Source organism: Colossoma macropomum, unplaced genomic scaffold (genome assembly GCF_904425465.1).
Source record: "Colossoma macropomum unplaced genomic scaffold, Colossoma_macropomum, whole genome shotgun sequence".
NCBI classification, from domain to species: Eukaryota; Metazoa; Chordata; class Actinopteri; order Characiformes; family Serrasalmidae; genus Colossoma; species Colossoma macropomum.
The window spans coordinates 12,865,965-12,991,441 of record NW_023494808.1 but is presented as its reverse complement, the minus strand read 5'-3'; the positions used below and the strand labels follow the sequence as shown (position 1 = coordinate 12,991,441).

Below are 125,477 nucleotides of genomic sequence, written 5' to 3'. Positions count from 1 at the left end.
TGGGAGAAGAGGTGGAGTGCTACACCTGGGTGTTCACCTTGACAACAGACTGGACTGTAAGTGTAACACTAATGCTGCCTACAGGAAAGGACAAAGCAGACTCTACTTCTTAAAAACAGGCACTATTCTATAGTGAAAATCACTGCATGGGCTCAGGAACATTGCTATTTCAGGAGAGGGCTTCTTGTCATTTCTTCAGCATTATAGGGTTGTTCTCTCGCTTTCCCGTCTGACCGACTAACTGTGAGTGTTCCTTTGTTTTTCCAGTTATAAGACCAGAACTCTCATGGACAGAGCTAAGGTGGGGAAAAGGGGTTTCGCGCTCATTTTCAAATGAATATGTAAATTCTTTGTCTGCAGGACTGCTCAAGTTTCAAATTTCTGAGTGTGGGTACCACTTAAGTAAAAGACCACTATAAGCATGCAATTTCAAATATATAAACATTACTGTTGTGATAACTATTACAAGAAACTATTGACCTTACTGCTTATTATTTTCTATAAGTACTCTAATTTTACATTACGGTTACATAGAGCTACTTGGGAGCAACATGATTACTAAGGAAAGGATATAAGATTTGTAAAAGATAAACATAATTCTGCAGGTTAGTATTAACCAACACTAACATTTCTAATACAAAAGTGAAAAGTTATTAATAATAATATAATAGTTATATATATAATTATATAGTAGTTATTATAAATATCTCTGGCGATATGATAGCAGAAACTCTATTATGCTTAATATATATATAGTCACACAAACTACAAATTTTACTTTTTTATAGATTTTTATGAATTTTACACAGTTCTACTTCTAAAAAACATGCAGAAAAGATATGAGGTTAACATATTCATATGAACATATGGACTTAATGAACCTACAAATGATCAAAGCTCAACTCTATAATAATCTCAATTAATGAAATTGGGTTAAAATTGAAGAATCATAAAATAATTATCAACTGTGTGGAATCTTGTTAATTCACTTCTGACAAGTATTCTGATATAATACATAATATTCTGACAATGTGGCATGAGAAACCATGTGTTGAGTTACTCCGTGATAGTTTAACAGGGACAGAGTTATTTTCCCGGTTAGATCAAGAAAGGAGGGTCATTTAATTTGCTCCTGCAAAGGGTCCAAGGAATTTATGACAGCTATTTGTAGATATTTGGAAAGGCCAAAAGGGGGGTATTGTGAGGGTCCATTGGTTTTGTAGTCTCAAGGTCATTCGGGGTGTAGTTTATCTTGATGCTTGAGCCAGGTGCCTTTCCCCGTAGGGTAATTCTCCTGGTAGTCATACCTGTGCCACGTTTGGGCCAAGTAACTGTTAACGGCATTAAACACTGCCGGTCAGCAGACTCAGAGTGCATAAGGGCCAGATCAGGCCAGATCACCTTGGCCATCATTGGAATCCTCCTGGTAGTCGCATCTGCACTGCGGACTTGTGGCACATTTGGGCCAAGTAACTGATAATGGCACTAAAGTATCTGCTGTTCAGTGGAGTCAGAACGCATTAGATCTATAAAAACGGACACACCTCATTTAAAACTTCCCCCTCCCCTTTCTCCCGCTCAGGCATCTGCAGTCGTCAGTTGATTTTGACATATAAAGTTTCTTGCTGAATTTTAAGGTAAAATATATTTTATATTCGAAATATTTGCACATTTATTAGACTTATGATCCGGTGTCATGGATTTTATTGTTTAACTTTTAATATTTTATTCAATTTGACAAGCAAATAAGCTGAATGGTGGAGTTGCTGAGGTAGGACAGTTAACATGAATGTTAGTTATGTTAGCCAGGGTAGCCAGTCAAAATGTCTGATTCCAAACTAAATTAACATTAAAGACTTTTCTTTAATTATCTTTAATAACGACATACTCTAACGCTTACATTAGACATCTCTCTCGTCTGGCTGTGTTGCACTATAAGAAGCAATTGTTGTTAGCATTCATTGGAAATTGTGCAAATGTTCTAAGAGCAGTTTTATTATTTTTGCTTGTTTTAGGAAAGTCTAAAGAAAGGAGAGAAATGAATTTGAGTGACTGACATAAGAAAAATCTATTAGCTGGAAACTAAAGTTAACCTGTATTGTGGTGTGTGGTGCTAGCCAGCTAGCTAAGCTGTGTTAGTCAGTGAATCAGAATCAGAATTACTTTATTTCGCAAGTATGTTACACGTGTAAGGAGTTTGTGTTGGTGAGTGCACACATGTATGACATGTAACATACTAAACAGACCAGACAGCACGTAGACTATTAACAAGTATTAAACTAAGAGAAAAGTAAGATAAAATACAATAAATAGAATATAGATTAAAGAATAATAATAATAAACAGCCAATATGAAGGGAGCTCAGGAGATGTGCAAGCACTAGCTTCCATCTATTTTACTGTTTACGTCTAGAAACTAGAAGTAAAGAAATGGTAACGTTGCACATTTCAGGCCTGTGCCAGTAACAGAATCCTCTCATTTGATTAAAAGTGTGGAAAATAACCTTACTAAATAGTTAAAATGGATTTCCCCTAAACTTTTATTTGACAAAGCTTTAAATTGCACACAACCTCTGTGCTGGTCTTTTTCGGCACAGATCTGTAAAACAGGCCAGCTCTGCTTTGCGGATCCGGGCCGGATGAAGTGCTACATTTGGCCCTAATAGTAGTGTATATTTGTTGTCTGGGAAGAGCTGAAAGACACTCAGCCAACAGTGCCCAGATTTGGCCCAAATTCGGGATACTGTATATGAGCCAAACTGGACTGTAACTGGAACCGACAGTGTCGACACTCCAGATCTGTCTTTCTAGCAGGGTTCAGTTTTACTTTTGTTTACTTTTTCCTCCCATTACAATACGGGTCAACAAACTCGGCTTGGACACTTTTATCGGCCCAGAGTGAAAGAAGGCTCTTGGTTTGGGGCTAAATTCAGCCTCACGTATCCTGCACCAGTCATTTCATTGTTTATACTCTTGCCTACTAGTTAGCGATAAGCAGACACATTTCCACTTAACTATATGTAAATTTATACAGATAATGAAAACGCAGTCTGTTAAATGTGAAAAACTGACTTCATTTTTAAATGGTCTTCAATAGTTTTACTGCTTGCATTTATTTTGTTTAATAAAAACGCCTGGTTTCTGGTTTGAAATAGCAGTGAATGTTGATGGTTGCAAAAGAGCACCACAGCATCATCTGATGTCCAACGCAGAGAGGAAGTGAGTACGAATGAAGCAAAATAATGTTTATTTTTGTTTCTGTAGTATTCAAGTGCAATTAGTGGCTCTTGTTGGGTGCCTTGAAATGCTTATTGACAATTTGATTGCTAATTAAATTACTTACTATTTGATTACTGATAAATATTAAAATGGCCTATTTCTAATGTGAACACATATCTTTTGCAACCTACATGAAGCTAGAGAAAATCTGCATCACACAAAGAAAAACAGCATCAACTGAAATAGAGAAATTACATAACACAGAGAAACTTCATCCCTAAAAAACACTTTTAGTGCCTTTTGCATTTTGTTATTCACACTTTAATACATGCATTCATCATCATGTAGTGATTTGCACAGTTGTTTTTAAAGCCAGAATGTACATTTGAATTTTCGCTTATTTTCCTCAAACAACACGTGAAGTCGGCTTGATGCTTTGGTGTCAGTTAACAATGTTACCATAGTAAAAGATGATACGTTTGTAAAAATACTATATATATCTTTGTCAGTACACAGGATTCTGGCTATAACTTATTATTATTTGTGATCATTGTACTTTGTGGCAATTGCTCTGTCATTAGCTTAGCTGTAGTTTACAGTTTAACATTCAAAAGTTCAAAACTGAATTCATCAAATTTCTTAAACTGCATTGCTGTGCCATTTACAAATTCACACATCTGCCACTAGATGTCACTGCATCTGAGGTTTAACTGATGTTAATCCTAAACCTGCTGGAGACATGGTTTTACTGAGGCAAGACACTGACAATTGAAGTTGAAAGTTTTATTTATAGGCAATACTATCATATTTTATTGACATTTAAGAAACACTGAGTTATCATAAACACATACCTTAATGGAAATTTAAAGAAAGAAAAAAAAAACATTGGATAGATTTAGGCCCATTATTGTGCACAGGCTTTGGCAAGAAAACTCGGGAGCCATGATATTTTAGGAGAATGGGAAGAATTTCTGAGTAAATGTATTTGCTGTGTTAGGCCTGTATAAAGCAGATGATGTTTTGATGCTCTTTTTTTAATGGTTCAGGGAAAAGCAGTAACTTCTGGTGCCTATTAAATCACTGTGAAGTCCTTAGTACCATATTGCTTATAAGAGCAAAAGAACAATACAGTACAACATGATAAAATACTGTTCATTTTACATTTATTACACTGTTCATTTGAATGAGTAATTCATTTATTTATTATTCAAAGTTATCGTAATACATATGGTTTGTTTCAAGCAGTATGATTTGATGGTTGCCAAGAGACAAAACAATTATGTAACAACTATTAGAGATGAAACTGAAATTTCAGCCACAAATACACGTCATCCAAAAATGGCACTTCAGGTTTTCAAAACAGAAAAATGAATGGACCCAGGACATCAGTGTGGCCCAGCCTGCAGCCGAGGAATTCGGTGCGACCCAGCCTCCACCTGAGGAGGTCGGTGCTGCCTTTGAGTTCCCTGATCAGCTGGCGTCTGTGTCTCCTGACCTGCCAGTGGCCTTCATGTCTCCTGACCTGCACGTGGCCTCCGTGTCTTCTGACCTGCCAGCCCCTGTGTGTCCAGTTCTGGCTCCCCGTCGTGTTCTGGTTCCAGGCTTTCAGAACTGCTGCTCCCCCTGAGGTGGTTCCCAGTGCAGCTCCTGTGCCAGCTCCTCATCATGTTCTGGAGCCAGCTTCCAGAGCTGCTGCTCCCCCTGAGGTGGTTCCCAGTGTTCTTATACCAGCTTCCTGTCGTGTTTCAGTGCCAGCTTCCAGAGCTCTGGCGCTCCGTGAGACTCCTACGCCTGTTCCTGCGCTCCAGGCAGCTCCTGTTCCTTGTTCCTGTGCCCCTTGCAGTCCTCTGCACAGCCAACCTTGCAGTCTCCTGCCTGGCTGCGCTTGAGGCCCCCTTTCTGGTCCCTTCTCCTAGCCGGCTCCCACCTTAGATGGCCTTTGTTACATGTAGTGGTTATGTGCCAGCCTTGTGTTTTGAGTGTTTCTTTGTTTAAAACCTTGTAGCTTATTTTGTACTCAGTGTTTCTACTAGTTTACTTTGTTTATTAACGCTTACATCCAGCCTCCTTACTCTCCACACCTGACAAATGAAATAAAAAATACAGATTAAAAGCATTGTTCTTTTTCCTTCTGGCCACTTGGAACTAAAAACAAAACAGTGGTTTTGTAATGAGCTTGCTTGGCAGGATAGTATTGAATGCAGAACAGAAACTGATGAAGAGAATACGTACAGCTCCAGGTGCTCCAGTGTAGTGTGAAGCACGAGGGCTATAGCGTCTTCCGTCTACCTGTTCTCCCTGTAGGCAAACTGGTGCTGGAGAAAAGAAGCTGGAATGCTGCTCCTAATGTATTTTATGACCAGTCTCTCCAGGCATTTGGCAGGTAAGGGTGTGAGAGCCACAAGCCTGTAGTCATTCAGGAAAGTGACTGCTGACTTTTTGGTGCTGGAACTATTGTGGATGTTTTGAACGATGAAGGGACCAAGATAGAATTAGGGAGCAGTTGAAGATGTTCGTGAAGATCTTTGTTAACTGGTCTGCACAGTCTTTCAAGATGCGCCCCATCACCCCATCTGGGCCAGTAGCTTTCCTGGGGTTGATGCTCCGCAGGCAGAGTCACACATCATGGTGGCTCAATATAGGCATCACTGGAGGGAAGGGGCTGCAACTCTTGGTTCCTGTTGTTTCTGTCAAACCAGGCATAAAACAGGTTCAGATCCTCGGTTAGAGTCGCACTGCTATTTGTGGCAGGAGATGTTGTCCTCTTATTGCCCTTATTCCTTCCCACACTTGCCTTGGGTTGGTAGAATTGTTAAAAAGTGTTCAACCTGCTGTTTGTGTCTGTCTTTTGCTGATTTTATACCTCTCCTCGGCTGATCTAGCTGCACTATATCTTTGCTGATTTTATACCTCTCCTCAGTGCTGATCTGCTGATCTCCAGATCTTTAGGCAGCATTCCTCCTGGTAACATTGTCAACACAGTAGTTTATGTAATCTATGACTGTGGTTATGTATTCCTCCAGTGCCCTTCTAGGATCATTGCATGCGCATCAAATAATAAATTCCAGTTTGTGGTATCCAAGCGGTGGTCTTGGTTACGGGCGCAGCAGTTTTAATTCATTGCTTACACAGGGGGGTAGAAAAAGAGTGAGAGGTGGTCAGACAGTCCTAGGCGGGAGTCAGATTGTGTTTTGTAGGCCTTAGCAACATTAGTATACACCTGATCCAGAGTCTTATTGACCCTTGTTGCGCAGGTCACATTATGATGGAAATTATGCATCATAGTCTAGAGATTAGCACGGTTAAAGTCTCCTGCACAGTTAAAACACAGTCTGGATGCTGGATACCCAATTTCTTATTGATGATGTTATGCAGCTTTGCTAATGCTGACTTAGCATTAGCATGGGGGGGCGGTGGGGGGGTGTACACAGCACAGATGTGAACACTGCTGAATTCCCTCGGTAAGTAGAATGGCCTGCATTTAATTAACAAGTATTCCAGATCAGGGCAACAGTGCTTTTCAGTGACAGTTGTGTTCACGCGGCAACAGTTGTTTATGTACACGCCCAGACCTCCAGTGTCCACCAGAACAGAGACCACTGTTCTGTTGGCTCAGCAGGCAGTTCGGCCTGCTATCTCAATTGCAGCGTCGGGTACGGTGCTGTCCAGCCACATTTCCATGAGAATCATACAGCGGCAACTGATCATTGTCTGCTGAGTTATGAGGCACAGTTTGGTTTTGTCTATTTTATTCTGGATCGAATGGACATTAGCAAAGAATACTGAGGGGAGTGGATGTTTAGATGGATTAGCTTTTACCCTGGCGTGCATGCCGGCCCACTTGCCCCGTTTTCACTTCTGCTCACAGTGTCTCCTTCTCCGCCTCTCATCTGACTCCAGTGTCGAGGTCTGCCCAGCTGCTCTAGCAATCTCGGGGGGATAACAATTCCCTCCGTCAAGGGGTGTATTCCTCTGTTTACATCAAGGAGTTCAGCACAACTGTATTGCTGTGCCTCTACCAGGAGGTTTAGTGTGAGAACAGACAAGACTACCAAAATAAAACGCTCAGGAGAGCCTAAAGCCGCTCTGTATGTGCGCGCTGCCATCTTGTCATATTCGAGAGAATGTTTAGATGCATTACATTGCTGTTTTGCTGTGTTGTCTTTGTCCTTGAAAGAGTGTGATTTTGCTCTATAGGCATGGTTAATAAGCTGGTGACAGAATTTCATGTTCATGGTACCAAAAATTCTCTCAGTCAAGTTCAATTATATTCAGTATTCATTTTAACCGAAAGCTTATACGACTCTCCCTCACTTTCTTCTTGATCACTAACCTCCATCAGATCTGCTCCTTAAGCTTTGTTCTTTCCCTCTCTTCCTGTGTTTAGTAATACATTAATTTTATTAAACTCAGATTTACAAGAACTCAAGGAAATAATGATCAATCAATTTAATATTTTTGTTTTTAACTGGTAAAAATCTTCGTATCTGACCGGCCTTCGACAGAGCTGTCGCCTCTTAATTTCCATCTACAGGTTGAGGAATTGAGGGATATAAAACTGTGTTATAATGACCTTTTCACACAAAGCTGAAGAAGCTTCTTGTTTAAAGTTTCCACCTTAAATGCTGCAGCAGTTACATTCTGGCGCCTCACAGTGGAAAACTCGAACAGGAATCTGGCAAACAGGAAGCAATTCAGTCTCGTCACCGACATTAACTTACTGTAGACAACAATATATGACAAATACTGGTGTAACTGTTTCCAAATACTGAAGAGAAATCTAAAAACAAAGAATATAAAGAGCTATTAAAAACGCTTTTTCTGTCCCTCTTGTTCGTTCACACTCTCACATTCACTATGAAGTGAGGTTAAACCATAGACACAGTTAACTAAAGTTAGCTAACTAGAGTTAAACAACCAAGTGAAAAACGGATATCAAGCTATACTGACCAGAAATCATGGTCAGATAGGTGGATATATTTGCTTTGTTTCACTTTGTTTCACTCTGTATATTATAGATTTAAGGTCTAATGTTCATTTAAGCTTTATTTAAGCTCAGCTTGGTTACTGGTTACTTTGCATGCACAAACAGAGACCATCCCCCAGAGCTGATATGATTGGCTTACAACATATGAAGTTTGATATGACTGGCTAAACGTTACATTAGTCAATCTCTTGGCCTTGCAATGACCATGCTTTTGGTTAGCAACTTTGTTAATACAGTCAACTCTTAAATGTATTGTAGTTAAACAAGTGTTGTAAATGTGTAACGCCTTTATCTTTACATTTGTTGTAAATAAGTGGGGAAGTATTAATTCTGGAATCTGGGCTGTACCATATGGGTGTGTATATGTTAGGGGTCATTTCAAGCTTTCATTAGTTTACTTTCCACTAGATTTATAGACGTTGCTAAGCTTTTAAAGTAGTTATGTTGTTTATGTTTGTACTGAGGAATGGTAGAAATGAAATTTTAATGCCATATGGTAGGTTTGTATCAAGCCAGGGGTTGTGGTAATAGTGTCATTGTCTCTATTTAACTAGATACTGAAGTCGGTTTACACAGTGATAGTGTTGAAAACGTGGCACACCAAAGATTTAAACTAATTGCTTATACATCTTGAAGCTAAAGAATGCTGAACTGACCTGTGAGATATACGTGTGGGGCCTCCTGCACTGAATGTGGATGTGATTTCTGCCTGAATCACTTTGTTGTGGTTGTCATACTACAGTTTTAGACTATAGTTCCTGCAACTGTCCACAAGGTGTCACTATACTATTTTCACCTTTTTTTTTTGTTATAACCCTCAGACATAGATTAATCTAGGCTGCACTGACTGTTCTCGGTAGCTTTTATCTCTGTAATAACTGATAATTATCTGCCCGGACCAGCAGGAAATTATTCAGCTTGCACCTGGCGTTAAAAACCGAGTTTAGCACGAGAAACATAATTTCATAATCACCAAATCCATCAATGTGTGAATCACTTCTAATCTTAATACATAACAATAAAATAAACCCCCCAAAACAGTAAGAAAGACGAAGCTGAAGTTAGTTTCCAATTCGCCAGTTTCTTGTTCGAATTTTCCCGTTCCACCTTAAATGGTGCAGCAGTCACATTCAGTCACTGAAGCTGGCTGATGCACCATTTAAGGTGGAACGGGAAAATTCAAACAAGAAGCTGGCTGATGCACCATTTAAGGTGGAATGGGAAAATTCGAACAAGAAGCTGGCAAATAAGAAGCCAACTTCAGCTTTGTGTAAGAAGGTGCTAACGTTAATCTTTTATGAATATCTACACAGATTATAGAATACTATACCGAGCTACAAAGCATTAACCATCATTGTAAATAAATAACTACTACATCAAGTTAAGATCCTCTGAATAGACTATTAAATGAAAAAAGCTTAATATAAAACCAGAGGAAAAATAACAACAGGTTCTCTGAACCTCATCAACCACACGGTCATATCTACACATAAACATCATGCAAACAATACGCATCACACAAAGATGAGTGTGGATCGCTGCGTTCTGTCTGTTATATAATCCTATTCCACTTTCTGAGTGCAAAATTCTTGAAATAGTATCATTTTGGAAAGTATCTTTCTTAAACTGCCGCTCTGTAATGGTACTGAATGCAGTCCAGCAGTGATGTTGATCACCCCAAAATGGTGGCACCATTGATGTGCCTGGATGGTCATAATGCAGCATCTAAGTGTGTATATCTATGTGAGAAGCAAGCAAGTTTTGCACTGTTACTTGAGTCTTGCTATTTTTTGTACACCTCAACAAAATGTAACAAATTGGCAACATAGGTTTTTTGTGAAACATGGCTGTTAATGTGTCCTGCCCTGCTCCTTTTCCTCGTTCAGTCTGCTTGTAAAGGCTACAGATGGCAAGCTTAATTAATGTTAAAGTACTACCACATGCTAATACTGCTTCTCAAACCACATATTACTATACTATATATACTACACTAAAGACTGCACTGCTAATGGTGGTGTACTATTTTTGAGGTACTCTTTAGTACGGTGTGCAGTTTGAGGTGCAGACACTAGTGTGTTGTCAATCAGTACTTAGTGCAGGAGTCGGCAAACCAATGTTAACAGGGGCCTTTTTGTTATTTCAACAAAAATCAAACCACCGTGGGAGCCACAACATTTTATATCCATTTTACCATCTTGGCTGTTCGCATCTCCGGGAGGAAACTTTTCCTTAAAAGTAGAAAAGTTTCTTGTAAAATGTTCAACATTTTACGAGGCTGAAGTCAGCTTCTCATCCACCAGCTTCTTGTTTGAATTTCCCCGTTCCACCTTAAATGGTGCCTGAGATGCCAGAACTGCTGCACTATTTAAGGTTTTAAGGAATTATATATCTGATGGACATGTGTACGTCCATCAGAGAGAAAAAAATGTATTGAACACAAACACAAACAAACACAATACAAACTGTATTGGATACAGGATGTAGCCTGTCTAAATTGTGATCTGCTGGCAGGAAAATCTGCAGCCAGTAAAACCACGCTTTCAACTCCTCCTCTGAAAAAAAACAAAAAAAAAAACACCTGCTCTCACTGACCATCAAGACCCAGCACAGTTCAAACAATGCAATCTCTCTGATCACACTAGAGAGAGAGAGAGAGAGTGCAAGACAGACAGAGCGAGAGAACGAGAAAGCGGCAGGGGGAAAAACATCAGCCATCACGCAGTGAGTTCACGAAGTATAAAAACTGTTGTTTTGTGTGTTTGTATATTTTGATTCTTTAATTCAACTCAGAGGTGGATTAAACTAAACGATAATGCAAGATATCTGATATTGAAAACAGTCATAAGACACAAACAGAGGGTTAAAGCATGTAAATCACTTTATATGAATTTGTGTAGAGGAACAATGTAAATATATGTAGAGAAATACTTCTAAATATGTGAAAACTAATCATTTTATTATGTGTAGACTAGATAAAGAGAGAGAGGGAAGAGAGAGAGAAAGAGTGGTGGGAAAAAGCACAGGCTGCAGACACGCTGTATTTGGAACATTTTGGAACAAAGACGATCCACTTCTTTACCACTAGAGGGGGGATGTTCAGCATGTGTTCAGGTGACACAGTGAAACAAAACTGAATATAACTTTAACGTTGTGATACTGAGCAAGGTCAGATTTCACACACACACACACACACACACACTATATATATATATATATATATATATATATATATATATATATATATATTGCCAAAAGCATTCACTCATCCATCCAAATCATTGAATTGAGGTGTTCCAATCATTTCCATTGCCACAGGTGTATAAAACCAAGCACCTAGGCCTGCAGACTGCTTCTACAAACATCTGTGAAAGAATGGGTCGCTCTCAGAAGCTCAGTGAATTCCAGCGTGGTAGCGTGATAGAATGCCACCTGCGCAACAAGTCCAGTTGTGAAATTTCCTCACTACTAAATATTCCACAGTCAACTGTCAGTGGTATTATAACAAAGTGGAAGCGATTGGGAACGACAGCAACTCAGCCACGAAGTGGTTGGCCACGTAAAATGACAGAGCGGGGTCAGCGGATGCTGAGGCGCATAGTGCGCAGAGGTCGCCAACTTTCTGCAGAGTCAATCGCTACAGACCTCCAAACTTCATGTGGCCTTCAGATTAGCCCAAGAACAGCGTAGAGAGCTTCATGGAATGGGTTTCCATTGCCGAGCAGCTGCATCCAAGCCTTACATCACCAAGCACAATGCAAAGCGTCGAATGCAGTGGTGTAAAGCGCCGCCACTGGACTCTAGAGCAGTGGAGACGTGTTCTCTGGAGTGAGGAATCACGCTTCTCCGTCTGGCAATCTGATGGACGAGTCTGGGTTTGGCGGTTGCCAGGAGAACGGTACTTGTCTGACTGCATTGTGCCAAGGGTAAAGTTTGGTGGAGGGGGATTATGGTGTGGGGTTGTTTTTCAGGAGTTGGGCTCAGCCCCTTAGTTCCAGTGAAAGGAACTCTTAATGCTTCAGCAGACCAAGAGATTTTGGTGTGGAAGAACTTGACTGGCCTGCACAGAGTCCTGACCTCAACCCGACAGAACACCTTTGGGATGAATTAGAGCGGAGACTGCGAGCCAGGCCTTCTCGTCCAACATCAGTGTCTGACCTCACAAATGCGCTTCTGGAAGAATGGTCAGAAATTCCCATAAACACACTCCTAAACCGTGTGGAAAGCCTTACCAGAAGAGTTGAAGCTGTGTGTGTGAAGGCAGACAAGTAAACACTTTTGGCAATACAGTGTATATATATATATATATATATATATATATATATATATATATATATATATACCGATCCGGCATAACATTATGACCTTGCTTCTACGCTCATTGTCCATTTTATCAGCTCCACTTACCACATAGGAGCACTTTGTAGTTCTACAATTACAGATTGTAGTGCATCTGTTTCTCTGCATACCTTGTTAGCCCGCTTTTACCCTGTTCTTCGGTGGTCAGGACCCCCATGGACCCTCACAGAGCAGGTACTATTTGGGTGGTGGATCATTCTCAGCACTGCAGTAACACTGACATGGTGGTGGTGTGTTGGTGTGTGTTGTGCTGGTACGAGTGGATCAGACACAGCAGTGCTCCTGGAGTTTTTAAACACCTCAGTGTGATTGCTGGACTGAGAACAGTCCAGGAACCAAAAATATCCAGCCAACAGTGTCCAAACTGTGCAGCAGCAGATAAGCTATCATCTCTGACTTTACATCTACAGGGTAGACTGACAAGGTGTCTCATAGAGTGGACAGTGAGTGGACACAGTGTTTAAAAACTCCAGCAGCACTGCTGTGTGTGATCCAATATATAGGAAGGGACGCTGCCCCAAGCTCCAGTCACCATGGCAGGGCCCCTGCATATTAAAACAACACCTAGGTGAGGCAGTGTAGTGGGTCTGGGCCAGATGACGGACTGTTGTGATGGACATTGTTGCTGTTGTAATTGTGGTTGTTGTTGGTTGTTGGAATGTGTTCTGATGTGGACTGGTAAGTGCGTTTGTAGTGGTTACCATCAGCAGGTGTTTAGTGGTTATTAGTAAACTTTCTCGCAATTTTCCCTTCCAATTATTGTCCTTTTCTAGTTGTAATAAAAGAGCAAATTCTTGAGCAGAAATTATGGCATCTTCTTCATCGTGACATCACACATATATATAATAACATTTATAGCAATAACATTTTTTTAAATTATTGCACATGGATATTGCGTAAACACAGTTCTTCGTTTACAAGACTGGTATGTCAAATACAAATATTAATAACATAAAAAAATTGTGTTATTTTATTATAATATTCAGTGTTTTATACTTACATACTTACATATATTTAATTAAAATCAATGATGCCCCTCATCAGTGTGGGAGGACGACATACGAGGAGGATACGCTCTTCTAACCACTAGTTGCATGCTCAAAAAGCCACTTTGGAGTTCTCTCCTTTGATGCACCGGAGTAGAAAGCCATCGGCATTTTGCCCAGACACTGGCTTGTCCCACACATGGTACAGCCTGTGGCCTGTGTAGCGTCACATCTACCCAACCGTTGTTTCCACCCCATCTGGAGCCATCTGTGTCCTTTCAAGAATGCTGCATCCTCCTCCTGGACACAGTGGAACTCCTTAAAGCTCAGAGCATCAAGTCCAGTGCTACTAGGGGCAAAAACAGCAGCAACACATGGGCTAAGTTAGTAATTGTAAATCTACAAGGTGTACTTCTATGTTAGGTGTAGCTGATAAAATGGCCAGTGAGTGTAGGTTCAAGGAGCTGAACTCTGTGTATAAACTAGTAAAAATGACTTTGGCCTTTTTTCCATTGTCAAGCCAAATGGTTCTGTGCTGGTGCGGACTTGTGAGACCGGATACAGTGTCTTTTTCCATCTTTTGTGCCACCAAATCAGTACCAGGAAATAATGAAGAAGACAGGCTAATAGCTACATGCACAGCACCCACCACAAAACACGTTTGATTCCATTCGTCACACCAAAACCAGTCACTCGGCGTGCTGTCAGACTCATTGTCTTCAGGTGTCATTTGAGCATCAGTTACTGCAACTGAGGTTGTACTGCAGTGGGTTGCATCTATAGCCAGCTAACTTCACTAGCATTAGCATCACCCAACAGGGTACTGCTCAAAGCACCATCCAACAGTTCTATTTTTTACATTTCTCTCACTTCAACACCCATCATTTGAGATGAGTGTTTTTAAACATTGGTTTGCTGGAACCAAGTTTGTACTGCAGTGGGAGGCACCATACACTCATTTTAGCTTAGCCTAGCAGGCTACAGCATTAAACATCACAGAACAGGTTTGATTTGGACTTTCTGTCACTCCAACACCAATCAGTTGACTTTGCTCTCACTGTTGTAAGTATTTGTCGTCTAAACACCTTGTTCATCAGTGATGTGTTACCTTGTGTTTCACTTTATAATGTTGTTCCTGAAGATCTTTAACTCATAATGAAGGACAGCATCACCTCGTCCATTATCTAACAGATTTGAATGAATTTGGAAGTGGGACACATACACAGCCAAATATTTCTGTGAGCCATCTCTTCAGTTGACGCTGCTCTCAAGAGGACTTTAATTCATAACTACTGTTCACAACTACTGTTAAAAATAGAGGATTATAATCCTTTATATTACAGAGACTGCACACTGTGTAGTGCATTTCAGCACCTTTAGAAGAGTTGGAATTCACTACATCAGCTAGTAGTTCACTGGGATCTTTGTAAGACTCAGCTAATGAGAAATTAAGGTTACACATAAGGACATAAATATATGACAGAGATGTAAAAACAATGCGAATTGATTGTGAGTCAAAAGTGAAAAGTTTTTAAGGCTACAGGCCTCCTAAGGCTACAGACTACTGCATGCAAAACCACACGATAAATCCAGACCTAGACCACAAATCTGTAGTAGGTGACATATGGGTTGAAATTTAAACAGAGCATGGCATCAGTCTAAAGTCTTTAAGATGAACAGACAAATGCTAATCATCTAATGTCACCTTAGATAACATTACTAGGCCACATTGTATTTCATCTCATAACTACTAGACAACAATGAGATCATGAAGAGCAAGCGATAAAGTCACCAAGTAATAGTGAAGTTTTACTCCATTAAATCTATACGAGTAGAGTGTAAAATACACTTAAACTTACTGAACTCGTCTACTTCTACTTCGTAGCACACCTTTGTTGTTTCTTTGATGCTGCTGTGATTAAAGTAACTGCTGAAAGGGTTTGTGAGAGATGTTGCATAAATAAAATGTTAATATTGTTAGCATCACTATTATTATAAGTAGTAGCAACAGTAGAAGTTTTAGTTTTACAGGGAAAATTTCCTGGACTCCAAACACAGCTCAACTAGTTTTTTGGGGGGGGAGGGGATCAGATATGCAAAACATTTCACCTGAACTTGAATGTATCGTATCTCTCTTTCTGTCTCTCTCTGTCTGACAGTCTCTCTGACGCACACGTGGTTAGGCCATCATACAACACAGACACAGTGCAGTGTTACATAATAACACTGTAGGTTCTGTACAGCCACACACACTTTCATGTACAGCTTTGACCCAAAGATAAGGACACACATACACACTCACACACAGTTTTTGGACAAACCATAGTCAACCGATCTTCCTTAAGCAGTAAATAGTTTACTTTAACCCTCTATTGCACAATGTTGCTCCAGAGCAACAAATTCATTTCCCTCACTTTACAATAACATTATACATTTAAAGAAAATGATAGGCTTAACAATAAAGGGCAGAGTTTGAGTAAGTCAATAAAAAGCATGTGCTTTGTCATATTATCTCTTAGTGGGCGCCATTTAAACCTCCTTTTTAACATTCAGTATAATTTTTTTTTTATTATGAGATTTTGCAGAAATATGTTTGTTGCCTAAAAGGCAACATTGTGTGACAGTGGAATGGATTCAGCCAGTCACAAGCCAGGTCTCACCACTTCAGGGAACACAGCTCTATATAATTTCTTACCGTTCTCACACAGTGTTACCTCAAGGCAACATACTGCAAAAGGACCCCTGCACACTTTTTTTTTTTTGAATGTTTTTGAATTTAATAATCAAGTCCAAAAAAATAAGTACCATTTTATGCTAGAAAAGTGAATAGATTTTTTTTAATTGCTCTCATAGTGTGTTCAGTAAAGGGTTAAAGAACATCAGCTTTTTCTTGGTCTGCCTGCTTGATTTATGAAATATTTAAACAGTCACATTTCACTTTTCTGTGATATTACAAATTAATAGAATATATAATAGATTTTCAGAAAAATACCTATTTTTCAAATCTTCTTTTTCTTCTCAAGACTGTTGCTATCCTTCATCTAAAACCCATGAAAACAATAGTGGAGAAAGCGGTTTATAAACAATAACTGCAAACTGCTTTTAAATTCTTAACATTTCAAAACTATAACATTTGATCTTGCTGGGCTTTAAGCTGCGATCTGCTCCATCTGTTACACATGACTGCTGATACAACTTCATCACGTTCCTTTGGTAGCTGGCTAGTTCACATGCAAAAGACTACGCAGCTAACAACAACAAAAAGTAAGATATCACAAAACAGATCTAGTTTATGAGCAGAAAAAGATCAGATAATTCCACACAGATGTCATCTATGTTTAAACTTCTCAAAAAAAATGTTTTACATTGCAAAGTTTGTTATCGTTTCCTGGGAAACAGGTTCACAGAGGCAAACCCTGCCCAAAGCGAGTGTGTTGCTTTTGAATAACCCAATACTCACTGTTTTTCCTAGTAAGTCGTGGCCACGACTTATCTTGTTCCCATGGCTTACTAAGTCGTGGCCACGCATTACTTTTATTTTGCATCATTTTATTTCATAGGATGTCACCAGCAGGGCTTTTTTGGCTAAATTTTGTTCCTTTTTCATGGTAAAAATAAATACATGTCAACTAAGACAAGCAAAAAATGAACATATTTATATTTAGTGGATACTTCACGTATTCTTAACAGCGGTGTGTGTTCTGATTGTCTTTCTGGTTAAAAGTCATTTAGAAAAGTACAATGAAGCAAAATAATCATTCAGTCTGAACGTCAGAGGTGAAGCAGAGAATGTGTATATTGAGTGTGTATTTTGTCACTAAATCGTCTGATGTGAGCCTTTGTGAAATGAGGATTATTTGAAAAATATCTGTTCTCTTCTGTAGGTCTGTAAACTCTCTGGCTTTTCAAACCGGAGACTTAAAAACCAGACAAAGGTAAAACTATCAGTTTTTTGACCAACATTTTTACTGAAGTGCCTTTTCCTTTTACAGGTGAATTAATGTTTTATTGTACAGGCTTTGTGTGTTTGTGTGTGTGTGTGTGTGTCCTGACAGATATTTTACTCATATATGTATTGAATTGAATAATGTATTGCACTCTGCAAAATGCTGTTTGAATAAGCTTATTAAAGTACTGATATAAATTGTCAATAAGTGATATATTAGTAGGTGAAATTTCATCTGTTCAGCATTTCAACACTATTTTGTTCGTTTTGATGTGTTGTTTTATTGTCTTTATCTGAATTTCCAGCTATACAAGATGACAAACATTCCAGAACTGTTGCTGACAACTCTTGAAAACCTTGTGCAAGATGAGCTAAGCAGATTCCAGTGGTTTCTGAGTAATGTTGGGGAAGAATTCGAGCCCATCGCAAAGGCTGATCTGGAGAGGGCAACCAGACACGTCACTGTGGATAAGATGGTGCAGGCGTATGGACACAACAGTGCTGCAAAAGTCACACTGATTACCCTGAAGAAGCTAAAACAGAACCAACTGTATGAAGAACTAAACACCAAACTCAAAGACGGTAATGAAGCAGTAATGATACAGAGAAGAGTTAGTACAGTATAGTATATAAATAAATGTAGTTATGGGCCACAGTAAGGGGGGGTTTGTGAGATTCACATTCACTGCAGTTAGTGAGTGCTACAGCTCTAGGGGGGAAAGTTGTTAGCATTTCTAGCTGTGCTGGCTTTAATGATCCTGAGTTTTATACCAGACGAAAGTGGACAAAAGAGGTGATGTCCATTATTACAGTATATACAGAATACAGAATTCCTGCATCCTAAGAAACACATTGTTTAAGGCATTGATTTCCATTAAATGTTTAGTTTTACTTTGTAATGTGGCATTTAAAAAATGGTGGCTATGGATGGCTGTTGTAACAGTTTCGCAATATCAGGGTATTAAGCAGGTGGTGAAAATGAAAAGAGCAATTACTATGCAATGCGAATGCTCACACATGCATTTACAAACTTCGTTCCTAAAAAGTTGGGACAGCATGCAAAATGCTAAGAAAGGCATAATGCACTGATTAGTATATTGTGTTTGACCTATTGAAAAACACAATCTTTTATGTTTTACCTTTTATGAAATTGTTTTGAAAGTGTTAGTCTTCTGCAACCATACAGGGCCTTCACTGTTATATTTTGACCTTAATAATGCATCACACGTTTTGATTGGGAGACAGGTCTGGACTGCAGGCAGGCCAGTCTAGCTAATACGCTTGTTGACAATGAAGCCATGCTGTTGTAACACATGCAGAATGTGGCTTGGTGTTGTCATGTTGAGACAAGCATGGATGTCCCTGAAAAAGATGTTGTCTTGAAGGCAGGATATGATGCTCCAAAGTGTGTTCTGCATTAACGCTGCCTTCACAGATGTACAAGTAACCCACTAACAATAAGAAGAATAACACTCAAATTCTGCATGTTGCCAAGAACAGTACCTTTCTTTTTATTAAATGTTGCAAATGAATATAGACATTTTCATTATAAACCTTATAATCAGTGATGCTTTGATTTAATTGTCACCCGGAATGCAACACATACAAAACAGTTTAATTGCAAATTTTATATCAGTTTTTGAACCTTTTTTTTTGGTCAATATTTTTTTTATGAAGAAACGTGGAAAAGGGACTAAAATTGGTTCATTCCCTTTGCTCTCCTGCACTGGTCAGCAGACACATTCACACAGTTTTAGCAGCAGCAAATCAACACTGAAACTTAAACACGGTCCAATGCAGCTGTGTTCTATATGATCTTCAACTTACACACTTTTTAACATTAACCGATTTAATTCTTTCATGTAAATGAAATTAATTTCATCGCTTCATTTGCATCACTAGTTACAATCACCATTAACTCGCTACATAACACATAGAAATGCAAACAAGCTCTTCAGCAAGTCTACAAAGAACCAAGCAAAACATTAAACGCTTGTCAAAATAACCACTTTTAACAAACAAATAGTAATCTACCTAAACTACAAATACAGTGAGCTCCATCAGTTTTGGCACTTATGGTAGATGTGGGTAAAATATGTCATGAAAAAAGACTTTGTAGTTAATAAACTTATGCTCACATTTCAAGCTGTGTGATAAATATAACCTTTAATTCATGGGCATTGCTAAGCCAATTTTAAGGGCCCCCTTCCTTGGTAAATGTACATTACTAGTCCAAATAATCTGTAATTTATTTATTCTCACTCACAATATACTGTAATACCAGGGTGCGACCTGGGGGAGGCGCAGAGACACCACCCTCTGGCCTCCACACATGATGCCCTCCTGACCTTGGATGCGCCTTGCCACCCTGTGTATGAATATCACAAACAGAAGTGGAGACAAGGCACAACCTTAGCGGAGTCCAACACTCACACTGAACGAGCTTGACTTAATGGCGAGTATATGGACACAACTCACACTCTGGGAGTACACAGACTGAATGGCCCGGAGTAGTGGCCCTGGCACCCTGTACTCCTGGAGGACCTCCCACAGGATATCTCAGGGAACATGGTTGTAAGTCTTCTTCAAGTCCACCAAACACATGTGGACTGGGTTGGCAAACTCCCACGACCCCTTAATAATCTGCGTGAGGGTGAAAAGCTGGTCCATTGTTCCACGGCCGGGACACAATCCGCATTGTTCCTTCTCAGGTTTGACTATCGATCAGAGTCTCCTTTCCAGCACCTTGGCATAAACTTCCCCAGGGAGGCTGAGTAGCGTGATACCCCAGTAGTTGGCACATACCCTCCAGTCCCCATTCTTAAAAATAGGAACCACCACTCTGGTCTGCCAGTCCAAGGGTGCTGTTCCCAAGGTTCATGCAACATTTGCCGATGCGTGTTGGCCACAATAACCCCACAACATCCAGAGCCTTAAGCATTTCCGGACGAATCTCATCCAGCCCCAGTGCTTTGCCACTGAGGAGCTTGCCAACTACCTCAGTGACCTCCAGCAGGGAAATGGAGTCTGACATGCTAGAAGCCTCTGGCCCTGACTCCTGCGAGGGAGGCATGTCTCTCGGGTTAAGGGGTTCCTCAAAGTGCTCCTTCCACCAACGACAATATCCTCATTTGAAGTCAGAGTTTCTTCACCTCTGCTGAGTACAGCTTGGGCAAAACCAACCTGACTGTTCCTGAGTCACCAGATAGTTGTCCAGAACCAGAAGTCTTTTTCCATGGCCTCACCAAACTCCTCCCACGCCCTGGATTTTGCTTCAGCCACTGCTGCCATCTTTTTTCCCGTCGTACCTATCTGCTGAGTCAAGAGTCCTCCTGGCCATCCAGTCCCTAAAGACCTTCTTATTCAGCTTGACAGCCTCCCTCAATACCAGTGTCCTCCAGGGGGTTCTTGGGGGACTGCCCTGACAGGCACCAACAAGCTTCCATGATGGAGGTTTTAAACAGGGTCCATTCAGACTCCATGTCCCCTACCTCCTCTGCAACATGGGAAAAGCTCTCCTGGAGGTGGGAGTTAAAATCATTCTCAACAGGGCCCTCTGCCTGTCGTTTCTAGCAACACTCACTGCCCTTGTATTTAAACTTGGTGTTTGTCATGCTCATGCTAAGATTTCATCCCGCTACTGCAGAAAATCAGAATCATTTCTCCTGCTTCCGCCTGCAAGCGAAACAATTTGTCCCGGTCCCGCCCGTGCAGGCCTGCACACATACAATATCTGACACAGTCTAATCACAAATACGTTATCCTCTGCTGAAATAACACGGCAGTCATGGCCATCAGGCTCACTGTGAAGCAACTTCACCAAACGCCATTTATTCCCAGTAAACACAAAGCAGGAATTAAACCACAGAGATGAAGGCTCCATCATCTCTCTAACGCCTGATTCACACATGCGAGTGCTACAGCTTGGACTGTTTTTTTGTTCATTGTGGGCCTTTAGTGTGGGCCGCTTCGCATGCGCAGCCTGTTTGAAAGCGCTGACTACTTAATATGGGCGGCGGAATTAAAAACAAGAGCTTCCGTGTTGCTCACACCACACAGAAACAGTATGTGAATCAGACCTGTGAGAATTTGCATGTTGGTCACGTGATCAGTTGCTCGAAAATGACTTTATTCATTTCAACTATTTTACTGTTACATTGTTTTCATATATGATTTAGTGATCATTCTACTTTATTTAGGCTATTCATTAATTTGCGGGATTTCTCTTCATGCGTGCTTCCGCCCATTCCTGCCTGAAGGGGTCTTATTTCCCGCCTGCTATAGCGGCCAACACTAAAAATTATACCGCAAGATATTGTGCCGGGTCCCACGGGTCCCGTGGGATTCCGTGGTAGTGCAGACCTCTACTGTGAAGATCAGGAAAAAAGCTAAAATATTATTTAAAGTTCTTTGCTCTCTGAGATCACATTTTTCTGCACTAGTGTAATAAATTTTGTATGTGTAATCCTAGATGACACACCAGACCAGCCTCAGGCAAGAAAACTGGCTTAACTTTTATTTTATTTTGGTTGGCCCTTAGGACATACTTTGCCATCAGTGGAAGCAAAAACAGAATAAAGAATTTTGCTCAGTTTTTCTGTGCCTGCTCCTGAAGATAAACAAGACAACTCTTTGTCTGGAGGGAGAACATGAATAGGACAAATCAGCATTACATTAGAACAAAGAACTTATTTTTGTGTGGATAACGCTGGTAACAGGATTTTGTTCCAATACTGATACTTATTTCAGAGTTATGTAACCAAGATATCAAAGAAAACAGAACTTTTTCAGTGATCTTGTGAAGAAACATGTAAATACTGGGCTGGTGTTTACCTCTACATATTTGTCAATAAATATAGGCAAACTATATGCTTCTGAGGACCTACAGCGCTGCATAGTTTCAACTGTTTCTTATCTGATCCAGCTCATCAGCTGATTACCAAGCCCTTCATGAGCTGATCAGGTGTGTTGGGGCAGGAAATCACTGACTCTGCAGTGCTGTAGATTAAAGGGAATAACATAACACTGGCACAAACAGAGTAAAGAGTGGAAAATATCCACTGATTGCTACCAGCTATGATTTACTACTGCCATGAGATATTTGATAGTCAATTTTAATCACTAATAAAGAAAATAAAGTTGTCAATGTTGGCCATTACATTCTTGGGATTAGGAAGGTTATCAGGCTGAAAGCTGCCAACTTTTGAGTTGCACTTTACACACCTAAACATTACATGTTAATTTTATACTTTCTAAAGAAAATAATAGTAACAATTTGTATTAACATTAAAAATACATGCTAATTTTAATAAATAATAAGTTTGTAATTGTAGTTGTAACTGGTTGGCAATAAAATGTAAAAAAATAATGATAAAAGCTCTAGGGCCCTGCAAGTTACACAAGGGCCCTGCAAGTTACACAAGGGCCCTGCCTCGCCTTGTGTCAAAGCTGCTTGTTGCTTACAACTTCGATGAGAGGATTAAGCAGAACTGTCCATCTGGTCATGAAAAAAAGAAAAAAACTCTAAAGGGGGGGGGTTGTCTTCCTCCCCTAATACAGACTTGGTCAAAGCAGTTATAGCTATATACCAGTCTACATATGTATCCACATATACAATTGCTGATTCATTGTTACAAATCAAAACCGCTATATTACAGACTTGGATGGGCTCAGAAACAAAACTGAACATAATGTCATTGGTGAAATTCAGTCAACGAAGATAGTGTCCCTCTTAATGATGTCAGCAAGACTTGCTCTCCCTACAGTCTGATGCAGGAGTGAAGGGATATTGAAGTTGCTAATGACCCAGCTAAATAATGATAACTAAAATGTTTTTTTTTTTCTGTTTTCTATTCCGACTGTCCAGTCTCAGGTAGGGAAAAAGGTGAAACAGCAACTGGTAAGAGTACAGCAGCCTCCTCAACAGCAGCCCAGATTGGAGATTCAGTTAGTGCGCTCACTGCAGGTAATTTTAACACATCATTGTCACCTTTACTACTACATTACAGTGAAAAATTTTCAGCTTAAACACCATGGCCTGCTTATTTTATGTGATGAAACATCATAAATACTGGGCTGGTGTTTACTTCTACATATCTGTCATTAAATACTGGGCTGTATTCTCTTCATCACTCTTCATCTGGCCCTCACTCATCCTGAAAAGGACACTTATGTTAGAATACTGTTCATAGACATTAGTTTAGCATTCAACACCATCATCCCTCAGCATCTCATTGGAAACCTGAGCCTCCTGGGCCTGAGTACTTCCCTCTGCAATTGGATCCTGGACTTTCTTACTGAGAGACCTCAGTCAGTCCGGATCAGGAGCAGCATCTCTAACACCATCACACTGAGCACTGGAGCCCCCCAGGGCACTGTGCTCAGTCCACTGCTGTTCACTTTGACTCACAACTGTGCGGCAGCTCACAGTTCCAACCACATCATAAAGTTTGCTGATGACACTACTGTGGTTGGTCTCATCAGCAAGATCGATAAGTCAGCATGCAGAGAAGAGGTTCGACGTCTGACAGACTGGTGTAAAGTCAACAACCTAGTTCTGAATGTGGACAAAACAAAGGAGATGGTTGTCGACTTCAGGAAAGCACAGAGTGACCACTCTCTTCTCACCATCAACAACTCCCCTGTGGAGATTGTTGTGAGCACCAAGTTCCTTAGTGTTCACTTAGCAGAGAACCTCACCTGGACCCTGAACACCAGCTTCATAACCAAGAAAGCCCAGCAGCATCTCTATTTCATGCAGAAGTTAAGGAAAGCTCAGCTCTCACCCATCATCCTTACCACCTTCTACAGAGGCACTATAGAGAGTGTCCTGAGCAGCTGTATAATTGCCTGGTTTGGGAATTGCAACTCCTCTGACTGCAAGACCTTCCAGCGAATAGTGAGGACAGCTGAAAAGATCATCGGGGTCTCTCTCTTCCATCACAGACATTTACATCACATGCTGCATCCGAAAAGCCACTAGCATTGTAACTGACCCCACACACCCCTCACACGAACTATTCTCTCTCCTACCATCTGGAAGAAGATATCGCAGCATTCAGGCCCTCACAGCCAGAATGTGCAACAGTTTCTTTTCACAAGCCATCAGATTCCTCAACTCCCACGGACCCACACACACACATAATACCCACGTGAACACACACACACACACACATACATAACACCCACACGGACCCACACACACACACACACACATATATAACACCCACACACACATATACATAACACCCACACATACACACATATATAACACCCACACACACATATACATAACACCCTCACGGACCCACACACACACACACACACATACATACATAACACCCACATGGACACACACATATGCATAACACCCACACGGACCCCCACACACACATACATAACAATAAGGGACAAACTCACTCCCCACTTCTTGCAGTTCCAAATTGTGGAACACTATATGAATATAGTTACTGCATTTCACTGAAACACTTCACTTGATACGACTGTAGATCTGAATACTTGCATTTTTGCACATTTTACTTCACTTTAACAATGTTAGTTGCTAGAATTACTGTATCAACCAAATACTGTATACTGTATATTGCTGCTCTGGTTGCTACCTCAGTGACTGCTATGCTCATATATGCTAGGCTATCTGCTAAGCTGATAACATGTCATAGTACGTTACATCCTGCTTTGCAGAACTCCACATACTCTCAGTACCATGTACTGCCTGTGTTCTGTTTTGTATTTATTGTAAATCTTTAGTATTTATTTATTGTACTGTATTGTCTGCACTGTGTATATTGTATTGTATCACACTTGTGTTCCTGTGTTGGTTGTGGAGCAATGTTGTTTCGTTTCACTGTGTACTTGTATATAGCTGAAATGACAATAAAGCCAGACTTGACTTGATAAAATGTCCATTCATAATTTCTGTGATGCAATACTCCTCAATAACTAAAAAGTGGAGACCACCCACTGAAATTCGAAAGCAAAATAGACACTCATATAGAGGATTGTGTTCACACATCTCATGTTGTGATACAGCGGGCCCTCCCGACTTTATAAAAAATTACTCAAACAGATGTTTTATGTGTTTCTTGTTTTGTAATCCTTACAGTACTATGTACTAATGTTCATTTTCTCAGATGGAGACAGAAGTCAAGCTGCAACTGGTAAGACTGCAGCAGCCTCCTCAACGGCAGCTGAGATTGGCGACTCAGCTTACTGTCTCACTCCAGGTAAATTTAACACATTATTATCATCTTCACTAATGCATGGCAATGAGTAACAGTTTCAGCCTAAACATCATGCTCCCCATAATATAAGTCCTCAGCATACGCCCTTTGTAACGGTGGGAGAGATGAAGAGGTTGGATGCAAGTGCAAGTCCTTGGTTTTATTAAAAATCCATGATATAAAGGTATCCACAAAGGCAACAAAACACACTACAAAACGTAACATAAATGTAACCCTTTTACTGGGTGTTCGTCAGCCCTGAACAATGATGGACACCAAACTGGGTGATGTAGTTTTATGTGCCTCCTGTAATGAGTATGGCAACCACAGGGTATGTCTCTGTACGTGCCTCGGCCAGCATACAACACGGCAGCATGCAAACAGAATACATTGGTCTAAATATATTTCTGAAATAAACCAATGACATGAGATATATAAATTCATGAAAATAATACAATTACCTTTATGAATTACTATGATCGTATAGTGTTTTCATATTATGTTACATTTTTAGATTTAGAAATGTTTACATTGTACATTTCCATCAGGGTCAATTCTGCTAGTGTCACGATGAGTAATATTTTACAGCTACATCATCCTTTTTAATAAGTGGAAAATCAACCAAAAGTAAAATATGAAACACTGCCATATGGTGGCGAACGCAAAACATGGCATGCAGACCACATTGTGTAGCAAAGAATAAGCTAGCCCAACCAGCTAGCATTGCTGTGCTCATTAATACTGTTCTTAATACACAAAAAACATGAATGGAACATATTTGTAATGAGTATGGCAACCGCAGTGCAAGTCTCTGTACGTGCCTTGGCCAGCATACAACTAAAGAAACAGGCTAATGTTAGCATAGTTCAGGTTTAGCTTTGAATTTATAACTCTTTAAATAACGTGTTTAGAAAAAGCCCAACTGGGTATACTCGCCTCTGTCACATGTATTTAAAGACAGTAGGAGCAAAAGTGGAATATTACAACATTTTACAGAGTTATTTGCAGTATTACTGAGCTGAACATATGAAGCCATATTCACCACGGCAGCATGTAAACACATTACTGCCAGGGCTGCGCTGAATAAAAAAAAATACAACCCCATTTCCAAAAAAGTTGGGACGCTACACAAAGTGTAAATAAAAATAAAATTCAATGATATGCAAATCATTTAAACCCTATATTTAATTGAACGTAGTAAAAAAACAACATATCAAATGCTGAAACTAAGAAATTTTCTTGTTTTTTGAAAAATATATGCCCATTTTGAACTTGATGCCAACAACACGTTCCAAAAAAGTTGGGACGGGGGCCTGTTTACCACTGTGTTTCATCACCTCTTCTTTTAACAACACTCTATAAGCATGGGAACTGAGGAGACCAATTGCTGTAGTTTTGAAAGTGATATGTTTTCCCACTCTTGTTTACTGAGGATTTCAGCTGTTCAACAATTTGGGGTCTCCTTTGTCATATTTATCATTTTATAATGTGCCAAAAGTTTTCAGTGATGACAGGTCTGGACAGGCCAGGCAGGCCAGCTTAGCACCCGGACTCTTTTAATACAGAGCAATGCTGTGGTAATACATGCAGAATGTGGTTTGACGTTGTTTTGCTGAAATAAGCAAGACCTTCCCTGAAAAAGACGTTGTCTGGATGGCAGCATATGTTGACAAAACACATATATATTTAATTAATGGTCCCTTCACAGATGTGCATGTCACCCATGCCATGTGTGCTAACGCACCCCTACACCATCTCGGATGCTGGCTTTTGAACTGTGCACTGATAACAAGCTGAGTGGTCTTTAGCCCGGAGAACACAGTGTCCATGATTTCCAAAAAGAAATTCACATAATGATTTGTCAGACCACAGGACACTTTTCCACTTCCCCTCAGTCCATTTTAAATGTGCTGGGGCCCAGAGGAGGTGGCAGCATTCTTGGATCCTGTTTATAAGTGGTTTCTTCTTCGCGTTTAAGAGTTTTAATTAGCATTTGTGGATGCAGCGCCAAATTGTTTTCACAGACTATGTTTTTCAGAAGTGTTCCTGAGCCCATGCAGTGATCTCCACTAGAGAATCATGTCTGTTTTTAATGCAGTGCCGTCTGAAGGCCCAAAGATCAAGGCAAGCAAATACTGGGTTTTTGGCCTTTGGCCTTGTATCCCTTGCATACAGAGATTTCTCCAGATTCTCGGAATCTTTTAATGTTATTATGTACCATTAATGATGAAAAGCAGAAGTGCTTTGCTATTTTATGTTGAGAAATATTATTCTTGAATTGTTGCAGTATTTGATCGTGCAGTGGTGAACCCCTCCTCATGTTTACTTCTGAAAGACTCAGCCTCTCTGAGATGCTCATTTTATACCCAATCATGTTACTGACCTGTTAACCACCAGGTGTTTTTTTTAAGCATTTTACAACTTTACCAGCCTTTTGTTGCCCCCGTCCCCAATTTTTGGAACGTGTTGCTGGCATCAAATTCAAAATGGGCAAATATTTTTCAAAAAACAATCAAATTTCTCAGTTTCAACATTTGATATGTTGTCTTTGAAGCATTTTCAATGAAATATAGGGTTTAAATGATTTGCACATCATTGCATTTTGTTTTTATTTACATTTTTCACAGCGTCCCAACATTTTTGGAAATGGGGTTGTATATATTTATTTTTATTCTTTGACCTATATATATATATATATATATATATATATATATATATATGTAACTGTCCCTACACAGCCCCCATCCTTTCTGTGAGTACCAGTAATGTTGTTTACAAGGGCTAAAAGGACTCTGCGCGAGGACTTCTTGTTAATGTTTCCCAAAATCTTGTCTAATATCTTCTCCCACATCAGTGGTAGGCCTTCATCACCTGGATCCTGGTGAGAGAAAATATTCTCAATATATGTTGTTTTCCCTTATATGTTGTTTTCTTAAGGGTCGTAACCATGTTTACTGTAGAGTTTTAGCAAATGGCCTTTTGTTGTAGAAAAGTAATACTTGTCACCTGCCCTTTGCAGAAAGGGATGAGGTGAAAGGTGATAACACTCTAACCTTGTCAACTCACTCCTTTGTTTGTACAGAAATGACCCTTTGTCTCATAACCTGAAGGTGATAACAATTACCCCCCTTATCTCTATCCCCTGCATCTCATTTCTCTCCTTCTTCCCCTCCTCATCCCTCCTCAAACTCCTTTCCCTCCTCCTTCCTCCTCCACAGTTTTCAATGTATATAAGGTCCTTCCAAAATATTCTTGTTAGACTGGACTGCTGACCACACTGGACTAGACTAGACTGGTGACCAGACTAGACTGGTGACCAGACTAGACCGGTGACCAGACAGGACAGGTGACACACTGGTGATAACCAAGCTGTGCCCATGCATGATTGTCTGCATGCACATGAATAAGACTAGGCTCCTGATATTGCTGATTGCCTGTTGATCGATCACGCTGTACCCATATGTGGAAATAAACTCCAGGGGGGGCCTTTTGGATGCTGTTTTTCATGAAGGCACAGCATTTGGAGGCGTTTTGATATCAAGAGGTTTCAGTCAAGGGCTGAAGTTGTCGGTGTTGAACTCAACAAACATATACATTTAAATAAAAGATGGAAAATAGTAACTTTTAAACTTAGAGCAGTGGAGCTTAGAAAAATGATAGTGGTCTGTTTTTGTCATGTCAAATTATTCCAGCATAATCTCCACAGTATGTACTATTATATACTATTTATACTATTATTACTAATATAAAAAAAATATATACTATTATTTTCTCACTCTCTTTCTATCTTTCTTTTTCTCTGTCTCTCAGTGTTTGAGCAACTGACAGTACACTCTGTGCCTCCCCAAGAGGTCGTGGATTCACAGCAGGATGTGCCCAAATATCCCTTTCTGGTTAAATGCCAGTTCTGCCATAACAATGTTACCACCGATGTAAAACACGAAATCGGGTTGGCAGCATTGTATTGGTGCTGCTTCTTCAGTTTTTTTGGGTAAGGCATAAGAATCAAATTAGCACCTCTGAGGATGGCAGGCAATTTAAACAAATTGAGAACCTGAGAAAAAATGCTCAGGTTCTTGATGGCACAATGAGCTGAAAGTAACACGCTACACGAAACACGCACGCATGATCTGTACATTCTTCAGTTCAGGCTGTTCAGTTTGAGTTCAATTTGTTGGCCGCTTTCGATTGAACATGGACATCTGAAGCTTTCATCAGACATATTAGCACATATATCTTACTTTTAGCAGTATTTCAGTGACTCTGTCAGTAAAGAGGCGTAGCACTGCAGTTGTTTTTCATTTCTAATAACTGACTAAAACACATTGGTAAGGCTATTATTTGTACTTGCAGTGACACATCTAGGACTTCCAGAAGTTTTTTTTTTCTCCCACAAATTGGTCGCACACGTTGTAAATTAAAATGCGATTGATAAACTACACTGTCACTTTCTAATGTTGATTGTTAATCTAATTTGTAAGGCCTTCTGTCGAGTGCCTGATGACCTGACCAATGGGCAAGCTAGCTCAATATCATGGCAAAAAAATCTGATTGTGCAATTTTCTACTGGAGGTTTTCAGAATTTAACACATATCATTTAACACAACACATACAAGAATATCTATTCACAGAAATCATTAGGCTGTAAAGGTCTAGAAGGTCCTGAGGGTCCACCACTGCTGAAAGTACAAGGACAACCAGCATACTGGGCGTTCTAACATTCTCAGCACTAGTCTATAGATCAGTGGTTTCCTACCTTGTTCCTGCACATTATATTATTTTCTCTGCTCCTAGTACATACGATTCAACTAATCAGCCCATTACCAGCTCACTGACTTCAAGAGCAGTAAAACACCAAATTGTGCAGGACCGGGAGTATCCCAGGACCAGGACTGGGAATGTTTGCTATAGATCATGGTCTGTCAAAGGTTAGTTCCCTTTATGTCCAAAAAATGTCCTGTTATTGATTTGACTTAGGATTTCAAGGAACCAAGCCTTGCAGTCTAACAGGTCAAGCTTTAAAGGTCGGCGCAAACGTCTTGCTCCAAGCTCTTCTCTGGCATTTGTCTATTCAGATGGACTTTATCCATATTTCACACATATTACAAATTACACATATCTATGTATGATATCTATAACACTTAATAACTAGGGGACGTTTTTGCAACTAATAATTAGGACTGGCCTGATTACTTTAAATACGTGAGTATTTGGTCGTTATGTTTCTCTGTTTAGTATCGAAAGTACTGTCATTTTTTTAATGCACAATAATTAAAGCCTATTAGGTCGAACAGTTATTGTTAACGTATGTAACGTTTTTATATCAATACATTTCTGTTTAATGCATCATAAATTCATACTAGACATCCATCTCACCTCAAAGTACACCAAGCTGAGTACTCGTTTGTAAATATCAACTATATCCAAAGCCTGTGAAATGGTCTTTGTCCCAGTTGTACATATAATGAAGAGAGGCAAACTCTCTGATTTTATATCTTTATTAAATGTTTGTAACTTTCTCATGTTTGAACTCTGATGTTAAATAATGATGATCATCCTGATAGTCTCCTTCTTTTTTTGTTTCAGGCTTGTCTGTGGATGTTGTCTTATCCCATTTTGTGTTAAGACATTCAAAGATGTTCAACATTCCTGTCCACAATGCAAAGCATACATAGGTAGACATGTGCAGACAATTTGCTGAATATGAACATAGCTGTGAAGCTTCTGTGCTATAAACCCCAGAAATGCTACCTGATAAACTGATCAGCTGCAGACATGTTGTCAGAAGCACCTACATAACAACGCAAAAGGCCAAAAGTATGTGAACACCTCTACAGCATCACTACATATATATAAGATATGAGATTGTTGGACTGGGAAGGCTTTCCATATGGTTTTGGAGTGTGTCTGTGTAAATTTGTGCCCATTCAGTCAAAAGAGAATTTGTGAGGTCAAGCACTGATGTTGGTTTAGAAGACCTGGCTCACAATCAACATTCCAATTCATAGCAAAGGTGTTCAGCTGGTCCTCAATTCCTGTTGCCACAAAGTTAGAAGCATGTAATTGTCTAAAATGTCCTTGCTAATGCTGTAGCACTAACATTAGCCTTCATTGGAACTAAGGGACCTAGTCCAAATGTTGAAAAACAGCCCTTAGACCATTATCCCTCCTCCACTAAACTTTACTTCTTGCACTATGTATTTAGATAGGTAGTGCTGTCTGGGCATCCGCCAATCCCAGATTAGTCCATCAGGCATTAGACCCAAATAGTCAAGCGTGATTCTTCACTCCAGAGAATACGTTTCCACTCCTCCAGAGTCCAGTGGCAGCATGATTTATACTTCTCTAGACGATGCTTGGCATTGGGCATGGTGATCTTAGGCCTGCATGTAGCTACTCGGCCCGATAAAGCTATTTTTTGAAGGCGTAGGTATTTCCGTAAGCACAGGTCTTGTGCTGATGCTGCTTTCAGAGGCAGTTTGGAGCTCTGTAGTGAGAGATGCAACAGAGGATAGGCGAATTTAATGAGCTAGAGCAGTCAGCGGCCCCAGTCTGTGAATTTGTGTGGTCTGTTGCTTTGTGACAGATCTAGTAGGGCATAAATTTCACAAACCGACTTATGGTAAAGGTGGTATTGTATGACAGTGCCATGTTTAAAGTCACTGAGCTCTTCAGTACAATTAACTGTACTGCCAGTGTTTGTCTATGGAGATTGCATGGCTATGTGCTTGATTTTATACACCTGTTAGCAATGAGTGTGGCTGAAACACTTGCACTCAGTGAATAAAAGGGGTGTCTACATACTTTTAGCCATATGGTGCATATTACTATTGACATACTGTACACTGTATCACTATTTTTGTCTTTTTTTTTTTTTTGCAAAATTTGAATCCTCCAATTATCCTGTGAATTGTGTTTACATTTTATAATGAATGGAAAGATAGAAATTGTGCAAAATGACTTTTTAAAATTCTGTTACATTAACTTACATTACAAGTAAATAATGTTTTTTTTTGTTCTCCTGTGAATTCACCACTTTGGAGATGCAAGGTTCTGTTACGACAGTGATAATACGAAAGCTGAATGTTGGAGATCTTTTCCTGAGGTTGTCTCCCCAATTGACTGTTTGCAGAATTTAGAGAAAGTCCCACCTTCCCTAGTTGTTGGTATGTCCATCAAACTTTTAGCGCAGATCACCTTGTAGCATCCATAACACTTGTGCTACAAGACTAAGAAGTTCAGCAGTATAAAGGGAACTCCAGAAGCACACACAGTGGCCTTAAAGTGGCATATTCTGGTGTCTAATAAGGAGGAGGTTTTAGTGAAGGAAGCTGCCACTTCAGATGAGCTAATGCTACAATGGGCCAAGTCAGAGAGATGTTAGATGTTAAGAACTACCATTTTGGAGATTTTAGGAGGTTTTGTTCAGACAGTGATGATATGAAAGCTGATTCTTGCTGTTTTCCATTCTTTATAGTATACTGAGCCTTGAGAAATCTTTACAATTGACTGTATGCAAACTTTAGAGAAAGTCCCACCTCTCCTCATTATTTTTGCTATGTTCATCAAACTCTGAGCTCAGGCTGCCTTATAGCAGCCATGACACTTGTGCTAATAGACTAAAAAGTTCAGTAGCACAAAGCAGATTTTTGAAGCACACAATGGAGTACCTTTGAAACTGCGATTAGAGCATGTTCAGGGTAGACATACCTGTTTGAAACCTGAAAGCGATGTGGCAGTTACCAATGGGAATTAAGCAGGGTGTTACATGCTTTATTTCCACCACTGTGATATAATATACCAGTTCCTACGTCTGCTATGGAATGACAATCCCGATAGAGCCAAACAATGTTTTGTACACACGCTGACTGCGCAGACCGTGATGCACTACGATTTCTTGTCAGGATTTTTATTTTTAGCAATACCCATCTTAATTGTCGTTGGCATCAGTGAAACCATGGCAACCAGTGGTCAGCTTGAGTTCAGAAAAGCCCAAAACAATCAGCAACTACCAATTTGGCCATTGAGAGACAAAGAATGGCTGCCGTTGTACATGCAGGGTTTAATGTACAAATGATGGCATGTGTATGAGTGCATTAATGTTTACCTTTATATTCAATGTTTTTCGCAAAGGTGGGCGCTGTACAGTCCTGTTCAATCTGACTATTTTACCGCCACCGCCATTCTCACTTCAGGATTATTTTGAGGAGTTTTTCTTTTATTGGGCAGAGGAAGGAACATTTACAAATAATTCTGATTGGCTGAGGCAGGTTAACCATAAATTTGGAATTGTATTATACATATATACCAAATGTTTAGAATTATGATAATCTTGTATATTGTTTTATTGGTCTGTATATATATATATATATATATATACATATTGTATTTTTATGACACAATATATAATATTTTAATAAAAACATGTATTAATTCATTTTCATATGCTTCTTTCTTAAGGAACTCAATGCCTATTGTGGTTGAGGTTTAACATCCTCTGGTGTTATGATCAATTTTGTTAGACACTATATTAAGATTTCCCACTAGACCTGTGCATGTATTCTGTAAGTTTCACACTGATACATTTACACAGGCATATCACATTCTGTCAGTCATCTTAATATTTAACCAGAATGTTCATGTTGCGGGTGGCACGGTGGCGCAGTGGGTAGTGCTGTCGCCTCACAGCAAGAATGCCCTGGGTTCGATTTCCGGCTGGGCGACCAGGGTCATTTCTGTGTGGAGTTTGCCTGTTCTCCCCGTGTCTGCGTCGGTTTCCTCCGTGCTAAATTGCCCCTAGGTGTGAATGTGTATGTCTGTCTGTCTGTCTGTCTGTCCTGCGATGGACTGGTGACCTGTCCAGGGTGTATCCTGCCTTCTGCCCAATGACAGCTGGGATAGGCTCCAGCACCCCACCGCGACCCAGAAGGATAAGCGGTTTAGATGATGTATGTATGTATGTTCATGTTGCAAGAAAATTGTGGTATTACTGGAATAGTGCTGTTTTAAGGGACCTGACACAGATACTAACATTAGCTAATCTCAGTGAGATTTCCAGGTGTCTGGAGTGAGACAGGGGTCAGATTTTCAGGTGGCTGGAGTGAGAGTGGAATGAGATTTAAGGTGACTAGAGTGAAACTGGTGAGATTTTCACATGGGTGGAGTGAAATCTTCAGGTGGTTAGAGTGAGACTGGGGTGAGATTTTCAGATAGGTGGAGTGAGACTGGGGTGAGATTTCGGTGGTTGTAGTGAGATTTTCAGGAGGTTGGAGTGAGACTGCACTGAGTTTCATATGGCTGGAGTGAGAAAGGAGTGAGATTTTCAGTTGGCTGAAGTGAGACTAGATCAACACAGTTCCACAAAATGAGAGAGAACAGATGCTCCAGTTAAAGATGCTTTGCTTCCACTTCATTCTGCATAGACTAGTGACATAAAAGAAAGTGCTTCGGGAAATACAGTCTTCACAATAGGCTACCTTATGACCCAATTGGATGTCATCATGCAGAAAGTCTTACATGTACGTATTCTGAGCACTTAGGTTGGTAGGCCGATTATTGAGATTTCTGTACATAGTGTCTGCACAGTGTCCCTGCTAATAGGCTCACCAATTAAGCAAAAATAAAACTAAGTAAAAAATATAATAATAATAATAATAATAATAATAATAAATGAAATAAAATTTAAGCATTGGACTGAGGGTGGTAGCCGGAAGCCGGAAACTGACATCGATATTTAGTAATCTGCAAAATTCTTTCCACACATGTGAAGTAATTTGTACCCCCATTCAGAGACAATGTCCTCAGGCAACCTGTAAAAACGAAACACCTCATGAAAGAGCCTCTCCACTGTTTCCAAGGGATGGAAAACACAATCCCACCATATCCTGGTCGGAGCACACCATAATTAAGTGGTCAGACTTTTGTATGCACTCCTGTCTCCGTACTCCCACTTTAATCATTGGTTCGACCTCAGTGGAAAGCCCCAATGCAGAAATTCTGTGCGAGATTCCCTTTGAATATCTTGACCTAAAAGAGGTCTTCAACAAACAAAATGCCACTAAGTTGCCACCTCATAGACCCTATGACTGTGCAATAGAATTGATAGAGAATCCAGTTTGGAAGCTTTATAAGGGGAATCAGCCTGCAGGCTTTGGAAAATTTATGACTACTAGTATGGCTGGGTTTCCATTAGAGGGAACCCCAGTGTAGATCTGTCAGGAGAGCCACAGCTATGCGACCAGGGACAAGGTGTCACGCCTCAGGCTGATTTGGACTGCATTTCCCAGAATGCGTTGGGAAATCATGTGTCTGGGCAGCGTCCTACAGGCTCGGAGTTCAGAATGAACTCCAATAACCACAATCCCTCAGGAGATCACATGACTGTGGACAATCACTCACGCACCTATCAGCGTTCGCAATCCCCTGAATATTGAGTGTATGCACCTGTGTATAGCGTCATATGATGCCTTTACTTCAGTATTTAAGCCTGGGCTTTAGTACTAGTCAGTGAGAGGTATTGTTTCATCCTGAACTTACTGAGCGTTTTCTATACTGTGTTATTGCTGCCTGTTATGACCCTTGTTTCGATTACCTGACCTTGTCTTTTGCTACTCCCTTTTGTACCTTTGCCGGATTGTTTTTGAACCTGCACCAACATGTTCTGACCGGAGTGACTAACTTGCTCGAATCCATCTCGCAGCAACAGGCAGAACAGCAGGCTCAGTTGGCCCAACTGGTGGTCAGTGTGAGAGGACTGACTGGTCAACTGCAAAGTATGAGCCTCACGGACCTTGCAGCTAGTTCGGGGAGTTCCACCCCGAAAGTGGAGCCCTCCCATGTAGTGTTTCCCGTCAGCAAATCAGATAAGTTTGATGGGGATCCTGATAAATGTAGGGGGTTCTTACTCCAATGCTCAGCGTACTTTGATACTTCCCCAGCTAGTTCCGATCTAGCAAAGATCTCTTTCACAGTTTCTAGATTAACGGGGAAGGCATTAGAATGGGCTACTGCTGGTTGGGCTCAGTTACACCGCCTTTCATATTCACAATTCCTCAAAGACTTCAAGACAATGTTTGATCATCCTTACCAGGGAAAGGTTAGCGGGGAACTATTGAGCAAATTACGTCAGGGAAATCATTCCATAGTGGATTATTTGTTGGAATTCAGAACCTTAGCCGCAAGCAGTGGATGGAACGAAGCAGCCCTTTTGGTTATGTTTCGCCAAGGACTAAACACAGATATTTTAAGTGAACTAGCCTGTAAGGATGATGAATTAACGCTAGATCAGCTAATAACTCTGGCGATCAAGCTGGATCATCTCCTCAACCATCGAAACAAGGCCGGGGGGGGAAAAGCCAAAGAAACGCGCCAACTAGAATGAGGTTTGGATTAGAAACCACTGAAGCTCCGGAACCCATGCAGTGTGACTCCTCCCGGTTGTCGCGAGAGGAACGTCAGAGGAGATTGGATCAGCGGCTCTGTTTATACTGTGGTAAAGCTGGATACCGGGTACAGGAGTGTCAAGCCAGACCACAGAAAAGCAAGGCGCCGACCCCTGGACTGCTAATGTGGTGAGTGTGCCCACAAAGGGGTTGGTGTCTAATTCGGTTATGTTGCCAGTTATTATATACTGTCATCCTCGATCTGTTGTCATTTCAGCCCTGATCGATTCCGGTGCCGAGGGAAACTTCATCAACGCTAAGATGGTGGAACAAATACAAGCTCCTCTGAAGGATCTACAACCAAAGCTGAAGGTCGCAATGCTGGATGGAGGACCAGTGGGAATCGGCACAATTTCACAAGTCACCGCCCCATTAACAGTACAGACTAGTGCCCTACACACGGAGAATATGTCCTTTTTAGTTCTGGAACATTCAGAATTTGAACTTATCTTAGGACTTCCATGGCTAGAAAAACACAATCCCACCATATCCTGGTCGGAGCACACCATAATTAAGTGGTCAGACTTTTGTATGCACTCCTGTCTCCGTACTCCCACTTTAATCATTGGTTCGACCTCAGTGGAAAGCCCCAATGCAGAAATTCTGTGCGAGATTCCCTTTGAATATCTTGACCTAAAAGAGGTCTTCAACAAACAAAATGCCACTAAGTTGCCACCTCATAGACCCTATGACTGTGCGATAGAATTGATAGAGAATCCAGTTTTACCCAAAGCCCGAGTTTACCCCCTGACCCAAGAAGAGCAAAAGGCTCTTGATATTTATATTGAGGAAGCGCTCTCTCAGGGAATTCATTCGACCATCCACATCTCCCATAGCCTCTAGTTTTTTCTTTATTAAGAAAAAAGACGGGGGCTTACATCCCTGTATAGATTATAGGGCACTCAACCAGGTTTCCAAGTCTTACCCGTATCCACTCCTGCTAGTTCCTGTGGCTCTAGAACAACTCCAAGGGGCTAAATACTTTACTAATGCATAGTGCCTACAATCTTATCCGAGTGAAAGAGGGAGATGAGTGGAAAACTGCATTTTTGACCACCAGGGGGCACTACGAATACAGGGTGATGCCATTCAGGCTCTCTATCGCCCCCTCGGTGTTTCAGGCCTTCATTACTGACGTTCTCAGGGACATGTTGGGGCAATACATCATAGCTTACCTAGACGACATTCTTGTGTATTCATCTGATTACCAAAGCCATGTGCAACACGTCAGAGCAGTATTACAGAGACTTTTACAAAACAGTCTCTTTTTAAAAGCAGAAAAATGCGAGTTTCACTTGCAGTCAGTGTCCTTTTTGGGTTATATCATCAGCCAACAGGGGGTTGTAATGGATGATAAAAAGGTAGACGCAGTGATTCAGTGGCCAGCTCCTAAGACAGTAAAGGACCTACAAAGGTTTTTGGGTTTCGCTAACTTCTATCACCGATTTATTCGTAACTTCAGCACAATTGCATGCCCCCTCACGTCACTGTTAAAAGGGAACCCCAAGAGAATTGAATGGAACCCACAGGCAGAAAGGGCATTCCAGAACCTCAAGGATGCGTTCACTTCGGCTCCCATTCTAAAACATCCAGATCCGGAACAACCCTTTGTAGTGGAGGTAGACGCCTCCGAAACGGGGGTAGGGGCCATACTGTCATAACGAACTGGATCTCCCCTGAAACTGCACCCCATAGCGTTTTATTTTCATAAATTATCCCCAGCCGAAAAGAACTATGGTATAGGGGATAGAGAATTACTCGCAGTCAAGTTAGCATTAGAGGAATGGAAGCACTGGCTCGAAGGAGCGACTCACCCCTTTTCTGTGATAACAGGTCATAAAAAATTTAGAGTATCTACGTAATGCTAAAAGGTTGAATTCACGACTAGCCAGGTGGTCATTTTTTTTCGCCGAATTCTGCTTCAGTATTACCTACAGGCCTGGCTCCCGTAATACTAAAGCTGATGCTCTATCTCGTCAGCATCCTCCTGACCAGAATCTTCCAAAACCCAAAGAACCTGAACGCATCCTGCCCCCTGAAGTAACAATTGCTTCGATTCAATGGGAAATCGACAAAAAGATAGAACGAGCAAATTGAGGTACCAGTTCAATGTCCACCAGAGAAACTGTATGTTCCAATAGACTTTCACACACAGCTCATCACGTGGGCCCATTCTTCCCTTACATCAGGACACCATGGAGAAACACGCACTCACACGCACTTTGCGACTCTTGGCGCAAAGTTATTGGTGGTAGTCCATGACAAAGGACATTCAATCTTTGGTTTCTTCGTGTTCCGTGTGTTCGCAGTGTAAAACACCTAAAACGCTTCCAGCTGGAAAACTAATGCCATTACCAGTGCCACTTCGCTCCTGGTCTCATATAGCTATAGATTTTGTGACTGATTTGCCCCCATCTCAAGGCTTCACTACGGTTCTCACGGTGGTGGACTGCTTCTCGAGAGGAGTACGTTTTGTTCCATTTACAAATCTCCCTAGTGCATTCCAAACAGCCAAAACACTGTTCCAGCAGGTCTTTCGTTATTTTGGCATACCAGAAGACATTGTGTCTGACAGAGGACCCCAGTTCACGTCACAAGTGTGGGCAGCGTTCTTTGAACACTTGGGGGTCTCTGTCAGCCTCACTTCTGGGTACCACTCGCAAGCGAACGGATAATGCGAGAGGGTAAATCAAGAACTGGGGAAATTCCTAAGAGTATTCTCGCACAAAAATCCCTCTGATTGGGCAAAATATTTGATATGGGCGGAGATGGCCCAAAATTCTTTGACAAGTTCTGTTACAGGCATGACACCTTTCCAGTGTTTCCTAGGGTATCAACCACCATTAGCCCCGTGGACTGGGGTACAGACAGATGTTCCAGCGGTGGATGAATGGATGACTCGAAGTGAACAAGTCTGGGAAGATGCTCACCAACGCATCGAAGAGGTGCTGTGAAAACACAAGGAGCAAGCGGATTGACATCGAGGTCCAACTCCAGTGTATCAACCCGGGGATAGAGTGTGGTTGGCCATGAAGGACTTCCAACAGCCTGAGGGAAGTTGCAAAAAACTGTTACCCAAATATATTGAGCCATTTAAGGTAGTAAAACGCATTAATGAAGTTACTTATAGATTAGATTTACCCCCTCGCTTTCGAGTATCTCGATCTTTCCATGTCTCTCTTTTGAAACCTGTCATTACAGGTGATAGATGAGGATCCAATGTATGCTGTTCATAGGTTGCTGGACTCCAGGAGATGTGGAGGGCAGCTACAATACCTGGTTGACTGGGAGGGGTACGGTCCGGAGGAAGAGTGCTGGGTATCTGTGAGAGATGTTTTGGACCCGGCTCTGGTTGCGGACTTTCACAGTTCAGAATGAACTCCAATAACCACAATCCCTCAGGAGATCACATGACTCACGCACCTATCAGCGTTCGCAATCCCATGAATGTTGAGTGTATGCACCTGTGTATAGCGTCATATGATCCCTTTACTTCAGTATTTAAGCCCGGGCTTTAGTACTAGTCAGTGCAAGGTATTGTTTCATCCCGAACTTACTGAGCGTTTTCTATACTGTGTTATTGCTGCCTGTTATGACCCTTGTTTCGATTACCTGACCTTGTCTTTTGCTGCTCCCTTTTGTACCTTTGCCGGATTGTTTTTGAACCTGTGTTTTTGACCCTTTTTGCCCGATTATCTGACTATGACTTTTGCTCCTCCCTTTGGCTTTGTATGCTTAGTGTTAGGATCACTATCGTGATTCTGTGTTGTCTTTTGGATCCGACCCATGCTTGCTTTTTGGACACGATTTTGCTGAACTATAATAAAACCTGCTTTGCCCTTTTTATCCGCGCGCGTCTGGATTCTGTCACAGCGTCACACAATGTGGGACAGGAAGGGGCATAAGGCACCTGGAAGGGCATTGGTTTTACTTTGAGCACAAACAGAACACGACTTGACCAAGTTGGTCGCGTCAGTGGATAGGGAGGGCCACCAGAAAGTGTTCTGAACCAGGGGTACAGTTCAGGTAATACCAGGTTGACCAGAGCTCAAGGATGAGTGCACCCATTGAATCATGAATTTGTGCTCTTCTAATTTCTTCCATACAATCCCAAGAGACCAGAGCAACAACACACAAAAGGGGTAGTATGGGGTCTGCACTGGTGGGTTTTTCCTCAACATCATGTTGGTGGAGAGTGAGAGTGCTTTTGCCTTATCATTCTTAGACCCAGGTCTGTATGTTAAAGTAAAATGGAAGCGCGTGAAAAATAATGCCAATCGGGCCTGGTGAAGATTCACACATTTAGTCCATTTAATGTATTCCAAGTTTTGATGATCTGTTAGAATGGTAAAGGAGTGGGCCCTCGAGCCAGTGTCTCCATTCCTCCAAAACCACTTTGACAGCCAACAAGTCACAAGTGCCTATGTCAGACTTGCGCTCGGCAGGATTAAGTTTTCTGGAATAGAATGCACAGGGGTAGAGTTTAGCAGGGTTACCATGTCTTTGGGAGAGAATAGATCTGATTCCTGTCTCGGAAGCTTCCACCAGAAAAGTAAGGGAGGGGTCAGGGTGGCAAAGAATCGGAACAGTTGTGAAGCTTTGTTTGAGTGAGTCAAAGGCTGATTCAGCTTCAGGTGACCAGTTTAATTTATTAGCATCGCAATAGAGAAGTGAGAGGGGCAGCAATCATGCCAAAGCATTTTATGAATCATCTGTAAAAATTTGCGAAGCCTAAGAGGCGTTACAGTTCTTTAATAGATTTGGGTCGAGGCCATTGAGTCACTGCTTTCAGGTTCGAATCATCCATTTTTACTCCTTGTGCGCTGATGACGTACCCCAGAAATGAGACCACAGGCTTATGAAATTCACACTTTTCCAATTTGACATATAGACATTGATCTATGACTACCAGTATGGCTGTGTTCCCATTAGAGGGGTGTAGATCTGTCAGGAAATCCACAGCTATGTGCAACCAGGGACGATGTGGGACAGGAAGGGACATAAGGTGCCCGGAAGGGCATTGGCAAGGTGTTTTACTTGAGCACAACTAGAACATGACTTGACAAAGTTGGAGGTGTTCAGAGAGTGAGGGAGAGTGAACAAGAATATCATTGACGTAGACTATTACCCACTTGTTGAGCATGTCTCGGAACACATCACTGATGAAAGATTGGAATATGGCCAGGGCATTTGCCAGACCGTACGGGACCACCTCGTACTCATAATGGCCAGTTGCTGTGCTAAAAACTGTTTTCCGTTCATCACCTGGCTTTATATGCTTCAAATTGTAAGTGCTATGGAGGTCCAACTTGGTGAACACGGGGGCCTTTCTGAGCTGTTCAATGACAGACAGAACTAAAGGTAATGGATAGCGGTATTTTCCTGTTATTGCACTGAGCCCTCCATAGTCTATACAAGGCCTTAATCCTCTATCCTTTTTCTACAAAGAAACCTGTTGAGACAGGAGAGGTAGAAGGGCATATGTAGCCTAATTTAAAAGCACTAATATAAGATACATATTCTTCCATGGCTTCAGTCTCTGGAACAGACAGGGGATAGATTCAACTCCTGGGGGGCATTGTACCACAAGTCAATGACACAGTTTATATCTCTGTGAGGGGGGAAGGCTGCAACCTTAGTTTTACTGAAAACCAAAGAGAATTCAAAGTGCTATAGTCTATCAGTAATTTAGGCTACAAGCTCTGTAATGGCTTAGACAAACAATCCAATGAGCTAATGAGAACTTCATGGTAATTTGAAGCTGTTGTATTATGTTACCCACTTATAAAATTCACTGTTGACTATTATATCGGTGGTGTAGTATTATGTAACATAATAACAGTGACAGTTTATAGCAGAATGGAGGGATGGAAAATTATATAGTGCACATATTCAACGTGTGGTTAATCAAGTACTTTTTCTGCAAAATACACCTCACTAACATCCTAGTTGCGACCCTCGTTATTAGTGAACATTTAGCCTACTGTTACTGTTAGCTTACCTATAAGGCCATTTAGTATATAATTAAAGTATAAATTAAATGTATTTGCAAAGGACTAGACACAGTGTTTACTAACTGTGTGTCTAATCCTGAAATGACAAGTTGATTAGCATTTGTCCAATGACATTAATATGTCCATTAGTAATAATGAGATACAATGTGCTTCGCTTTATAATGTTGTTCCTGAAGATCTTTAACTCATAATGAAGGACAGCATCACCTCATGTATTATCTGACTGATAGTAATTACATAATCACTTGGTAATATTTAGAACCAAGTGAATTTGAAGGTAAAACACATACACAACCATATATTTCTGTGAGCCCTCTCTTCAACCGGCCCTGCCCTCGAAAGGACTTTAAAGGATAACTACTGTTCATAAGAAACAACACTGGCTAACATGCTCCTGTAGAAGATAACTGTGTTTTCTGTTCTAAACTGAGAGGTAAGTAGACTGATCTACTGAATACTGTAGTATTTTAGCAGTTGTCCCTTTTGTAAGCAGATGTGCAAATTGGTTCACTCTGCCAAATATGAAGATGTGCATTAGCATTTTAAGGTTTCTGTTCAAAACAAGCACATGAAGGACACCAGACAGTACAGCATGGTATGGTGCCCCCCACCTTGTGAATTATTGATCCCACTCCAACTGGACCCCCGTCTAACGCAGCAACTCTTAACAGTGTTTTTTAAGGGCTCCACAGGAATCTGTAGCTTCTCTATGAGTCGGGCGTTTATCAAGTTTCCCTCAACTCTGGAGTCAATTAAAGCTGAAACAACAGAGAGATTTTGCTGAAAGTACAGAGTAACTGGTAAGTGGAAAGATTTCAAAACCAACTGCACTGTGGGATTACTCACCACATTACCATGTGGAGTAGCCTCCATGCACTTTCCAGGGGTCGGCGCCTGAGGTTTGTGTGGATGGGCCAGACAGTCATGAAAGATGTGACCAGCACCGCCACAGTACATGCACAAACCCCTCTAACACAATGAAGCCTCTCCTCTGGTGTCAGGCGGGTTGAAACACACTGCATGGGCTCTTAACTGTACTCCGTCTTGCTGGGGACCATAGTTTCACATGGGCTAGAGATGGCAGTTCGTACGATAGCTGATAGAGTTTCGCCTACCAGTCTTTTCTTTCATTAAAAAGGTGATCCAGTTGGATAGCTAACGAAACAAAATGCTCTAAGGACAGGTCATCGTCTCTCTAAGCTAGTTCGGTAACTATTTCAGAATTGAGTCCTCTATGAAACATAACCAGCAAAGCAGGTTCATTTCAGCCACTGCTGGCTGTGACAGTGCGAAAGTCCAATGCATAATCAGAAACAGAGTGGTTACCTTGCTGGATTTTGGTCAATAATTCTCTACTAACCTTTCCCTCATGATGGAAAAAGCAGGCAAAATTCTTTCAAAAACTGGTAATAAGATGAATTTTGCACCTTTGGCCAAACTGCACTTGACCAATCCAATGCTCTGCCATAGAAATGAGAGATCAAAAATGAAATTTTGGCTTGGTCAGTACTGGCATTGCAACAAGAAGACACAACACTTCTCAGGACCCCCATCGAATTTATCAGGCTCACTTATGGAAAAAAAAAAGTGTTGTAGGGACTTCTGCTGCTGTGGCGGAGTTAACGGGTGGATTGGTCTGTGTGACTAGACCAAGAGCTTGCAGTTGAGTGGTCAAATCTTTAACACTGTTCACTATTTGAACAAACTGAGTCTGTTGGTCCCTTTGGTGACGTGTTAAAGATTCAAGAGCACTTGTTGATGTTGACCTAGCATGTCCCTGATTCACAATGGCCTTTTGAAAAGCCTCTGAATCCACCATCTGCATGTTTGGCGAGGTATTCTGTAAAGCAACCAGACTGGTCAGACACGTGTGGTTAAAATAGACTTCACTGGGGTTCAAGAGAGACCAAGTCGAAAAACAGGCCAAGGCTAAAACCAGAAAAATCCAACAGAACATTACAGTAAAAATCAAATTAATCAATCCAGCAGGCAAAGACAAAAAGGCAAAGTTGAAAAATACAGGAAACAGGATCGGTATACGAGTAGAACAATACACTCAGAAATGACACTCAGTAGAAAGACGCAATACCTCACAAAGAATTAAGCTAAAAGCCTGGACGCTGGTGGTCTCCCGGGCAGTCCCAGGAGATTGAGTCCACAGAGGAGAGAGGTGTGCCAGTCACCTGATCTCCCAGAGAGTTCTGGAAGATCGAGTCCTTTGCAAGAGCAGAGCAGCGTGACAATGGCAACCTTTTTCTGCGACAGACCAGGTCTGGCACTGTCTGCAGAAGGGTTTCATGAAAGAAAAGTAAACTTTTATGACTGTTTGTAACTAATAACTAATCAGAAAGTTCAGGATTTCACTCCTTATGATCATAAAAATGTTTAAGTAGACTACACATATATACGTTTCTTAACTTTCAGATATGCAACAGGATGCTCTAGTTACTTTTACTTTTCATTCACTACAAATGGCTTGTTATGATGATATCTATGCTAGCTCTTCAACCACAAACTTTGTATGCCTTAAACAAATGACCCAAACAGTGATCAGCAACAACTGTACAAACATACCCTGCAATATACAATTTACATACAGTCCAACGTCCCCACTCATGTTCTTCTATAATTATGAAACAAAAACCTGTGAAAAACAGTGAATTTGAATTTCAGAAATAGATCTTGTAAAACTGATTAGTATTCGTCATATAAAAAGCTACTGCGTATAAATTTACTGAGTGCAAATTTACTGTGTACAACGTAAAAGTCCCCACCCTGTGGGGTATATAGAGCTCATTGTCAGGTGTAATATCTGCCCTCAACACCAGAGGTCAGCCTCACCTGAGTTTCATTCATGACCTTTATTGCCCAAATTGAAGATATAGCTCTAATAGTCACGGTTGGCGACTGATCTACGGTACATGTAGGCTATCAGAGTTTGTTGTTTTTTTATGTAATGTTGTTGTTGTTGGTGGTGGTGGAGGTGATGGTGGTGTTTCTTTGTGTGTTGGTTTGTTTATGTAATGTTTGGCTATGGTAATTGGTCATACCTCCATGTCACTGGCCTCCACTCGGTGTCAAATTCTGTGAAAATTACAGTGGTTTCAGTGTTTAAGTTATGTACATACAACATTTTCAGCAAAAAGCAATAAAAAAACACCAACATGAATCAATGTAAAGAAAAAAAAAACATCCACCCAAAGTTCAGCTAAATATTGTGTTTTCAAAATTTTGGTGTGGTGAGAGTATAAAGCGTAAAGCAGCTTACCTGGCAATGAGTGGGGAGGAGAGTCAGCTCTAGAAAAGAAACGCGATTTAGCCATGTCTACGTTGTTATCCTCCTGCTGTGAACAAGATGCAAGATTATTTATTCTAGAGAAAAAAATAATTTAATTAAAATAAATTAAACATTTAAAACCTTCTGCATAACTTTTTAATCACATTTTTGAATAGTCTAGTCTCAATTAAGTCAACAAAACAGTTTGCGCTGAGCTTACTCAACAGTGAACACAGTCAATGCTGGCTCTACCTAATAAGTGACATGTGCAGCTGAATTACTTCTGGGATATTACTTTACCATCATGGTGTCTAAAGCCTTATTTGGACAGGATTACTAAGTTTGGGTAATTTAACTTTTACTGCCGTTTGTCAGTGATTTTTCTTTCCGTCCCTTCTGAACGAGCCACGGAAGTCATTTTTACAAACTCCGCACTCCTGTGTCAGGTGCATTTTACCTACTGTAAAGAATGCAGTGGAAGTAAATCCAGATTATATTAATCCCACACGAATCGACGTGATGGTAAAACTGCCGTAATATCTTAGTATTGAGGCATTTGGTTTTACTTGTGTTCTCTGTGGTTAACCAAGTGGTTTTGTATTGTCCCATCACAAATGTACAACTCAAAACATTAAAATATGTAAAAATTACAGAAAAAGCTAATGTCAATGCTTTAGATGTTGTCTTATATGAATGCACTAAGACAGGTGGTTAGGGTAAATGACATGGCAACTAAATTAAATGTTTCAGGGTGTTTAGTCATGGTCATTGCAGGCAAATTGTCATTTTACAAACGTGAACAGGCTTTCTGACTAAATTTCCTTTTCACAAAACCAAACGAACACAGCCCGTTTTGCAACACTTATTAACAGCTTTCTCTGTTAATTCAGGTTTAAATATTCAGGCTGTGATTAGGTTACCTGTAATTTAGACTGTTATTTATGAGAACCCCAAACAAGCAGCCAGTACACACATTTAAAACGGACTAACTGGCCATTCAGGTGAGCTACATCGCAGTTACGAGGTTGCCTTGACCGAGATCTGTTCGACGCAACATCGCAGCTACGGGGCTGCCTGGGCTGCCTGGGCTGGTTGATTGGATGATGCTGCACTGCAGCTGTGAGCTGCCTAGACTAGTAGTGTTCAGCTGCATACTCTATACCACGGTCAGTGGAATCTCCACTCTTGTTTTATTTTTTGTTCATTATGTATTTTGTTAGAACTGTAAAGCATCCTTGAGCACGAGAAAGGCACTATATAAATGTGATCAATGTGATGATTTGTATAATTTAGACAGCTCGTGGTAGTCATTAGTATTAGTTAGCCTCTACTTTTACAGTACATTGGCTAGCAAAATGGGTGGCTCTCAAAAAATTCTCTGAAGGGCCCCCAAAAGGCCAGAGCTGGCCCTTAATGTGGTTCCAACAGACATTCAGTTAGACAGCGATAAGTTAACCTACAAACTGAAAGTCATCCCACAGTGGCTGGTAAGACTTTAGTATATGGTGACATTATAATGCCCTCAGTAAACCTTAACAATCCAGTACCTGGTAGTTCATTGCCTGATAATTACAACTTTACTCAGTAATAACTAAGATGAATTGAGCATTTTTATTCATGTATCATAATTTCCTGCATAAAATTAATTTAACTTTATTAAGTCTTATCAAGCCAATAACAGCTAATTAATTTGCCACCTATTACTACTTTATTAACCATTAAATAGGGTGGATTAGGTGAAATAATTACAAATCTAAGGTTTCACTTTAGAATAGGGGGTTGGTTTCTAAATAGAGGTGATTTACTATTGAGATACTGATAAAAGAAACATTAAACTCATGCTTCAAACAGAAAAAATAAACAATTCAGATGGAACACAATGTAACCAATTAATTATTTGACAATAGAGTCCATTAATAATAATTCTATGTAGCCTCAATACTCAGATAAAGGTTATGCACAAGACTATGATGTGAAATACACAAACTAAAGAGCTATGTTTCTTAACTCACCCTAGTTATTCCTTCATTAAGTAGCAAAAGACAACCTTTTAATTAGGAGCTAATGGCTTATTAAGGTTTAAAAAGAGCGTTATAAGTATAACCCAAGAAAGATTCACACAAAGGAAGGCAGGCCATGGTGAATAATTCATCAGGCTATAAGTCATATCTTAAATATTGAGTTTAATATCTTATCAATTGAATGAACAAAGCCAAAATATTAACTGGATATAAATACAACACTAAGATAATATTGGGGATATCACTGCTTATATATATTGCATAATTAAAAATAATAAACCACATAAAATTGTGGAATGTTCTCAGGAAAATGGGCAGATCATAGCATCTCACTCTTCTGATGAGAAGCCTCTAAACTGATCAACACACCACTGTCATGACAGAAAGTGAACAAATAGATTGTTTCATATCTGCAAGTGAGTAAAGCAAGGCTGCCCACTATCACCATATTTGTTTAACCTGTATGCTGAACATATAAAAGAAGCAGGACTGGAGGACAATGATGAACATCGATAACCATTGATATGTAGAAGACACTCATAGTGAAAAGTTAGAAAGCCCTGAAGGCTCTTATAAAGAAAGTTAGAGAACAGAGTGAAAAGAAGGGAGTTCAGCTAAACATGAAGAAAACATAGGTTACGACAAAGGGAAATACTGCTAACCTGACTATTGATGGTGAAAATACCTTGTTTTGACTTGTTTTTTTATTTACAATAAAACAGTAGAGAAATATAGTCGGCAGAACAAAGATTACAGAGCTTAAAATGATCTTCAAATGTAATGATGTGTCTTTCCAAACAAAGATCAGGTTTGTCCAGGCTATGGTCTTACTTGTGGTTCTTCTTCATCGATGTGAAAGAAAAAGAATCCTTGAGTAAATCAAGCTTCAACTCTCACTGAAAGCCCAGATACCCAAGCGAAGCTGTCTTATTTGGGACATTTTATAAAGAAGAACCAAATTATTGGAAAAGGCAATGATGAGGACTCATTAACAAGCCATTAAGAAGCCTCAAGACCCAAACAGGAGACAGGATATTCTGGAGAAACACTATTTATATGGGCATGTGTGCTTATATCCTATATTTTGGTAACTGCCCAACATCGTTGCTACCATATTCTCTGCTGTGGAGTGTGATTCTAAACTGACCACGGACCACTTTTAAACTATGTCTAGCATATTAAGTCCAACAAACTTGTGTCTGAGTTTAATTATGTTGGAGTAAAGAATATTCATACTTTTAGTAGGATCAATAAACAAAATCAGGCATGTCACATGGTGGAGGGACAAACTTTACAAGACTGTCCGCTGGAAGTTCTAAGAGAACAACAAGTACAACAAGTCACTAAACAGTATTTTCGAGCAACTTAAAACTCTAAAGAAGACAGATAATCAGAATTATCTGTAGTTTACAGGAAAGAATTCAAATGCATACATTCTATATTACACTACTTTACAACTAGTCTGCCTTTAATAGGATTAAAATAAGTATTTTAGCATTTAGGCAAGAAAGAACCAGAGGGAAACATTGTGCATGTGGGCAAATGCTCTTTTATCGAATGGACAGCAAGGGATAACCACTGCCCAGCACTATTCAACATGAGAGCAACAAGTTAATCAAGTTAACCAACTACTTAAGAGCCACACAATCAGATAGTGGTTAACAGTATGCAGAAACTTCTGTGATTTCTTAGAATGCTCGTCTGCAATATCAGTACTGCAAAGGCTAATAGTGTGATCTCTTGTGCAGCCCTAGAATTTACACAACTCACATGCTCGAAAAACATTTTTAGAAACTGCCTCTGTGGTTTTTGTGGTTGGCCTGTACTTTCGAAAAGCTTGGTGCAGCATCTGCGTCAATTGTCTATTTCTGTTTGCGATCCAGGACAGCTTACTGTCACCAAAAGTACACAGTGTCCTCCAAGAGTACTGGAACAGCAAGGCAAGTCCTTTTGTTATTGCTATACACTAAAGAATTGAATATGAAATATGAAAATGAATATGAAACAATAGATCAGAAACTCAGCTTTTATTTGCTGAGATTTACATTTAGATGTGCTAAACAACCTTTGTTTGAACAAACCTATTTTTCAAGTGAGCAAAAATATTGGAACATGTGAATGACAGGTGTTACTTGTTGCCCAGCTGTGCCCTGTTAGATTTATTGTTGAAACAATTAATAGCTGAATGTCTACTCTTGGTTTGAGCCCTGGGTTTTGCCTGTGAAGACTGCATTTGATTTTAAACCAACATGAAGACCAGACAGCTGTCTTTTGGGGAAAATGTATAATTAAAATTGAATGAAGTAGCATTACTGAAGGCCTTGATGTTTTGGTCTCAAATGCAAATTCAACATTATATTCAACAAATTAAACATTATATCATATAAGATATGACGACATCAGATTCATCAGCTTGGGGAGAAGGTCCGAAGTACGACAGATGTTACATTGTTGTACTAATACACATTTACACCAAAGAATCTCCAAATCACAAAAAATATCATATAAATCACAAATACAGTGCAGCTTTAATATGTATTTAAAATATATTATTGATTTACAACAGTATAACTCATATTCAGATTTACTTCCAAAAAGGCTCTGTTGTCCACTGCATCCCAGAATGCATCCTAGCTGGTACAAATAGCTTGTATCCCAAACCACCCTTGAGCTAAGACACTGACAGAAACAAAAGACAGTGCTGATACATAGACAGAAAGACATATACAGAATTAAGACACTGCATCAATGCAGTGCAATGCATTTCAATAACTGCAAGATCAGTGCTCATTTAAGGGCTTCACAAAGAGATGGTATTTCAGTTTGTGTTTGGAGAAAACAAAGGACTCTGCTGTTCGGACAGCCAGTGGAAGTTCATTCCACCACCTGGGTGCCAGGACAAAGAAGAGTCTTGACACTTGTCTTCCACGCTTCTTAAAGGATTATGGGTCAAGCCAAAAACTTAAACTTGAACTGTACATGAAGCTCGAAGGGCTCAAGGTATGGACAAAGTTTTAACTATTGCCATAAGGAAGAGAAGGCTTTGTCCATTTTGGGTTTATAAGCAAGCATCAGGGTTTTAAACCTGATGTGGGCAGCTGAAGGAAGCGCAGCAGTGGAGTGACATGAGTGAACTTAGGAAGATTGAATACAAGCTGTGCCTCGGTATTCTGAATCAGTTGCAAAGGCCTGATGGCCCACATAGGAAGACCAGCCAGGAATGAGTTACGGTATTCAAGCCTTGAGATGACAAGAGACTAAACAAGCACCTGGGTGGACTCCCTAGAGCGAAAGGGTCGAATCCTCTGGATGTTGTAGAGGAGGAACCAGCATGACTGAGTCAGGTTCGATTTACTAAATGCTAATTAAGTTTCAAAACTATACATAACATGTAAATTTGTTAGGTAACTCTGCTTGCTATTCAGCAACCATGTCCTGATGACAGGAAGAAAACAAGGGCACACTGAAAATGTTGCCATGGATGAGTCAGAGATCCAGAGCTTTAGCAGTGTCAATTAATTATTTAAGATACTCATTTATTTTTTATATATACTCATTTATTTTTTGTTAATTAATATTAGGTGTGCCTGGACTTTTGGCTAAAAAATATCAATATCTGATTTATTCTACCCTTGCAGCCGTCAGCAAAAGTTGGGAAAAATGAACTTTCCTCTGACTGCTGCGGTACGTTGCCGTTACCAACTTAACTTGTGGTCACAATATATTAATTTGTGGCCTTGTCATGAATTCATCTTAGGGGTTCCATATCTACCGCCTTTGCGGGTCATTATAGAGCAGGTGGGGCAGAAACGAGCTCGATTGCACGGCTACATATGGGTCATGCTAGGATAAACTATTAGGAGAACATGTACTGTATGGTACCTACTACAAAAACAATAGACCACAATGGTAAACAGGAAGTCATCAAGACCTTTTCTAACAGTGTCACCAAGAAAACAGAAGGCTCCCTGGCCAGAAGAAAAGTAATTCCCCATACAGAAAATAGGCCTTGACAAAAGCATGCATTAAACCAGTAAAACCAGTTCTCTCATTTTGTAATCTGAAGACAGTCCTGCATGCATTTATCTGTTCAAGCTTCAACCGCTGTGGCTCCCTATCCCTACCACTGTGAGCAGTTCTGACTCTGCCAATCGAATTTATCGCATTTAAAGCTTGTGCAAAATGCAGCAGTAAGAAGAGAGCACACCTCTCTGGTTGTTGCATTGTGTCACTGGTTTCTTGTAAAATTCAGAGTAGATTTTAAGGTTATTATATTTGTTTTTAAAGCTTTACAATCTGCACCACAATCTATCTCAATTCAACCATTCAACATTTTTCTTTGGGGACTATTTTGCCTTGCAACACCCTGCGTGTACCCCTCCGCCATGAGCAAAATAAATCCAAGTCCATTTTAAGCCAAAACTTTATTTCGAAACCATCATAAAACAACGTCTCACTCATCGGGCAGCGTATTTATAACCATTTCATCTAATAACTTTATGTGAGGCGGCTTTTAGAGTTAGACGTCTGGTTCCTATCACCACCACTGTAAACAATTCTGACTCAGTTTTTCCAGAATGCAGCATTTCACCCCCAAACCCTTGAATGGCATCGTTTACATCTTAACCGTTCAAATATGAAGAATTTTGTTGAAAATTCGGTGGAGTTGCCCTTTAATGTAAGTTTCCCTACTGGACTTTTGATAGGGGGCAGTGTGTGTGACTAGTGCAGTCCGCCGGTCCTTTTTCAGAAGGAGGGACCTTAATGTGTTTCGTCAGCAGCTGATCAACTATGGCTGGGCTGCAACCTCAGGTAGCCTGGAGCTGAGCCGAAATAGCTAAGGACCCGATTACATTGACTTATTACTGTATTTTAATGCATGATACACTTCAGCAAGTATCTGAATTTCTGTTCCTGGAACCACAAACTCGTATTCTGGCTGTGTTTTATTTAGCTTAGCTTAGTTTAGCTTAGCTAGCTAGCTGGCTAAACTGACTGTGTTTATCTGCATACGTGGCAGTAACAGAGCAAGCATGTTATTGTTTGGAGCACATTCTGTCAGTGTAATTATTAGGCTTGTAATATTTCATGACTCAGTTTTGGTTGAATTATTGTCGTGTTAGGACTCTTTAAAGTGCAAATTAGCCTACTAGGTGGGCTAAATGGCCAAGTTGGCTCGTCTGGATAGCAGAGCTAAGGCAAATATAGCCTCATAATAACGTCATGACAACTACTATCGACGTGTTTCCCCCACATTTTACAGTGAGATGCTGAACAGTATCAGAATTAACTACCCGCAAACCTAAATGAAGTGTGGGTTGATACTCCTGAGTAAATTAACCTGCCATTTCTAATATAAGGCGCCCCTAAGGTGACATGGTGATTATTTTTCAATAAAGCGTGGGCACGAATTAATACACTGCTCAAAAAAATAAAGGGAACACTTAAACAACACAATATAACTCCAAGTAAATCAAACTTCTGTGAAATCAAACTGTCCACTTAGGAAGCAACACTACATGCTGTTGTGGAAATCATTGGCGATTAGCAAGACACACTCAATAAAGGAGTGGTTCTGCAGGTGGGGACCACAGACCACTTCTCAGTACCTATGCTTTCTGGCTGATGTTTTGGTCACTTTTGAATGTTGGTGGTGCTTTCACACTCGTGGTAGCATGAGATGGACTCTACAACCCACACAAGTGGCTCAGGTAGTGCAGCTCATCCAGGATGGCACATCAATGCAAGCTGTGGCAAGAAGGTTTGCTGTGTCTGTCAGCGTAGTGTCCAGAGCCTGGAGGCGCTACCAGGAGACAGGCCAGTACACCAGGAGACGTGGAGGAGGCCGTAGGAGGGCAACAACCCAGCAGCAGGACCGCTACCTCCGCCTTTGTGCAAGGAGGAACAGGAGGAGCACTGCCAGAGCCCTGCAAAATGATCTCCATCAGGCCACAAATGTGCATGTGTCTGCACAAACGGTTAGAAACCGACTCCATGAGGATGGTATGAGGGCCCGACGTCCACAGATGGGGGTTGTGCTCACAGCCCAACACCGTGCAGGACGCTTGGCATTTGCCAGAGAACACCAGGATTGGCAAATTCGCCACTGGTGCCCTGTGCTCTTCACAGATGAAAGCAGGTTCACACTGAGCACATGTGACAGACGTGACAGAGTCTGGAGACGCCGTGGAGAGCGATCTGCTGCCTGCAACATCCTTCAGCATGACCGGTTTGGCAGTGGGTCAGTAATGGTGTGGGGTGGCATTTCTTTGGAGGGCCGCACAGCCCTCCATGTGCTCGCCAGAGGTAGCCTGACTGCCATTAGGTACCGAGATGAGATCCTCAGACCCCTTGTGAGACCATATGCTGGTGCGGTTGGCCCTGGGTTCCTCCTAATGCAGGACAATGCTAGACCTCATGTGGCTGGAGTGTGTCAGCAGTTCCTGCAAGATGAAGGCATTGAAACTATGGACTGGCCCGCCCGTTCCCCAGGCCTGAATCCGATTGAGCACATCTGGGACATCATGTCTCGCTCCATCCACCAACGTCACGTTGCACCACAGACTGTCCAGGAGTTGGCGGATGCTTTAGTCCAGGTCTGGGAGGAGATCCCTCCTCATCAGGAGCATGCCCAGGCGTTGTAGGGAGGTCATACAGGCATGTGGAGGCCACACACAATACTGAGCCTCATTTTGACTTGTTTTAAGGACATTACATCAAAGTTGGATCAGCCTGTAGTGTGTTTTTCCACTTTAATTTTGTGTGTGACTCCAAATCCAGGCCTCCATTGGTTGATAAATTTGATTTCCATTGATGATTTTTGTGTGATTTTGTTGTCAGCACATTCAACTTTGTACAGAACAAAGTATTCAATGAGAATTTCATTCATTCAGATCTAGGATGTGTTATTTGAGTTCCCTTTATTTTTTTGAGCAGTGTATATTGAGCGCACATTATTTTTTTTTATGACTCATGGTCTCAATATATTAATTTGTGACCACTTGTTATTAAACATTAAACACAAAGTCACCTCAGGGGTTATAAAGGCATTCTTAAATCTTTGCACAAAAGGTTTTTCTGCCAGTAAAATAATACACTCTGAATGGTTATAAGGGGGTTGGGTTTTTTTTTGTTTTTTTTTTAATTGAGGGGTTAGAAAAAGAGCTAAATTTCTCTACAATAATGCTAAGCAGGTCTGAAAAATATTCATGGGTGGTTGATCTGCTAGTATCTTTCAATAGCACAGCCACACCTTGAGGTATGGCATCCATAACTATAGAGAATTCTTTCGGAGTGACGGAGATGATGTGGGTGGATAAGGATTCTGAATAATTGAGTACCCAATAGACCAAATCTAGTTATTGCTTGTTCAGAGAGACTGAAGTGAGACACAACGGTTCAGACAGTTGCTTGTTAGTAGAGATGGACCATTTTATTGACCTCAGTCAGTATCCCCTTATAATAACAAGAATCATAAAATTAAATATATTTAACTATTGCTGATGCATGAAAATCAAATTGAAGTAACTTTGGGTCTCAAAAATAAGTTTTGGGTACTGTTTTGCTTTACAATGCCTGCACGTACCTTTCTACCATGGATATATATGAAGTATTCATTGCCAGAATATTATCTCAGAACTATTATAAAACAACATCTCAGGCATTAGGTGTTGTACTTATAACCATTTCATGTCATATGTTTCTTTGATGTAGCATAAAGGCATTAAACGCTTGAGCCTTCTGGCTGCCATCACCACCACTATTAACAGTTCTGTCTGGAGAAGGGAGCATTTCACACAATTTTAAAGAAATCTGTGGAATTCTGCTTTAAGAGAAATTAACCAGCATTCCTACTATCAATAAAATGTTTACACCATATAATAATACATTATAAAATTTATAGCTAGTCTTATAGTGATGTGACAGGCTAATTCAGTCTGCCAGCTAACCCAGTGTGGGACGATTCATAGTAAAAAACAAGCATTGGGTGTGTTATGTTAGCTGTTAAATGCTGTTTTTCCTTAGAATCAGAAGATGGAGAATGCTTCACAGAGCTATAGTTGGAGGTAATGCATAACTCAGATCAGTTTTGCCTGTGATTAACATGTGTTTTCCATATAGGAGGATCCGTTGAAAATGTCTTACAGAGAAAACTGGAAGTGAGTATATTTTTTTTATTCAAAAACTCATTTTCAAGGTAAATTTGGTGCCTAAATTCCTGGTCAGTCTTGGTTTGACATGACAAGTATAAGAATTTTGGATTTTGTATGTTTCTTGCGAATTCCACAGCGATTATTTAGTGCGCTCAAAGTCAGTGTTTGTCAAAAATGGAATAATACTCTAAAAAAATCAATTTATACAGTTTCCTACCGTCCATCTAGTCAATAGTTGTTATCCAAAGTCTGCTTCTTTAGTTTTGCACTGGAGCTATGAGGCTAATGTTTTACTAATGTATTGTATGTTACATTTGCATTATGTAGTTCCATTGCTTTTTAGCTGCCTTAGCCTTGTAGTTCATAGTGTAAAACGTCCTTGGCCGATTGACTACATTTGAGGACACTGGGTAGATTTTTCAGGCAGGCGTTCCTTTAAGAGCATTGGGCTTAATGTGCTTTGAGGTAAAATGCTTTTTGATAGTGGGCTCTGTTCTGTGAAAACATTTACTTTGTTTTAAAATGGCTCATTGTAGAGAATCTTACTTAATTGATTTCTTTACAGTGGTGGTGAACCAGTGAACCTACACCTTCCTTCTTTTTTTATATCAGCACCCTGCATGTACCTCTCTGCCTTAAATGTATATAAAAATGTATGTTTTAAACCAAATGCTTGTCTCAGAACTGTTGTAAAACAAAGCACATCAAGCAGCAAGTTTGTAACCATTTCCTGCAATAACTGATGTAAATTTTAGATTTTTGAAAAATCACTGAAATTCCCTTTTGCTATAATTATAGTTTTGTGTATTTATGCGAGTTGTGACTGAAGTGCCTTTTTGTGTATGTTTCTGTTTGACCACATGTTTGTCTTTCTCTAGAGTGCAGCATGAGAAGCTGCATGTGAAGCACCGAGGTCATGAGGCCATGCATGCCGAGATGGTTCTGATCCTCATCGCTACGCTTGTGGTCGCTCAAATCGTGCTTGTCCAGTGGAAACAGAGACACTGCAGATCATACAATGTGAGTGCCACACTGTTAGCGAAAACTAAATGCTCCAAAGTTCAATTCCCTGGAATGTTTCTATTGATCTGTTTCTCATCATCACTGTGTTAAGCTTTTAACAGTAGTCACTGGTTTTCATAGATCTGTTTCTTAATGGGTACATGCATTTACAGTTAGTGACGCTGCTGCAGATGTGGGTGGTGCCTCTGTACTTCACCATAAAGCTTTACTGGTGGCGGTTTTTGTCAACATGGGGCATGTTCTCTGTCATCACCAGCTACGTCATATTCAGAGCAACAAGGAAACCTCTTTCTGGTAGAACACCCAGGTAACATTAAATGGACATGTCCTCGGCTATTGTGAATGAGCATTTATGAGCATATTTTCTAAGACTTCATAATAAGTTTAATTATTATTGCTTATCACAGAAGATTTTCTCTATAATCTAAGCAAATGTGTATCTCTTTTACAGGATGGTGTATAAGTGGTTTCTCCTCATTTACAAGCTGAGCTATGCTGTAGGTGTGCTCGGTTACCTTGCCATCATGTTTACTATGTTTGGATTCAATGTTTTCTTTAGGTATGTGAACTTTTGTTCAGTATTAGACTTCAAAGAACTGAAATTTTCATTCAGTTGGATGTCACATTTTCTAAACATCTGTTTAAAAAAATATTTAGTCTGGTAAGTATGATTAATTTTTAGTGATCTCTTTTGCAGTAACTTAAATGTATTTCTCACTAAAGCAGGAATATTTAGATTAGTTGATTGATTGAAAACAGTACATGCTGCCACGTTATAATGTAGCTCATTCCTTTTGTGATTAGCAAGTAGGATTTTCTGAAAACGAATATGGACTAACCAGCTTGTTGATTTGGGTAGGATCAAAGCAGAGGACTCCATGGACGTAGGCGTCATCATGCTGTTCTATGGGCTGTACTATGGAGTGATGGGACGAGACTTTGCTGAAATCTGCTCAGACTATATGGCATCTACTATTGGGGTACGCATACTTTCTAATTTACTAAAATAAACATATGCATATTTCTGGCATTGTGCATTTGTTCACAGCTTATTTAGGTGTTATTCATAGTAAGGGTCTTGTATTGTAAGTCAAAAAGGTGGACTATTTGATCATGTTAGACTAGCTTATTGTTTTTCCTGTTAAGTCACTTTCATTTTCATTAGTTTTCATGGTTTAGTAAACTGAGTTGCCAGTTCATGGGGACACTTACCCACCTCCTTAAACCTATTGGCCATTTTATCAGATACATCTACCATATATATGCACTTTACAGTAGCGTTGAGTGATATGGCAAAAATTCTGTTTCACAATCACAGAGTTAAAAAAAAAAATAGACCAGACAGTATACAACAGCAGTGCCACATTTAAAACTGTACAAATCTATGAGTACAATGGTTTTTATTCAGTATTTCAGACTGAGAGAATACTCAAATTGTGCATGTTGCCAACAACAGTACTTTTGACTGATTGTTGCAAATTAATCTAGGTCTCTATCCAGCTGAGGCATTTTCATTACAGACCTTCTAAACAAGTTTTTGATTAAACACTGGAAACTGCCCTATACAAAACAGTTTATTTGAAACTTACACCTCCTTAAACTTTATTTTTCTTAAATACAGATGCTACCATTTCTATGGCAAACAAGAACATTTATTTAGGACAGTCTGGAAAACAGAATATTATGAGCCCTTTGAATTAAAAATGCCACTGAACTTGTTCATAAGCTAAAATGGATAGACGTTTAACAGCACCATTAAAAAAAAAACCCCACATGCGAAAGGATAATGGCACTTTCATTGAAACCACCGATAACTTGTGACATGACATGCAGGAATCCATACAAGGCATAGACTACACAGCAAATCGTCAAAATAACCACTACTGCGTCATAAATATTAAAGTACTTCTTTCATCATGTGATCTAGACTGTCCAGTTACTTTTACATTAGATGGATTTATATTTAGATGCCTGGTTTGTAATGAATAGCTGACATTAACAGGCTGCCTAGCTGAGTATCAGTCATTATGCTGCCTGATATTCGAGTTGCTTTAACTAACATGCTAAATTACATTGGACATTTGAAACTGAGCCCACTGACTGGAAATTTCAGTAATAAACACGCAAATATTAATTACTGCTCCATATTAGAACGGAGATGAAGTTACTTTCAAGTATACAGCATGTCTTCTGTGTTGTCCTCTTTGTCTGTTGCAGTACTATAACATGGGTGGGATGCCATCTCGGAACCTGAGTCATGATATATGCGCTGTGTGTGGACAGAAGACGATTGTCGACGTGGATGAAGAGGGCATCATTGAGGACACCTACCAGCTCTCCTGCAATCATGTGTATGGGCTCTAAACTCACTGGCATTGTGCAGTTTAATGTGTCCTCTGCTCTGCTATACCTAATTAGACTCTTGAAAGTGCAGAGTTAGAACATGAATTGGCCTGGCATGACTGTAATAGCTTTGCATGCCAAAAGTAAATGTAATTTATTAATTTATTCATTAGGGCTGTCACTGTTGATTTTAATTAATGATCAAGTAATCAATAGATTTCATTTATATATTAACAACTGGGTGTGTTCATCCGGCTTTGTACCGTACTGTAAGAGAGACCAGTAGGAAAATGTAAAATATGCTATTTAGGGGTTAGAGTCGTAACATGATACTTGAGCCATGATATATCGCGATATTTAAAGATTGGTGAAATGCTAAGTATTGCAGTGTGGTATATTGTGATTTAGTTTTTGACTGCAAATTATTCCTCCAAAACTTTATCCAGTGAAGCTCATGTAGTTCTAACTTTGTTCCTCTCAGTTCTAGATCTTCTTTTATTATGGCAAAGCACACAAATCAACATTCAACAAACTTTAGCTTTACTTACATATTCAGCAGATGCAGATATTTATCTGTGAAGTAGAAAATGAACATTCAAAACAGGGTTTATCATTACAATTTAAAACCCCAAACCTGTGTTTACTTCCTAATCATATTAATATTGCTATTGTGAACAAACAATATACAAGTACAAAGTGTGTTCTATGATTAATGTTCGACTGTCAAACAAATGACAAATAAATCACATAAACTTTGTGTCCAAAAGCTAATAACCAAACAAAAGCTAACCTAGGAAGCATAATAGAGCTATCAAGCTATTTGATAGCTTGTTTTACTATTTTTTCTCCTCTCATGCATTGTGTTTACATCTGCTTAAGTTGCTGGGAATGTTGGACTGAGGGATGATAAGGATTTGCACATTAGAATATTATGACCACGTCCAGACAGTTCTCAGCTCTGATCAGTGTTTTTTCAAGCTGAGAGTTTTATTATATTTACTTGCTGGATATTTAATACAACATTCAAATATAATATATTTTAGCTGATGGTCTGATCATTAACAGTGGACTTCATACATGAACATTTAAGTAAAAAAAAGTTGATACTTGTGCTTTCATATATGTGTTGTATTGATTTTTTTTCCACTCACCTCATTATCATCAAACTGTCAACTGATCTTTGTTAAAAAAAGCATTATAATATTTTAGCAACACATTGATATATTACCACTTAACAGTGATTCCTTTGTTAATCAAATGCCTTGCATGCAGTTAAGATTCTCAGTTGTTATCTGGATAGTTCCTTGTAATATCTCTAAAATAGGTATGATTAAACTGACAAAGCATATAAACTGCTGTTTCCTGTTGGTCAACAGATTTCATGAATTCTGTATTCGTGGCTGGTGCATTGTGGGAAAGAAGCAGACTTGTCCATACTGCAACGAGAAGGTTGACCTCAAGAGAATGATGAACAACCCGTATCCTTTGAATTTATATCACTCTCCAAATACCAGGTTTTCTTTTGTTCATGACCATTTTCTTGTAGGATTACTGTCTGTTATATTACAGTGAGGATTTTGCTGTAGATTTTGTGGTATCCATATCATCCCTGGGTGTACGCTGCTTTTGTCTATTGCAAAAATCAATGGCATTTTCTACATTCGACCCTGTCGCACTCTGTGGTTATTCAACAAGTTCTAAAGGCTACGTGTTTTGTCTTAGGCATATTAGGATGAAGAGTTGAAAGCCCATTTTTGACTATTTTTTATATTTTATTGACGTAAATAATTGAACTTTCCATTTTGTCACTACCAAAACAATCATAACACTACCAAACCTTTACCAAATGTTTCAGGAGTGACTGTTTCGATAGTGACAATTTTAGCTAATTTTAAGCATGACTGAAAAACGTCAGCTAGGGCATAGCTAGACACACACAAAATCATAATATTTTAATTAAAACACAAATAAGTTTACTTAATTGCAGAAAATTTGTGTTTCACTAGTGGCATGTGGGGACACAGTCTCACTTCCTGCTTTAAAGTGGCTAAAATAAGGCTCTACTTGAGGACTAAAACTTTTCGTGTTTTGTTAATGACATTAAAAAATAAACTCAAGGGCCCCCGAGTGATGCAACTGTCGCCCTAAGCGTTCGCCCTATCATCAGGAGATCAGGAGTGATGGTACAGTCATCCATGGCCGGAAGTCCAAGAGAGCACAATTGGCCTCACTCTCTGGGTGGGTAGGATGAACCCCCCCCCATCACTGAACGCAATGCTAGTCAGCGCAAGCGTCTGTTAGCTGTCGTAACAGATCTGGCGGTTGGCGCTTTCCTTCGAGCACGTTCAGCTGTCCAATGACGTTGTGTGAGCGTCAGCTTGAAAAAGATGTGGTGGCGCCTGTGCTAGACTTCACCCTCCTAGCGCTGGTGGTATCATGTGATTGGGGGAGTCCTAACTAGTGGGTGGAATTGAAGATGACTAAATTGGGGAGAAAATGGAGAAAAAGGCAAAAAAAAAAAAACTCGATCTTTTAATTTCACATCATAAGAAATTAAAAAGGTCTAAACAAAGTAGAAAAAATACAAAAAGTGTTATTTTCAGTAAGTCGAATTTTATGGGTTAGGGTTTGGGACAGACATCTCCCAGTAGAAAGTGCCCTATAAATAATGACTTTGTTTATGTTTAGCTTATTACTACCTAAATTCATGCCTTTAAATAGATCATAACAATTGAGCTGAGTAATTAATTGTTATTTTAAGTAGTATAGCTAGTAAAGCTAGGCATGCGCTCGGTTGTCTGTCAACCTCAAAAGAACAGTGCCCAGCAGGTGCTATTGATTGTGGCTAATGCTCATTGTTGTGGTTTTTATGTGCTGCTGTATTTTAAACCATAATCGTGTCTTAGGTTCTGTCAGCTTCCTTAAGTCTGAATTCCAGCTGGGAGAGAACACACGTTTTGTACGGACAGCTGTTGGATTGGCTGAGGTACCTGGTTGCTTGGCAGCCAATCATAATCGGCGTTGTGCATGGGATAAATTTCTCACTCGGCCTTGAGTAAAGTTGGAATACGTTGGAGTGTTTACTACTGGAATATTTCTTTGTAATTTAGAAGCTTTATGAAATAGACCATGGCTTTTATACATTATAATTTATTTGATACACACAATGACAGCCACATTAATGGCCTCAGCTGTTCTCAGCACTCTGAAAAATGAGTTACAGTGACTCATATGAAGACATATCTCTTGCACATCAAAACTTTGTTACTGTAGTTTTTTCTGAGTGGTTCTTATCACACCTATCAGAGTTTTGCCTCATGAAGCCATCTTTTTCCTTTGTGACTGTAACTCTCAGTGCCATTACATACAGTAGATAGTGTCAGTTGATTTCTGATGATAACCACTGTTAAAAGTCTGTCATTACGTAGTATATTTTGTCATTTTTGAGGGAGTATGGACCCTGTTGTCCTGTAGGCTGTTTTATTCAGGTTGTGTAAGGATGCAGCACTGCTATTATGAAAGTCTAGATTTGACCAGTCTGGTGGGGCCAGATGTGGTCTTGTAATGAGAGTACACATCTGGAGACAGCCATAAAAGATGCTCGCTCAAACATGGATGCCTGGAATTAGGGGAGCCAATTGAAATAGCAAATTGCTCTGCTGTACTTAGCAACTTGGCAACACTATCCAACAATAACACGCTTTTTAAAAAAGTATACATTAAATAGCCTTTTCATTAAACACATCTGCACTATCAGATACACTTACCATATAGGTGCACTTTATAGTTCTACAATCACAGACTGTCATCCATCTGTTTCTCTGCATCATTTGTTAGCCCCCTTTGCCCTTTCATCAGTGGTCAGGACCACCACAGAGCAAGTGTTATTTGGGTGGTGGATCATTCTCAGCACTGCAGTGCCGCTGGAGTTTTTAAACACTCACTGTCCACTCAATTAGATGCTATACAGTTTGTGTTAGTCTTCCTCTGGTCTTTTATTTGTGGTCAGTTTCTGCTGCTGTTGGCCAGATATTTTTGGTTGGTGGACTATTCTCAGTCCAGCAGTGACACTGAGGTGTTTAAAAACTTCTACTAGTGCAACACACACTAACACGTCACCACCCTGTCAGTATCACTGCAGTGTTGGGAATGACCCACCACCTAAATAATACCCTCTCTGTGGTGGTCCTGTGGGGGTCTTGAATATTAAAGAATAGGGTAAAAGGAGTCAAACAAAGTAAGCAGAAAAATAGATGGACAGTCTGTAATTGTAGAACTATGAATTCAACCAATGTGGTAAGTGGAGCTGATAAAATGGACAGTGAGTGTAGAAACAAGGAGGTGTACTTAATGAAGTGGCTTGTCAGTGCAGATATTATACAGATGTTAATGACGGTTTAAGATGGAATTTTAACAAGTTGTCTCCAGACATGGGGCACACCTCATATCTCTAATTATGTGGCCAGATTTCCTTTCCAAGTATCATTTTTCTCGAGTTTTCGTTTCGGACACAAGGAAGAGATGCCAAAATGAGATGTCCTTGATTTATCCCTTGTTACTGGGCTTAATGAATCTTCCAGTGACAGGGTTGCCCAGTCCTGATCCTGGAGATCTACCACCCTGGAGAGTTCAGATCCTGAAGGCCTTCATCACCTGCATCAGGTGTGGAGCTGAACTCTGCAGGGTGGTAGGTCTCCAGGACCAGGATTTGGGTACCCATGGCCAACAGTAATACTACACTAATATCTTATCAGCTGACTTATCATACAGAAATGCTTAGTTTGCCAAGTTTTGCAGTATCGTCCCATTAACACTCCTCTATCCTTGATTCCTCCACGCGCTTTTAAGTAACTGATGTTTTTAAATATGGTAGACTTCTTTAAACAATTCTGCAGGGCTAGAGGAGGTAGGAGAGATAATTGAAGGGGCAACAATGAGAGTTGTGAGGACCTTCCATGTACTCTTATTACGAGGTCACACCTGGTCCTGTGAGTCTACACAATGTAGTTATGGCCAGTTACTGATAAGTAACTGGATTTTGGCAGTTTACAGTTGTGAAAGTTTCTATAGTCTCTATTCCTGGTTATTTTCTTGTAGTTAGTCATAATTTGAAATACTTCATTTGAATTAACGCAGTGTGGTGCATAGTCTTCTTATAATAGATTGAAATATTATCTACATCTTGGGAAGAAGATCATGTTTTGGCTTGTAAAAATATGATTGCCGGCAAGACCCAACATAATTCAGAAAATATTATCAAAATAACCTCAGCTACACTTTACAAACGCTCCATTCTCTTTGACTCCACTGTTTTGAGTGTGTTCTGGAAATGAGTTGGGACTGATTTTGTAGCGTTTCTGAAGTCGCATGCGTTTTCTGTATTTGCAGTGCATTTGTAAGATGTAGCAGTGGTGGAGCCATTTTGATGAAGGTGCTTTCTCAGAGTATCTACAAATTTGCAGTGCATTTTATTATTTTTCAGAGTATTTGTTAAATGCAGCGCATATGTTGTCATTTTGATGAAAGTGTTTTCTGCGCTTGAAGCTCGTTTTTCATTTTGCAATTTGTTGGATCTTGTCGGACACTGCATTAAACACTGTGCACGAGGTCCACAGATGTAGAAGGATGTGAGATTAGGGTTGTTTTAATGGTTCTGAACTCTGAGCATAATAGTTTGTGTTAAATTAGGTTTTACAGTAGGTGAATGGCTATTTTCCGTTAATAAACTGTGAGAGAGAGGAAGCCTGCAATTGCAGAATAACTGACAATGTGTGAAAAAACAGACTATTAAATTTGCACAATTCTAGACAGCTTTGCTTGGCTGTTGCTGATGTTGGCTTGTACAAGTGTTATTATTTCTGGTGTGAAATGGAAATTAATTTTGGTAAACAGAGGTGATTCATATTTAAGTAATAGGAAAGTATGTGTATGTTTACAGTCATAGGTTTGCACTTTAAGTTAGATGTCAGCAGTTCATTTTAAACTATTTAAGGGATACTCAAACGATTTTGAATTTTATTTGTTCCAAAAAAAAGTGCCATATGTTTGTCTATTTATGTCAGTGTTTTAAAATACATGCACATTATTGAACTGTTATTTGGTATTAATGTGTTTTGTGCAATTTGTTCTGCTTATTTATCTTGGTTTTCAGGGGTTCATCTGCCTGGTACTGTAATTTAAAATAAAATTGTCAATAAAGGAAAAAGCCTAACATCTTATTGTCACATTTATAGGTTATTAGAAATATTACAGAGAAAGAAACTAACTTTTTGAAGGGGAATTATGGATTAAGGTTGTGCGTTACCACAGGTCTCATTAAATCAGTGTCTGCTGCTTTAAGTAAAGATGGGCTTCCCAGAGCCAAAGACCCTCTGGCAGTGCAGCATGGGGCTTCTCCTCTGGCGAAAAGAACCTTCAACCAGCAGCAGTAGTCTTTCTAGTCTTCCTTCTTTGGACTAAATAAAAAATTGAGAAATTAGTAAAATTTTAGAGAGAAGCTTGTTCGCATACCAAAAATCTACTTTTTGATTTTGCACACTTTCATGCCTATTTGAAGACTCCAAGACTCTGACTCATCTTTTGCTTTAATGAAAAATGTATAGGACTCATAGAACTAATGAGTATTTTCCTAGAAAAGAAGCACAACATTTTCTGCAGTCAATATTTTAATGTTATTCGGCATCATGATGATATTATTGATAGGGTGATACCAACATTAGAAATCCAAGCAGGCATTTGGCTGACTTTAAACTGTAAACAAGCATATTTCAACAACAAAAATGAAATGAGTAATTTAGTGTCTGGCATTTCCATCGATAAACAAAAAAAAATGACAAATGTTAAGGCGTTTTTGTACAGAACATGAACATTCGAGTGAAATCTTAATTTAACCAATAAACATAACATTCATCCACTGTTTTTTTCTTCAGTGCAAAAGAAACAATCTTTACAATAGTAAACAATCAACTTCAACAAAATCAGAAAGCAACATGATATTTTAATGTGAGAGAAAGAATGGAATGACCAGTATGGTACCCTTACGTTGACAAAGTCATGGAAATACTATTGCCATAGAAATGCATCATGAGTGGATGAACCTGTCTCTATTATTCTAGCATTACTAGTGCGTAAAACATGCCTCTAAGAAAATCTACCATATACACCAGAATGGTTTGTCAAACATTGAATGGCCTAGCAATATCAAACCTGATACAGAATGGAGAAGCTTAAGTACATTAACTACTGGCCAAAAAGGAAAAAAAAGTTAACAGACATACTGCAGGAAACCAAACCAGTGAAAACTGACCACTTTTTTCCACTTTACTTTGAAATATTATTCAAGATAAATACATAAATATAGAGTTTTTTTTTCCCTTTTAAATAGTCTTTAAATAAAAATAGAGGCCTAATATTTGTTGATTAAAGAGCTAGCGTAGTCCTAAAGGTGTAGCATGGGTCAACGTTTAGGCTCGTACACGGTCATAGCGTGTTGACATGAAACAAATTTTATTTTCATGTCCAAGAACTACAAATTCTCAAAGTTTTACATCTGAAGCCTCACTTGTTGCACTGTATTAGCAAGATTCTGTAATCAGGATTAAGAACTGTCTAGAGGTGGAATGTGCACAGAACATTTCTGTTCTATTCTATTGTACAGAATTCACTGCAGGACACCAGAACTAGGTTTATGCTTAACTGACAGCGTGGAGTAAACTTTGGTGGTATGCATTGGTGAATTAATGGAATAGTCAAAGAACCTAGAAACCTATTCAGATATTGTCTAGCCAAGTGGTCTTGAGCTAATCGCTTCTTGAGAACGATGATTGTGGAAAGTGTTAGAAGAGTCTGTCACTGAAAGCTGTGTTTACGTTGATCATAAGTATTGAGCATAATTCAGACTTAGCAGGTGTAGTAGTAGAACATGCGCAACTCACCAATGTACCTACCATATGCCGCGCAAAACTCTACCACATTACAGCAGGTATTTGGCAAAGGCATCCAGATTCTGCTAATTAACTTCGCAAGGCATAGCCCTCCTAAATATTCATCAGACAGCAGTGACAACAAAGAAAGGTACTGTATCCAAGCCACGAGAGCCCATTCCAGCAAGGAGGAAGCAGTTAACATAGGGAGAAAGGGTGATATACATCTGCAAATTAAGTGCAAGAGCTCACATGGCATGTCTGTGGTGTCCATGAAGCATTGCCCTGTTACAAGCAGCGCGCCTCCCGGATCACTGAAGGTAACGGTACACTTTGAAACAATGATTCCCAGAGTCGGCCACCACAACATGGCCATCAGACGTCAGGGCGAGACCTTGCGGCCCGTAAAGTGGATCCGCCGCCGTGTTGATGTAGGAGAGAAACGAGCCGCTGCCATCAAATACCTGAAGAGATGTGTACAAAAACAGTATGGTTACACTATGTCTTGTCATTTTGTGGAAAAAGCGAGTGTACACCAAGGTGCGCTGGAAAGAATCTCATTACTCAGACACTTAAAGTGGTGGTATGAGATGTCTATGCATTGGAGATGTAACTAAGCCAATTTTAACTGGATCTGTTTCTTCAAGCCACGTAATCTTTACTCCTCCCAAATGGAACTACGATGTTAGTAAAAACTAATTATGGCCAAAAAACAGCTGCATACAACATCTCATGTAGCCTTTTATGCTGTAAGCGTATGCCAGTTTCTTTCAGATATATATCTGAGGTGACTGGATAGAAGACAGTCCAGGGGCATAACGAAGGGGAAAGTCAAAGTAAAATTAAAAAATAGAGTTCCAAATCTAGAGTAAAAAAATAAAGTAAAAGATCTAAAGAAAATTGCCACCTAACAATGTGCAAGACGTAAAACCACTAAACTTTCATCTTTGAAAGGGAGGAGAAAATTAAGCTCCACTCTTGCTTCAGATCTGAAAAAATCCACAGGTATTTCTGTCCATCCTTCCACTGTGAGAGGACAGCTCAACACTATGATCTGTAAGGATGTGTAGGTGTCAAGATGCCAGGGTTGGGATAGCTACTGAAAAATTAGTAGCTAGCTACAATTTAGCTACTTTCCCAAAATTTGTAGCAAGCAACAATTTAGCTACTTTTCCAGAATTTTTAGCTACTTTTTGAAAAGTAGTGCATTACTTTTTAGCTACTTTCGCAATTGTCAGAATGTTTGTGAATCTCCACCTGACACACCAAACAAGCCCAACTGAAAGTGTGAACAAGACACTGCATTTAGTCATGTGCCAGAAAGAAACATACAATTGAAAAGCTGCAAATATACAAAAAGATCATCAAAAAGTAGTTTAAGCATAACAATCAAACTTACACAACCAAAGGTGAGATATCCAAAAAAAATGTAGACTAAGTAAAGGAAAAGTCAATCATTCCAGGTTTTTCAACTGTTGAAATAAAACTGCTCCAATTGAAACATTCCAGCAAGATATTTACAGACATGACATTCGGATTTCTTTGTTTAACTTCAGCAACACTTTAGCCTCACAATTCTCATTAGTGACCCTGGCTCTCCGCAGTGCGATTAGTAATAGTCTATTACGAAAATGTTTTTTCCGCTTTAGATAAGCCAGCGTTCGCCATGACACGGCTCTTTTACTGCCCTTTTACAGCTTCACAGCAGAATTAAATTTTAAGATAAATGAACATAATCCCCCTTTGCTGTAAACTAAAGCTCTGCTGATCGTTATAACACACAGTTCTAGCACAGTTTTCACAAACGGTCTTAAACGCTGGAGTTAACGCATAACTGCAAATTTTAAGATTAACAATCTTGCCTAGCTCGTAGCAAACAAAACGCCAAACAGAGAGATTTAAGACAAACATCGATAATTTGGAGACGAACAGACTTATTTGCATTTATAATCACTCCAGCTGGTTTCCTAAAACGTTATCTGCAACGAGAAACTGTCAAACACTAAGTCGCAAAGCTGAAGTCAGTTTCTCATTCTGCTGCTTCTCGTTCTAATTTTCCTGTTCCACCTTAACTGGCACAGCAGTTACATTCTACTGCGTCAGGCACCATTTAAGGTGGAACGGGAAAATTCAAACAGGTGGCGAATGAGAAACTTACTTCAGCCTCTGTAAAAAGTTGAACGTTGAGAGACATTTTACATGAAATTATTTCGCTTTTGAAAAAACTTAAAGCGAGTCTCCCAAAAAGAATGAAAGCTGTAATAAAGGCAAATGGTGGATGATCCCCTGAGACTGAAAAAATAAATGAATTATATATATATATATATATATATATATATATATATATATATATATATATATAAAAAACTATATAATTATATAACTACGAACCCAATTCTGTAAAATAGATATTTGCGGGGAAAAAGACGGATTTCGAAAGTCTGAAGTCGAAAGTGAACGTGAATTAATCTGGACATTATGTGAAATGCAAGTGTAAGCAGGCTCTTAGTTGATGTAAATTAATTTGTTTACTTGCTTTCCATGTTGTCAAGTTCGTCAACATTCCTCACTTTCATAAGTTGGGATTTCTCAGGGGTCATACCTGTATGCGGCTATTTCCCCAGTCCGCTACGATGATGTTCCCATTAACGTCCACTGCAACGCCTGTCGGAGCATTGAACTGACCGTTCCCCTCGCCATTAGAGCCAAACTTCAGCAGGAACTCACCTTCTGCACTGAACACCTGTAGGAAAGGACACAGATGACCAGTCAGAGAAATCAGAGACCAAATTAGGAGGTCATGCAAAGTTAGTTGATGTCATACAGACTCTGCAGAATCTAAATAAATATAACAAAATCAAAGACACATGTAGATAAACAAAAGGTTCTAAAAGCAAAATTCAGTTTCCGTTTTCAAACTTGAGCACAATTGGCCAACATGGCCAATTATGACAACTGCATTAAGCATTAAAAACAGTACTTAAACATTCGATAGTGCAGCTTACCTTTACTGAGTGATTATGAAAGTCTGTGACGATTATTTCATTATTGTTGTTCACTGCTGCAAAGTGGGGACCTGGAAAGACAACAAAATAAAGTTTTTGCTGTATTTGTTGCCAAGTACTACTGTGTAGTAGTGCTCCTTGGATCTTTCTTGACTCTTTGTGTGGACCTCACTTTACCTGCAAACTGCCTGTCACCATTGCCTCTGCTGCCGAACTTTGTTACTAGTTTTCCACTGGGCTGGAAGATGAACACCATGCAAGCTTTGTTGTCCACTACAATAACGTGACCGTTCTGATCCACAGACACGCCCTTTGGACCCATCAGCCTCCCGGAGCCCAGCTTGGCCTACGGAATAGTATGAAACAACATTTTAAAAAAAATATTTACTGGAAAAATGTATTGTTTGTCTCAAAACCAGTGTACCTTCTACCTTTAGACCTTTATGCACACAACAATACCCTCAGAGAAACAGAATAAACTACCTAAAGGGGTACAACTGCTTGTAACTGGGGTTGTACTATATAAGGTAGTATATAAGGCACTTATAAGACAGCTACTCAATTGTACCATCAGCTCAGAGGGTCTGTATATTTTTAAAAAAATCAACATTAATACTGTACCTAAATAATCTAAACAGTTCTCTGACAAACAGTATAATTTGGCACTTTTTTTTTTTTCATCCTGCAATTTGTTGACCAATGTACCCAATGTAACAAAAGCAGTTATTAAATGGTGTAGGAATCAACAGAACGTTAAGATGTAAACAGTTATTTAGAGTGGCTGGCCATGAAATGCAGCATTCTGGAGAATCGTAAATCAGAATTGTGTTTAATGGTGGCGATTAGGAACCAGACGTCTGAAGCATTAAATGCTTCTAAAAGCGAATTCACTTTTAGAGCCAGACCGATAAATGAGCGTGTCGATATTATCAGCCGATTTGTGCTAGTTGCAGACTAATTGGTATCGGCATTTATAATGGCCGATAAATGACAATTAAAAAAGAAATGGAGAGACAGAAGAGAGATGCTTCAACCATGCTATGAATGTTGTTGTTGCGTAGTTTGTCCATTAGAGGGCACTCTGCAACTTCCCTGTTGGCAGCACATGCGCGCTTGGAATGCCCACTCAAATACACTTGAATTATCTGTTTAGTGGGTGTGTCTTTGTAGGAGAATTAGCTAACTGTGCTGGTTACTGGCCCTCCAGGACCCGAGTTTTGCACCCCTGGTATACATGAACTGAGAAATGTAATTACTGAGCTTAAATCCAGCACTTACAAAATGCACCTATATGGTAAGTGACCTGACAAAACGAGTATGAGTATCTCATGTGGTGTACAGCCCCTGTCTATGCTAGCAGCACAGTGATGTCCTTAGTAAATACATATGAACACACCTTGTATTTGCCATCACTGGTGAAGATGCTAACCCACTTGTTGTCATAGTCAGCAATGATGATGTCACCATTTGGATGCACAGCTACACCAGTAGGCCGCTGCAGCTGCCCTGGTGACCGGCCCCGTACACCGAATCGGCTCAGAAACTCTCCCTGGTTAGAGAAGATCTGAAAATCCAGATGTATTTTTTTCTTCAATAACCAATGAAATATGAAACTTACAAAGCCATTCCTAAAAAAAAAATCAGAATTTCTAGACTTGAGTGCACTCTAAAGTAGCGAGAAAGAGGGTAAGACACTTGCAATGCTTTCAAATTCCAGGTATGAAGGCAATAAAAGGTAAATGTTTTGGGGGATGGGGTAGACTTTCTATACACACAGTACATCAATGAATAGTGACTTACTCTGCAACTTATGGAAGGAGTGTTCAACAATTCAAACCTTTGAAAATAAAAGGGTAAAATGGATGATGAAATGAGTTTAAAAGACTGTCTGCTAGGTTGGGGTGGGATGTGCTCTTACACTTTAGCCCAACATTTATGTTGCTGTTAACATTTTGGTGATGAGATAGTAACTTCACAAAGTATACTAGTTTTTCAAGACATCAAGCATTTTGAGAAATGAAAAAAATAAATGTTCTAATCACCTGCACACATTGATTATTACTGTCTGCAATCAGGATACTGTCTGATGAGGCTGCTACCCCTTGCAGATTGGTGAACTCTCCTTTATTCCTTCCTTTTGTTCCTGTGGTACAAATAATCACAAATATGAAACTAAAAAAAGATTCCAAAAGTCTGAAAACACAGAAATGTAATATATATATATATATATATATATATATATATATATCCTACAAATTTTTTTGTAATTCCTCATAATTCATTTTTACATGACCATTTTCCAACATCTCTTTATCCCTTACATTTCAACAAGCTGTTTTTGATGCTGTGCCTTTAAGACTGTTATATGGCAAATGATCATTGTTCTGATTGGCTGCCTTGTATTGTGCCTCATTTAGAGGCTAAATGCTGCTTAGAACTTCAGTTCTGCTAAACTGCTGCATGCTGAATAGGTGTATATATGTAAATGAGCTGGCTCTTATGACATAATAGAAACAATCAATTCAAAATGGGCTGCTTAGTTTTCATATACATACTGTATGGACCCGGAAGTTAATGGTGTGTTTTGAAACTTTAACAATGTTTACATACTCCTTTCATTCAAAAAAAGCAAAGGAAATTCTGGGCCCTTTAAATTTGGATAGTGACCTGAAAAAGAGCACACAGTCTTGAATATTTCTTCTTCATTTTACTCGTCATAACTTTTCTTTTTTTAAAATTATTAAAACAACTTTCTGTTGTTTAATTTCTGTTTAAATCCTAGATTTTCATTGCTTCAGACTTTTGGTCCCACTGTACATTTTCTCAAGTCAAACATGAGCTTTACATTGTAAACTAAGAAGTTCAGTAGCTGCCTTTCACATACACTTGACATTTTTGCTTAAGGATGGGCAACAGGTGGGCAAAAACCATGACATCACATTACATGACAACACATTTTCAAGATACACAATGGCCCTTATTCATCAAAGTTAAGTACAAAAGAGTGCAGATTTAACTGACTTTAATGATGTGTGAACTACACTGCGTTTGATTCATGGAACTTTTGTATGATGTGGAAAACAGCAGAGATTTGAGAGAAAATGATGAATCAGCTTCAGTGCGTGAAATCAAGCACCAGCCTACCAGCAGCTCTTTTACGTGAAGCACGCCCTAGCTCATGCAGATACTTCGGTAGGGAGCCAAAAAAAATGACAGCATTCAGCAGCTCATGAGCCAATGGCTGTTTGAGGTAGAGCAGTGAATGCAGTGCTCCCTCTATTGACCAAACTTTATAGTGTTAAAATTACAGGAAAGGGTAAAATGTGAAATAAATGAATTGATTTTTTAAACCGTACAATGATGTGATTACTGAGATTAACTTTGTATTGTTTATGTTTTGGGTGGTGTCAGTAATATAAAACAAAAACAGTGTAATATGTCTTTAAATGGAACATGCAGCATTTGCTTACACAAAATTGTACTTAATTGGCATGTGCAAAGTTTTAGGTTTACTACTTAGTATTACTACTATTATTAATATTTAATCTTATTATTGGTAATACAGATGTTTTTGCTAATAGTTTTATCTGGATGATCACAAATCAAGTATTTTTTACAGGCTGTTAAACTACTGCGCACAAAATTACATGCATGCTGACCAGACGTGAGCTTAATCATACAGATGCGCTAAAAATGAAACTGAAAAACAAAACTGTCTGTGAAATTTGCACATGCTCATTTTATGGTCAGATCTGACTGTATGCAATTAATGTACAAGGGCCAGTATGTGTCATGATGTTTAGCTTTCTTGAGGATTGAGAACACAAAATGCACCAGCAAAACAGAAGTGCTACATTAAAAAAAACTATGACATAATTTATCACAATAACACTAACATACTGTCCTACTGCCCACCCCAATGCTGCTCAGAGCAATATCCTGTGTGAAAGCTACAAGGAAAAGAAGCCAACACTTCCAATGCTCATTCTTACCGATTCTAAAGATGAGGTCATCCTCAATAGGATTGACCTTCTTCTTTGGGGTGCTGAACAAGCTTCCTCCTCTCCGCACCCCTTTCTGCCGGCTCCTGCTACCCGGGGATTTGGCACTGCGTCTTCTCGCTCCTCCTTCGCTAGAACCTGTGGAGGCAGCATTGGCTCCTGAGGTGGTTGGGGGAGAGTCATCGGGAGAACTGGTCACCTTTAATCTGAAGGGGCTTCCTTTGATGTGCTGGTCATACAGTCTCAGCGCCAAACTAAAGTCCCCCTCCTTGTGCAACGTGTACAGGAACTCGTAGGTTCCGTTCTTGTGGTCCAGGAGCTCTCCGTCTGTGACGCTGCCCTCCGGGGTGAAGATTTCTGCCGAGATGACGGCATTGCCCGTCTTGCATAGGCCCCCCGACTTGTCCCTGGTGGTTATGATGACGGATGTGGGCTGGCCCACTACACTTTGCTCCAAGCCTTCACCACAAGCCTCAGTCTGGCTGGCCACAGCATTAGTGGTGATGATGGCCCCCAGGTTGTGGATGGACTTACGGAGGCCTTCAACCTCCATCATGAGCTCCAGCTGGTCATTCTCCTCAGGCTGAAGGGGAAGACCCTGACTGGCCAGCTCACTCAGTCTCTCTCCAAAGTCTTTATGGGTCTGCAAAACAACAGCCTCACTTGCTTCTTCCAGGGCCTCTCCTGATACGCTGCAGTTACTGTTAATGGCCGCCTCCTCTTTAAGCAGAGTGTCTAACTGAGCCTGTAGAACCTAAAGAAGGTATGCAGAGACAAATTAGGTGACCAAATGCAGACCCACCAATTATTACCAGCCAATGATAAATAAATAAATAAGTAAAATTAATAGGGTCTCACCTTCTGTTTCAATCCATAGGTGACCTCTAACTCCATGAGCAGGACACTCTTACGTGTGTCCAGGGTCTTATGTAGCTCACTAAAGGAAGAGTGGATGTCTTCCTCTATTGAGTTCTTCTGAGAGCTCAGCTGCTGTTGGATGTCCCTCAGCCCCTGTGCCGCACCTCTAATTTGGGGCAGCCTGTTTTATTAATTAGTAGTAAATCAATTCAGTCGATCAATCAACTAATCAACCACACACCATACAATCGTGCGCTAGTTTGGGTCTTCCTGATCAAATGACATGTTTTGTTGATTTTCTAAGCAAGTTAACACATCATCTTCAGAGAACACACATCTGCACACTTTGATGTTTATTTGCTGAATTTAAAATATTGGAAAAAATGTAATGTAAAATGTGGCCTGTGCAAAAATTGTGGCATATTTTATTTTTTACTTTTTCCCCAATATGTTAAACAAATAAACAGAAACTGTGCACCACGTTTTGCAGACACGTGCCATATTTGGGACTGCTGTAGCATTATTTTCACAAAATAATCAACAAAACATGTAATTTCATTAAGGGTGTTCAAACTTTTGCATACAATTGTACATCTCTTATGCCTATACATATCCAAAGATCCACAGTATATATGGACCTTCTTCAAACTGAGGACCCACAGCAAAAGCTATTTAAATAAACAATCAAGTATTCAGTCCTTAGATATTGACCTAAACTGAGATAGTAAGCTAAATATATACCAAAACATCAGGATCTCAATACGATGAAATAGATTCGAGCAAGTAGATGGATCGTAACTGAAGCAAGCAACAAGGGCAGTGTGGGGTGAGAAGCAGTAGTAAAAATGCTTCAGCAAAATCTGTAACGCCAGTATTTTGAGGGGAGGCAGCAGCAGTGGGTGATACTGTTGTGCCATGCCAGATAAACGCAGATAAAAATGGTCTGGGGCCTGGACTAGCATCAAGCTGAAAACCAACGGCTCAGTAGCCTGTAATCACTGATATTTTCCAAATTCAAGCAAAGTCTGACACTCGTAGATGTAAGCATGAGTGTACAGGACGTTAAAACAATAATAAGCACTGTTTTTGCTGAGCCCTGCGATGGACTATTGACCTGTTCAGGGTGTATCCTGCCTTCCACCCAATGATTGCTGGGATGGACTCCAGCTTCCCCCGCGACCCAGTAGGATAAGCGGCTTAGAAGATGTGTGTGTGTGTGTGTGTGTGTGTGTGTGTGTGTGTGTGTGTGTTGTTTTGCTGAGCTGCTGAATGCTTATCTGTATGTACCAGAGGTTTATCTATATATCGTTCAGGATTGTTTTTACTATATTACAAAATAATTTAAATTTATTATTAAATGTAAATGTTTCTTATTAAAAATGAAGGGACATTCCAGAATAATAGGACACTATTAACGTACACTGTTTTCTTAAACATCCAACGTGATTTAATTGAAAAAGAAAAGAACAAAAATAAATAAAAAAAAAAAGCTTTTTTGTTTTATCTGTAACACAGAACACTGGCTTTAACCAAAAAAGAAAAATTAAAAAGCACAATTGTATAAAGATCATGATTTTAGGGACCCTATCAAGCAGTTAAGTCAGATATAGCTTGTATCCGTGTCAGTGCTTGGTATCGTCAGATACTTGACGATCAGTTATCAGTGTTGATATGAGAAAGGAAAAAGTAGTATCGGCACATCCCTAAATTTTTAACTCCAGTTTTGGAAACTTATCTTATATCTAATATTCAGGAATATATCCTAAAAGATAAATAACATGTACTTAATTGCCATTTTGACTGGAAGGATGAAGGATGGTCTTCTTGAATTTAATCACTTTGGAGTTCTTTTTCTCCATAGTTTCCGAATTCCTTTACACTGTTAAAGGTTAATCTTTACCTCATCTGTCCACAAGACTTTGTCCCACAGCTCTACAAGCTTTTTATGTACTTTTTAGTAAACTGGAATCTGGCCTTTCAGGTCCACCCAAGGTCATGCCTGCCATATTCACCTGTTTACAGTGGTCTTTCATACATCTGTACCTACATCTTGGATAGTGCTGCTGTTTAACACTGTATCAAACTTTAAGCTATCATGATGAACACTGAGGGGTGGGCGATATGGCAAAAATATAACATCCCGATGCCCATCATTTTTGTGAGGTTTGTGAGGAGTTGGAACAGATAAAAAAAAAAAAAGAACCAGCAGCACCACATTAAAAAAAATAAAGTATGTTTCGTTCATTTTTTATTAAGTATTTCATTTGAATGAAACACCTAATATAAAAAAAATGAAAACATGCAGTTGGTCAGTTTACTGCCGATATCCTTAATATTCTCCGAAAAACATACTGTGACATAAGGTGACGTAATTCATCACAACATAAATAAATATTGTCATAATGTCCACCCCTATGTATAGATACATAACAGATGAACAGATTTGTCATTCTAATGCTTATGTGTCTACAATACTACACAAAAAACAGTACTACATTTTAATCAAATAATTATAAGCAGTTACTTAGCAAAAAGCAAAAATCAAGCAAAATAGGTTGAAAAATGTTAATAATGAACTGGATATGTCATCAGACCTGTTCTTAGCTGCATCCAATCTTTCCTGCAAAGCCGTGCGCTGTTGATCCACAATTTTCGTCAATGAATCAGTGGGGTGGTCCACATGCTGCTCCACAATACAGTCCTCACACACGGCACTCTCACACGGCAAACAATACAATGCTGGAACCTATAAATAGCACAGTGAACACAGTGCAGAGGTTTATATTACTACACACAAATCTGTGTAGGTTCAACAAATGCATTAATCACACTCTTGTACTAAAGCCATATTTAAAGAATGTGGGCTGTAAAAACCCATTAGTACTGAATTGATGCAATTTAATTTTGCTGAAAAAAGTATACTTAAAGTGTAAAACATCAGAATTAATTAACTTTTTACTTAAAGCTGCGCTATGTAAGTTCTGAGAATTTGGAGACCTCTCTGGTGGAAATGTGTAATTGCATGCAACACGCGGAGAGCATTCTGTAACATCGGCTGTGCTTCGGGCCCCTTTCCCGAGTGGATGAATCTGATCATTGTGAGTGCACTGAAAAAGTTGAAAGAACCCTTAAAAACCTGGTGACATTCGTGTCTTCTGAGGATGTGAGTAAAGGAACTACTATTGTCATCATATCCTCATCAGTATAAATGTTGATTTTCCATTTGAGAACTAAACTTCGAGCCAGATCTTCTTTTTGAGCCTGTGTGACATTAATACATAAAAACGTATGATGTGGTCCCATGAAATCCAACCTTTGGTTTCTTTTCTTACTGCTACAAACCATCTTACGTAGTGCAGCTTTAACTCACCTTTTACTAAAGATCTTGCCTTCACAAAATATTAAAAAACACAATCAGATACGGATGTGTCACAGTCATGTGCGTAGTCAGCGATGGTCACAGTATGTTCTCATACATTCAGGGACACTGATTCTCTACTTGAATAGAGGCCCAGCTGAGTTCTGGGTACACTTTGTCTAATTTGTTTTTCTAGGACAGAAAGATTATACGCATGGGAGAGGTAGTCTGAAAGACATTTTACCCATCTGTGTTATATTCCGAATCTGGGTGTGTGTGTGAGTGTGTTTAGCTCTTTATAGGATCTAATGCCCTAAGGATTAGTTTTGCTTTTGTGGAGTTATTGTTCCCTGTGAGAAAAAATGCTTTTACACAAAACAGCAGCTTTTATTATAAAAAGTAGACGAGTAAAAACAGTCTTCTCAAAGTTTTTTCTGCACAATTAAATGGTTAAAATGTAAACAAAGTCATTCAAAGTGGTTTGGTGTGAAATGCTCCATTCTAGAGAATCCTATCAAGTCAGAACTGCTTGCAGTGGTGGTGATAGGAACCAGTTTGAAGCTTAAAACGCCATGAGCTTGAATATATGTTACATGTAATGGATACCAACCTCTTCTTGCAAATTTTGGACTGAGCATTTCTCTTATACTCTAATAATTTAAAGTGTTCCAGCATGTGATTTCTTTCCAGGGCATCTTTGCTGTCTTAGCTTTAATAGCCACATGGAAAGCAGTGCAGTTTGTAGAACTTTAAGGCAAAGTGACAAGGATGCCTGGCAAGAATTTATGATGCATTCAACCAAGGCAACTATAATTTTCTATTGTTTTTCATATTTTAACAAACTGTTCTTTCTAATGGCTTTTGCTGGTGGAATTTCAGGCTACAATGTTCTGGCTTACGCAAAGACAAAGATTTCAAATGTCAACATAAACAATGCATTTTAATTATTCGGGCCAGACTCAAACTACTATTTTATTTTTACAACTGAAGTTGTTAAAAAAATCACTTGTTCCCCACTGGTTGAATTTAGCCCTGAAAATATGTGCACAGTTAGAATTCTGATTATGTTTCAGTTCAGTTACAGTGAAGGATGCTTAAAGCTTTTGGTCAAAGTCAGATGAAGGTCATAATTAGATTTAGGCCAATGCGTGTCCTCACAAGACTTGAGTTCCAACACATATAGTACCAAGACCCTACAAGTCCTTGTAAGCATAGTACTAAGGTCAAATGAAGGTCATATTAGACTTAATCCTAGGATTAGAGGAATCTGAGTCCTTACAAGTACAGCACTAAAACGTGGGTCCTCAAAATATAGTGCTAAGACTTGAGTCCTCACAAATATAGCACTAAGATTTAAGTACTTGCAACTACAGTACTAGGACCTGGGTCCTTACAAGGCCTTGTAAGTGTAATGCACATGTTATTGTCTGTTCTTACTTTGCTTATGCATTGAGGCCTGAAAATGAGGTGTGCTGTTACAGTTTTAGCTATGTTTTGGTTCAATTACAGTAAAAAAAAAAAACGGCTTAACGTTCTTGGTCAAGGTCAGATGAAGGTCATAATTATATTTAGGCCAATGTGTGAAGTCCTCACAAGTACAGCACTACAACTTGAGTCCTCACAAGACAACACATACAGTACAGAGACCTTACAAGTCCTTGTAAGCATAGTACTACAAGACTGTTTGTGCATGTGTCAGTGTCTGCTCCTACTTTTCCTTTGTGTTGAGAGCAAATTAGTCCTGATCCCTTGCCAGGCAGAGCCTCTAGTACAGTACATTCCTCACTGCTGGTGTCAGGAGAACCTTGCTGCGCCTCCATGTGGTTGGAGGAGGGATGTGCACAGACTACCACAGCTAGCGCAGACAGAAAACACAGATCTGAAACAGAGAGCAGAGCATGAGCTACACAGTAGAAATTCTGGCAATATAAATGTTCTAGCACAGGGGTCGGCAACATGCGGCTCTTTTACTGCCCTGTTGTGGCTCCACAGCAGAATTTGATTTTTTGGTGAAAATAAAAATAATCTTCCTTTGCAGTAAAATAAAGCTCTGCTGATCATTCTAACACAGTTTAAACATAAATGGTCTTAAGCACTGGGGTTTTACTGGATAACTGCTAATTCACCCTTTAACACTGAAGACTGGCACGCAGACTGCTGATCACCATAGCAACACAGACAATAATCTCATCTAGCTAGTAACTAACGAAAAGGTAAGACATACAACGATAATTTGGAAACAAATGGATTTGCATTTATAATCACTCCAGCTGGTTTCCTGATATGTTTAATCTGCAACGAGAAACTTTCAAAACACTAAAAAGTCGTGAAGCTGAAGTCGGCTTCTCGTTTGAATTTTCCCGTTCCACCTTGCAGAGTGCATTTACACTGCACGGGAAACGGGAAAATCTGAACAAAAAGCTGGTGAATGAGAAGTTGACTTCAGCCTTGTAAAAAGTTGAATGTGGAGAGACATTTTACGGGAAACCGTTCCATTTTTGAGGAAAAAGTTTCCTGTCGGAGATGAGAAAAGCAGCTACAGCTGAGCTAAAGCTTAAAGCAGAGAAGTATGTATTTTTGATTATATATTTTTTTATATTTTTTCCTATAGTAGGACATTTGCACATACTGAAACATATTTACAGCCAAGATAGTAAAATGGATATAAAATGTTGTGGCTCTTAAAGTGGATTGTTTTTTGTTAAAAGGACAAAATGACTATTCTCTGCTGTCAATCAGCATCAAAAAGATTATCAACTGTGTATCAGATACACCTATAAATAAAGATTTTTGAATAAAGATTTTCTAGTGTACTGATAGCAATAAAAACAAAAATGTTTAATTAATGCAGAACAGTGAAATGGCACATCTGGAAATGTGTAACTAGAATCTTACATGCCCCATAAAAAAATGGGGCTCTCATTATGAAAATTGCCTCAGTAAATAAAAAAAAAAAGGTGTTTGCTCGTTATTACTATGTCTTAAGCAAGGCAAATTATTAAGTCGTCACAGATACTCAAGTCAAAATGGAAAAAGCATTGACATAAGGAGTCCATTGAGGATACTGCAGGGCCTGGTCAGTTTAGCCCCCTTTGCTCAGGCTGCAGCACAACTGCACTACCAGTGAAGAATTTCGGCTGCAGCAATCGAAATTAAAAGTAAATGAAAGTGCAAAGGTGTCAAATGATGCTGAGAAGCGGAGCTATGCAACATGGATTTCTCTCACCTTTAAGATACGAAGCTCAGAGTGTGTGTTTGCGCAAGCTTTGGCAGTTCAGGTGTACCAGGATATGAACGTGTATCTAATCCACCAGAGACACAGAGCTGCAGCGGCCAAGTAGAATCTCCCCTCATCTTACACTGGGCCCTGTGGAGAAGACCAGGGGAAAATATTATGTTAACACGTTCCAAAGCATAATCAGAAGTAAAAGATTCAAATCACTGCAGAATGCGGATACAGTTGAAAGTATGAGCACCTAAGGTCAGATTACATGTTTTCTTGATTTTCTAAGTGAAAATAAGTTGACACACTGTCTACATTGAACAAACTCAAACTGTAGTGCACAATTACTGTTTATTTGCTCAGTTTAACGTTGGAAAACCATAAAATATGAAATGTGCTATAACTTTTGCACAGGCCAATGTGTTAAATTCAGCAAATAAACAGTAATTGTGCGTTACTATGTGCGTTACTATGTGCAGAGGTGTTCTCAAACGCATCAGCAGCACACATGACTGAATTTTCTGAAGAACTGATAGCCAAACTAGAGAATAGATGATGCAAAGAATACTGGGCGGCCACAAGGAGAGGTTTGGAAATTCGTTAGGTGAATGCATAACATGCATAAAAGCACTACATTTATATGCATTTATTCAAATATCAATCAAATTTTCTCAAACTTGAATCATAAACAATCACTTTCAAATTTTAAAAGATATTTAAAAACACAATTGGATGCGAATGAGAAGGCTTTAATTTATGAAACTGTTTTTACCTTCTTGAAATTTCTGGTCCTATTACATTATATTTTTGATATTTTCTCTTACATTATCTACCAAACTGTGGAACGGGTTAAAGAACTTTGAAAATGGATCTTTAAAACAGTTTGGGAATCAAAACAATGATGACTTTTGAAACAGGTACCTAAACACAGATAAGCCTGACCATACAAATGTGCTGTGATGTTACAGGCAGTGACGGAATAGCTACTGTGTTGTTTTCCTCCTCACAGAACAGCATTCTGCTGATGTGGTACATAATCAGTCTCTCTCTCTCTCTCTCTCTCTCTCACTTTCTCTCTATCTCTCTCTCTCTCTCTCTCACACACACACACACACACACACACACACACACACCCACACCCACAGTAACATCTCAGAGATCGATGTGTTCTTTCGATTTGCCTTATATACGCTGAAAAAGGAACCAACTTGTATGTATTTACCTTAAGTCCAAAAATCTTACATTTAAAGCAAACCCTCAAGTTTTTTCTTTATCATTATACAAATCCATTCATATCCATAAATCTGAGATCACTAGTCTAAATACTTACATTTTGCATTCCTTTCTAATTTACTACAGTTTTTTCATTACAAATTGTATTCCCAGCATAACAATCTGAGTTAAAAGTAGACACTGAAATATTTACATGAATTTCTTAGTATTCTTAGTATTTCATGTTCCGCTTTTGCTTTAATTAGAACGTGAATGCCAGCTGGCATGGACTCCACAAGTTTGTGCAAAAGCCTCGTCTGAACACGAGCTTTGAGAGAAGAGATAAGACTAAGAAAAGCACAATCTGATCAAATTTGATTAAATTTGAATAGTGGCCTAAAACAGTGCAGAACTGACAATATTTCCTCTTCATTTTACTTGTCAAAACTTTTCTTTGTTTCACATTTTTCAAAATTCTAAAGCTGCTGTTTGAATGAAAAAAAAATTTCAATGTCATTCCAGACTTTTGGACCCCACTGTATATCTATATTTATACCCACTGGGCTGATACCGATATCAATACTTGTCATTTACACATAAAAACAAAAAGAAGCTGTTTTAGCACCGAAGCCCCCAGTGTCTTTTACACATTCTGCTCTTCTGGAGTGCAATAAATGTCAACAAATATCAATATGTAATATTAGTCAAATACAAACAACTGTTTGATGTTAATAAATTTTTAAAGCCATCATCTGCCGATGCTGATATGATTCCAATTTTAACATGCATCATTAATATCTACTGGTAGATGAATATAAATAAATAAGTAGCAAAATACTTTTATAATATATGTAATATGTGTATAAAATACATCTATAATATATGTAACATGTATAAACACATTCTCAAATATGCTGAAATACGACTATACAGCCAGATAGTGACTCATGAATTTCATCAATAATTTAGACTCAACCATGACATGTCTGACCCAGATGTAGCTCCCATATGGGGCTGAATGTACTGCCACACATACACACACACTTACAGGCGTGCACAGACACCCAGATGCATATGCCAGGGGGGGTAGGGAGAGAGAGAGAGAGAGCAGGAGGGGGAGAGAGAGAGTGAGAGAGAGAGAGTGAGAGAGAGAGAGAGTGAGAGAGAGAGAGAGAGTGAGAGAGAGAGAGTGAGAGAGAGAGAGAGAGTGAGAGAGAGAGAGAGAGAGAGAGAGAGAATGAGAACATGAGCATGTCCACAGAGATCATAGAATGGTGCATATTTTACCAAGAAATCCTTGTTAATGCTATAAAACTATAATTACTACTATTTCCTTATACTGTATTGTCAGACATGGATACATTTATATTTATAGTATATGTCGAGATGCAAAATGATGTCAAATCTATACTGTCAGATACTTGTTTAAGAATATATCAGCATCATACAGATGTTTAGATTTGACCAATATTTCAAAGATATTTGACGATGTATTTATTAGGCCACGCTGAGCTATTGCTCTAAAACATCTGCACTTGATTTTGTTTGTTTTACTGCATTTATAACCCTACAGACATGTATATTTCTCCATAAGGCAAAAATTCAAGCAGATATAGTCACAATTTCTACATTTCATAAACGTCAGAAACCACCTTTCATTTATATAACGTCCAGTCAAATCAGCTTTTAAGTACAAGCTATTCATTTCTAAAAAGAAAAAGACATTTCTGAGGGGTTTAGATATAAGATACTCCACTTGCATAAGAACAGGGAAAGTCAAACAAAGCTGAGTGAACAAAAAGGATTTTCCTAAACAAAACTACTAAAAGATACAGAGAAAATGGGACCCCAAACTGTGCAAGACCTAGTAGACCACCAAAATCCACAAGTGTTTCTGTCCATCCACTGTGAGAGGACAACAAGAGGCCATTACTGTTTTTGTTTTGTGCAAAAAAAGAAGAAAATTTGCAAATCAAACAATTAAGCTGCCGGTGTTCTCAGAACAATGAACTGACCACCCCAGAGTCCAGCATCACTGCATGTGATTGGGATTACCTGGATAATAAGAAGCAGAAAATGCAACCAACTTCTAAGACTGAACTTTGGACATGTGGAAAAACATCACTCCTTTTACATGAAAGCAGGTCTCCTGAAAATAGTGGAAGCTGTAATCAAGGCAAAGAGTGGACACATAAATATTGAAAATGCTGATATTACATTTGGTTGTTGAGGCTTCTTTGTAATTTTCTATTTCTTTCCCTGATGTTGAAAATATTTAATGGTTGTTTTGGCTGGAAATTCAATAAATGAAGAGTTTTCTCAGAGTTTGCCCAGTAAAGTATTTGATACCGGCAACAGCCCACTATTCCCATATTGGCGCATCTCTATTTATAAGAGGTTAGCAGCTTTCATGTAGTGATGACAGGTAATCAAAGAGTGAGATAAGGCTCTCCTTTGGGTCTGAGGTTAGTCAACACTTTTTATATACTCAGTAGTACTTTTGTGTGACTTACACATAACAACTGTTGTTATAAATATACTGTTTGAACACAGAACACTGACACGGCAGAAATGTGGATGTGTGTGCAGATGGCTTATAGTTTACGTAACTTGTTAAATACTGGACAAACTGGATCACGAATAGTCATCTGTAAAATACCAAAGTGTTATAATTATCTTGCAATTAGTATTATGTCAATATAGGGTCAGTTTAGGCCTAGTCCACTGAGCATTCTGAATGAAATTTCTCCTCTGAATCAAAAATGCAGTCCAGGACTAGGCTTAATCCACATCTGGCAAACCAACCCATAGACATACTACCACATGTAGGGAGTAACAGGTTTGTTCCCAGTACACTGGGGCTTATTAGTGGTCCATTTAGTGCAACATCCAACCAGACATCTGTAAGTCTACAGTGAATACTGAGTGACGTTGCAATTAGCGTAGCAGCTAAGGGAGTAAAATGAAAGAGAAACCAGGTCAATATCTCAGGATCAATAAGTACAAACCCAAATGTAATGTCTAGAGGAGCTATGCTAAGGCTTAGTTTTCCAAAATGCTGGTGCACTGCTTCATTTATATGGGTGAGGAAGGATTATGTTCAATGTTTTCTTTACCATTAAATATTCACCATTTTTGCTGACTGTTTTGGGAAGGCCTGGTGGACTACTTCGCCCTAAACAAAGTGCAAGGTTATAAGCTTTTTGTGAGATTTCTCTTAAAGCCTAAAACCCACAAACAGTTGAGAATGTCTTGTGTTGCACTCCCCAGTGTCATGTTCCCTTAGGAATGTCCAGTTTTTGGTTTCCCATTTCCATTTCAAAGATAGCAGAGGCCTGAGGAAGACTAAAAGAGACTAGTAAAGAAAGACCTAATTCTGTGCAGCAAGTGAGGTGGACTATTAGGACTTACTGAAGCTGAATCCCCCCCTGAGGGTGAAACCACCCATGCACATGATCACTTCACATGAGCACTTCAGAGCAGTCTGTTAGCTTTCACTTCGGCCTACAGGCTAGCGGCAGTAGGACAAGCATGAACAGAAATGCTACGTAATCGGGAGAGCAGGCCAGTCGCAGATCAACAGTATATAGGCTATATTGATTTTTTTTTATTTTTAAGGTTGGGTATCAATTGAAATAGCAGCTCTTCTAATTGTTTGGGAGAAAAGAATTGGACTAAATCAGGAAGAGGCCAATTTTAATCAGCAGAAGTGCTTCGAAGCAGCTCCTATTCAAGGTTCACAATCAGGCTAATGGCACAAACTACAAATCAACAAGCAGGCAATAACTGTAAGGGGGGGGGGGTTAATCCAGGCTTTCTACTTCATTAGCTGATGTCACAGGAAATGTGTCAGTTTTTTCTATACGATTGTAACATCACAATATCACTGTATTCTAAGATTCTTTGCTTTACTGTGAAGGATTTTGTACTTGAATTTAGGCCAAAGACATCAGACCATTTTTCTATGCCTGAAATGTCAATGCACAGTATTGCACTAGCAAAATTCAGCATTTCAGATGCAGAACTGGGAAAGTAACACATATGTTTAATGGATGTATTTGGAGCTGATGTAGAAGAGGAGGATGAAGGCGCCCACCAAGCTATTAAATACCTAATACTGTCAGTTGGTTATGGTAGCCATAAAAGAGGCACTGATAGTAAACAGCAGCATGGGGGTAATAAAAGACTTTTGCGTTACATGAGAATTCAGCTCTAATCCCTGTATGTAGAGTACGTACATGAGCATCCATCTCCTTCTCCTACTCCTCTATGCATCCATTCATCCATCCATCCATCCCTACCCGCCCCCATGCATGCTTCCCAGGGCAACATGGTGCGTTGGTGGAGCACAGATGCTGCTGCTCCCTGCTTGCGCAGTACCAGTGATCTCTTTTCTTCCCCTTCCTCTCCATATGTGCATCAAAGAGAAAGAGAGAGAGAGAGAAAGAGAGAGAGAGAGAGAGAAATAAATGGGACAGCCTTACCTTTTCTCCATAGCTTCTTCGGATCAAAGGTGCAGATGATGCAGAGGCTCGCTGCCTTAATCCTCACACCAAGTCCCATTTCCCTGAGAGGAGGGGTGGAGGCCTGTTTTCGCACTTTCGCGTTTCTAGCTCTCTCCCTTCTTCCCCCTCCTCCTCCTCCTCCTCCTCTTCATGCACTACAGCGACAGAAGCAGACACCACAAGCACAAGCCAGCGACACCAGCATGCCGGTGGGGGGAGGAGCTTTCCTCCGGGCTACAGCGAGAGCGACCAATCAGAGCGCTCAGAGTGCAGACTCATCGGTTGCGTTTGAGCTTATGTCGGGCAGCGATGGGACGTTCGATTCAGTTTACCGAACCGATTCTTTCGAACTATACGTTTCAGTGCATCCAACGTCCGAGTCAGTGATTCATTTTCGTAAACGTTGATTAGCTCGATTATTTAGGCCCAATCCCATTTCTAACTTTTAAACCCACACACTGTTTTCGAGTGTCACATTGCCCCTTGGAACTGAGATACAAGGGTTAGTGGTTGAAATCTTCCCCTACGAAATGGGACAATCCTCAAATAAAACAGAACATCACTTCATTAACAGGCTACTTACTGCCAGTCTGCAGTGACAGCAGAGGAGCGGTAAAGTTCAGCAACCTCGCTGCTGGTCTTTAGTTAACTTTAGGGCATTATATGCTTTCAAAGATTAGAGATGCGTAAATTACTTATTATCGCCCACCCCCAATTCTTCAGTGATAAAAAGCTGAAGTCAGCTATTCGCCAGCTTCTATTTGGAATTTTCCCGCTCCACCTTAAATGGTGCAGCAGTTACGTTCTGGCGCTTCAGGCGTCAGTACTGCTGGGCTGTTTAAGGTGGAACGGGAAATTTAGCTAGCTTATCTAGCTACCGAGAAATTAGCATACTAGCGATGTTTATGCTTGCAATGAAAAATGTATAATAAATTGAAATGACATTAAACTAGGACAATACAAGGGTGATCGGGTGATTTTTAACGGAGAAAATACTTACATTTGTGGGTTTTTTTGGTCGCCTGCCCAGCCATCTTGCGGTTTTTTCCCCATAACACTGTTTGGAGCGTGGCTCCAAAACGCCTCTGTCTGGAGGGCCATGTAGCCCTAACACTCCACCCTACCCCTCTATCTCAAGTGAGAGTTCTTTAGTGATACTTCACTTGAAAATATACCAAAGAAAACTACTGAGGAGAGTAACGTTAGCAACTAGACGAGTGGACTAGCTAAGTTACTTTAAGTTAGTATTCACCTTACAGAGATAAGCCTGCTAACCCTTTAATGTTAGCCTACATTAGCTGAATTAGCTAGCGTTAGCTAAGAAACACTCTAAAACTTAACATTTTGTGTTGGAAAGTGCTTCTGCTTGCCATGTTAAAGCGACAAAACGTTAAAGACAACCGTAAAACAACACAGCACATGTTTAGCTCAGCTAGCTAACTGCTCCTCAGGTCGGAAGTTGAAAGATTTCTAACTACTTGTAGGCCTAACTGTTACAACTTAAAGGTTGAATACTAAAAATATAACCTAGTAAACCAGAATTAAATTACTATGATCTCACTGTCCTCGAGGAAGTACTGTTGTGTTATTTTCCACCTCTGATACACCAACGACTCTGAACTCCGCTAGCCTATTTACTTGTATTCAGTCAGGACCGAGACTCAAGGCACAAACGTGAAACCAGCTACAGTCTACTAGGAGAGATTGTTCTTCATATGTTACAGCGTGTTGTTTATGTTGAGCTTGAATTACGAAAGATTATGATTTTAATTTTATCTGAAGGCTTCAGTGTACGCCACCGGTGTGGACATCATTTAGATACTATGAACAGTTAGATGCATTTGAGCTTGAATCGGTTCACAACTGGTTCAGAAGAGCGATTCATTCACGAGTCGTTCATCGCCAGTGTTTGTGCTCTCCGTCTACCTTGCTTTCTCGCCCTCTTTCCTTCCCTCCTTCTTGTCTCAGGCTTTTCAACTCTCTTTTCATCTCCAGTCTTATGCTTTGTGAAAACTGGAGTGTTATTTATTACATATGATAACTGTTATCATACTTCTCCAGACTCATGTCACACATGGATTTTTGTTGGGAGAAGCACTGAATTAATTTATGAGGTGCACACAGTTTACTTTGTACTTCATATACGTTACCAACCTAAATATTACGAATGCATTATCATACCAGTACTTGTAATTGTTTTATATCTGACCAATATTTAAAGCAGTCTTGGACATAAATGTGTCTCTAAGCTACTGTACTAAAAATGCATTTTGTTCATTTTATTGTATTCGTTATCCTTCACAAATAGATGTCATATTTCTCCGTAAGGCTATTCTAGGTGGATATAGTCTCAAATTGTAAATTTATATAAATATTTATGTTTTGGCGTAAGCATCAGCAGATATGTACATGAAAAATACCAGATACCCGCCCATAATTCCCATATAAGTGTACTCCAACTTAATATATAAGGAAAATGAATTAGAAGATTGAATGCAATTGCAGACTTTTTCTTCTCACACAGGACCAGTCAGGACTGTTTGTGACTGGCTGTGAACATAACAGCAAGAATGCTGTCTTTTACATCTGTTTGACTGACTAATTGTGTTGTTTCTTTTCCAAAAATTGGGAAATTCTGAAGATTTGACGTCTGTCGGAAAGAATGATGAAATCATGTCGAAAGAGGCAAAACAAAGACTAGTTTGGCTCTTTTGGCCGCTGTCCCATTTAGAACCTCATGGAAAGTAAGCCTGCTGTGTGTGGGGCAGCCTGGTACCATCACTGACCACTGTCTCTGTCCATCACAACTACAGGACAATGCACAAAGGACACACTCACTGGCCAAATGAAAACAGCAAGTGCAGAATTGTGCTATGTCACAGTCAGAACTGCTGTGAACAGTTACTGCATGTGAAAAGAAAAGAACAGGGGTCAGTACATGATTGCTTTAGGAAACTGTGCCCTTCCATATTTGATAGTTTGGTGAAGTAATGGAAACTTATGACCACAAGTTAGCGATGTTGTCCACTTTTATAGATATCATACAGTGTCAGAACCAAATAAAGAAGTCAGTTGGGGATTGCCTACAAGGAAATTTGATTTGATTGTGGTTTGATGTGAAATGTTTATTGTAAAGAAATCTTAATTGGTAGAAAATCTAAATCTAAATTTCTTTTCAGTGGTAATAGGAACCAGGGTTCTCAAAGTCTAGAGCACAAATATAGATATATTATTTACTATCCAAAAAGGCCAGCAAACATATCCATTTATTCTGAGTTTTTATGTGATGTTAATAATAGTACAATAGTGGAAAATCTGGGGAAAAAGTTTTCTCTTGGTTCTGTTTTTGTTACTACACTCTGCATGTACATCTTTACCATGAATATATATATTTTAGGCCAAACCTTAACTTATAAGGTATCGGACCCTTCATATGTCTGATTCCACCAACACTGAACAATTCTGACTCTGTAATTTTCTCAAAAATGGCTCATGTCAAAACAAACCACTCTAAATACATGAGAGGCATTTTGTTACCCTTCCTAGACTATTCTTGTTTTCCCTTGTTGACTTGTTTTCCTTCTCTACCTCAGGGTGCATGTCGGGAGAGACTAGTGAGACTAGCCGTCTTACTTGCAGCAGTTAGACAGTTCAATACATGGACAGGGCCTCCCTCGCTTCCCTAGGCTTCTCCTTAAATACCTATAGCCCCTCCCAGTGGACTAAACCAAAATTACATTTAGGCATTCTTAAGGCAAAATAATCATATTCCAGTTAAAAATACAAGCATATTCAGCATTTAGTTCAAGTATATCTTTCTACAGATTTCATTCATGGCAAATGTTCAATATTAGCAATTAGATCATTTTTGTTTTTCTTTTTCCAGGCCGACCTGTGTACCCCCTGTCCCTGTGTCCCTTCCAGGCCTGCAGACCCACATCAGGACCAAATGACCCCCGCCGTCACTCTCTCCAGGAAACAGGTAAGTAACTTTCTCTTTATATTATTTAAAATAAAAGGCTCAGTCATATCTTTGTCTCTTTCAGTCTTGATCCATGGCTGTTGGTGATATGCTAGACCAGCTAGCATCATCACAGTGCATTGTAGAGAAACATACCTACCCTGATTTCTTTACAGTGGTATTGCTAGGAACCAGGGGTCATGATGTCTTCAAAAATAGCTGTTTTATTTGCAAAAGCATCAGTGAAACTACAGTGTTCCGTGTTTTTATATGTAATGATAATAATGGCCCAATACAGGCAAATCTGAAAAAATAAGTTCTTTGTGGACTACTTTGCCTTATAACATCTTGTATGTACCCATCCATCATGAAAGGCTTTTAAAATTGTTTAAGGTCAAAACCTTATCTCAGACTGATCATAAAACAACATCTCAAACATCAGGCAGCATATCCCTCAGTGAGGGAGCCTTTAGAAGCACACATTAACATGTCAAAACCTGTGATAAACACATTAAAAGGCAGATTATTACTTGTAGCAACTCTCTAGCTTAATATGGAGGAACTTCAGGAAATCGGGAGAACGGTTAAGCTAAGTATTAGTAAAAGTGACATTTTTATGGTAGCATTCATTCATTGGCTGAGTTATAATGATTGGAGGTGCTGCTGCCTCCCCATCCCACCTGGAAATTACACGTGTGTCTGATAGCCTTCTAACATCAGTCATTGGGGTAGTTGCACTTAGCAGCATTAAACTTTTTAATCACCACCACTGTGAACAGTTCTTACTTGGTAAGTTTCTTTAGGACTGAGCATTTCACATCAAACGACTCTGAATGATTTTGCTTGCATCTTAGCAGTTGACCAGTGGAGGAATTCACAAAAATTCGTGGAATTCCCCTTGTAGCTCTGTATTAAATTTAATCTGATTCCTCAGTCAAAACAAGCGTGAGTCTACCTGATACGGCGCTAAACTTCCTGCAAACCAACTGTCAAATCATGTCTTAATCAGCCCCACAAAACAAACATGGTCATCATTTTGTTATTTAAAAGCTTTCAGAATTGTCTCTGTGTATTTCATTGTCATTTTAACACAAGTTTTAATTCTACTAAAAATTATCCTATACATTTAAATAAAAAAATGCATTTCTTTACAAGGATCAAGACTTAAAACAGTCTTCCTACAGCTCATTTATACTTACAGTAATTTTATTTCAGGCCTAAGCTAAAACAGCAACAGAAATTATGCAAATCCTCATGTCACTGGGCCTAACTGTGTACAGTTCAGTCTTTTAATTACTTTTAATTTAAAACAAGTGTCAAGTATCCATGGTGGATTTTTTAAATGATTAGATTAAAATGTGCTTCACTTACAGTAATCTCGCCTTAAAGCCTAGCAAAACCAAGGTGAAGAAAAACAGCAACATCTAGTGGCAGATCTGTGATTTTTTTAAATGACAGCTATTGGGTTTAGTTTAAACAGCAGGTGTGTTTTAAACTACAGCTTCCAAGGACACAAATGAATGGAAGAACCCATGTGACTAATTCAGGTTTAAACTTGGGTTAAACTCTAAACCACAGCTAAGCTAAAGACAGAGCAGTTGCCTTATTAGCTTTGTTTTCCTAGTTAATCTAAACACTTTCTTTATTCATAATTCTTATAACTCAGTGTGGCTGCTGAGGGTTTATCCAGATGTGTAAGTGTTAGACAACAGCAAAGATAGTTTATCATGGCTGGAGTTTATTTTCAATCAACACTGTTTTAGGTTTAATGAACAATTCCAAAAAATCATCACAAATCCAACTCATGGAAACACTTTTTTAGTGCATTCACTGGTTACAGCTGAAAACCAGAGCAAACAGTATCAATATATTGAGATCATGGTGTTGCTGACAGAGCAATGACAGAACCATGTTAATCTTCAGATGAGGAAAAACTAAGCTTTGCTCCTGTTTGACACACGAAGTTTAGCTTGGTACTACAGCGGGCATCATTCCAGAGGACTTCAGCTGCAGAATTACAGAGATATATATTAGTCACACATGACATATATATGACCAGCCACTTCATGCAGTACGCCTTCTTGTTGTCTGTTTCGTCAGCTCCGCATATAGCTGCGCATTGTAATTGTAGTTCTACAATTACAGACTGTAGTCCGTCTGCTTCTCTGCATACTTTATTAGGCCCCTATTACCCTGTTCTTAAATGGTCAGCATCCCCTCAGGACCACCAGAGAGCAAGTATTATTTGGTGGTGGATCATTCCCAGCACTGCAGTGACACTGACGTGGTGGTGGTGTGTTAGTGTGTGTTGGGCTAGTCTGAGTCATTGCTCTGTCCAGCAGTGCTGCTGGAGTTTTAAACACCTCAGTGTCACTGCTGGACTGAGAATAGCCCACCAACCAAAAATATCCAGCCAACAGCGTCCTATTGCTAGCGTCCTGTTACCACTGATGAATGACTAGAGGATGACCAACACAAACTGTGCAGCAACAGATGAGCTACTGTCTCTGACTTTACATCTACAAGGTGGACCAACAAGATTCATGTTTAAAAACTCCAGCAACAGCGCTGAGCAGTGAGACACATACTAACATGCCACCAGTGCTTTGATTGATCCACCACCTGAGTGGTGGCTCTGTGGAGGTCCTGGCCATAGAAAAACAGGGTAAAAGGGGGCTGCCATGGTATGCAGGGAAACAGATGGACTACAGTCTGTACTTGTAGAACTACAAAGTGCACTTGTATGATCAGAGGGCCTGATAAAATGGACAAAGCATGTAGTAGGTGGTAGGTGTACTTAATGAAGTGGCCAGGTGGTATACATATATACATATACATAGATTATGATAATGTGATTCTTCTATGTAGAATATCTGGCATGTATTTGGGGTGCTTCTCATGTATTTGGGCGTTTACCTCCGAAGTTCATTTCCGCACATTTCTCAGCCCGTTCTTTGTTGTTTGGCTCACCAGAGTGCCACGCTTTGTAATCAAATTTAGACCCGTCACTCCAAAACCAAGTAAAATCCTGGAGAAAGTAAAGACAGCGGAGAATATTATTGGTCTTATATTGGCTGTTGGTGGGGGAAAAAGACCTAGAAAGGTCAAATCAGTCTGAAAAAGACTGGAAATCTTTTTGATTATATTATAGACCAATTACATTACTTATAGTGCTCAGTGTTAACCATAATAATGTGCTTATTTTCAGTTAATATATTAACACACAATGTTACTTTGTTAGTAATCTGGAATTTTCTACTGTTGAGCATTGTGCCCCTTTTTATTGTATAAACCTGAACAATTGACAATTACGTGTAAATTTCAAATACTTTGTCAAGAGCAAAAGTCTAAAGGTGACCTACCTGAGTGGCATCATGAGCGCCTATCCATGTTCGTAAGTATGTGCCATCTTTGCTTCTGCCTAACTTCTTGAGAAAATCTTGTGTTTGAGCACTGTGGATAGCCGCAAGGTTTCCTCCTAAGGAAATGCAGTATTCCTGAAAAAAATACAGAGAACAGACCAGATTATTAAACCGATCATTTTGGTTTAACCAAAACTGTCCTTAGTGGGGTTTTTATTTATTTTATTTTTTTTCTAACAATGAAGTTCTTCTTGACTGTGATCTTAACCTCACAGCTAGATTGAGAGTTTAGATATTAGTGAAACAGTGAATACCTCTGCCTCAGCCCAGGTTTTTTTTTCAGCAATGTGTTTATAGCAGGTTTTCCCAAATCTTGCCCAATCGTTCTCACATTTTCTGCCAACTGTAAATAAAAGAAAAACGGTAGTGATAATTTATATAGCAATCTTAAGCAAATAAATAAGTAAATCAGTGAGTAAATACACAGCAAAAGAGGTATGATTTAAAAACAACTGTCGCTTCTTTGAGTCTTAAAAACTCATGGTGCTCATCATCCATTTCTGGTTAGAATACTGGCCATCTTTTCCAGTAGTCAAGCTAAGATCTCATCAATTGCATGTATGAATTGTTCTATTCTATAACGTAGTTTGACTGCATTGAAGTGTTTTAAATAAATTTACCTGCAGATCCTTGTGCAGACACATCCTGAGTCATCATGAAGACGACAAGAAGTATTAAAATCCGCATTGTGGTCGAACTCTTTGAGAAGGCAAAAACAACGTATGAGTACAGAACAGAATTAACAGTGACTAATTGCAAGTGTAATGTATCTAGCAAGAATTTGGCTGATCAACTAAATAGTACATTTAATACATATAATAAAAATGTTAATGTATAAGTCCAAAAAGCTGTAACATAATAACAATAATAATCATAATCGTACCAGAGTAGACACAGTTCACAGCGGAGCAAGGCAGATTAGTGCTCTTGTGAAGGAGAGGTTTGCGAACGAGAACTTACCACCTACTTTTATAAGCAAAAGTTCACTCCAAAATATATAGCAGTGCAATGCACCAATACGAACAGTCTTATAAGCTTTCCTCTCCATATTAGGTAAACGCTTTTCTTTTGTCTACTAATCACAGCTGTCATCATGAGTTTCAGCTTTGTTCTTACCTAATGTACCCCTGTAGGGTGGGGTTAGTTTTCTGCTAGATGCCAGGACTGAAATGCTGCTATCCACGTTGTGTACATTTCAATATAAGGCTGCAAACAAGTTATGAGAAGTCCAAAAAGAAAAACAAATATACACAGTAGACTTCACAAGAGAGGGGTAAAATGTTCTTTCCTTTTACTCTAGGGTTATGTGTGGCCTTATCACTGTAATCAATTGCCCATATGTGCTAGTGGGCTCCAAATTCTACCCCAGAGCAATACTTTACAACAGCAAAACTCAATCACATCTCAATAAGGCCACCAGAATACGATATGGGGCTGATACAGTGGACAGCATCAGCCCAATCATTCAAGAAAATTAGCGCCAAGACTAATTAGTCCATCGACAATTTAAAACCCATAATTTTATATTTAATACATGGTCAACAACTGTTTTGGTGCAAAACACATACAATACAGTAGTATATATCATCAACAAGTCTTATGTGGCCAAAGGACAAATAACTATTGCACAAATACTTTGTAATAGGCCCTTAGAATGCAGTTTAAGCTGTGACTTAGTTAAAAGCCAGACTTAAGCTCTAGTAAGCACCTTTTCTAGAGCACCAACTTAATTAAGAAGACACAGCCGTCTAGGGCACCCGCAGTCTCGCTAATCAAGTAGAGAAAGGAAACTAAGGAAAAGTGAAACTTGAGAGGACAACTACTGCAGAAAATGAAACTAGAGTGGGAAGTTAAAGAGGAAAAAAATAAGAAAAGCAAACTAGGAGGGAGCACTAAGGAGGAAGAACAGTGACCATTATCACCAGTCGTACTGCTCAATCTGTAATACAAATAAACATGCAGTTAGCTCCTTAGCGGTGCTAGCTGACTCCAGAAAGTAATAAAATAGAATGAATCAGTGAGCTTGTACCTGTCAAATAGCAGCACTAGTGGTACTAAATGCCTGACCTCCCGTTGTCCCACAGCACCTAAATACTCTCCATGCTCTGTAAAAAATGAATGGGCATGTATTTCAATGAGTTTGAACCAGATATTAACCATAAAGGCTCTAGAATAGTTGTAGGTGCTTTTACCTGCACAGTAGCATACAAACAAACACCTCCAGTTCCTAGAGCATCACTCTACATACTTTAATATTTGAGCTAGAACTTGGAGAACTCAACAATTCTCACTACTAGCATATGTAAGATATTTTATGTGCAGCATTTCTTTTGGTCCATTTGTCATGAATGTACACAATGTAAAAGGCAGCTTTTGTGCTCAAATGATGTAGAAAAATAAAAGTGCAATACTTAAAACAATGTTAAAGTAATGTTAATCTTCTTCAGATGAGGAAAAACGAATCTTTGCTCCACTGTAGTGATTGCTTTTCAATTTAGCACAAATTCCTTTCCATAAGATTGGCTGATGCTAGTTATGTTTCCATAGTGGCTAGTGCTGGTGGTCAGCCAAATGAACACTGCATGCACTCACACAAATCTCTATGGTTAGTCAGAGTTAAATGTAGAGTTAAGTAAAGCCACATGTTCTTCACCAGATTGAAAATATAAGGAAAAAAACCTGTCATTCTGCTAGCATACATGCTAAAAACATTAGAATTGGCTATGCAGCTAACAAATAAACAAACATTACTCAGTGTGTCTTATAAACATGTTAGAAATTAGAACTTTTTTGTTTTCCTAAGCCCCTTGTTGACTTTTAGTTTATGCATTTACTGCTTTTTATTTACGATTGTTTGTGTCAACCCAACAACCCCAATTCACATTGTGCTTGATGCAGCGTTATATGCCTGAAATCTAACAATTGTGGAAAATGTTTGCAGTCAGCTTGAGTAATTGCGATTATATCAGATAACTACGATCATCTTAAATAATTGCGATTAGGCAATTATGTAATAATAATGACAGGCCCACCAGTTTGGGACCAAATAAATGATGGTCACATTTCACATAACATGTTTAGAAGGCACACAAATGTTTGCTAGTAGATCCATCAAGAACATGTAGCTTTACTTACATATAACTCTTACAGGTGTAACCATAGGCAATTGTGTGAGTGTGGGCACAGTGTACATTCGGCAGTGCAGTGTTAACTACTAAGGAAACATAGCCAGCATCAGCCAATGTTATGGAAAGGAATTTGAAATTGAAAGCAGTCGCTAGAGAGGTGAAACATAAAATGCAATGCTCATGTGAGATTCTTTTTCCAGTGACATGCAGAATATGTGCCAAAATGAAAAACAAACCCTCTAATACATTGTTTTAACATCACTTTACATTTCACTTTACTGAAAAAAATGCATTGAGGATTTGCAGTTTATGCTGAATTCTTGCCAGAATTTAGTACAATCCACCTTAAAATGTAATAAAGGCGCAACTATATTGCACCGTGCAGTACTTACACCAACATCAAATCAATTTAATGGGTATTTTCCTTTTCATTTGGGCATGTTTTTCACGTTAGTGTTCAAATACAATCTGGTGTGCATTGCTTTTTGCTATTTTCATTTCAGTGAGGCAAATACGTTTGAAGTACAAAAAAGGTCAGATAATGCAAAAACAACTTAACAGAGGCTTTGCTGTTCATTTTGGCACATATTGTGCATGTCACCTATGGAAAAGTAATGTGATGTGTGCATTGTATTTCACTGTTTTCACTGTTCTGATTGCATTTCAGTGAGAAAAATCCGTTTACAGCACTGCACAGTGGAAAACAATATAGTCGGGCCCTCATTATATTTTAAAGAAAGTTGTATTTAATTCTGACTTGAATTCAGCATTTCGTTTTTAAAATGCAAAACCTCATGCATTGTTTTACTAAAGAGGTAAAGCAACATGTGTAATACAGTGTAATACAGGGTATACTGCATATTCTGCATGTCACTGTGGAAAAGCAATGTCGTGTGCATTGCATGTCATGTTTGTCCGCTGTAGTCATTGCTTTTCAATGTGGCAGGTTCATACAATACAGCCACTCCATGCAGTCTAGCCACTTTAGGCTAGCATTTTAATAGTTGCATATAATTAACATGAACAGTTATTTATATGAAAATCATCAGCTAAAATTTCATGATCCCTGTACACTAATTTAAGTGATGGTTCAGCCAGAAATCACATTTACACAATTTTCCCCAAATGTAATTGATCAACCAAAACATGTTTAAAGTGACACCACACCATTCTTGACGGACTGACTACATTTGGGGCATGGGTGCATTCTGTGTGTGCATGAGCTATCAAACCACAACGGCAATAAATTCTGCCTGGCTACATTTAGGCAAATAGTACTTGATTTGAAGACTGCAGTGTCTAGGTGATGGAATAAACAGTATACAATGTTTCTGTACATATATTTTGCATTGATGAGGTTGGAAGCAGATCTGCACACCACAAAGGTTCTGTTTTCATGTACCAGTTAGAACTGCAGAGCAACAGGGTGTTGTGACATCCTTAATAAGTTTACAGCAAAGCACATTCATGCCATTTCATACCAAAGGAGGAACCTGCTTTATCAGGCAATATGCTGATAGTGAGCAGTTGAAAATTTTCATCATGATTTGACATTGTTTTGAAACACATCTGTGAGTCAAGGGTAAGGTCAAAACTAGGTTCACAACTTATGTTTATTTTGTTTATTTTGACAGTTGAATGTAGAAAAGAGCTGACTGTTGTTGTACAGCGTACTAATGCAAGGATTAGGCTACACTTTCAAAAGCGGTATAGTAAAATGGCAAAATGTGTGGTTTCTTGAACTACATGGCATGTACTTTGCTGACTACATGGCTTCCCAGTTTTTCTATTTTGCATATCTGTCACACTTGAATGTTTCAGATCATCAAACTACTTTTAATAGTGGACAAATATTAGACAAAGTCCAAGTAAACACAAAATGCTGTTATTAAATGATGATTTCATTTATTGAAGGAAAAATGCTGTTCAGCCCTAACTGTCCCTATGTGAAAAAGTAATTGCCCTCTTAGCTACTAAATCAACTAGTTAACCAAATTCAGTTGACTGTTTGGTTCAATTCATTTCACTAGACACACCCAGGCATGAATACTGCCAGACCTGTTAAATCTGAACATCACTTAAATAGAACCTGTCAGGCAATGTGAAGCAGGCTAGAAGGTCTCATAAAGCAGCACATGAAGCCACATTCTGAAGAGATTCAAATACAGATGCTGAATCTACCAGTCTGGAAAAGGTTTCAGAGCCATTGCTAAGGCTCTGGGACTCCAGCGAACCACAGTGAGAGCCATTATCTCCAAATGGAGAAAGCTTGGAACAGTGGGGAACCTTCTCAGGAGTGGCCGGTCGACCAACATTTCACCAAGAGTGCATCAACGACTCATGCATGAACGGAAGAACCCAGACGGAAAGAACTGCAGGCCTCACTTGCCTCATTTAAGGTCAGTGTACATGATTCCAAAATAAGAAAGACACTGGGCAAAAATGGCATCTATGGGGGAGTCACAAGGCGCAAACCACTGCTGACCAAAAAGAACACAAAGACTCATCTAGCATTTGCCAAAAAACCCCAAGAATCCCCCTTGAATCCCATTGAGATGCTGTGGCAAGACCTTAAACGGGCGGTTCATGCCCAAAAAAAAATGTCGGCCGGATTCCTCCACATAGAGGTAAAAGACTCATTGCAGGTTATCACAGACGTTTAATTGCAGTTGTTACTGCCAAGGGTGACACAACCAGTTATCAGGTTGTGACAAATTAGCAATATGACAAATTAGCAAAAATGGATGAAGTTGGGTGAGGGGCAAATACTTTTTCACAGCACTGTATAACCTTCATTCTATAATGATTATAATATAATGCCATGTCCCACTAAACCCATTCATAAACAGTATTGGTGTATGTTTAGAACATGAGTTCTGCCAAAGGCCTTATAAAGGAGAAGGAAATGGTTCACGGGTTGAATTGGATAAATTAGATGATTGTGGGGATATGCGCATCTGCAATAACCTGAACAACCCAACAGATCATATTTTTTGTACGTTATTTAAGCTAAAAACTACAATACAATTTATTAGGGCAATAATAAATGACTCTTTGCATAATAAATTAGTTCGTTATGACTTTGATTAATCGATTTATCACGAAACTGTTAGTCTGTATTAATCTGGCAGTAATGTTTCATTTAACAAATTAAAAATGCAAGGATTATTCTTCTTTAATATATGTAAAACAGCATAAAATACTTAACCTAAGTTCTTGTTCATATTTTTTAAAAAGGCTTTTGTCAAGGCAATAGATTTGACAGGTATGGTGGTTTCCTGTATTTCTCCTCCAATGACAAAACAAAATTAAATAGCTTCTGCGTGGTCCATAGCATACTAGTGTGATCAACTGTGTCATATTTGGAGACTTAATGCCTGGTCATCACATGTAAGATAGCAATGACCATTTGCACAATGTCAGCTTTGTCAAATATATGTTTATATCAGTCAACATTCAAATACTGAACGAGTTCTGTTTTCTGGTGGATATAAGGCTGCAAGTGTACAAGCATCTCTGATAACTTGCACTGCAGTCTCTGCTATCTGTGTTTGCCACTTCCAGTCTCATGATGTAAATGGGGACCGCAACAAATAATGATTCGTTGCCAACAATTTTTTATTATCAGTGTTATCGACAATGCCCATTAGTTGTTGCAGCCCTATTATTTATGCCTGTTCTTTCCAGAGTTTACAAGTGATTTTAGATAGATTTTTGAAATGTTAATGTCCCAGATGGCATGTTTGATCATCCAGCATTTATGTGATACCACATGGAATGAAGACACCAGAGTGGGCCGGATGCAGTTGCCAGAACTCAGCCTGTTTACTGCCATATGAGGGCCACATCTCAGCCACTTTCAAACACCACTGCCAGAACTGACCCACCTCTGAAAACCGCCATTACAAAAACCAGGCTATTACAACAACTGCACCATTGGGTGGGACTTCCACTGTTGCACAGTGCCATGATGTTGTGTTTTACACTCTTGGTCTACCAGCTGCACATGGCTGTGGTATTGATGTAAGTTGAACTCATGATCTCCTGATGATGGAGCAAAAGCTTACCCCATTACACTACTCAGGTACTCCTGTTTATAAGCCTACATGTCCAAAATGTTTGCTACACTGTGATAAAGCATTAATTTAAAATAAGTGCCTGACATAAAACTTCAAACATCAAACATCAAATCAGTTTTGTTAATGTGTAAACTTACTATTTGTTGCTCAATTAACACAAACTTTTAATCTACATATATGGCTAAGATCTGAATGTAAACTCTGCTCCTCCCGCAATCCTGTTAATCCCTGTTTAAAACATAAATGATTGTCATGTACCTCATGTCTGGCAATCTTTTCCAGAAGTGGCCCAGATCTGTTTTGAGACTTGTGGGCCTTACTAGCATTTTTACTATGTGGGCTACTTTTGGCTCTCATGCAGTTTTGCCAGTGCCAACCATGAGCCAGCAGTGCCATATCTTACTAGAAGTGGCTCACATCCACATGCTATCTGAGGTGCCTTTCAGTTTCGAGTTTGTTCGTCTCTCTCAGTTCAAATAGAAAGGAGATGGTGAGTGAAAATTACTTCCTTTATAATATTTCTGGTTCCCCTCAAATAGCAAATTCTGCTTGATTTCTGAAGAACATCAAATCTCCATTTAGCAAGGTAAAAGTAAGAAATATTGAAACTGTTATTTAGTAAATTTCACAGTCTGGTAACAGAAATTGCGACCACATGCTTCAGTTCGTGTTTTGCGGTAAAACATTTTTAGCGGATTAGTGAACTGCAGCTATCCTCTCACTAAACACATCACCACCAAGCTTTTTGGGAAACATCCCCCATCTGGAATAGAATTTTTTTTGGTCTTGAGTTTGTCTATCTGTATGTGCCTACAGATCAGCGGTCACTGTAGTTTATGGAGATAGGAAGATATTTTTCCAATGTAAGTGTCCTGAACACAGTTAAAAAGGGGTAGGTCATCACCCGAGCACTGTGAAAAGCGGAGGGTCAAATGCCTGCTCATGCCTGCAGTTTTGGCAGCCTTGTGTGGTGAACATGCTGGAGTGAGTTTGATTAGTGCTGATTGTTTGCAATCAATGCAATTGCATATAGTGTCATAATTAATAGTGTCCAGTCACCAAGATGCATTGTCGCACCTCAACAGTGCACACAGTCCACTCAATAATCTGATCATAATCTGATTTCTGCAGTTATCTGATTATTCAAATGGTCATGTAAACAACACGCTCTGATTTTTTGGATCGGAGTGAGGTCTAGAAATCTGATTAAAAAATCTAATTAAGACAGCTAGACTGTAGCTAGCTAGTTAGGATTTCTCAGTGCTTCTTACTCTGATTTATCTTGGATTTTTCAGTCTGCGCATATGCGGAAACAGACCGCGGTATCGGACATAAGCAAGGAGCGCTGCTGCGAGATGACAGTAGAACAATTTTGGAGCGACGCTGAAACCAATTACATGTTTGACGAAATGAAAGACTTAATAATTTTCATCTTCTAGATGATGTACATTCATATTTTCAGGTAAAGTGGCGCGACGTTTTTTAACAAACGCTGCGGCATGAAGTTCGAGTTTTACGTTATGTTTATGTCACATTTAGCTCTGTACATTTATTGGCTGGTTGCAAAGCAGAAATCTAATTACTGTCTGGCTTGTGTAGACCCGGAGTTTCCCATTATCTGATTACTCAACTGCATGTAATGCGTTGATCAGATTACTGACAAAATCTGATTTTCATATTAAATTATTAAGTGCATTTAATCGCACTCAGTGTCACAATGCATTTTTACATAGCTAGTTAAGGGTCTCTATTACTTTCCCTTTTTCTCCGACATTTAGTTTTGCCAGTGTACATATAATAAGTGTGAACAGTATGTTGCATGTATTATACATGCAATAGACCATACATAAAATAATGGTATCAGTGTTTTGATGTGGAAAGTGTTTACAGTAATTTGCATAGTACATTTTACAGAATTACTTTCATTAGTCACAGCCATTCAGGCCACTCTCTGGTTTTTAGGAATATTTTTAAGGAGATTTTAATAATATCACCTTTGTTGTCAATACATACTTGGTAATTGCATCAAACCCTTAGAGGGCAGGTTACATATCTGCAGCACAATTTCTTTAGATGAAATTTCCATCTCTGAAATGTTTCCTGACAAATGATTACTTTTTACTTAATGGCAGTTTTGACTGGGATTTACATAAAGGGTGATTTCTGACTTTTGCACTGTACTGTGTAAGGATGGTGTTAAGCACTGCATAAACTAGCAATAAATGCTTTTTTGTTTTTTTTACACTCTTGATTATTAGGACTTGAAGAGCGGTGTAGACAGTTAAACATGTTAAACAGTTAAATATGTCTGCAAACGTCCAGAAGGAGGAGCTTTCACTGGTTTTTACTTGTCAACAAAACAAAGATGAAATAATGAGTTGAAAGCTTGGGTTTCACTTTTCAACACTGTGTTTCAATAAACAGAAGGCCCATGTTTTAACCTCTCCCATTGCTTACAGGTATATAAAGTCAAACACATAGTCACTCAATCTTCATAGCTCTAAAGCTCAGTGACTTTAAGTATGGCACTGCCATAGGATGCCATTATTTCCACAAGTCATTGTGAAGACCTGCCCTGTGCTATTATTTTGAAGTGGACACATCTAGGAGCCACTGCAGCTCAGTCACCAAACAGTAGACCACGCAGAGACCTTACAGAGAGGAGTCACTGTGTGCTGAAGAGCGTAGGGTGTAAAAGTGGTCTATCCTATGTTGCATTACTCACTGCAGAGTTCCAAACATCTGTAACCAACAACAGCACAAGAACTGGGGCTTGGGAGCTTCATGAAATAGGGTTCCATGGGGGAGCAGATACACACAAGCCTATGCACAATGCCAGGCATCGGCTGGAGCGCTATATATGAAAGGTAGTGCTAATCCTATAGCATACAAAGACATTTTAGACAGTTTTATGCTTGTGGCAACAGTTTGGGGAGGGACCTTTCCCATTCCAGCATGTCCTGCATGTGCCCCTGTACGCAAAGCTAGTCTATAAAAACATTGCTTAACACAGGGTTGCCGGAGCCACGTGGGAGAATAGGCATTTGACTCACCACTTCTCAAAGTACTGGGTCAAAGACCCACTACTTTCTGAATGAGTTCAGGGCGCTTACATAAAAACATGAAACCCTAGTTCATGACACAAGGCCTGATTCAGTTCAGTGCTGGTGGCAATGCATTTTTTAGTTGGTCCGAGTCAAAGGAGAGACTTCAGCGCCAGAGTGTGCTTTTAGTGCGCATCGGAGCTGAACTCTCCACATAATCTGTGCATTTAACATTTAATAAAAGCTCAGATCATTCTTGCAGCATGAGCTGTTGATAATAATGGCAGAGAAGCAATAAAACAATAACAAAGTGATGCTTTTGATTTTGGCACATGGAGCATATTTTTGGAGCATCAGCAGCTTAACAAGTTAACGTCAAATTGGTAACCTCTGGTAAAGTTTATTGTTATTACTTTTTGTGTGAAACACGCAGACAAAAAGGATCTCTGTATTTCTGTTTTAATGTGGGCAAATGTAGGAGTAACAGAGCGTGTGCATCCCTGCAAAATTTCAGACCTAACAGAAATAAAGCCTGACGTTCTTCAGAGATATTGAGACTGAGGGTGAACTCAATGAAGCGCAGAGTTAAAACAAACATTAACGCTTATCAGTATGTTTATAGACATTATTAAAATGACATGGAAGGTAGTTTTAGATTGTCAGTGGCCTAGTTGCATTTTGTTACTCAGCCAGCCTTTTTTTTTTAATTTTTTTTTTTTTATTTTTCCCCACCACTTTTCGAGATGTGCCACTCCTGGTTTGACAAGTTTGGTGTGGAGGAACTCCTGCACAAAGCCCTGAACTCAACCCTACTGAACACCTTTGGGATGAATTGGAACATTGATTGTGAGCCAGGCCAACTTCAGAGTCTGACCTCACAAATGCTGTTTTAACTAAATGGGCAAAAATTTCCCCAGATACACTCCAAAATATTGTGGAAAGAATTCCCAGAAGAGTGGAGACTGTTAGAACCTTAGAGGCGGGGCAACTCCATATTAATGCTTTTAGAGTGGGATGTCCATTAAGCTCATATAGGTAAGATGGCCAGGTGTCCACATCAAACAGTGTACCTTTAAGCACTCAATATTATTACAATGGCAATGAGTTGGTCACTGCATGCAGTCAAGTCAAGCAGGATATTTGCTATTTAATAAACACTTAGTGTGCTGTAATGCCATCAGTTCAGCTACCTAGCAGGCCACTAGGTGGCTCATGAGTTTTCATTTTGTCCCCACTCTGGGTTGATGTTATATTTGAAGTTTAATAAACAATTAAACAAAGTCAAGCACCAGACATCATATATAAGATTTGTCGACCATACATAATTATACATTAATATCAGCATTGATAATGCAAGACATAACTATAATAGGCTAGTTTCAGAAATCGAGTAGTATGTCTGACAATATACAACAATTTTGAAAGATGTTTTTTGCTTTATTATACACTGTTGGAAAGGATGTTGTCTGGGGAAATTTTAGTTCTCCAATACAAACAATGTATGTTTATCATCAAAAATATGCAGTAAGGTTGAATTTTGTACCTTAAATGAGTTTTAAAAGTTTTAAACTTTTCTGAAGGAAATAGTGAATATTTGTACATTTTTAAATATATTTCAGAAGCAAAGAGTGATTCCAGAAGCAAAAAAAATATATTAGCAAAATCAGCATATAGAAAAGGACTAAAGCAAAGACTAGCAAAATTTTTATCAAAATAAATGAAAATTGGTGGTAATCTTTTGAAAACGTAAGTTTGATTTAAATGTCATTATTTGTATTTGCAACATATTTTGGACATTTTGATGCTCAATTCTTTGCTTGTGGATTTTATTACTTTATCTAAAACCTCTGACACAAAATTAACTCCATAGGAGTAAAGGCAGGGTGTACGGAGTCTATGCAACTTAAAATATATAACTGCAACAGTGTACAGGGCTGGGTAGTAACCGAATACCGAAACAGCGTTACATAATCAGGTATTAAAAAAGGTAACTATGTTCTGTTACAGTTACAGAAAAAAGACAGTAGTCAGATTATTACTGGGGATGATCAGAGTTTGCAGTCTTGCAAAGGTGTGAATTAGACATTAAGTTGGGATTCGCTTTCCACACGATACAGAAAATAAACCAGACTGAGAACAGTAACATGCAGCCATATCTGATAAACTCATATTGACTGAATTGTATACAAATTAATGAGGAAATTACATCATTCATGTGAGTACAGCTTAAAGAGTGGGTCACCTTACACGACAGAATAGGAATGTAAAATTCAGGGGTCACAATATTCCTGTATTTATTTTCAGATTCTAAACTACACATGACTTGCTAGACTCCCTGATTAACTCCAGCAATATATTTAATGACATTTCCAAATGGACGTAGAGCACACATTAAGCACAGACTATCATGTATCACCTACATTGTTTCTGTGCATGTCTGTTTATCTGTTAGGAGGTCATCCTGCTGAAATGGATTTTCTCTGGTATTCATTTAAATATATAATGTTTTAAAATAACAAGTAATCCAAAAATAATGGGAAATAATTAGATTACGTTACTTTAATGTAGTAATCTTGTGGATCAGGTTACAAATGACATTTTTAAACAGGTAATTAGGAATCTGTAACCCTCCCAACACATGTACCACTAACTAAGCTTTCAACTGTGGAATGAAATGATTGAACAATATACAAGTCAGAGTTTTAGAAGCCATTCATTGTCATGAATAACCAAAACTGAACTGGTACGGTTTATCCAAAATAGGTGCTTGTGTTCTTTTACCTGCTGTCTCATAGTTGTCTTTACTGGTATTGAGGCTCTTCACTCGTTAGCTGGGTTCAGATTGATGATTCAGTAGGTGAATCAATGTTTGTTGTTAGGTCAGCATGTTTGCCTGATAAATATTCATCTGTTCCATTTACCGCCCACGTCTCTGACTACAAGTCAAGGACAGAAACAAGTGCACACTTTGTAACCACAAATGAAGCATGCATGCGTGATCACTTTTAGCAAGTGCATCAATTCAGCTGAATTATTTTCACCAATTGTATATTTTTTGCAGATATGTAAACACAAAAGACTTCATCTTTCAGTGTTGCAATTAAAAATAAAGGTGCCCTGGATTGATGCCATTGATTGATGCCACTGAAGAACCTTTCAGCTGATGATATTTAAAACAACATTGTGCAATTGTGAATAACTTTAAAAAGAACTTCCATTTATTGGAAGTTCTATACCAATTACATATCATCGCTGGCCAAAGAAAAACAAGTATATCCCAAATAGTAACTTTACAAGAAAAGGCAAAAACGTTCTTTACCTTCAGTGTAAATTAATGTAAAGAGATTTTATTCAAAGCAGTTTAGGAGCATTTCTATTGGTCCAATCATCATGAAATTACCACACAATGTAAAGGGCAGCTGCTGAGCCCATATTCTGCAGAAAAATAAAAATTGCAAAAAAATGGAGACATTTTTTTTTTTTTGGACAGCAACGATATTTACCTAGACCCAAGGCCTGTATGTCCAAGTCTAAGCCAAGAACCATTTAGGACCCTTCATGTTTTTAAAATGCAAATGAGCAGCATTTCCCACACAAATTGTACAGTCCAATGATTTGAGTTTTGCATGAATTTATGTCTTTAGCATAGTAGTTTACAAATGTTTTCCCTTTAGATACACATTTAAGCAGTTTTACACAATAATCAATGTACATGCGTATGCGGAATTCACATTGCGCCACAGAAATGTCACCACATTTCCCAAAAATGAGTCTCTAACCTTATTGCTCATACTGAGCTCTCTTGAGTTAACAATTAACCATTATCCTTTCAGTTCCTCCAATAGCTGTATCACGGTGAGGAGGGTTTTTTGGGGGGATTGGCCAGGGAATACCAGATATAAATACATGGAGTGAAGCATGGAATGATGTACAACTAAACAGCAGGACTACAATCACCGTTTATGTGTCTTGCTTTCAAGTATGAAGATTCTTCTGTTACTTTGTCTATGTGTCGGTGGAGCCCTGGCTCAGGGTAAAGAAGATTATGACGATTACGATGCGGTAGGTAGTTTTCTTTGTGGTTATTTATCCCTTTCTTTAGGGTCAGAATTAAAATAGTCACTTTTTTCATCAGCATTCTATAAATCTAACTTTTTTTCCTTTCTTTCTGTCACAGGAGGCAAAACCTACACCAGCAGTAAGTCTGTTTTTTTAAAGCTACAGTGGAACAGAACAGAATAACTCAAAGTTAAACTGCACTTTTAACAGGTTCTTTGGTATAATGGAAGTACCACTTTATACTTTTCAACCTGATCTCTTATATGCCACATAATTAGAAAGGAGGATAATTTAGAAGAATGGAAAACATGTTCACACTTCAGGGAAAGCAGGGCCAATGTGTTTTGTTAACAGGTTTTCAGTTCACCACTTGAATACTGTTTTCTCTCTCTTCCTTAGCCCAAAGAAGCGATAGATCCTCGGGGCCATCGGCCTGTTAGTAGAGGGGAATCCTACATACCTGTTGCTGCTCCACCTCCAGTTAGTGGACGTGGCCGTTACAGAGCGCGACCCACAGCTGCACCAACAGGACAACCTCAGGAGGAGAAGGAAGAGCAGCCAGACCATGGCGGATGTATCCATGCTTCTGAGACAATGGTACGATCGTTAGCGTTTCTTGCTAATGATTATGAGCAAGTACAAAGGATATGAATTAATTTTTGTTCATTTATTAAGTACATTACTTTAACTTTGATTTTAAAATTGGAGTAGATCGAAATAATTGTCACATGCACATCTTATGCATGTGATATTGATTAAATGAATGCTTACCTAGGGACCGGCCAAACTACAAAGTTTATAAACACTAACCCGAATGGAAAGCACATCTACTACTCAACTTATTCATAGGTTCATTCTGTTTATAACAGCACCATTTCATGGCCCCACTTTTCTCTAGAGGCTTAAACTTAAAGCTTGTTTATACCAAAGTGTAACATGGCCACTAATTACAGTCTATCTTTAAGTTTACAATTGCATTGCTAAATGACACATTTTGTAGTCTAAAAGTCTAAAATTACATTGACTTGCTGATACTGAAATACACCTTAAACCCAGATCATCTATTAGACTTAATACATTTCTAAAGGTTTTAAAAATGACTGGCTGGTAAATCAGAGTTCACCAAACCACCTCCTAGAAACCGGCTTCTTGCCGAGTTAAGTTCAAAGCCTAGTTTAACATGCCAGATCCAGCTGACCAGCGTTTTCTGAAGGTGTCATGCACATTGTATATTCGGACTGTGTAAAAGGTAGATCTCTGGGAGACCTCTCTTTTTTTTTGTTTGACTTCTTTTTCTTCCTCCATAGGGTGTGCTGTGTCCTACAGGCTGTGAACTGAAAACAACTTTGCTGAAGCAGGAACGTAACGTTAAGCCAACCGTGGCCCAGCTGAAGAGAGAAGTGGACGCTCTGTCTCAGACCTCAAACTCTGTTTACAGATATGTGACAGACATGACTACAGAGGTCACGGAGAGGCAGAAAATCAGTGATGGTATGGGCACAGTAACATTTGTTGAGTCTTGGCCAAGCCTTGGCCTAAAGTATGCAGTGCAAAATGAACAGATCCCAAAACAATAATTCTTGTTTAGAAACAACTCATTTAGAAACTATTGAATTGTAATACAGTTTTTTATGTCATATTTTTAGATTGGTTCAAAATGAATCAACAGCAGCTCCAATAATTTGTGCATTGCATTGCTGAGACTGTATACAGGATTTTGACATAGGATAGCCAGTGATGTGCGGTTGCTCATTATTTAATTGACAGTTTTCATTCATTTCATCAGACATGGCTCACTGCAGATACATTTTAATTTGATTTCCTTTTTGCTAATAAATATGCTTCATTTACATCTCATATGAACTTAGAGGGCAAAGCAAATGTCAAACACATATAAAAATCAAATAATTAGTGTCATTAATTGTACTACTAGAAAAAATAGACTAACGAATCCCCATGGCTCTGGAAATCTGAAGCACTAAATGCACAATTTGTATTGTTTCCTGATGCCTATTCATTGATAGGTTATTCATGAGGATTCAGGACATTTTGGGCCAAGCTGCTGCATATTCTATATACATGTTTAATTTTATATGTTTTCCTAGCTAGTATTAAGAGCAAATCATGTATTTTGTGACCTGTATCCCCTTAGGTAATGGCCAACTGGTTAGCCAATACACAGATGACCTGGAGGTTCAGCATGCCTATGTAAAGGAGGCTATAGATGTCACCTTTCCTCAGAACATTAAGATCCTACAGGGTGTCCTGGAGAAGATTAGGGACAAGATCCAGCGCATTGAGAAGGCAATCATCGCCCAGAGGGACAAGTGTGCAGAACCGTGCAAAGTCTCATGCCCAATTCCTGTGGTTTCTGGGAAAGACTGTGAGGACATCTTCCGGAAGGGAGGAGAAGCATCTCAGATGTACCTCGTGCGGCCAGAGCCCTCACAAACACCTTACAAGGTCTACTGTGACCAGACAACCCAAGATGGAGGTATGTGTGCTTTCATGTTCTTTGTCTTTCTGTCCATTCATTCACAGTACCCCCTGAAACGAAAGGTAGCAAAAGGGCTCTTTGGAGCGATGCCTTAGGAAGCTTTCTTAGGGAACCAAAGGTGATTTTAGCATATAACTTTTGATCATCTCTTTTTTTTCTCAGGCTGGCTGCTTGTCCAAAGCCGTTTGGATGGTAGCGTGGACTTTGGCAGGCGTTGGGATGACTACAAGAGAGGTTTCGGAAATATTGCCTTTGACGTTGGGAAAGGTTACTGCGAAACTCCTGGTAAGACAATGCTTATGCGTTATAACAAATCATTTATTTGTTTAGCCTTTTTGTTTTGATACATTCCTGTTAGTGTTTGTTTTATTACACATCACAATTTTTTACTGTAACCATGTCCGTTTGACAACTTAGGTGAGTACTGGCTGGGTAATGACCGTATCAGTCACCTGACCAAGACAGGCCCGACTGAAATCCTGATTGAAATGCAAGACTGGACAGGTGCTAAGGTTTATGCCCGATACCAGCAGTTCACTGTGCAAGGGGAGCCTTCAAACTATATCTTGGCAGTGGACAAGTACTCAGGCACAGCTGGAAACACATTCCTAGAAGGAGCGAAGGCACTGTTTGGTGAAAACCGCACCATGACCATCCACAACGGCATGATGTTTAGCACATATGACAGAGACAATGACAGATGGTGAGTACAGGGAAATCATTGGTTATGCTACAGCTGTGTCAGTTGTGTGTAGGTCGCATGTAATGATGAATACTGATGTATGTACTCTTCTACATGTATAGGGTACCTGGCGATCCTTCTAAACAATGTTCAAAAGAAGATGGTGGTGGATGGTGGTACAATCAGTGCCACTCAGCCAATCCCAATGGCCGATACTACTGGGGTGGTGCCTACACAAAGTACATGGCAAAACATGGAACAGATGACGGTGTTGTATGGATGAACTGGAAGGGCTCATGGTACTCACTTAAGGCCATCAGCATGAAGATCAGACCTTTCTTTACAGATTGATAAAGTCCTGTTGTTTGTAAATAACTGAAATGAGACTCTAGCTTGTCCTAAAGTTTTGTCTTTCATCACAGTGCTACTCATGGTCAAATCTGAGGATAATAATAAAGCACAATTATAAGAAGAAGAAAAAGACATTGTGGAAATAAAATTATAAAACAAAACCACCAAACAACTTTGTTTGGCTCCTCTTTGAAAGTGTAAAAAGAAGCTGCTTATGGGAAAAATGTTGTGTATTATGAGTACAGTGTATTGTTTGAATATGATGTAATCTCAACATCCTGTACGAAACCTGAAGGACAAATGTGGTCTATGAAGTTCTCATTAAAGTTAACCTACAATGATATCTTGTCTTCAGTTGTATTTCATTATTGCACACAGGTACTTTTCTCAAAATCAACCAGAATTTGCAATATTATGACCTATAATTGTTTTTGTCTTGTTCAGTGCAGTTTTTTACTCTAGCTTCTAAATAAACAAAATAACATCACTTTGGAGCCGCATGTTGCTGACCCCTGCTATAGAGAATATTTGGTCTCACATTAAACACAGTCTAGGTCTGCAGTGTATTTAAACTGTCTCAAGTCATCAATGCTGAGTAGAACAATACTGACTAAAAGGCTGTCTGCAAGTTTACCCACAAGACATCAACATTTAAAAAAAAGGGAACATTTATCCAATACTAAGTTGCTTTATCTATTTGTTTAATGGTTTGTTGCTCTAAACATTAAAAAAACGTTTTGCCAATATTGGCTCGGCCCATTTTTTAAACAGGACTGTACATGAACATAACAAGCAGCAGTGCAATGAGGCTTGTGCTCATGCTGCTTAGGCTAAGTGAGAGTGAACATCTCACCGTTCTGGCTAGATCTGTCTATACACTGACCAGCCACTTCATTAAGTACACCTACCTGGTGTCTACATTCTTTGTTTTATCAGGTCCTCTTACCAAATATGTGCACTTTGTAGTTCTACAACTGCAGACTGTAGTCCATCTGCTTCTCTGCATACTCTTTTATCCCTTTTTCACCCTGTTCTTTAATGGTCAGGACCCTCACAGAACTGCCACAGAGCAGGTATTATTAGGGTGGTGGATAATTATCAGCACTGCACGGTGGCTTGTCAGTGTGTGTTGTGCTGGAATGAGTGGATCAGGCACAGCAGTGCTGTTGGAGTTTTTAAACACTTTGTCCACTCACTGCCCACTCTGTTAGACATATCTACCTTGTTGGTAGACCTTTTAGATGTAAAGTCAGAGATGGTAGCTCATCTGTTGCTGCACAGTTTGTGTTAGCCATTCTCTAGTCCATGGCTGCCCACTCCTGATGCTGGAGATCTACCACCCTGCAGAGTTTAGCTTCAGCTCTTATCTGTCACACCTGATCCAGGTAATGAAGGCCTTTTAGTGTGTTGGATCTGAACTCTCCAGGACCAGGATTGAGGACCCCTGCTCCAGTTCTTCATCAGTGGTCACAAGATTCTGTTGGCTGGATATGTTTGGTTGGTGGACTATTTTCTGTCCAGCAGTTACACTGAGGTGTTTTTGTAATGGGAGAGAAGAATATTAAGCACAGAAAAGGCAAATGAACATCAAACAAAAGAAATAGACCTTTTTGGGGCATGAACACCACACAGGTGCAATTCTGCAGATCATAAAAATTGCTAAACATTAGTACAAATATATGTAACTACATTATAAAATGTAAAGATGTCAACACATCTGTTTTTTTTTTACTTTTAAGTTACACATATGGCTCTTGAATACCTTCACTGAGCTTCACACATGAAACATATTCTGTGCCTCATGTGTTTGAGCAAGTACAACTGACTGAGTCCTACACTTTTACAGATAATACATCTGTAAAATCAATACTAAGAACCACTTTCTGGCAGAAATAATACAAGACATTATCACTCATTTCATATAGCGTTACTTTATTTTAGTTCAGTAGTGATCACAGTGGTGAATTGTGACATCCTATTAGTACTGACATTACAAATTAGGTTGATTGAACTACCATTCAAAAGTTTAGAATCACTGTTTTTCTTGATATACAGTTGTATGCACCCCTGGTCAAACTAAAGTTTTGAGAGTTTTCCAAGTGAAAATAAGTTAACATATCCTGTACAGTGAACACATAAATATGCATTTTCTGCAGATTTTAGAGCACAATTTCTATTTATTTAACATATTGAGAAAATAGGCAAAATTTCATGTTCTTTAATCCCCAACATGTTAAATTCAGCAAATAAACAGTAATTATTCATCAAGATGTGCAGAAGTGTGTTCTCTTGACAAAACATACTACTAATACAAGGTGCTTCTGTTATTTAAGCACAAAGGAAACAATCAAATATGAAAACAATGGCATTGCTGTGTTGATGGCCATATAGTTATCATGATGAGCATTGTACTGAATGCATACAGTGTTGTGTATCTATTATATTTATGGATAAATATGACTGTTTTGAACACCCCACATGATTTTTGTCTTCTTTTTCCCAATTTTCACCCGAACAAGGCTAAATTGCTTCTAGCCTTGGTGCAAGTAAAGTCCAGTGAAAATGCAAATGCCTTTATGATGTTGCTTCTCCATCTGAATTTCAGATATCCTGTAAAAGCTCATCCATGACCACTTGGTTTTGCTCAGTGTCCTCAAACTTTGTCAGGAGCTTGGCGTGCACCAGGGGGATTTTTCGATATGCAAGAGACATGGGAGGTCGAACAACAGACTGCAGTTTGACCTTTTTGTCCGCGGTAAATGTTTTTTGGCTCATGGAGAGCAAGTCAAATCTGGCCATGCTGTCCTCCATGGCTTTGAAAGCTTCGTGATCAATGGTGTGATCAAAGGTTTGCTTGCATGACCCTTTGCATGCACGTAGTTTAATGTCAATGTCCACCTAAAGCCCAAACCGAAGACACAAACAAGTCAAATCAAACTGAAAGTTGAATTTTAACTTTGACTAAACAGAGAAGAGCCTGACATGGACAGTTTTTGCTACACATTGGTCCAAATTTATGTAACTACATTATCAGCAATTTTAACTTATATTAACGTATGTTAATGATTTAAGCTACACATATGGCTCCCGTAAAGTAACGGGTTGGCCAAAAATCTGATTTAAACAAATTTGCCCCTTACTTCAAATCAATAAGCCAAGCCATGCAGATAACAGTGTGTCATACAGTGCCATCATTTAACAACTTCACACATTTTCAAGTGTGTGGTTATCTAGAACACTAAACCAAAGGACTAAAGAAGAAAACTTCATTTTTGGACCAATATTCTTTGGCCACAACACCATACCACCAAAAAAGTTCTATATTGCACCAAAAAGGGTTCTGCTATTGTACCAAGTTTGACATCATAACAACAGAAGAACCCTTTTTGGTGCTATAGAGGACCCTTTTCAAAAAGGTTCTGTAGGGAACCATCTATAGCACAATCTCCAACAATCTGAAGAAACCTTTTGCGATGCAAAGACCACTTTAATCATGCAGTTTTTTGATTGTTAATGGTTTTATATAGCACCATTTTCTTTACTAAAGAACCCTTAAAGAACTATCATTTTAAAGAGTGTATATACCATTTCACCATGCAAAGAACAATTTAAGCAGGAAATGGTTTTATCTAGAACTCTATGATTCAAAATAGAACCATCACCTTTACTAAAGAACCCTTGAAGAACCATCTTTTCTAAGTGTGCACCTCCTCCCCCCTTTCAGGAATGTGTAGATTAGATTTTAGGTTGAGCAGCTTTATTAAGAGCCGTTTGAAACATACAGAAAATTTTAGACCCGTTGCCTTTAAATTGGGCTCATACCTCAAGACGGCGCATCTCAGTTATCTGATCCAAGATCTGACTGTGGTACCTCTGAAGATCACTGGAGAGCTTGGAGGACTTCTTCCATAACAGCGTCAGGTTCCTGTAAAGTCTCTCAGCAACCTCAGCGTACCTCAGTTCTTCCACTGCAAACAGAATTAGCTTTGATTGAGACTTTAACAAAACCTTCAGAATTCATTAAAAGTAGCTGTACTGATAATGTTTATGGTGGGTTTCCTGGACAGGGTTCAAGACTGGTGCTAGGCTTAATCCTGGTAAAACTGACCCATAATGTAGTTTTTGTACATTGTATGCAGTTTTACTTCAATTAAAAGTCATTCAAATTAATATGAAAATATTTACACACTGTATGTTTTGATGATAATCTTCCTTTGTGCTTCGTAGAACTGTGCACTTTTAAGCATCGTAGGTAAAGTTGTGCTCTTGCATTGGTGAATCTTTTCACAGATTTTGCTGAGGCGAGCATAAATGTCGTCCTCCTCCTTATCAATGAGACCCTGTAGTCGACAGCCTGATGGGCATTTATTCTCCTGCAGACAAAGAGCATGGAAATGTTGTAGACGCCAGAGAATTTTAGACAGTACCAGTCAGAACAGAACTTTTAAAAATGCTTATTTTTACCTATAAACTACTTCACAAGGAGATAATACAATATTTAATGGCACTTTCTTCAATATAATTCATACTTTATACCATTTTCAGTAATTTTCTGGTTTTGCCTCTTAAATACTAGTGAGTTTAATATGAACAAATGGTCAACTAATCTTAAACCAGCACTTTTTACTGTCAGACACTTGATAAATATGGACCCTGATCTTTTTAGGATATTACTGTTCAAACTCACCTCCTCCTCATCAGTACACATCGGGTATTTGCTCACTGGACACTGTTCAAATCTTCTTTGGTGACCAAAGGTACTGGGTCGTTTTTGGGAATTAACTGACTGCTTAGATTCACACACTGAAACACACAAAACACAAAATTTCACGCTAAGTAGCATTTTGAACATGATCTACAAATGGATACATTTATTCAGAGCATATATATATATATATATATATATATATATATATAGATATATGTATATATGCATTTAAGGTAGATTCAGTTTACTGTTATGAATTCATCTCAAGGGTCGATCGAATAAACTGCCAAGACACTAATGATAAGTGTTGTTTTTGGAGGAGCTTATCTAGATTATATGAGAGATTAACTGTTATTAAAATTGTATTAAAGGTGTTTTGCCTTAGCTTAACATACAAAACAAAATGTGCGGATAGAACTGAAGGCTTTGTCATTGTGGCGGTGGAATATCTGGTGGGAGATGTCTGGTAGGACTTGATGGTCATCTGAAGTTTTTTTTTATTTGTTTATTCACGTGTTCAGTAATACCACATTGTGAAACTGTAGTGGTAAGAGGCTGTGGTAGTACAAAAATGTATGTATATACAGGTTAAGATTGATGTAAGAATATATAGATGGATGTTGTCAAATAAAGAAAGGAAGCAGAGTGAAGTGAACACATTTTTTATTGAAAACATGAGGTCATTTGGTTGTGTAACATTTTACATTGTGACATTGTGCTTTAAAATACATAACATCAAGCTGGAAAAGTCCCAAGAAGTGACTTCTACCTGTCCTCTTTTCTTCCCTCATTCTTTGGGAGGTCAGAGCGGTCTAATCATCATTCTAACCACTTGAAGGGAATAATCGGCTGGTTTGAAAGGCAGCCACACAATGCCATTCTCTATCTCATAGGGGACTTTGCTACCAGGATCATACTGCCCCCCCTTATAGTATATCCCATTAAGGTTGGCTGATTGGCAGTTATTGTACCACCAGCCACCTCCATACATCTCTGCACAGTTCTCCTCCCACTTGTCATTGTCCCTGTCAAAGGTACTGAACTTCATACCAGCATGTGAAAGGAAGGAACCCATGTTAGAATGTCCCTGCACAAGTGCGTCCCCTGCATCCCCTGTATAAGATGATACACTTAGACGGAAACCCTCTGCTTCCGGGCCCACTTTGATGCTGTATTCGGCATAAGCTTCCTTGCCTTCCCAGTCCTGCAGCTCCACTCTCAGTAGACACTCTGTCTGAGTGAGGAGATGCAGGACATGGTTCCCGATCCAAAACTCACCCCTCCCTTGCCTGTCTACCTTGCCAAAGCCAACCCGGTACTCCTCCCAAGTGCGATTGAAGTTAACTGACCCGTCCTCCCTCTGCTGGACCAGAACCCAGCCCCCCAGACCTGTGACCTGGTCACAGTAAACCTCCACTACCTCGTCCAAACCAGCTGGCTTTAATTTGAACAGGCCGCTCTGACCACCCGTGGCATGGTTCTGCAGGATATCAACGCAATCTGAAAGAAGATTACAAACCTGCGGATTAGCGCAAAGCTGCACTCCAAACTTGCTCCAATGTTAATATTCCCTCAAATGTAAGAACCTGCACTCTTCCTTCATTAACAGCTTATGACTACACCCAATATCTTTTTCAAATTTTACAGAACTTTTAGGACAGAATATATGTATACAAACATTGCAGACCAAACTTTTTTTTTTTCAATGATTGCATTTTTGTAATTGAAAAGTTACTCTAGCCAATGCTTTCTTGTTTGACTACTATCTAAACCACTGTTTTCTTTTATAAATGGTTCACTTATATGAATGCTGGTAGAGGTGAAAGAGTGTCACTCAAATGTACCTCCGCCAACATAACCAGACTTGCGCTCGTCTCTGGGCTTCACACTCCGCGCTTGAATGTCGGGAACATCGTCTTCCACATCACCGCGAATGAATGCCCCAAGATCATCCCCAAAATCAAGCGGCGAGAAGGTGGACAAGATGGACTTTGAGGTGAAACCCTTGCTTCCACCAGTCAAGATGGTTTTGGAAGAGGAGAAGGATGAGGAAGAAGAGGAGGATGAGGAGAACTTACGGTCCTGGGTGCCAGTGCCCAGGTCCTTAAAGAAGTCTCCGCCAAACCCTCCCAGGTCAGCTTCACCACGGCTAAATGTAGTGATGGACTTCGAATCTCCATCACTCACTTTCACAGCGAAGCTGTCACCGGTCAGGTCTTTACCCTCCTTGGCTGACGTGAAAAGTTGTCTGTCAGAAATACCTAGTGTTTGAAGGGTTTCACACCCGGGCCCAGTGCTCACTGTTTCATACTTCTCCTGAACACCGTCTTTAGTGTGGGTCACCACTTTGCGCACCGTCTTGGTGCAGGTGACATGTGAAGTGGAGGGCGCAACTGGGCCTGTACCTGTAGGGACTTTGCTGACGGTTGCAGCCGATTCTGCGGTGGAACCCTCAGCCTCCAGAGAGAGCTTCAACTGACCCACATCGGTAAATAGGGGCTTCCTCTGCTCGGCTCGCTCTGCGCCAGGCACTCCAGCCTTGTAGACGGAGGGCAGGACTACATCCTTCATCGGCCTGCTCTTCATGACCCTCAGGGAACTAACGGTCTCTACACTTTGAACACGCACAGTGTCCAGGCGTTCCATCTGCTTGTCCAGTGCCACGTAACTCTCCTTGTCCACAGAGAATTCAGCATAGCTTGCACATGAGCCCTTGCAACTGCGCAGCTTGATGTCAATGTCAACCTGTACGAAGAATGAAGCATAACATGAACATTTTGACCTTTATAAATAAGGCTTTCCTGTTTCAGTCTCCTAAAGATAATTTGTGCAATATATTCCACAATTAAGGAAAGTATGAAATCATCAAGTTAAATGAACATTAATGGTTTAGGACCCTGCTAAATCACGGCAAGGACCACAACGTCTACAGACAAGAAGCCAGAATCACGAATTATCGTTACTTTTTTAATAATAAACCCCTAATCCACAAAGATGGAAATGTAGTAGAGAATAATTTTCAACACAGTGACTGCTATGAACTATTCTTTCTCCAAATTGGAATAAAATTGGGCTGATTATTTAAAGATTTTACAGATTTTCCATGAATTCTACCCTTCATTGTACTCGTCTCACCTCCAGGCGCTGCATGGCGATGACCTGGTTTTTCACTTGAGACTTCAAAGCTTCCAGCACCCTGAGCTGACGGTCGATTTTAATCTTCATCTCAACAATCCTCTGCCTCAGCTGCTCGGCCAAGTCCACATACCTGTTATCGTTACCTGAAAAGGAAGGACACAAGGAAATCTTTGACTGGCTTGTCTTTGCAGCACAGTCTTTCAGTTGAGCTTCTATTTAATTTTCTAAACTTAAAAATATTTTAAGTAAGATTTAAACCCGCTATGTTATTCATTAAATCAATTGCTTTTCTAGGCAGGCAAGAGATAACATACATACCTGCACTGGAGAGAAGACGCTCTCTTAAGTAGGTGTAGGTATCCTTGGAGACCTGGTCAGCAGATCGGTGCATTCTTCTTCCGTCTTCTAGTAGCTTCTGGATTTTCTCAATCTTTTTGAGGAACCCAAGGTCGGTTTTATCCAGGAGGCCTTGAATCCGGCAGCCAGAAGGACATTTTCTACCCTAAGATGAGCATGAAGCAAAAAAGAGACTTGAAAATGACTTCAGATACACTTGTTTTTCAATCTGAAAGCAAGTAGTAAGGAGATCAGTTCTTTTATGCTATTTTTCATAAAAGCCAGGAGAGTGATCACAGCCCATACCCAGTCATCGTCAGTGCAGAAAGGCCATTCCTTTTCTGAAGCACATTTCTCTGTCTTGTAACCGTGCTCGATGGGACGGGCACCTCTGGGGTTAAGAACCTGCGGTGTTTCCTCCTGGGACTGCAAGACAGAAAGCTCAATTCAAGAAAGTATGTCTGGACATAGTGACTGCACTGAGTAATAAGAATAATTGCTTCTTGTTTCTGGTTACTTTCAGATTTATCTAATAAGCTTTTAGATTTATAAACTGAAAAGAAAGCTAGCATACACAGTATTCACTTACCAAGGCGGTGGAAACAACAACACACAGGTAGAAAAGCGAGTGCTGAAGCTTCATCTTTGCTTTCTCTCTGTGGACTACTGACTGTCCCCACACACAGCACATCCCATATGAATCCTTCTGATTGATCAACACCCTGACTCATTATTGACTAATCACAGTCATCAGGCTCGCAACGTCCACATGTGGTGAATGATTGACAAGCATGCATAAGATTTTGTGTATCTTACCAAAGGGGGAGGAGAGTACTACCTACACTGATTGAACTTTGTAGAGGTGGCCATTACCAGAAAAAAAAGTGCATGGGAGGGATTTTGACCCGAAGATTATGTTCTGCTCTGGTAAAATGCATCACACAACAAACAATCTATTATGCAACCGGTGGTCCTAGAATACGGGAAGCAATGCTGCATGTTACCATAGATCTGACACATTGTGTGTATTGCTTAAGGGGCGAGAGAACAGAGAGAGAGCAACGACCTCTCGGGTGTTGATGAGTGAACAATACATGTCTACCATGCTTACATTTTACTTCTTTTTCAATGTGTATATTATCAGCAGTTTGAGTGAAAAGTAGAATATTTGAAATTTAAACTATAATTTTGGAATTTAGTATTTCCTCAAGTTCTTCTTTTGCTTTAATGATTTTTTTGAACAAATGAAGATGGTCAGTGTCACAAATTTGCTTCAGTTTGAATAGCGACCTAGAAATAGTACACAATCTTTAGTGTTTCTTCTTCATTTTTAATTGTCACAACTTTTCTTTGTTCAAAATTTTTCAAAATGTGAAAACTTTTTGTTGTTTATTTTCCCGGTTTAAAAGAAAAAAGTTTTTAGTGTGGGCTCCAGACTTTTGGACCCCACTGTTTATATGGACCCATGCTATTCTGACAATTCCACTTGATAAATACTGTTACAAATGAACAATATCATAACTTGAAGAGAATGTACAAGCAGAAACCTTTAGACAGATTCCTAATACTTTATTAGATTATATCACATGTGCTATTTTAGTTTTTCTGAGCTACTGACCATTTTTGATAGTTTTCTGATACATTGGCTGTTTTTCAAACTCTACACACAATTGACAGTCCATTCAATGCTTTCTATCTCTCCATAGCAGGTAGTGATTAACTAAAGGCTTTTGATTTTGTGGAGCCATATGACCTAGTTCACACTTGAGGTAAATGCATGGACATTTCTTACTATTTTGGCTACTAACTGGACACTGTTTTTGTTCATGTATGACTTTGACAATGAGAAATAAAACAGCGTGCTTTAGCACATAAAGAAAATACAGAGTATTGTGCAGTTTCCATAATGCATTAATGTTTGTAGTCTACAGAGCAAATTTCACAGTGTTAATTGTCAGTGTGACATTTGTTGGTGTACAGTCTTTATAAAGTCTGGCATAAATGCATAAAACTATTCCACAATCTCCTAAAAGTGATTATCTGCCTCAGAACTGATTAAACGTTACAATATTGTGGCACCAGGGCTTCTAATTGTGTAGTGCACCAAGTTGTTTGCATTTTGGACATGGGGAGGGGGATTGGGGGTATGGGGGTCAGGGGGGGATAGATCATTTATTGAACTATATTACAGCATCTGTGATTGGCTGCTTCCACAAGACATGAAAAAGATGTAAAGAGAAGTGGCAAATCAGTCATGGAATCCAAAGAAGGAGGAGGCAGGATGCAAGTGCTAGCTGGGGTTTTATTGGAGTCCATGATGCAAGCGGCAGTGAGAAAACAGAAACAAAGTAGAAGCAAAACTAGACAATAATTAAATAGATAAAAATACGAAACTACCAGTGGTGGACAGTAACGGAGTAAATGTAATTCGTTACTCTACTTAAGTAGTTTTTTCACATATCTGTACTTTACTAAGGTATTTCCATTTTTGGTGACTTTTTGCTTTCACTCCACTACATTTCAAAGTCAAATATCTTACTTTTTACTCCACTACATTATGCGAAATCTGTCGTTCATTTTGTGCATAAAAACGTAACATGTCAAAACGAACGTAGCGCAAAGTGCACACTTTGTTTTGAGCTTGTTTTAACCTGTTGGACATACCTATCCAGTGCAAGCATACGGTTCAACGACAGTGTAACAGCATAAAGGTTTGGGATGCCTAATCCAACATAAATGATGGAAGAAACTTCTGACTCTAACCTAACTTTGTGTAAATAGACCACAATATAGAAAGATGTATAAATATGCAGTTGTGACTGGCATCTGTCTTTTTTCTGAATTTATACAAATTATTTTGTTTTATAGTAAATTTGTTTTGGCCAGTTTATGTTTATGAGCTGAGACCTACAGATGCAGTTTAGTAAAGGAAAACTCATTTGTGAACCTGTGTTTAAAGTTTTTATTAAATTTAAGCTTGTTTGAATTTAAACTAATTTTTATTTAAACTAAGCTGCAAATAAATCTTAAACCGAAACTTTGTTCGCAAAAAGTTATTTCATAGCCATTCGGTTCTACCTAATGGAAATTGTTTGCCTTCAGTGTTTTGTGCTTATGATAATTTTAATAAACATCAGCGTCAGACTAATGGATGACATTCTATTAAAAGATTGGTGTTGCAAGAGTGACACTAGAGTATTTTCACCTACAATGAGTTGATAAAGCAAGAGTCTTGTTACAAAAATGATAATACGACATTAGAGCCATAATTAATCTTTTAATACTTTCACTTTGATACTTAAGTACATTTGAAGGCAAATACTTTTGTACTTTTATTCAAGTGGATGTCTAAAGGGAGAACTTCTACTTTTACTGGAGTAATTTTAGGTATCTCTACTTTAATTCAAGAACATGGTTTGTGTACTTCGTCCACCACTGGAAACTACTTGCATAACTGAGAATCGAAACACTAAGAATAAGAAATCTACTAGAATCTAAAAACACACTACAACAAACAATGAACAGCGCCAAGCAAGGAACAGGGGGGTATTCTGGGAAGCGTGCTAACTCAATAAGCCAGGTTTTTTTTTCTAGAAACCTGACCTTTTTTCTAGAAAACTTCTGTCAGTTTTGGTTCCATCAAAGAAGCTAGTCTTAAGCCCACTCAGTAATTTAGAATGAGTCACTAAAAGAGTTTAGAACTTCACTACTTATTAGTTTTTGTTATAAAATGATAAACTAATATGCAGAAGAACTGCAGAAAGGAGATTTAAATCAGAGATTCATGCAAGGAAAAATATTAAAGACCCCCATTAGTTACTATTGCCTGTGCAAATGTAATTGTACTGTATTGCTTACTCCTGTAAGGAGTTAGTAATGCATTTCTGATACACCCTGTTCAGAACTTGCACTTTATCACTTAAAGTCCACATTTAACCACCTGCAGCATCTTGTATTCACCCCACAGAGAGCCTGTGATACAG

General features: G+C 39.3%; 6 protein-coding genes across 6 annotated transcripts; 2 read left to right on the top strand and 4 right to left on the bottom strand.

Moving 5' to 3' along the window:
• Positions 1–53,195: 53,195 nt before the first annotated feature.
• Positions 53,196–66,207, top strand: rnf175 (ring finger protein 175). The gene is made up of 9 exons (XM_036557338.1): positions 53,196–53,298; positions 56,608–56,645; positions 57,518–57,659; positions 57,815–57,969; positions 58,114–58,221; positions 58,522–58,642; positions 59,880–60,013; positions 61,382–61,483; positions 62,944–66,207. The coding sequence occupies exons 1-9, from the start codon at positions 53,278–53,280 to the stop codon at positions 63,062–63,064; spliced, it is 942 nt and encodes a 313-aa protein (XP_036413231.1). The 5' UTR covers positions 53,196–53,277; the 3' UTR covers positions 63,065–66,207.
• A 450-nt stretch (positions 66,208–66,657) lies between these two features.
• trim2b (tripartite motif containing 2b) lies at positions 66,658–88,246 on the bottom strand. The gene is made up of 12 exons (XM_036557755.1): positions 88,069–88,246; positions 82,376–82,516; positions 80,862–81,028; positions 78,386–78,537; positions 75,792–75,972; positions 74,925–75,687; positions 72,975–73,075; positions 72,329–72,496; positions 71,110–71,278; positions 70,933–71,003; positions 70,530–70,670; positions 66,658–68,391 (listed from the first exon to the last, which is right to left on the bottom strand). Exons 3-12 carry the CDS (start codon positions 80,967–80,969, stop codon positions 68,239–68,241), a joined length of 2,007 nt encoding a protein of 668 aa, XP_036413648.1. The 5' UTR covers positions 80,970–81,028; positions 82,376–82,516; positions 88,069–88,246; the 3' UTR covers positions 66,658–68,238.
• A 5,522-nt stretch (positions 88,247–93,768) lies between these two features.
• si:dkeyp-75b4.10 (ladderlectin) lies at positions 93,769–96,486 on the bottom strand. Its single transcript, XM_036557754.1, has 6 exons — positions 96,356–96,486; positions 96,093–96,171; positions 95,727–95,815; positions 95,413–95,547; positions 94,967–95,078; positions 93,769–94,057 (listed from the first exon to the last, which is right to left on the bottom strand). The coding sequence occupies exons 2-6, from the start codon at positions 96,157–96,159 to the stop codon at positions 93,963–93,965; spliced, it is 498 nt and encodes a 165-aa protein (XP_036413647.1). The 5' UTR covers positions 96,160–96,171; positions 96,356–96,486; the 3' UTR covers positions 93,769–93,962.
• Positions 96,487–109,579: 13,093 nt separating this feature from the next.
• fgb (fibrinogen beta chain) lies at positions 109,580–113,655 on the top strand. Its single transcript, XM_036557751.1, has 8 exons — positions 109,580–109,785; positions 109,901–109,921; positions 110,182–110,379; positions 111,090–111,273; positions 111,935–112,276; positions 112,442–112,564; positions 112,697–112,982; positions 113,084–113,655. Exons 1-8 carry the CDS (start codon positions 109,705–109,707, stop codon positions 113,310–113,312), a joined length of 1,464 nt encoding a protein of 487 aa, XP_036413644.1. The 5' UTR covers positions 109,580–109,704; the 3' UTR covers positions 113,313–113,655.
• A 1,568-nt stretch (positions 113,656–115,223) lies between these two features.
• Positions 115,224–118,197, bottom strand: LOC118798325 (fibrinogen alpha chain). The gene is made up of 4 exons (XM_036557752.1): positions 118,000–118,197; positions 117,502–117,685; positions 117,135–117,280; positions 115,224–116,210 (listed from the first exon to the last, which is right to left on the bottom strand). Exons 1-4 carry the CDS (start codon positions 118,162–118,164, stop codon positions 115,914–115,916), a joined length of 792 nt encoding a protein of 263 aa, XP_036413645.1. The 5' UTR covers positions 118,165–118,197; the 3' UTR covers positions 115,224–115,913.
• Positions 118,198–118,666: 469 nt separating this feature from the next.
• On the bottom strand, positions 118,667–122,321 carry fga (fibrinogen alpha chain). The gene is made up of 6 exons (XM_036557750.1): positions 122,084–122,321; positions 121,801–121,920; positions 121,477–121,660; positions 121,156–121,301; positions 119,865–120,765; positions 118,667–119,520 (listed from the first exon to the last, which is right to left on the bottom strand). Exons 1-6 carry the CDS (start codon positions 122,183–122,185, stop codon positions 118,823–118,825), a joined length of 2,151 nt encoding a protein of 716 aa, XP_036413643.1. The 5' UTR covers positions 122,186–122,321; the 3' UTR covers positions 118,667–118,822.
• Positions 122,322–125,477: the final 3,156 nt, after the last annotated feature.

Coding starts and splice junctions, on each gene's coding strand:
- fgb (XM_036557751.1), top strand. CDS start 109,705: ATGAAGATTCTTCTGTTACTTTGTCTATGTGTCGGTGGAGCCCTGGCT. Junction 110,380..111,089: donor TCCATGCTTCTGAGACAATG/GTACGATCGTTA, acceptor CTTCCTCCATAG/GGTGTGCTGTGTCCTACAGG. Junction 112,983..113,083: donor GACAGAGACAATGACAGATG/GTGAGTACAGGG, acceptor CTACATGTATAG/GGTACCTGGCGATCCTTCTA.
- trim2b (XM_036557755.1), bottom strand. CDS start 80,969: ATGGAGGCGCAGCAAGGTTCTCCTGACACCAGCAGTGAGGAATGTACT. Junction 72,497..72,974: donor GTAATAATCAATGTGTGCAG/GTGATTAGAACA, acceptor CTGGATTTTCAG/ATCTTCTCTAACCAGGGAGA. Junction 68,392..70,529: donor GGGGAAATAGCCGCATACAG/GTATGACCCCTG, acceptor ACATCTCTTCAG/GTATTTGATGGCAGCGGCTC.
- fga (XM_036557750.1), bottom strand. CDS start 122,185: ATGTGCTGTGTGTGGGGACAGTCAGTAGTCCACAGAGAGAAAGCAAAG. Junction 121,921..122,083: donor TTGTTGTTTCCACCGCCTTG/GTAAGTGAATAC, acceptor TCTGTCTTGCAG/TCCCAGGAGGAAACACCGCA. Junction 121,661..121,800: donor TCTGCACTGACGATGACTGG/GTATGGGCTGTG, acceptor TGCTCATCTTAG/GGTAGAAAATGTCCTTCTGG.
- si:dkeyp-75b4.10 (XM_036557754.1), bottom strand. CDS start 96,159: ATGCGGATTTTAATACTTCTTGTCGTCTTCATGATGACTCAGGATGTG. Junction 95,079..95,412: donor GCGCTCATGATGCCACTCAG/GTAGGTCACCTT, acceptor TACTTTCTCCAG/GATTTTACTTGGTTTTGGAG. Junction 94,058..94,966: donor TGCGGAAATGAACTTCGGAG/GTAAACGCCCAA, acceptor GTAATTCTGCAG/CTGAAGTCCTCTGGAATGAT.
- LOC118798325 (XM_036557752.1), bottom strand. CDS start 118,164: ATGTTCAAAATGCTACTTAGCGTGAAATTTTGTGTTTTGTGTGTTTCA. Junction 117,686..117,999: donor TGTGTACTGATGAGGAGGAG/GTGAGTTTGAAC, acceptor CTTTGTCTGCAG/GAGAATAAATGCCCATCAGG. Junction 117,281..117,501: donor GATTATCATCAAAACATACA/GTGTGTAAATAT, acceptor TTCTGTTTGCAG/TGGAAGAACTGAGGTACGCT.
- rnf175 (XM_036557338.1), top strand. CDS start 53,278: ATGGCTGGGCTGCAACCTCAG. Junction 58,222..58,521: donor GGATTCAATGTTTTCTTTAG/GTATGTGAACTT, acceptor TGATTTGGGTAG/GATCAAAGCAGAGGACTCCA. Junction 60,014..61,381: donor CAGCTCTCCTGCAATCATGT/GTATGGGCTCTA, acceptor GTTGGTCAACAG/ATTTCATGAATTCTGTATTC.